Source organism: Denticeps clupeoides, chromosome 11 (assembly GCF_900700375.1).
Source record: "Denticeps clupeoides chromosome 11, fDenClu1.1, whole genome shotgun sequence".
NCBI classification, from domain to species: Eukaryota; Metazoa; Chordata; class Actinopteri; order Clupeiformes; family Denticipitidae; genus Denticeps; species Denticeps clupeoides.
This window is the reverse complement of record NC_041717.1, coordinates 4,449,357-4,588,067: the sequence shown is the minus strand read 5'-3', so window position 1 is coordinate 4,588,067 and position 138,711 is coordinate 4,449,357. Positions and strand designations below refer to the sequence as shown.

At 43.7% G+C, this 138,711-nt stretch overlaps 7 protein-coding genes and 1 non-coding gene across 12 annotated transcripts; 6 read left to right on the top strand and 2 right to left on the bottom strand.

The window, feature by feature from the left end:
* Positions 1 to 7,177: 7,177 nt before the first annotated feature.
* On the top strand, positions 7,178 to 13,097 carry tspan36 (tetraspanin 36). Its single transcript, XM_028996144.1, has 7 exons — positions 7,178 to 7,354; positions 10,550 to 10,741; positions 10,913 to 10,987; positions 11,082 to 11,177; positions 11,423 to 11,569; positions 11,879 to 11,962; positions 12,072 to 13,097. Exons 1-7 carry the CDS (start codon positions 7,295 to 7,297, stop codon positions 12,144 to 12,146), a joined length of 729 nt encoding a protein of 242 aa, XP_028851977.1. The 5' UTR covers positions 7,178 to 7,294; the 3' UTR covers positions 12,147 to 13,097.
* A 4,658-nt stretch (positions 13,098 to 17,755) lies between these two features.
* Positions 17,756 to 36,181, top strand: mapk4 (mitogen-activated protein kinase 4). 2 transcript variants are annotated; one of them, XM_028996141.1, is made up of 6 exons: positions 17,756 to 17,893; positions 19,076 to 20,117; positions 30,999 to 31,143; positions 32,188 to 32,349; positions 32,699 to 32,900; positions 33,978 to 36,181. In XM_028996141.1, exons 2-6 carry the CDS (start codon positions 19,572 to 19,574, stop codon positions 34,900 to 34,902), a joined length of 1,980 nt encoding a protein of 659 aa, XP_028851974.1. In that variant the 5' UTR covers positions 17,756 to 17,893; positions 19,076 to 19,571; the 3' UTR covers positions 34,903 to 36,181. The 2 variants fall into 2 exon arrangements, with proteins under 2 accessions (XP_028851974.1, XP_028851975.1); XM_028996142.1 differs by having other exon boundaries at positions 17,777 to 17,893; positions 19,079 to 20,117.
* Positions 36,182 to 37,692: 1,511 nt separating this feature from the next.
* me2 (malic enzyme 2, NAD(+)-dependent, mitochondrial) lies at positions 37,693 to 48,343 on the top strand. Its single transcript, XM_028995801.1, has 15 exons — positions 37,693 to 38,007; positions 39,825 to 39,940; positions 43,291 to 43,424; positions 43,734 to 43,883; positions 44,136 to 44,211; positions 44,278 to 44,439; positions 44,615 to 44,828; positions 45,000 to 45,097; positions 45,207 to 45,320; positions 45,553 to 45,664; positions 45,770 to 45,912; positions 46,216 to 46,318; positions 46,662 to 46,732; positions 46,941 to 47,039; positions 47,123 to 48,343. Exons 2-15 carry the CDS (start codon positions 39,833 to 39,835, stop codon positions 47,282 to 47,284), a joined length of 1,746 nt encoding a protein of 581 aa, XP_028851634.1. The 5' UTR covers positions 37,693 to 38,007; positions 39,825 to 39,832; the 3' UTR covers positions 47,285 to 48,343.
* A 2,156-nt stretch (positions 48,344 to 50,499) lies between these two features.
* On the top strand, positions 50,500 to 52,171 carry elac1 (elaC ribonuclease Z 1). Its single transcript, XM_028996787.1, has 3 exons — positions 50,500 to 50,769; positions 50,996 to 51,466; positions 51,557 to 52,171. Exons 1-3 carry the CDS (start codon positions 50,613 to 50,615, stop codon positions 52,033 to 52,035), a joined length of 1,107 nt encoding a protein of 368 aa, XP_028852620.1. The 5' UTR covers positions 50,500 to 50,612; the 3' UTR covers positions 52,036 to 52,171.
* A 611-nt stretch (positions 52,172 to 52,782) lies between these two features.
* Positions 52,783 to 59,599, top strand: smad4b (SMAD family member 4b). Of its 4 annotated transcripts, none has more exons than XM_028996036.1 (12): positions 52,783 to 53,007; positions 53,714 to 54,118; positions 54,227 to 54,401; positions 54,481 to 54,510; positions 54,602 to 54,820; positions 55,585 to 55,695; positions 56,055 to 56,159; positions 56,252 to 56,302; positions 56,386 to 56,569; positions 56,711 to 56,879; positions 56,954 to 57,092; positions 58,062 to 59,599. In XM_028996036.1, the coding sequence occupies exons 2-12, from the start codon at positions 53,879 to 53,881 to the stop codon at positions 58,271 to 58,273; spliced, it is 1,635 nt and encodes a 544-aa protein (XP_028851869.1). In that variant the 5' UTR covers positions 52,783 to 53,007; positions 53,714 to 53,878; the 3' UTR covers positions 58,274 to 59,599. The 4 variants fall into 4 exon arrangements, with proteins under 4 accessions (XP_028851869.1, XP_028851873.1, XP_028851870.1 ...); XM_028996037.1 differs by lacking the exon at positions 52,783 to 53,007 and adding an exon at positions 53,347 to 53,546; XM_028996039.1 differs by lacking the exon at positions 52,783 to 53,007 and adding an exon at positions 53,347 to 53,576.
* A 2,135-nt stretch (positions 59,600 to 61,734) lies between these two features.
* On the bottom strand, positions 61,735 to 64,309 carry mex3c (mex-3 RNA binding family member C). The gene is made up of 2 exons (XM_028996035.1): positions 63,656 to 64,309; positions 61,735 to 63,151 (listed from the first exon to the last, which is right to left on the bottom strand). The coding sequence occupies exons 1-2, from the start codon at positions 64,149 to 64,151 to the stop codon at positions 62,040 to 62,042; spliced, it is 1,608 nt and encodes a 535-aa protein (XP_028851868.1). The 5' UTR covers positions 64,152 to 64,309; the 3' UTR covers positions 61,735 to 62,039.
* stpg2 (sperm-tail PG-rich repeat containing 2) lies at positions 62,837 to 92,384 on the top strand. The gene is made up of 15 exons (XM_028996034.1): positions 62,837 to 63,110; positions 65,109 to 65,433; positions 65,823 to 65,929; positions 66,049 to 66,195; positions 66,275 to 66,439; positions 67,052 to 67,167; positions 67,916 to 68,027; positions 72,051 to 72,158; positions 74,110 to 74,260; positions 74,591 to 74,754; positions 74,976 to 75,068; positions 85,196 to 85,364; positions 86,485 to 86,600; positions 91,950 to 92,184; positions 92,280 to 92,384. The coding sequence occupies exons 2-14, from the start codon at positions 65,328 to 65,330 to the stop codon at positions 92,076 to 92,078; spliced, it is 1,683 nt and encodes a 560-aa protein (XP_028851867.1). The 5' UTR covers positions 62,837 to 63,110; positions 65,109 to 65,327; the 3' UTR covers positions 92,079 to 92,184; positions 92,280 to 92,384.
* LOC114800203 (U6 spliceosomal RNA) lies at positions 68,308 to 68,414 on the bottom strand. Its single transcript, XR_003751355.1, has one exon. It is a non-coding gene; the product is annotated as a U6 spliceosomal RNA (small nuclear RNA).
* Positions 92,385 to 138,711: the final 46,327 nt, after the last annotated feature.

Here is a 138,711-nt window from a genome sequence, read left to right as displayed (position 1 = left end):
ACAAAGCTGATTGTGATTATTATATTGAAACTTTTTTCTTTATTGTTTTTTCGGTGTGATCAAAACGCATTTTAACATTTTGCCTCGCGAGTTGCCATTTTACTGTTTTTTTAAGAATTCAGCCACCGTAGTCGGAGCGCCTTCAACGTGGCCACTTTCCGCGCTAATCTGGGGATTTTATTTCGCATTTTCCATCTCACGTGTTTTAAAAGTCAAAATGACACGCCACATAACGTGTATGCGTGATACTGTTTGTATATTATATATATTATATATAATAATATACACCTGTTGTATATAGTTCTATAATAATATCATAATAATTGTTTGTGTTTTCAGCAGTGCCTCTGCTTGTATATTATATATAATAATAGACACCTGTTGTATATAGTTATATAATAATATAACAATAAATGCTTGTGTTTTCAGCAGTGCCTCTGATTGTATATTATATATAATAATATACACCTGTTGTATATAGTCATATAATAATATAATAATAATTGCTTGTGTTTTCAGCAGTGCCTCTGCTGGCCTTATCTCGCCCCGACAGATACAGAATGACCGTGAATGACCCGGATCGAGCCCATATCAAACTGTAGCCAATGGTTCATCGTCGTCGTCTTCTTCTGCTTATCCCAATTATAGGGAATCCCAGACAGCACTCTCCCCAGCCACCTTCACCAGCTCCTCCGGCAGGACCCCAAGGCTTTCCCAGACCAGACTGGAGATATAATTTCTCCAGTGTGTCCTGGGTTGACCCGGGGGACATGCCCAAACACCTCCACAGGGAGGCGTCCAGGAGGAATCCTGACCAGATGCTCGAACCACCTCAACTGGCTCCTCTCGATGTGACGGAGCAGTGGTTCTACTGGTTCATCATTCTAATGGTTCATCATTAGTTTAAACTTTAGTTTAAATACAAATAAGTCATGTGCGCATTTTGTGGGGTCGGTGAAATTAATTAATGGAAAACTCGTGATCACAGACTGTCCGACAAGGTAAGACAGACAGGCGGACAAACAGATTAATGATTATCATGTCGTCATGCACAGCAAGCGATATTAACTAAACTACTGTAGATTATGAAGAAGAAGATAATAATGCCGATTTAAACCAGCCAGACAAATACATGCAAAGTTTTTTTATGTGAGTGCACCACAAAGATGAAGTGCAGAAGAATGAATTCAAGTAAATTCTAATGTGCAATGTGATTTAACGTCCAGCTGGTGCATCTGAGGAATGGGAGTTAAGACTGCTCCATGGGCACTTTTTAGAAGTTCTTAAGGTATAATTTATGCATAAATCTAAGATGATTTGTAATCAACCAGTCAATCTATTGGCCATCATCAGCAAGGTATCAGCAAGTCAAATCAGTACTAACTTAAAAATATGTAACATGATAGAGACATCTAAAGCAGACACAACAGACATGATCGAGCTGGAGGAAAGGAGCTGCTAATTCATTTAAAGCACAAGAAGTTCACTAGAGCAAATAAAGTAAGGCCACAATGTCTGAATGATGTGTTTTTATTCTAGAAAACTGCCAAATCTTGTTTGGTTGAAAACTTGGAATATCTGCAAGACAAATTGCAAAAAGGTTTTTTGGTGATCCAAAATGAAGGAATGAAAGCAGCAGCCTATCAGAATCTTTAAATCATCATAAAGGTCATTCAAGGTTTTTAAAATTCAAAGCTGAAAAAAAATATGTCCTTTAGGTCTGAATAATTTTATTCAACCCTATCCGTTTTTGCAAAGGAAGCCAATTTGGAAATGTTTTTGTACATAGAATACAAGTTTGGAAGAACAGGTAAAGATGTGAAATGTTTGACAATGTGGTAGTAGGGTGGTATATAGGGTGGTAGTAGCCTATGAACCAGAAAACCCAGGTTCAAATCCCACTTAATTCCATTGTGTCCCTGAGCAAGACACTTAACCCTGTGTGTCTCCAGGGGGGGACTGTCCCTGTAACTACTGATTGTAAGTTGCTCTGGATAAGGGCGTCTAATAAATGCTGTAAATGTTAAAAAAAAAAAAAATGTTTGTAGGGTGCAGTGGTGGCCTAGCGGTTGAGGAAGTGGCCCCGTAATCTAAAGGTTGCCAGTTCGTCGATCTGCCAAGGTGCCACTGAGCAAAGTACCGTCCCCACACACTGGTCCCCGGGCGCCTGCCATGGTTGCCCACTGCTCACCAAGGGTGATACAGGTTAAAAGCAGAGGACACCGTGTGCTGTGCTGTGTATCACAATGACAATCACTTTCACTTTTTCACTTTCATATGTGTGTAAGGACAAAGAGACATGGGAGTTTCACTTCAAAAGAATGAACAAAAACCATGAACAACAAGGCCAAACTCATGTCTAGAATCTACAAAAGAGGTCAAACAAAACCAAAAACTCAAGACCACTGAAACAAACAAGACATCTAGTAAGCAAAACCAACCTCCCCCAAACAAAGAGACAAAGGGAACCTTTAATTTGGCTTAGCTAAACCAAATGACACAATGGGAAACAAAGTGAAAAAAATTAAAGAACACATACAGACATCGAAGAGCAAAACCCAAAAGGGTACGGCCAAAGAAAGAAAGAAAGAAAGTGAGGTGATTGTCATTGTGATACACAGCAAGCACAGCACATGGTGACACGATGAAATGTGTCCTCTGCATTTAACCCCGTATCACCCTTGGTGAACAGTGGGCAGCCATGAAAGGTGCAGGGACGGTACCTTGATCAAGAGGACCTCAGTGGCATCTTGGCGGTTCGGGATTAGAACCCGCAACCTTCTGATTATGGGTCCACCAAAATGGACCCATTCTGGATTTAGACCTCCTCAGATCTCAGTCTCAGATTTTGCCAAACAGGGACCCAAACACACCAGATCACTCAAAACAAGCAAATATGATTAATATGTGCACACACTCATATTGCCTATGAGTGTGTGCACACCATATACAACAATGAAAAGTTAGAGCAAAATACAATTATAAGTAAACTGATGAAGTTTAATAAAAACTGCAAATAATAAAATAAACCAATAAAGGCATCACAGTGCAGCATATGCATCCAGAGCCATTCATCTCTGATTAAAAGTGTTAACATCAGCCCTGAATACTTTTGAGCAGCAGATGGTGCCATTTTAAAGATCATGAGATACAAAAATTATATAAAAATAAAAGCTTATAAACCAAATTAAGCAAATTTGAACAATTCTGAAAAAATTAGCAGTGTCCCATGAAGGTGACAAAGTCATGCCCCTTTCTCAAGTCTCATTAACAATATGAATGAAAATGAATGCTCTAGCAGGTTTATGGTTAAGGTAATTATTAAAATATATTTTGTCACTTTAAGTGAAAGAGAAGTTGTGAAACACATCTGTGAAACCTCTGCATTTAATCACCCTTAGTGAGCAGTTGGCAGCCATGACAGGCGCCCGGGGAGCAGTGTGTGGGGACGGTGCTTTGCTCAGTGGCACATTGTTGATTCGGGATTCGAACCGGGATCATCACATTTGAAATCATCAGCAGTTTTTATATATAATAAAGAATCATTATCAAGGTTTTCATGATTCATAGTGAGAGTCTGGAGAAGAGCCTGGAGTTAGCCCACATTGACACTGGTCTCAAAATCCCTGTAATTTTCATAGGAAAGACAACTCATCGTTTCTGGATAAAGGGGCGAACAACGTGAAATGCTTCTATTAAGAATTACAAAGGAATTCAATGCCATGTCAGGATTGGCTGCAGGGAGACGTTACAAGATGGGTTTTTGGGACGGAGTTTGATAAGCCAGAGCCTGAGCCAGTGATCGAGCCCTGCCCCACCACACCCAGCGCCAGTCAGGATCCTGTGCAAGAAAACTCAGCACTGGCGGGCGGTGAGAGGGTTGCGCCTCCCGTCATCCTGGCTGTGCCCCCTGAGGAGGTCCCGGAGAACCCAGAGAGGGAACCAGATGACCCTCTCTTCTGTCTGTCTCTATCTGTGTGTGTTTCTGGTGTCCGTATGTTGCCTCCATTTCCCCTCTTTGTGTCCACCAGATGGCGACCCAGAAGTGGAGCAGAACCCCAGAGATTAAGTTCCTGACACGACTGCACTTTTTTTGGGGGGGGGGTGCAGTTCAGGTTGGGGGTTCCTTCTGAGGGGAGGGTGGGGCCCCCTTGAAGGCATGAGGACCCAGCTGGGACAGGCAGGAAGAGGGCCTGCTTGTCCCAACGGATGCAGAAGGGGCTGGCCGGATGGTCTGGTAAAGCCCCCACACTGGCACCAGGAACGTGCAGTGGGAGGGGCTGCACGTGCCCAGAAGGCATTAGCGCGGGGCAGGGAATGACGCAGGAAGCGTCAAAGGGGACGTGTGGCGAAAGGGCCCACATGTACCCAGAAGGGTCGGCCCTGTTTGTTTCTGTGTGCAGGTTGGAGGGACCGAGGCCGCCATAAGACCACATCAGGGAGCCAGCTAGGGCTGCAACTAACAATTATTTTAATAATCGATTAATATGTCGATTATTTTTTGGATTAATCGTAGGAAGAAAAAAAAAAAACAAGAAAAGCATTCATTTCCAACCCTTTATTCAAAAACAGAACCAAAATCTTTAGAAAGTGCACAAACATGTTGCTCCTTGAGCTGTTATAATAATAATAAAATAAAATAAAAATTGACTAACACAAAAAACATACACATGTATGCTTTACATCTGCCAAATATAGACTTTTTAAAAAAATAAAGTGCCACCTGAGCTGCCAGAATGATAAATAATTTATAAAAAAAATAAAGAACAATACAAATCAGAAAATTTAACAGGATTTGTTTGAATGTCAGAACTTGTTCTCTACACTACACTGCAGATGCACACACTCGCAGACACACATTCACAAACTCTCACACTGACACACACTGCAAAAAATGCTTTTCTAACTTAGTAGTTTTGTCCTGATTTCTTTAGTCTTTTAATGCAAAGTAACTATAGCACCCCTGCTTTACTACTGTTATTAACACGCTAACGCTAACTTTTCATGCTTGTCAAGCTGGATGACAGGTAAACATTTACATTTACAGCATTTATCAGACGCCCTTATCCAGAGCGACAATCAGTAGTTACAGGGACAGTCCCCCTGGGGCAACTTAGGGTCAGGGACACAATAAGCGAGTCGTCCACGCGGAGACGCAGAGAACAGTCCGAACGCTGTTTCATCCCCCCTCCACACCTGTAGGTGGCGCTGTAAGTCCCCGTCTAGTTCTCCTCCGCAGAGAGTTAAACACCAGCACCAGGGACATTACGTTCCTCACTTCATAACGGAACAAAAGTAGGATTCTGTAGCGATTTACCCTGCTGCTGAACTCCCTTCTTCCTCCTCAAACACTCCAACATGTTTGCGTTTCAGGTGCTGGATCATTGCCGTGGTGCTCCCGTGCCGTGCCATGTCGCTTTTGCATATTTTCGCGCAGATTTCTCTGCCTCCGCCATGTATCTGTCCTCTACCTCCACTTGTTTTTTTTTTGCTCCGCGCTGTCTATGAGGCGCCAAACTCTGCTAGCATCTGTGCGCGAGAGAAACCGAGTGTGTTCACTCCGCTCCGCGCTCAAATAAATCAAACGTCTCCGCGTCGCGCGACATAACGAATCGATTAGGAAATTCATGGCCAACTCTTTTAGTAATCGATTTTTATCGATTCAATCGATTCGTTGTTGCAGCACTAGAGCCAGCCATAGGGTCTGGGTCCACCAGTGGGAGGACACAGCAGGGTAGGAGCCCTATGGTTGTCACCTCCTCCGCCGATGGTGCTGCTGGGCGTAGCCCTTGGAGAAGCTGGAGACAGCAGCGACGATCTTTCGTGAACTTGACCTTCATTGTTGACCTGACAACTGTTTTTGTGTTTGAGTTCTGCCAATCGGCACACGCCTGCGGGCTAGTTTGTGTTTTCCCCTTTTGTTTCCACCGTTTTTGGCTCTCGCACCGTTTGATTTGTGTTCTGTAAGAAATCCTTGTTTGTATTATGTGCCGTCTCTGCGCTTACTTACCTCATCAGCTCACAGACGTGATAGGCCACAAGGGCAGAAAATACTTTTCAACAAACTTGATGTAGGAAAACGACACCACATTGAAGAATGCTAGATCTGCACTGAGGGGGGAAAAAATGTTTTTGCCAAATCAGATGATCTCTAGGAGATATGTGCAAAGAACCAGGCAATGTAGTGTTTTTTTTTTGTTTTTTTTTTACGTTTTACTAAAACGTAGCAAATTGATTTGCTGGAGTCCAGGTGTCATGTGACATCCCCACACCCTACTTTAGCCTTTTCTGAAAAATCTCTGAAAGCATGTGATCAGTGCAGTGACTTCATATTTGGCGCACGTGCTCACAGTACTGGTTTGCCACCCTCCACACTGCCACACATTTTTTTAGACAGAAAAGCAAATTGCTTTCATACCATATGTCTCCAAGATTCAAAATGTTTTTATTGGTCACATACACATTAATACATGACCTGGTCCCTGATAGTGTGCAACAAAGTAAAAAAAAAATAATAAAAAATAAATCTGAACTTTTAAATTCACTAAATGTGCTAGCTATATAATCCAAAATGTAAATGTATTCCTAGTTCCAGTATTTCCCTGCTCCTGACCCCAGACTGAAGGATTTCTACCTGCAACATTTAGCACAAAAAATACTTATATCAGTGATTTTTGGAACTAACTCTTTCAGGAAGTATTTCCTTGTTTCCACATTGTTAGCAGTCTCTCCTGGAGGCGTGGGTTCGAATCCCACTTCTGACTGTTTTGGAGCAGTGGCCCCGTAATCAGAAGGTTGCCGGTTCGAATCCCAATGCGCCAAGGTGCCACTGAGCAAAGCACCGTCCCCACACACTGCTCCCCGGGCGCCTGTCATGGCTGCCCACTGCTCACTCAGAGTGATGGGTTAAATGCAGAGGACAACTTTCACTATGTGCACCGTGTGCTGTGCTGCTGTGTATCACAAGTGACAATAACTTCACTTACTTTATACTGATGTCACACTGCTACACTGGTGCGATAAAGAATTTATACACACACACACGCTCGCTGCTGGTAGTATAATATTAATATAATGTGCTGTTCATTTACAGTTGATAGTGGGCCTGTGGTCTCCTCCCGCGTCCGGCGGGTCGGCGGTAGGACCGCGCGGCAGAGCGCGGCGCCCGATCATGTGACAGCGAGTCACACAGACGCACGTTTACGGGAAAAACACACACAGACACACACAGGCACAGACAGGCAGACCCGCAGACCCGCAGCGGCTCGGCGCTACTCACGCACGTTTCCTCAACATGGACTGCGGTATTATAACATCCAAGACGGTGCTGTTGATCCTCAGCCTGACATTCTGGGTGAGTTGCGTTCTGTCTCTTTTTTTTTTGTCTCCCGCGGCCGCGCTGGAACCCTGGGCCGGCGGGCTGGAAACAACACGACTCCCGCCTGAAATGGAGCGTTTAAATTGTGGAAATGAAACAGTCCATCGTCACGATGACCGATTCTGTCGGCGTCTCCGTGAACACGTGGCCTGTATCAAGAGCTGCACCGAAACCGACTGCTTCCTCATTTCATCAGCATCTGGTTCCTAAAAATCAATAAAAAAATGAAATAAACCCTGATCTTTCTCACCCCCGTCTTATTATTATGTAATTTGTATTGCTGACTAATGTTTGAGTTTAAAAGTACTGACTGTTTATAAAACGAGCTCATTTGACTCCATATACGGCGTATTATTAATTGAGAATGGGTTTATCAAATTGATCATAAAACTAGGTTTGCATAGCATTTCCTTATTAAATCTAGTGATCGGCTGAATGAACGTAAATGATGATGATGTGTGTATGTGTATGTGTGTGTGTGGGTGGTGCTGCAGATTGATGGTGGTCATATGAAGCTGACACCAGGGTACATGTGATTAAACTCTTTCTGGCTTCGCCTCAAGGCAGATCCCTACGGAGCAAAGAGTGAACTTGTGTGGGGTGACGTGATCTCACCATGCATGTGAGTGAGGGTGTTGCACAACGACTGTCGATCAGGTGTGGTACATGATAAGGAATTGGGTCGACCCCACCACTATTTTAATATTTCTGGCACTGAAAAACAAGAACGCCCTATCAGACGCCCTTATACAGAGTAGTTACAGGGACAGTCCCCCCCTGGAGCAACTTAGGGTTAAGTATCTTGTTCAGGGACACAATGGTAGTAAGTGGGATTTGAACTTGGGTGTTTCTTTCACCTTATTCCACTTTAAGATCAGTAAACCACAAGATCAGCAAATGTTCACTTTGGACTAGAGCAATATTTACTTGAACCATAGAGTGGAACACAAGCCTTTTGTAAAAAAGGCCAAGGCAGCACTAATTTACTTTAAGTGAATTAGGAACTACTTGCAAGGCCAGAAACAACATCAGATTTTTTTTTCCTCCCACGTCAGTGGGTTTTTTCTGTTCTTACTCTCCTCGGTTTTTCTTTCATTCTTGAGCCACGAGACCTGCGGTAAGTTCCAGTGGGGATTAAGGATGATGGTACCGGGGGTCTCGTGATTGCTCTCTGAGGATCATATGATTGGAGGAATGGAGTCAGGGTCTCTTCACCACGATGGCATGATGATTTTCGGCCAGATCTGGTGAGGAACAGGAAGCTGAATTAGTGAAAACACCCCGTGTTACAGCGAATGGTCAGTGTGTGTTACCTTTTCTTGTCATTTGCAGTACGTGGTATAGACCTTCTGTGGAAAAGTGATCATTTCATTTGTCCACTGCTTTATGTAATGTGTAAGATAGGTTTTAAAGGTAATGCACATGACCTACCATGTCCTAGCATTTGTAGTTCAGACCTTTCACGTCTAATGGAGAACATTTACAGCATTTAGCAGACGCTCTTATCCAGAGTGACTCGCATGTTTTAAAATGGTTGCCTACAACAAAATGTACACCACCAGTAATAACACGCCTACCCTGTGACAAAGATGGACCCGCTTTGAAGAATCCAAGGCAAGAAACATTTTTTGTATGAGGAGAAAGTGAAGCATATTTGATTGTCATCATCAAAACCACTTGAGGGGCAGTGGTGACCTAGCGGTTAAGGCAGCGGCCCCATAATCAGAAGGTAGCCGAATCCCGATCCGCCGAGGTGCCACTGAGGTGCCACTGAGGTACCACTGAGGAGCCACTGAGGAAAGCACCGTCCCCACACACTGCTCCCCGGGCACCTGTCATGGCTGCCCACTGCTCACTCAGGGTGATGGGTTAAATGCAGAGGACAAATTTCACTGTGTGCAGTGAAGTGTGTGCAAATTTCACTGCTGTGCTGCTGTGTAGCACATGTGACAATCACTTCACACACACACAAAAAACAACATGAGTGAATTATAAGAAAGTGTTCAGCATGAACCTTCAGGACTGTTGGAAACCGTCCCGGAGATGCCAAGAGTGTGAAATGCTGCCATCGCAGCAAAAACTCCCTGATTTGGAGACATGCAGATCTAACTTTTTACCTTGTTTGCCATTTTTTGTGTGTTATTTTGCTGTCCTGTCCTCAGCTTTGTTCTACAATGTATCCAAATGCATAATGCATCCAAATTCTGACTGTGTTAAAATTCAACATAATGTAATTGGATCAACACAAATCCTAAAAAATATAGAATTGTTCTCCACATTAATTGAAGTGATGCAAACTCGGTTAACACAGAGTGTGGGAGTGGGAATGAAGCGGTGTGGTAAATAGTCAGTAACAGTCCCATCAATTTGTTTACACAGATGTGATCTTGTTTTTAACCAGCAATCTGTCTCTGTCCATTGCAAAATTATGTCCTATGTCCTGTCCTATGAACACTTTTGTTTTGTTGTGGCTCAGTGTTTCTCTCACTTTTCTTGAAGTTGAAGTTTTATAGATTTGACTCATGGGTGTCTATGCAATGGCAGTTAAGCGTATGAGTTGTTTTAATATAATTGGTGTTTATTACATGTAAATGATTTTCACACTATTTAAAACCAGTGAAACTGGTCATTACTTCACCAGTAATGGCAAGATTAAAACTAGACTAAAATGTTTTTGTCAGGACTTTATTTCCTCTTGTTAAATCGCATTATTATATCCTGGTTTCTCCCATCCGGTCACATAGATGATGTCACTTCTGCAACACGCAATGACAGCAGCATTAATTTCTGATGACGACGCGATCTTTGGACTCACTTTACAATCGTATCAATGTAGAGTATCATTGACTCAATAATACAGTAATAAGATAACCTTGTTTAAATTGTGAAATGTGTTCTACTAGGTTCTTGTACTATATTGTCTGAATTTTAGAATTGCATTACTAAAAAGAAGAGACCAAAATAGACTAAAAATAAAACAACTATACTGCCATCTAAGGGTGATGGGTAAAATGCAGAGGTCACATTTTGTGGTGTCACCGGGATCTGTGCTTGATGTGTAGCACAATGTCAAATGACACTTTCACCTTTAAAGAGGGGAAATGTAATTAAGATCCATTCCAATGTTTAGTACTGCAATAACCTGGTGGCATGTGAACAATTCCCTTCCAGGCTGCTGGAGCTGCGCTGTGCTACGTTGGGGCTTACGTGATCCAGAGCTACAGCAACTTCGATCACTTCCTGGAGGACACGTACACTCTGGTTCCTGCGGTCATCATCCTGGCTGTGGCAGCAGTGATGCTGTTCATCGGCCTGGTCGGCTGCTGTGCTACGCTGAGGGAGTCCACAGTTGGCCTGAGCTTTGTAAGTACAGCTTTCGCCAACATTCAGAGTCTGGGTGGGAGTAGTTATCGATATTTGACGTTTTTTGGCTCAAAGGGGTTTTGACTAATGTCTTTGAGGCAAATTTTGTTCAGAACCTTACAGCCAATAACCAAATTCAAACATTTAAATATATATTTTTTCCCCCTCCAGTTCTTCATAATAATCATGATCATTTTTGCTGCTGAGGTAGCCGCTTTCGTGTTTGGTTTTATCTACATGAACAGGGTGCGTATATCCGCTTTTGTGAAAACATATACAACATATACGTCTCAGCCAGTGCTGCAGGTTGAACGACGTGTTGTCTATCTGTGTTTTATAGATTAAAGGTGGTCTTCAGGTCTCCATGGGCTCCGTCTTTGACAAATACGATGGGCAGAATACAGAAACTCGGGCTGTGGACTATCTGCAGTCTCAGGTACAATCACAGTCGTAATTATATCAGCTCTGAGCTATTAGGAACAAGCTAGAACAATCTAACATCAACTAACATGCTCTCAAGTAAGGAAGCCACTCTCTATATATATATATATATCACACACACACACATATAGATATATAGATATAGATAGATATTGTAATCTGTAATGTAGCTCCATAATGTACTTTTGATGGAATGTGCGAATGTCTGAAAATGTATAACAAACCTTCCTTCGACTACAGCTTCAGTGCTGTGGGATAAACAACTATACAGACTGGAATAATTCCTCTTGGTCCCGGACGCACAACAACACAGTGCCCACCTCCTGCTGTAAGAACGTCACCGGGTGTGTCGGACAAACCGAGCAACCAGACCTCCTGAACACCGAGGTACATGTCCACGCATGGATCCCAGGCTCTGAACCAGATGTTGCCGGATTTTCATGACGGGGGGTTTAGCTTTAGTGAGCATTAGTGCAGTGGTTCCCAAGCCTCCCAGCCAGACTTATCTTCCGTACCTCCAACCACCCACGTGCATCATTAGGTTGTAAACAATCATCTGATCCCAATAAACTGTGGCTTTTTTTTTTTCTGGGAAGGTTTCCTTCAGGGAAAGGCTTATGGGAGAACCCCTGTTTAAATTCAAATGAGTTATGCTCACCACCATATCATAAGCTAACGCTCTGTTTGCACACGCAGGGCTGTGAGCATAAGCTCGAGAAGCTGCTTCAGGATGTTCTGAGTTACGCCATGTTGGTCATCCTTGGCTTTGCCATAGTAAAGGTGCCTGTTCTAATAACTGCATATTTCATTTATTGCCAAAACATACTTCTAATAGTTTGAAATCCATACTTTCATAACTTTTAATCTGTTTTTTTTTCCCCGCCTCCAGTTCTTTGGGATGCTCAGCGTGTGCGTGATCACGTGCAGAAATAAAAGAACCGGATATGTTCCTTTGTACTCCTGATCCAAAGCAGTGGACGCCTGCTGAGCCGGGATTTTCTGCTCACTCCTGGAACCATTCTACTGTCATTTTCACAGGCACGCGCTGCTAACACCACAACTGCATGTGCAACTTAGTGCCTTTTAACGATATTGGATTTTAGACATCTTTACCGTTCTACCAACTAATTTAAGACATCTAGGGGAACTTGTTCATGACTTTAATCATAAAAATGCTGTATTTAAGCAAGATGAAGTGGCACATATGTACAAACTTAAATGGATTTGTGGCATACAGGATTTCTTCCACCAATCATACAGTTTGTTTCAGTTCCTTCATCATGTTTTCCTGCACCTTAGGAAATTCCACAATTTACAAGGAAAATGAGAATAAAAGTGCGGCCTTAAATGTAAGTGTGTGTGTGTGTGTGTGTGTGTGTGTGTGTGTATATACACATACACACACACAACACACACAATATATTGTTTTTGTTTCTCTTTTTTTTTTTTTTTTTAATCTTGTTTCCTACCATTTTTGTGCCACAAGACCTTATTAATTAGATCATGCATTAGATCTTTATAGTGCAATTTCTAAAAAGTAAGTATTCTATCTCTTAATCCCAGACTCTGTATAACCCTCTGTATATGTAATGTACTTCTCGGCAGTTAGTCAGCAGTTCCTAGAAGATACATGGTGGTCTGTCAGGTCTGATAAGCCAAAGTCTTTTTCTACAAGGTTTATCTTTCACACTCAATGTTTTTTTTTTTCTGGATGGTCTCGTGAAATGGTTTCTCTCTTATTAGTAAAGTAATTTTAAAGCCAACATAGGAATGAAATTGAAAATGTATTGTGTTCTGTATTGTGTTCTTGTTTTAGCTTCAGAACTACTATTAATGCAGAGTTGCAGACATATCAAGAAGGTCTAATGTCAATGTTATATATATAAAATCTAAATAAACAATATATTTAGACATCTGTGTAACGTGTTCAATTTTCTATTTGAATTAGAAAAGTATACCAAGTGTACCCACAAGGGGGTAGCAAAAGCACGTTTTTCTGCAAAAATCATTATAAAACATATACAGCATTTAAAGAAATAGTTCTGAAATTGATAGTGAATGTCCATTTATATACATTTACATTTACAGCATTTATCAGACGCCCTTATCCAGAGCGACTTACAATCAGTATTACAGGGACAGTCTCCCTGGAGCAATTTAGGGTTAAGTGTCTTGCTCAGGGACACAATGGAAGTAAGTGGGATTCGAACCCGGGTCTTCTGGTTCATAGGCGAGTGTGTTACCCACTAGGCTACTACCTACCACCATTTATATGATGTGGCCTGTTCTAAATAAGCAAATACGAAATGCATCATGGTGCCAACTTAAAGATGTCCGGTTCCACATTTGAATCTTGGATCTGTCTTCATACATTACAATCAGAACACATTTGAGGATTTTGATTCCGGTCGATGGTGTCTCTCAAGCACAACAGTATAAAAGCAACAACAATATAATCTTATATACACAATATTACAAAGATTACAGGTTACTGAGGTAATATAAAATGCAATAGTGAATAGCATTTCAGCTGTTTAGGAGGGGAAAGAAACCGTTTCTGTGTTGGCTGGTCATGGTCTGCAGGCTTCTGTATCATCTGCCAGAGGGCAGCAGATCAAAAAGTCTGTCCAGCGTGTGAGGGGTCTGTGATGATCTTCCCTGCCCGTTTCCTGTTTCTTGAGTGGAACAGGTCCTGTATGGAGGGCAGTGGGACACCAATGATCATTTCTTCCGTCCGTACAGTCCATTGCAGTCTGATCCTGCGCTGTTTGGTGGCTCCTCCATACCAGACTGTGATGGAGGAGCACAGGAAGACTGCAGTGTAGAACTGGGTCAGCAGCTCCTGTGGAAGACTAGACTTCCTTGGTTGCCACAGAAAGTACATCCTCTGCTGGGTCTTCTTGCATGAAACCATTACACTGACCACTGGAATGGCTTTATACAAAATTAGATTTATTGTCCAGCCCTTAATGCTCTCGTCATCAGCTCATTTGCATCAGTGACAGTTTTATTAATACATCTAGGCTCTTCTGAAGAAAGCTGGTTAATGCTGCTTCACAATAAGGAGACCAGATGACATGGTGTCACAGGGGAGAGCACTGTGGCCTCTTCAAACCTCCAAAATTGGGGGTTTAAATCCCAGTTTTGTGTGTGGAGTTAGCAGGTTCTTCATGGGCTTCCGTCTGGTGCTCCATTTCCTCCTGCTGCACCCTATAGGAGGATTGGCCGCTCTAAATCTGTCATCATTGTGTGAGAGCCCTTTGCTGACATTTGTACCTGTTTGATGACCCAGAATCAGTTCCCGGCATTTGTGACCTAGTATGACTTGAGCAATTCCTGAAAGTGAGTGAATGAACCAGGAGACCCACGTTTCTACAAGCTTGCACTCCTTTGCCCTGCTGTAAATGCTCTGTTGTTCAGGCCATTTCAAAATGTAGACCAATGGAATGGACAATCATGCACTAAAACAGAAATGTTTTATTTTACGCTATTTTTTTTTTTTTTAATGGAAATTGGTTAATTATGATTCATAATGAGCCTGTAAAGCAACAATGCATCAGGAAAAGCGTTTAAATAGTTAAAGAGTACAGTACATTTTGATGGGCAATAGTCAGTTGGGGGTGAAATGAAATTTGCACATCTTGTGCATGTTACATTTACATTTACATTTACAGCATTTATCAGACGTCCTTATCCAGAGCAACTTACAATCAGTAGTTACAGGGACAGTCCCCCCTGGAGTAACTTAGGGTTAAGTGTCTTACTCAGGGACACAGTGGTAGTAAGTGGGATTCGAACCCGGGTCTTCTGGTTCATGGGCAAGTGTGTTACCCACCAGGCTACTACCACACTGTTGAAGCTGTAGACGCGCATACGGCCTTCGCGTTCAGCCCCAGTGTGGTTTTCCTGGTTTGTTTCATTACCAGAAACACGTTCAGTTTATTAATAATGAGCACATCTAATCTGTTTCAAACTGGCAGGTGGCCACGGTGTCCATGCCCTTCATCGCGGCTCAGCCGAGTTAATCAATAAGATGCCAGAAGCGTCCAAAGTCTGCAGGCTTCCTTCAGCAAGCACATCACACGTTCTCTTTCCCTTCCCTTCTCCCCTTTCGGGCGAGGTCACGCAGACTGCTGAGTCAGGCGCTCCAGCAGAGAGAGAGAGAGAGACATTTTACACCAGCTCCTAATTTATTTATTTCCCCCTCAAGCAGAAACCTGACCCCGTGGAGGAGGAGGGAGGCTGCGGGAGAGCTGCCAGACATACTGCCGCTCAGAGGGGATCCAAGGACCCTGCGTCTCCCGCCCTTGTCAACCCGGTTCCCTCCGGGCCGCTAGGGCACATGGAGGCTGCGGATTTCATTTTGGGACGTGCCACGGCCGCAGCGGCACTCTGCCGGCGACGCTAACAATAGCTCGGCGGCCAGATGAACGGTGTGGAGCGCATTCTGACATGTTTCCCCTTGGCTAAAAATAGAGCTCACATGCCTCTGGGCACTTCACACACCCTCTGTGGCATCTGTGGCCGACGTGCATCTGTTACAGCCAACCTCATCATCGGTCATCGTTCTGGTGAAGAAGAGCAATATTTTCCTGCAGCTCCTGACATTACTACTGCGGCATATTCAAATGTTAGAATAATTGTGAAATTGTTGTGCTTTGTGCTTAAGGTTTGGTGAAATCCTCATGAAAATCCTACCCAGGCCGTTTCCATATCAAATCTAAATCCTGTTTCAGCTCAGAAACATGACTATTTAAAAAAAAAAAAAATTAAGTAAAGTCATTGTGATACACAGCAGCACAGCACACGGTGCACACAGCAAAATGTGTCCTCTGCCTTTAACCATCACCCTGAGTGAGCAGTGGGCAGCCATGACAGGCGCCCGGGGAGCAGTGTGTGGGGACGGTGCTTTGCTCAGTGGCACCTCAGTGGCACCTTGGCGGATCGGGATTCGAACTGGCAAACTTCGGATTACCGGGTCACTTCTTTAATCGCTAGGCCACCACTGCCCCACTATTTATATGACTATTTACAATAAGGAGGGATTATGTCTCATGAAGTCGCAAAATGTATGTATTCTGTCTCCACAGAAATGACATTTCTTAATAAACCTTTAAATGATAATGTGATGTTGAGGTTGAGATTGAAGTTTGGAGGAGGATGTGTACATGTAGAAGAAAATTATGTGAACCCTTTTGAATTTCATGGTTTTCTGCATTAATTTGTCATAAATTGTGATCTTCATCTCAGTCAAGGATATTGACATTGACCCTAAAACAAGATATTTCAGGTCTTTACTGAAAGACCCCATAAACAACTCATATCTTTGTTGAAAAAACTCATTGGAGTCCGATCTTTGCCTCCCTGGAGCCTTGAGTTTGTAGGTGTGGAGAAGAATACAAGAAGAATACGCCTATGTGAGCCATTCCAAAAAGATCTCTCAGAGGATCTGCCATTAAGAATTGTTGATTTTCATTAAGCTGGATAGAGCGACAAAATCATTTCAAAGCCTTAAAAAATTCACAGTTAGGCAAAGATCTACAAATGGAGACTGTGGCTGCTGTACCAAGAAGTGGGCGCCCAGTCAGAATACATCTGTATTCACGAGTCTGCAGTAAAACATTGAACAGGCGGGGCAGGGAAGCCCCTGCTCAGTAAAAAGAACATTGTGGCACGCCTGAAATGTTTTGTGGACTAAGATTGAACTATTTGGGAAGAACATGCAACACTGCACCTGGTGGGCACTGCGAATCGTCATGAAAACCGCATCCCAACCATGGGGTTTGGTGGAGGAAACATCACCTGTTTCGACGCATCAGGGCCTGGCCAGCTTGCAGTCATTGAAAGCACGATTAATTCCCCGCAGGTTAATGTGAAAGTGTCTGTGCATCAGCTGAAAGTCTGTAGAATTTGGGTGAGGCAACAGGATAATGACCCAAAACATGGACGCAAGGCCACAGAAGAATGTCTTCAGGAAAACAAAGTCCACCTTTTGGAGCATCCAGGACAGAACCCAATAGAGATGGTGCGGAATGACCAGAAGAGAGTCGTGAACATAGTATTAATAATAAAGTCCAAGGGTTCACAGACTTTCCTGTCATGGCTGCCCACTGCTCACTAAGGGTGATGGTTAAAAGCAGAGGACAAATTTCGTTGTGTCACCATGTGCTGTGTTTCACAATCACTTCACTTTCACTTCACTTACTACCACTGTGTCCCTGATAAATTGTGTAAATGCATTTTAATATGTGTGTGTGCATGTGTGATGTTTGTATATGACAATGAAGTTATTCATTATGGAATCATTTATTAAATTGTAATATCAGCTTTAATACTGTATGTAATTGTATGATTCAGATGAGAGAGTAGTAAATTGTGGTAAATTCTGTAGAATTAAATAAAACCAGAGGTTTATTACGCTTACATTTGTTTTTAGAATGAACCAGTGGTGGAATTGGGGTAAAATAATGGTTTTTCGGGCTCAGGTGCGGAGGCAGCTCCTCTCGTGACGTCACGGCGTGGCGTGGCGTGGGGTGGTGGGGGCAGGAGTTTGGATCGGAGACGCGAGAGGCAAGAAGGGGCAAAGCAAAAAAAAAAAAAGAGAGAGAAGACGCGGTCCAACAGAAAGAGGGGAGGAAAGAAAGGTCGCCCCGGAGCGCCGACAGCGGCCACGACACGGCGACAGCAGGCGAGGATGCGGGCGGCGCTCCGGTAAGGCGCTCCCCGCTCTCCGGTCCCCGGTCCCCGGTCTCCGCCTTCGTAGTTGTCGGAATGGCCGGGGCCGGGAGATTTTATCGCGACCGGCCGCGTCTGCGGATGAAACTTTTCTCCTCTCTTCCGCCCCCGATTCCGGCCGTTTTAAACCCGCCGCGGGGTAACGCGGGCGCTACCGCGACGCCACACAAAGGCAGACGCAGCACTATTGTTCCCGCGGCGGAACGGAGCCGACGGGGGTCATTGTTCACAAAAAACGGCATTTAAAGAGCCCCGCCGCCGAGACCGTGGGCAGGTCACAAGTGGGCGCCGCGTGGAAACGCATTTATTCATCGTCCACTTTATTCACGGAGTTCTGCTGGGATGTGGCGTTATTCCCGAATATGATCATAAATTACGCTGACGGCGCTTCTGCCGCACATGCTGTTAACTTTCAACTTTATTTGATAAAATGTAAAGGTAAAACATTATTGGGTTAAAACATCGCCATTATTTATCTGCCCAGAACCTACAGATGCTATCGCAAGTGGAGCCGTAGAACCAGGTTCCTGCAGATTTTTTTAAATCTTTTTTTTAGCTTGGTGTTGGGTATTTGTTGTCATGTGGTAAAGTTTAGTAATAAACATATCTGAGGTTCTTATTTTTTGGCCCGTGTGTGGAATGGTACAGAGTGTTTGGTAGGACTTCAGGGTACTTTGTCATGAAGAGACACCTACCACAGTTGCAGCCTGGTGACATCATCTCACACCACACAGAGAGAAGCAGCAATGGAGCAGCGATTCCCCCCAACCCCCTTTTTTTGTGGTTGAACTGGTCTGCCCATAAACAAATCAAACAGTCTAAAGAGCACAAGCAATAGCGGCTGAGATGTCCTGTAGGGCAGTCCTGTAGGGCATCAGCGATGCTCTGAGTCTGAACCAATCAGTATTCTTCGAGGGCTTTAGCTCCGCCTTCCAGTTTCTGCCTAGCACCTTTTGTTACCCCAATAGAAGGCTAACCCAAAAATAAAAACTTGCAGAGATGCTCTTGTTCTGTCCTACATAATCATCAACTAACAATAATTAGTATTAGTTGCCATGGTGATCATTGTGCTTGGACTGCCGTGGTTAAACTTTATACCCGGATTGGAGAAGTGCAACACATTGATTTACGTTGTCCCCTCTCTCTGTCTCGGCGCAGCAGGAAATGGACATTAAGGGACAGCGTGGAAGTGAAGAAGGCCATCTGAGGCGCGGCGATTCCGGAAGAATTACTCCGGGGCTCATTAACTCACCGACACGAAAGCAGATCTAACGAGGCGTGATGTCCACCAGAGGGATTTATTTACCGCGGGGCGGGTCCCTCCTTTTATTCCTTCTCCGTAATGTAACTCAATTTGCCAAGACGGCCGAGAACTGGGGTCAGTCCGGTAGGAGTCTGCGGTGCTCCGCTGTATGCACAGAAGGCGCTGTCTGTGGGATGTTGCTATGGAAACACTTGCCCTGAGTTGTCTCCCGCCAGTTGCTTCGCCCTCGCTGGTATCTGAAGTGCGTGGAGCTGAAAGCATTTGGAGGGGCCGCTGCCGCATCTTTCTAAAACGCTTTATGAGCGCCGGCGGCTCGGTGGCAGTTTACAATGTGAACCGTGCCCTCCTGCAGCCTCGCTGACGTGGGTCCCGGAGGCAGGTCTGCGAGCGATGGCCCGACATGGCTACTCCTCGCCGGTCCGGTACGGGTTCGAGCTGGGAGGCCGCTTCCAGGACCTGCAGCCCCTGGGCAGCGGCGCGTCTGGACTGGTGCTGTCCGCTGCGGACACGAGGACGGGCCGCCGCGTGGCCGTGAAGAAGCTGGCGCTGCGGGACGCGGTCAGCACGAAGCACGCCCTGCGTGAGGTGAAGATCACGCGCCGCCTCCAGCACGAGAACGTGGTGAGGGTGTTCGAGGTGCTGGGGCCGTGGGGCCAGCCGCTGCCTCGTGACCTCGGCCAGCTGTCTGCCCTTTATGCTCTGCAGGAGTGCATGGAGACGGACTTGGCGCGTCTCCTTGAACAGGGGCCCTTGCCCGTTGAGCACGCCACCCTGCTCTTCTACCAGCTTCTGCGGGGCCTGAAGTTCATCCACTCTGCCAACGTGCTCCACCGCGACCTCAAGCCCGCCAACATCTTTCTCAACACTGAGCAGATGCTGCTAAAGATCGGGGATTTTGGCCTGGCACGAATTGTTGATCCACACTATTCACATAAGGTCAGTGTTTTAATGAAATATGGTTAAATATTGTTAATATTCACTCACTACCACTCAAAAGTTTAGGTTAACGTAGAAATGTCCTCCTTTTAGTGCATTAATAAAACATCACATGGGTCAAAACTCCAGTCCGGACCCTATTTATGTTGTAAAAGAGTTGTGGTTGGAAATGGTTGTGAAAAGCTTCACTGATGAGTAGAAACCTCTTTCTGACAAAGTAAGTACAGTTGAAACCAGCAGAACTGTTTAAAGAAGCTATAAACCAACCTTTTTTTACATGAAGAAAAATAAGTGCATTTCCAAGCGGCCCTAAACTTTATAACGGTGGTTCATGTATGCAGTTGGTACACGTTTTATTGGACATGTTCTATTTTCATCATAATAAGGTTAGTACATGCATACATATGATGGGTTTACAGAGTGCGCCTGCTGAGGTGATAGTGAGTAATAGTGAGTAGTTGCCTGAAACCTCCCGCCAGTCATGTCAGCTGTAATACCACAGTGTGCCTGCTGAGGTGATAGTGAGTAATTGTGAAGTATGGCTGCCTTTTGTGTTGCCTGAAACCTCCTGCCAGTCGTGTCAACTGTAATACCACAGTGCGCCTGCTGAGGAGATAGTGAGTAATAGTGAGTAGTTGCCTGAAACCTCCCACCCGTCGTGTCAGCTGTAATACCACAGTGCGCCTGCTGAGGTGATAGTGAGTAATTGTGAAGTATGGCTGCCTTTTGTGTTGCCTGAAACCTCCTGCCAGTCGTGTCACTTTACTTTACTTTACTTTATTTGGCAGACGCTTTTATCCAAAGCGACTTACAATGGGAAGACACCAGCAATTCTCGTTCGATTTCTATAGAATATCAAGTATACAAACTAAGAGCCCTGATAAGGCTTAGACTTGTCATTGAAGAACATGCTCGGAGAGTGTTGGGTGCTAGACTAAGAAAAATTATAATGTATTTATACATTTTGTATTTGTTTGTTAAATGTGTATGCATGTGTATGTGTTAAATTTGTCTGTAATATTTTTGGAATAAGAGGGTTTTCACCTTCTTCTTAAAAGTGGTGATAGTCTCGGCTAGTCATGTGGAGGAGGGCAGGTTGTTCCACCAGCCAGGGACAACAACGGAGAACAGACATGATTGGAATCGGAGACCCCGTGAAGAAGGAATTTTTAGTCTCCTTTCGTTTGCCGATCTGAGAGAGCGTGTAGGAGTGTATGTAGGTAGTAGTGTGTTGATGTAGGAGGGCGCAGTTCCATTTACAGCCCTGTAGGCAAGCATCAAGGATTTGAACTCAATGCGAGCAGCTACCGGGAGCCAGTGGAGGGAGGTAAGAAGAGGTGTAACATGGGTGTATTTTGGCTGATTGAAGATGAGACGGGCTGCCATATTTTGGACCATCTGGAGTGGTTTTATGGTGACTGCAGAGGCTCCAGCCAGGAGAGAGTTACAGTAGTCGAGTTTGGAGATGACCATTGCCTGGACGAGGAGCTGCGTAGCCTGTTGTGAGAGAAAAGGCCGAATCTTGCGAATGTTGTAGAGAGTGAACCTGCAGGATCTGGAGATCGCAGCAACATGATGGTTCAAACTCAGTTTGTTATCTATCCAAACCCCAAGGCTTTTTGCAGATGCCGTGGGTGTTAACAATAGCGATCCAATTTGAATTGAAAGGTTTTGCTGAGGAGAATTGTTGCCCGGAAAGATCAGAATCTCGGTTTTGGATAGGTTGAGTTGGAGGTGTCGCTCAGACATCCATGCCGATATGTCTGAGAGGCAGGCCGAAATTGTTGTTGCTATAGTAGCATCTTCTGGTGGGAATGACAGATAGAGCTGGGTGTCATCAGCATAAGAGTGATAGGAGAAGCCATGTGATTGGATGATGTGACCAAGTGAGCGAGTGTATATTGAGAATAGAAGGGGGCCAAGGACAGAGCCTTGTGGAACCCCTGTGGTTACCCTAGAGTGAAGTGAGTAATAGTGAGTAGTTGCCTGAAACCTCCCGCCTGTCATGTCAGCTTTAATAACACAGTGCGCCTGCTGAGGTGATAGTGAGTAATAGTGAGTAGTTGCCTGAAACCTCCCGCCAGTCGTGTCAGCTGTAATACCACAGTGCGCCTGCTGAGGTGATAGTGACTAATAGTGAGTAGTTGCCTGAAACCTTCCGCCCGTCGTGTCAGCTTTAATAACACAGTGCGCCTGCTGAGGTGATAGTGAGTAATAGTGAGTAGTTGCCTGAAACCTCCCGCCAGTCGTGTCAGCTGTAATACCACAGTGCGCCTGCTGAGGTGATAGTGAGTAATAGTGAGTAGTTTTCTGAAACCTCCCACCAGTCGTGTCAGTTGTAAAACCACAGTGCGCCTGCTGAGGTGATAGTGAGTATTAGTGAGTAGTTGCCTGAAAGCTCCCACCCGTCGTGTCAGCCTTAATAACACAGTGCGCCTGCTGAGGTGATTGTGACTAATAGTGAGTAGTTGCCTGAAACCTTCCTCCAGTCATGTCAGCTGTAATACCACAGTGTGCCTGCTAGGGTGATAGTGAGTAATAGTGAGTAGTTGCCTCACGACGGCCCGTCGTGTCAGCTTTAATACCACAGTGCGCCTGCTGAGGTGATAGTGAGTAATTGTGAAGTATGGCTGCCTTTTGTGTTGCCTGAAAACTCCCGCCTGTTGTGTCAGCTTTAATAACACAGTGCGCCTGCTGAGGTGATAGTGACTAATAGTGAGTAGTTGCCTGAAACCTTCCGCCCGTCGTGTCAGCTTTAATAACACAGTGTACCTGCTGAGGTGATAGTGACTAATAGTGAGTAGTTGCCTGAAACCTTCCGCCCGTCGTGTCAGCTTTAATAACACAGTGCGCCTGCTGAGGTGATAGTGACTAATAGTGAGTAGTTGCCTGAAACCTTCCGCCCGTCGTGTCAGCTTTAATAACACAGTGCGCCTGCTGAGGTGTTAGTGACTAATAGTGAGTAGTTGCCTGAAACCTCAGCTTTAATAACACAGCGCGCCTGCTGAGGTGATAGTGAGTAATAGTCAGTAGTTGCCTGAAACTTCCCGCCAGTCGTGTCAGCTGTAATATCATAGTGCGCCTGTTTAGGTGATAGTGACTAATAGTGAGTAGTTGCCTGAAACTTCCTGCCAGTCATGTCAGCTGTAATAACACAGTGCGCCTGCTGAGGTGATAGTGACTAATAGTGAGTAGTTGCCTGAAACTTCCCGCCAGTCATGTCAGCTGTAATACCACAATGCGCCTGCTGAGATGATAGTGAGTAATAGTGAGTAGTTACCTGAAACCTCCCACCCGTCGTGTCAGCTGTAATACCACAGTGCGTAATACCACCAGCTATAATACCACCTATGCATTGATTCTCTACATGATGCACAGGACGTTTTGATTACACAAGTTACTTTATCCCCATAACTAGTAGAGGTGTGAACCTTCACTGGTCTTACGATTTTATTCAATTATGATTATCAATGCCTCAATATTGATGCAGCACTATGCAGCGCATTAATTTTGTATTTAGTTACATAATCATATGTAACTAAATATTTTAGCCTTACCTGGCAAATATTTATCAACACAGAAAGCATTCATATTTGACAAGTAAGGCTAAAATATGAGGCTACGAATGCCACAAGAGCCAGTGAAAAGAGAGAACTCCCCATCACTAAGGGGCAGTGGTGGCCTAGCGGTTAAGGAAGCTCCCCCGTAATCAGAAGGTTGCCGTAATCAAATCTGCCAAGGTTCCACTGAGGTGCCACTGAGCAAAGCACCATCCCCACAAACTGCTCCCCGGGCAGAAGGTTTCATGGCTGCCCAAGTAGGGCTGCACGATTTGGGGAAAAAGACCTATTGCGATTATTGAGATCAATATTGCGATATGCGATTGCGATATGATAAAGGACACTTGCTTGTATATCAATGAAATGTCGCATACTAATAGTGAAATGTTTAATTTCAAAGTGAAACATACAAACTACTTATAACAACCTGAAATGCCCTGTGCTTTCAAAATATAATATTCTACAAAATTAAATAAATCACAAAAACTCTTTTACATTACTGTCGAACGACAAACCCTGGTAAGGCTAAACAAATGTTTTGATTATATTTGGCCATTATAAAATCCCGTATTATAGTTCTTATGTTTAACCAAAATGTTGTTTGGAGGCTGACTTGAATACAGGGATGCATAGCTTTGCTAGCTTAGCTAAGGTTAAGATGTGTAAACTGAGGTGAATTTCTTTAGGAAACCTTCAAAGTTTGAGAAAAGTTAACTAAACAGCTAAGAACAGTCTAAATAGTTAATGCCTAAGTTTAGCCAAAACGTTGTTTGGAGGCTGACTTGAACACAGGAATGCATAGCTTCGCTAGCTTAGCCTAGCTTAGCTAAGGTTAAGACTTATAAAACGGGATTTTTATAATGGCCAAATATATTCAAAACAATTGTCCAGCCTTACCTATGAAATGTAATCCCCGTGATCTGGTTTGGAGCGTACAGCGGTTTGTACAGCCCCAAGCAGCACAAGAGTGAGGCATTTTTTTTGCACTTCTCTCCATAGACATGTATATGCTTCACGCCACAGCAGAGCCTATCGCAATATGGCGGCGACGTTGACGTACGATGCAGCGCGTCATGCGCCATCTAACCATATGTCTCCGAATCGAAAGTCATGTGACCAAATACGTCACATCCGACTGAAGTGAATGACAACTTTAAGAGAATGGATCGGATATGTTGCCGATCCAATCCATGTACTAATCATTTAAATCACAGCTTTTCGCGTTCATGTAATCGCACAGACTGACATCGCGATTACGATTGCGATTAGATTAATCGTGCAGCACTATCACCAAGGATGATGGTTAACACATTTCATTGTGTCAACATGTGCAGATTATAATGGGTGTCAAAACTGTGCGACAGTTTTTTTATATGTGAACTTGATATTTGTCTATATCATTCCCTACCTTACTTCCAGCTGTTGGTCACAGCTTCATTTGGTCAATTATCCTTTCATTCATCATTATAATCTGCACAGTGCAGCGGGCAGCCCAATGTTTACATGAGAAATAGTAAAAACAGCATCAAGCACGAGCTCTGTCTGGAAGTATTTCGGAGATTGACCAGATGAATGGGGAAAACCAAGTGTTGTGGACAAGCCTGATTACAAAAAGTGCTTCAAAGTCGTCACTATCAACGCAAGCTGCACAGCAAATTTAGCAAAGCATTTGAAACAATCCGAGTTTTGAGAGGAGAGTAAAGTTTTTGTTCAAATGTAATATGAATATTTTAATTGCCACTGTAAAGCAATAGTTGAAGTAAGTTAAATCTAAGAATGACTGCGTCTTTGCTCAAAAACATGAAAATACATTTCTTTCATTTATTTATCGATATATATATATATATTTATTAATTATTTTTTTAAATGAATTAATTCTTCATCTCTTAATTTTGAATATTAAAAAAGTATTTTTACGAAATTATTAAAAAGTTCCAGTGATTGTTTTTTGTCTCCCCCTGTAGTATCACAATTAGTACAGAGTAAAATCTTTTGCATCAACGTCGAGTTTGGAATCCATGATGCCATGTGCCCTAACAATGTTTCCAAGGAAAATCTCTGCTATATTTGACATAACATTCTTTTGATTATAAGCATCCTTCTTTCAGCACTAAACCCACCTTCACTTCATTTTAAAATACATTGTCATTAGAATGCAGCTCCAATCAGTTGTAGTAACGTTTTGTTTACTCCAGGCCTTGAAAATAATTATTTTCAATTCCCCAATGGTGAGACATTTAGCCTCTCTTATCATCCTTCTCAATGTTTGAGAACCATGGGTTCACTTCCAGGCAAGTTTAATACAATTCCAGTTGATGACATTAGCATTCATATTTGTAACCCACAAAGTTCAATCAACAGAATGGTACTGTAAAAAGGCACATTTATGACCATGTGGTGTTGGAGAAGAGAATAGAGTGTGTAGAAAAAACTCTTTCTCCCTCCACACAAAGCACTGTATTCAACCACTCCAATTTGATGTTACCTGGCAGAAAGAGGCATGGCACAACAGAGGTTAGAAATGAACAGTTTCTAATTTATTAACACCGGTAAATAATTATTGTAGTTACATGTGAATATTGAATGTAAAAAGGTACCAAGGTTACAGAGAAAGTAAACATGAGAAGAAAGAGTAAAGAGGGAGAAGAGAAAGAGAAGGGAAAGAGAGGGAAACCCCCCTGAGCAAGATAGCTCAGAGGTCCCTTTTCCACATGTGTGCAGACATTTATACCCCTGGCCTACAGGAAGTTGTCACTGGCCTACAGGAAGTTGTCACTGGCCTACAGGAAGTTGTCACTGACCAATCAGAACCTGTTGTTTCTGATGTCACGCCCCCGGTGCCTCCCATTTGGTGAAGACAAAGAGGGTGGGCGGTCCTGACGGCTGATACTTCGCACGTTGACGTCGGACAAAAGACATGTAAAAACCGGGGTGTCGAATCTTCACCCACAACCGTCGACACAGGAATGTTACACTTCCCCCTGCAGACATCTGTTATGCAAGACAAAGCAGGCTCCCGCGATGTCCATTCTTACAGTACTTGAACAAATGGGGATTTTTTTTTTCTACCCCATTCACTCATTTTATAAGGGGTGTCAATAATGGTGGAAGATGGTGTATTTAGTATGATTTTAACAATAATGGCCTAAAGTAGCTGTTTACTTCATGCACTATGAGACAAGCTGCCAACAAAGGACACCTCTGTCCTTTGACCTCCGGATGAGCGTTGATGATGGATTTGGGCTCATGCTGACTGGAGCATGAGGACATTGAGCACTTTGTTATCCTCTGGGAACATCTTTTCACCACATGTACAGTATAGAGACACACAGCCACCCCATTGTTGGCACTACAGAATCCTGACCACACTGTTATTTCTGTCCTTGTGACCATCACCCATCTTCTTTGCTTCTACGTCCACCCCTTGAACCCCCGCCAGTCCATCCTGCCTCTGACAAAGCCCCCCATTCACACGGCCCCTGCTGCCCAGCTAGGGTTACACACTGTGTTCCGTGCCATAATAAACCTGCACAATGAAGCAGTAAATTGCCACATTAATCTTTCAGATCATAATCAGTCTCAAGACAGGATGGTAAATCAGTTTGACTATTTGTGTTTGTGCTGTGTGTGTGTTTGAGAGAGAGTGTGTGCATGTGTGTTACAATAGATGATAGTGTTTAGCGAGGTTATGAAACTATTAATTCAGGGACGTGCTAAAAGGCACTCATTCCCACTTATGCAACACACACACACACACACACACACCTCATGAACAAAATCACACAAATACACAAAAATGCTTCCCTGATTATATGATAATGTTACTGATTACTGATGTTCAAAGTTCTGACCACTAGTTAGTAGGGGTGTTGAGTATAATCGATGCATCGCGATGCAGAAATGGACGATATTGAATCGATGGTGTGCAGAACATAATTCACGTTGGTGATTTTCTGGCGGCGGTATAAAAGTCCTTAGTGACTGTGGTGGCTAGCGCCGCTGTGGGAGCGCGCAGGAAAAAAACGATATTTCTCCAGAGAGTGTCCAGAGATGTACAACACCACATTATCGTCTTACCAAGAGTTTGAAAAAAACCCCGCGGTCAGCGGTTCCCAACAGCTAGGGAAAGAAAGAGAAGGGGTGGTAGTAGCCTAGTGAACCAGAAGACCCAGGTTCAAATCCCACTTACTACCATCGTGTCCCTGAGCAAGACACTTAACCCTAAGGGGGACTTAACCCAGGGGGACTGTCCCTGTAACTTCTGATTGTAAGTCGCTCTGGATAAGGGCATCTGATAAATGTTGTAAATGTTAGAAAGAAAGTGAAGTGATTGAACACTGTTCATCTGGTCGATCTCCGAAATACTTCCAGATGGAGCTTGTGCTTGATGCTGTTTTTAGTGTTTAGTATTTCTCATGTAAACATTGGGTTGCCCGCTGCAATGCCTGTTGAAAATTGTTGTAGTCTGCCGGCACTCTCTGCGAACCGTCAGATGCAAGAATGTAAGTATCGATACCAGTGCTAATTGATATCAAAATCGATACTACATTTTATCATCTGAGAACTGATTTTTTGGACAACAAGAAACCTGACTTCCTTCACCAGGAAAACTGGGTCCTCACTCGGTGTCCCAGCAGGATAATGATCTGAAATACATGTCAAATCAACCCTGTAAATCTGACCCCAACTGAGCCCATGTGAGTGGGCTCAGGACCGTGGGTGATCAGTCTCAGATGCCTTGCTCTGTACTTGCTCTGTACTTTCCAACCTTTCCAAGTACCGGCGTATTGTACAGACAGTAGTCGAGTAATCAGTGCGGATGGTGAAATACATTGTTTATCAGACATATTTTCTGCTGATGACAGTGCACATGGTGGAAGACCAACTTTGTACAATTTTTATTGTTGTTTAAGCAAAAACAGAATTAATATATTCTACTATCCTACAACAACATGCATGGTGTGGATGTTCCGTGTCAGATTTACTCCCAAAGCAGTCGCGTTTTGAATTTTCACTCAAATACCAGTGTGTGCATTTGTTGTAGGCCACTTTAAAAACACGTTGCGCTACCCAAATGTGATGGTTAAAAGCAGAGGGCTCATTTCATTGTGTCACCGTGTGCTGTGCTGCAGTGTATCACAATGACAATCACTTCACTTTCATTGTATTGCAGGCCTCTCTGTGATCCGCACCAATAATAACAGCAGTAATTATGAATTACTATGATATCTACAAAATATCTCAATGCAACTCACTTACTACCACTTACTACCATTGTGTCCCTGAGCAAGACTCTTAACCCCGAGTGTCTCCAGTAGGACTGTCCCCTTAACTTCTGATTGTAAGACACTTTGGATAAGGGCGTCTGGTAAATGCTGTAAATGTCAAATGAACTGAAATTGTGAGTGCCTCTAATAATGCAATTATTAGGCGAGCCAGTGGCACAGGATTATTAAGGATGGTCCTGTGTTGAAATTTGAATGAGGTGCAGGATACCACCTCCTCTTTGGACCGTGATTAACCAATTTTGTCATGTGCCTCAGTTCCTCATCACCTCTATTTAACTCCGACCGGACATGAGAACATTCAGTCTTGTACATCCTGTGCCTGGCATGGAACTTTATAGTCTCACAGCAAAACCGGGATCCACATGGGACTCGGGCACGCTGAGCCGAGAGCGTCACAGAGATCAGCGTACGCGGTGACAGCTCATCAAACAGCCCCGCAGTCAAAGAACGTCTTGTTCGAATGCTGCCTTTATACCCCAACCCGCAGCGTGAGAGTGCTTAATAAAATAAGCCCCCGTGCTGGTGCCGGAGCGTTGCATAAAATCAGCCCTGTCCGAGTGTGTGTGTTTGAGGGTACAGGCTCTGAATGAACCTGATGGATCCCACCGACTGAACAGCTGGATGGAGACCAGCCCCAGTTGGCGGCAGCTCATCCTGATGGCTTGAATATTTGCGCTAGATCACCTCTCTTCCTCTCCCCACTGAGCGCGCCCAGCCAGACATCACAAATAATTCATCACCTGGACTCGGGCTGCGTGGGTGGTGGGAACGGAGAGATGAGGCGAGGGAGGGGAGCGAAAGAAGAGCGAGAAGTAGGGTGGCACCGACATGAAAGATTGAACACGGCACTCCATCATTTCCTGTCAAGAAAAGCAAGTGATTAACAGTCGTGCTAACGCCCTGATCCACCTCTGGACACAACCTGAAATAATCAGCTTGTCCATGCGGTTCTTTCTGCAAACCGCTGTCCGTACGACTGGGAAAGCTGTTGTGAAGACTAGAATTGTAGGAGCAAGACAAGTTTTCCCCGCGGGTGGTTTCGTCTGCGAACTGAATAATTGAAGATCAACTAGAAATGCAATTTCAGACTTTTACAGGCTGATGTCCCAGAAGCAGCCTACCGATGGGCATTTTGAATTCCAAGATTCCGTTTAAGAAGTTTATTTCTTACTTGCTCAGTTATAGACGTAGAACATGCAGTGAAACGTAACCCCTGAGCGCTCCAACAGAGACTGTGCATATAGGTTTATAAAAAAGGATCAACTGGACTATCGATGACATGGCCAGGCACGGTTTCCCCCAAATCCTTCAGGCATCTGCTAGAAAGCTGAAGATGAAGAGAGTGTTCACCCGTCAACAAAGCACACATCCAAATCCGCCAAGCAATTGCCTGGCCGTAAGACAAGTTTCGCCATGGTCCAGCTCCAGCCCAGACAATAGAAAAACGAGATACGCTCATGTGTACACTTATTTGATTATTTGAATCTATGTTACTTAAATAATGTGGGTCAACAAAGAAAAAAACGACCCCTATTTACAGCATTCACCAGACGCCCTTATCCAGAGCGACTTACAATCAGTAGTTACAGGGACAGTCCCCCCCTGGAGACACTCGGGGTTAAGTGTCTTGCTCAGGGACACAATGGTAGTAAGTGGGGTTTGAACGTTTGGTGAGTGCATTTTCCGGCTTATTGGAGCGAATCAGAGCACCAGCGTTCGGTCGGCTGTGCGTTACGATGACGTTAAATGAACGCTGCATGCGATGTTTTCTGGAACACGTATTAGAACATCCATGTGGACGAGGCCTTACAGAAGACGGTTCTAGATGGTGAAACGTCTGATTGACTGTTCTTTACAACTGCTGCTCTTTATGTTCCATCAGAGGTGTGTGGAGGAGTTTCTCAGAGACAGGATGACTGGAATGACCCGAAATTAAACCCACATCTCCTCTTTAGTATTCAAAAAGTGTCATCGATTAATGCAGTTACAGGACGTAAAGACACAGAACAGCTCTTTGTTGCCGTGTCCTTCAGGGGTACCTGTCGGAGGGACTGGTGACGAAATGGTACCGCTCTCCTCGTCTGCTCCTCTCTCCAAACAACTACACCAAGGCCATTGACATGTGGGCGTCCGGCTGCATCCTGGCAGAGATGCTAACAGGGCGGATGCTGTTTGCAGGTATGGACGTCACAAATTCAGAGAGTCTTTTCTATTTTGTTCCTTGACTGTCTGGATTACATGTTTACATCAAATTAATTAGTGAATTGAATTTCAAGCCAATGAATATGATTCAACCTCTTATCTGCAAAGGCCCCAGCGTGTGCAGGTTTTTTGGGGTGACCTTTAGCTTAGCTGATGAGTATACCGTTTAGACCCACCAGCTCGACAATGCCCTTTAAATACTGTAGTACAGTGGGAGTTGTTGGAAAAAAATTCTGGGTAAGACTTGAGTGTCTCCAGGGGGACTGTCCCTGTAACTGATTGTAATTCATTCTGGATAAGGGCGTCTGGTAAATGCTGTAAATATAATTATGACACATAATGTGGATGTGGGCAAGATCATCTGTGAACTGGAACATGTACTGTATATAAGGGTCAAAGCCATAGTGCTCAATTCAGTCGGATTTCACATCTAATGATGGATTCAGCATGGCTTTGTGGGAGAAGGGCGTGGTTTGTGTCATTGTGTGGAAGTATTAAATGTGAATAATCTGATGTATGAAATGCACATTGAAATTTGTTGACAGTGAATTTGAGTACATTCTGAAAATTCAGTTAACTTTTCAAACATTTGAAAGCAGGAGGGAGTCTTTTATTCTTGTCATCGTTCCTGTAGTGCCCCCTGTTGGCACATGCTAGATGTTTCATTTGAACTCTTTTTCATCTTCTGTTCAGACAAAGATTGTAGATTTGGACATTGGCCATTTGTGAAACAATATTGACTTGTTTATAGAATTTAAAAAGGAATTAAAAAAAAAAACTATTTGCAAGTGGGTTGACAAAAGTTTAGATTGCAAACAAGTCAATGTTACTACATGATACCTGATCCAAACTGAACAATAATGACAATTTAATCCTGTTCAAAAATCAACATTTTTGGACAGTACTACAGTACCTACTATTTGTTAAACACTTTGATGGCACAATGGATATACAAGTTTTAATTAAACTAAAATGTAACTAAATTGTGGTTTTGTCCTTTTGTGTGTGTGTTTTTTCCAGGGGCTCATGAGCTGGAGCAGATGCAGTTGATCCTGGACACAGTGCCTGTCCTCAGGGAGGAGGATCGGCAGGAGCTGCTCCAGGTCATGCCCTCTTACGTCAGCCAGGGCTGGGAGGTTAGGAGGTCACTACGGGATCTGTTACCTGAGGTGGAACCAGAGGGTGAGAAACTGTTCATCACCGCCCTGGGGTTATTCTCCTGTTGGCCAACCCTGTATCTTAAAGGAACAGTGTGTCAGTTTTCATAGTTTTTATTCCCTTACAGTGACTGTTTTACTAAACCAAGACAATTTAGAAGACCAAAGAGCATAGACTCCACAATGCATGCTTTGCATTACTTTATTGGGTCCTTAGTTTTATTAACTCACCATTATTCTCTTGGTAATATTGAGCCTTCACTGTGTATATCACTTATTGGGACTTGTTTTCAGTTACCTCGAGTTCATACACCATTTTAGCTTTGTGGATTAACAAATTATCTCTTTCTTCCATGTTTTCATATTTGTCACAGCTATTGACTTCCTAGAACGCATTTTGACGTTTAATCCCATGGATCGTCTGACAGCTGAAGCAGCCCTTTCCCACTCGTTCCTGCGGCACTACTCCTGTCCCCAGGATGAGCCTGTCTCGCCACAGCCCTTCCGCATCGAGGACGAGCTGGACGACAGTCTAGTCACAGAGCACAGTCCAGCCCTGGTTTCTCACTGCCCTGGGTAGGAGATCTGCTCACTGTAGGAATATATATCCATTGCATACACAGAAGGTCACTTTAAAAAAAACCTGCCACAAAGGAGCGTGTAAGAGTAACTCAAGGGTGCTTATTAACCTCCATATCGTAGTGTTCATTTTATGATTAATAGCTAATTGATCTAGTTCTAGTACTTCTAGTTCTGGTCCCACTTTAATCAAGTTAAAATTATGGCATTACGGAAAAAAGTAATTTTTCAGTAACAGGACATCTAACCAGTTACTCTTTCTTTTGTCACAGCACAGTTGCAATTACTGACATTTACATTTTCATTTACACTTAAGGCATTTGGCAAATGCCCTTATCCAGAGAAATTTGCAACGTGACAATAGCAGATGGCGCGTCCTACGACAATAGCATCCTTCCAGGCTCTAAGCCACAAGAACGACATTTTTAATTTCTTTGATTAGGGTTGAGACAACCGCATAAATGATGATGATTGGTTTAGGTTGAGTTAAACTTGATAAGCCAATCAGATGCAGAGGTGGGCGGGTCTTTACACAATCTCACATGCACAGGAGTGATACGGTAATGGCAAGTTCCAAAGAAGCATTTTTACAGACATGACTTTTCTCCTGTTAGGATTAAAATGTATATGTTACTACAAAGCGCTTTAGACCCCTGACTCTTAACCGTGTTTAGATCAGTGGACTTATATAGGACACTGATAGAATTTGAATCATAAGTAGTACTGTTGTGCAGCTTGCTTAGATACATTTTAAAATACATCATTTAGATTACCATCATAGTAAACTAACGCTATGAAATTTAGCCGTTTTATGATTATGAATGATAACTCACTATATCAAGCTATCACTATATCAAGCCATCATAGTAAACTAACGCTATGAAATTTAGCCGTTTTATGATTATGAATGATAACTCACTATATCAAGCTATCACTATATCAAGCCATCATAGTAAACTAACGCTATGAAGTTTAGCCGTTTTATGATTATGAATGATAACTCACTATATCAAGCTATTAAAATACTACCGGTCATTAAGGATTTCTTTGTTGGTTTTAAATGTGCATTTTCAGTTGTGAGAGCAGCCTGTCACCAGACCTGTGCTGGCAGCAGCAGTCCCGGTGTGAGTGCATGCAGAGCATCTCGGAGATGGGTGACACAGAGGGAGAAGAAGTGCAGAAGGACCCTAGGGCCAACTCTTCCCCTCTGCTGGAGGAAGCTCAGGTGGACCCTCGCAAGTATTCCCTCAGCAGCTCGGCAGAGCGCTACCTGGAGCAGTCGCACTCCTCGCTGGATCGCGCCTGTGGGCTGCATGCCGAGCTGGACTGCGGCCGCTCCTGTGACTACAAGGTCGGCTCCCCGTCGTACCTGGATAAGATAGCGTGGAGGGAGGGCAAGCCTCAGCACTACTCCGAACCCAAGCTCATCCTGGACTTGTCGCATTGGAAGCGCAATGGCCTCCCTGGCCCGAGAGGGGGTGCTGTGGATCGCTTGTCCACAGAAGAAACTGGGGACCTCTTTCAGGAGATCTCCCAATGGGTGGAGAGCACCCAGTCTCGACTGCAGTCGCCGAGCCCACCTCTGGAACCCCTGTCAGCCCCGTCTTCTCCCCCACTTCCCCTCTCTCCCACCTTGCTCCCCAACGGCTCCCCCTACAGCCGACCGGCTGCCCTGCTGCATACCTCTGGGTTTGTGGGAGACGACAGCCGAATCAGCCCCTGCCATTTCTCATCCTCTCCACCATCTCTTCTGCCCTCCTCGCCTTCTTCTCCATCCTCGCAACCTTCCAACAATCTGTCCACTTCCAGCTGCCTTCAGATGGACCACGCGCCTTCTGGAGCAGAACAGGGCCAGTTTGACTTGGATGTGTTCATTTCGCGAGCACTCAAACTCTGCAGTCAGGGCGAAGGGCTGGGAACGGAGCCAGGAAGCTCCAAACGAGCCAAAGTAAATGGCGTTCCAGGGCTATCGGACCACCCAGCACAGACTTCACCTTAGACGGTTCAACCTCATGGCTCCCACAGACAGCAAAGGGCAAGCACGTCCATGCGTCCTGGCCTGCTCAGGTGATGAGGCTCTTGTCTGTTAATTTCGGGGGTCAATAACAATGAAATGGGCGGGCTGTTATCATGGGTGATCATCCCTATCTAATGTGCTGCGGAGTCTTTATTGGCATGTGTTCTGCATGACGGGAATGTTTATTTCCACATCAAGCAGTTACGAGGAACGTGATCTTTTTTCTTGCGTTTATTTTTATGTTGGGGTGTACACAGTGGTGCAAAAAAAAGGTTTTGAACAGAAAAAAGTCAGTATGTCATTTCATTAGACAGGGAGTGTGGCTACTTACCAGGACTTGTCCAGGACTGTGAATGTATTTATTTCTTAATTTAATTGGCACCATGATTGTAGTATTTAGTATACGTACTGACCTTACTGTATGTTATTTGTACTGTGTTTAAATTATCCTGTCATTATTGAATTTTAGCTAATATAACATGAGTTACCACGGTCACTTTTGTGTTACAATTTGTAGCATTAAATATTAGTTCCGACAGCAATATCTGAGCACTCAGTAGAACACAATATGCATATTAGTAGCAGGGAAATAGAAATTAAAGGCAACAGGACTGATAATTAAGATGTTAATTAACTTATGGCTAATCAACCAATCAGTGGCTTGTCATTTAATGCCAAACTCATCACAGCGCTGAATTCTCTAACTCCACTGTTTAAACACTTTGTGCAATCATATTATTTACTGTATGTACACTAATATTACAAGGTATTTTAATGAATATGTCAAATGACATAATTAATTCAAACATACATTACATGCTATTAACACAGGACTCTCAAAGTCTTCACACTGCCAGAGAAGCTGTCGACCCTCCCTAAAGGACCCGCACTGGCGTGACACTGTAGCAAGACATTTTACATACCATTCAGCAATAATTCAATTAATTTCTGATAATAACTGGTGTTGCTTTTATTATTAATACTGTTTATTACTCTAATTTTGTAAAAAAAAACAATCTGTGCCTTTGTATCTTGCTGTGCTCTGTCTTTTAAATGCTTTTCCTTTAGCATGGCACATTCAGTGTTTAAACTTTGTAATAGAGGACTTGTATGTCTTAATGTGTTAAAGTTGTTTCAGCATTGCGTTTATTGGGCCTATTATATTTTTTGTAGGCCGTACTGTGTCTTGTCTTTACCTACTATTTTTACTTTTGCTACTAAGCAAGGGAAAAATTATAAACATTTTGCTGAATTATTTTGAGATTGCTTTGCCTGCAATGTCTAATTTTCAAAGACTGAGGGAATAGTAAATTATATTTGGTATCCTGTAGCTTAGGTTTTGTAATTAAGGGCATTCCAGTAATGCGATGATCATGCTAAATACAATATTTTAAAGGGGTTACATTTTTATTAATTTATATATTTAAAAAAGAAACTCTTCCATTCCATGGATGAACAAAACGCACTTTATTCTTATTCAGACTAATGCAACATACATCAGCATAGGTGAAAAAATATCCCCCTGGGACACCTGATCATTCTACCCGTATGAATGTTAAAGACATTGCATTCAAAATCTTTTGGAGTTTGCGGGAATTTGTGCCCATTCGTTCTTGAGAGCATATACGTCAGGGAAATTAAGTATTTGATAAACTGCCGGGTTTTTCAAGTTTTCCCGCTTACAAAGAATGGAGAGATATCTGTAATCTTTATCGAAGGTACACATCCAGAAAATCACATTGTTTGATTTTTTAAAAAATGCTTTGCATATTATTACATAAAATAAGTATTTAGATAGAATAGAAAAATAGAACTTAATATTGCACACACTGCAGAAGGGATTTTGGTTTACCTCTCCATACAGATCTTCTCCAGATCTTTCGGGCTGGGCAACACAGTGTTTCCGGTCCCTCCGTAGATTTTCCATTGGGTAAGGGTCTGGAGACTGGCTAGGCCACTCCAGGATCTTGAAATGCTTTTTACAGAGCAACTCCATGCGTTTTCAAGTCATTGTCATTCTGGAAGACTCAGCCACGACCCATCTTCAGTGCTCTTACTGAGGAAATGAGGTTGTTGGCCAAAATCTCTTGATAAATGACCAGACATCCTCTCCACCATGTGGTGCAGTTGTCCCCTTGGCAGAAATGCATCTTCAAAGAATGATGTTTCCACCCCCCTGCTTCACGTTTAGGATGATTGAACTTATCCTCTTCCAAACATGGTGAATGGAGTTCATATGTAAAAAAAAAATCTAGTCTCATCAGACCACATCTCCTGTACCTCCTCAGGATCACAGCAGACAGGCTCACACTGGTGCTGGAAGTTCAAAATCATAGCGACTCATGAGATAATTGACAACAACTAAAAAAATATATAAATCTCTATAGATCTCATGAACCTTCTCATTGCATTGCATCACAGTACCACACTTGAAGGCACTGAGCACTTTTTGTCCTGCAAATATTTGTAAAGGGAGTCTGCATGTCTAGGTTTGTGGCAATGGTCTGATTGGAACACACAAGTTCAACTTTTTAATACTTTTGCATTGAACGTTTTGTTGCCCAAATGATTTAATGTTATATAATATTGTTCATATAATTCAATGAAAAAAAATGTTTTCACATGTGTAAGTATTGTGAGCCATTATAGAAATTTCAGGTGCTCTGCACGTATACGTCGTGTTTTACGGTAGTTTTATTGGAGGCTGGGGGTGTCCGATTAGTTTCAAGCGATCGGCTCTTTAAAATGATCCGGACCATTCGATTCCCAAAGGCTTAATTGCTGCCTTCATCCGGGTCTGACAACCATAACACAAATCTGTAAAACCCAGATCATATGGCAAATGTGCGCATGTTGCTGTTATGAATACATAATTTCGGAATGAAGGTCTCCTTCAAAGAAAAGATCCAGTTCCTTTGCTCGGGAAAAGATCCGTCGGTTCGCGAACGGCTCGCCGCTGTTCGCTCGGGAGATCTTCGTCCGTCAGCTCTCACCGGGCTGACTGACAGCCTCTCCGCTGCAGGACCGACTTCCCCTGTCATCGCAGAGACCATGTCCTCAAGCTGAGCCACGGCCAGAAGCGCAACGGTAGGCGCTTTTACTCGTGTCCGGCGGAACAGTCGCCACGTCGTGTGTTTTTGCGCGCCGTTTGTTGTTTCGGCTGCCTTTACTTCACGGGGACGATGCGCAGGCTAGCTATGCTAATTAGCACGTTCGCTAAACACATCTGTTTTCAAGCTGGTCGGTTTGTCGCATTTCTGCTGTATTGAGGTCATATTTTCGCCCACGTCTCCGTTGTTGCCAGTGCGCCGGTCCAGCTGCTCTCCCTGCTTTATACACACGTTCTTTGTGCTTATCGTGAATTAAACTGCTTCGCTTGCATTTACGCCAATTACACATCATGAGAAATACCGATTGTTGACTTGTATTCTGATTATTTGCATGAATGTGGATTTTCACCACGTTATTAAGTACCCGCTAGATCCCGCTATAAATAAGCAGCAGTAACCCCCTTTGAAATGTGTTAAAAGGTCAGAGGTCATGCATTAGATGACAGATGGCTAGGCGTGGTTACAAAGGTGTCGTGCAGAATCCGCTATATCGCAGTAACAGTTCTTTTCTTTTCATGTTCATTTGTGATGTCATTTCCTGGACCTGGTAATAGTGACCTTTGAACTATGGTAATAAAAAAAAAGTTGTAGTCGCTTCATGTCTATGGCGTGCTACCGGTGCCAAAATAAATCACTTAATACAGTAGTAACCAAATAATAGAACAATGTTTGGAAATAAAAATGTTGTTAATTAATCAAATGTTGATTTGGACACATTCAGAGCATCATGAATTTCTTCTGTCTGACATCACAGGATGTGGGCGGGACTAATTTTCTCCTGCTCATTTACATTTACAGCATTTATCAGAGGCCTTTATCCAGAGTGACTTACAATCAGTAGTTACAGGGACAGTACCCCCCTGGAGACACTCAGGGTTAAGTGTCTTGCTCAGGGACACAATAGTAGTAAGCGGGATTTGAACCTGGGTCTTTTGGTTCATAGGCGAGTGTGTTACCCACTAGGCTACTACCACCCTGATGTGCTCACCACACCCTTTAGCTCAATCATTAAATTCCGGTGCGGATACTATTACCATTTGGATCTCATGCTGTCCATTTTCCCCCAAATTGAAATCGAAAATAACAGGTTTTCCATTGTGCAAGTCAATGAGTTATGATTTGACGTTCACGTAGATTGTAGCGGAAGTTTTTTTGCATGGCAGAGGTTAAATGAGCCAACACAACCTTATTATCCTACTACGTGCTGACACCGCCGTGTAGGCTGTAGGCACTGAGTTGACTGGCGTCAGTGGTACGTTTGAACCTTTATTCTTCTCAGATAACACGCCCTTCTTTGGCTGTTTGGCTTGATGGCTGGACAAGTTGAGCGAATTTATTTGCACAATTCTGTCAGTGTCACGCTCGCTTGGCTGTTACCTTTCTGTAGCTATGGCAGGCGACTGCTCCGTTTTGGTTTTTGTTGTAGGCGACGTTTATTTCTGCACCGCAACCATTGTATGTTGCTCTGCTCATGTGGTATAAATTAACGGTTTGAATGCCATTGAAGGCATTCTGTCTTTTTTTTTTTGGCTGAAGGCTGTGACCTGGTTGAAATTCAGAGCTTCCTCTGATTTAAAAAAGGATTAAGACAATCTTTGACTTATTTCGGATTTTATCAGTCGAGATTACAATCCACAAGAGGAGCTGTAATCCCACCGGACGTTTGCCTGCGACATCTGAGGCTTGGTCTACTATTTACTGTGAATATTGTGTCGGCACGAGGTTTTGGGGGGAAGGGAAGCTGTGACATAATGACAAACGTCATTAACTCTCCCTTCTCTCCCCTTCTGTTAGAGTGAATCATGCTGTCCAGGCTGCAGGCTGCAGTTCGCCCGTGTGCCACCGCCGTCCGATGGGTACACACCAAAGAGAAGGGCAAGCCACTGATGCTGAACCCCCACACCAATAAGGCAAGTTTTTTTTGAACACAACATGTGGCCCGGTTTGTGTTGAGCACCTTCTATCTTTGACATGAAGTGTATGCTATTCAAAGTGTCTGGAGTACATTAGAAGAATGATTCAGCAAACAATGCACATTGCGGGGAGAACGGGGGGCGCCCCAGCGGCATGCAGAAACAAGTTACGGCTTCCATATGTGCCACCTCCTGCTTTCCTTTACTGTACAATTTCAAAGACATTCCTCCTGTATCTATGCAAGCTGCAGGAGGTGGGTGGCATAGCCTCTCTGTCCCTGATTGGTGTAAAGTGAAGTGTTGGTCACTTCCCCACCTCCCCTCTGAGGTTGTCTCACATTTCTTTAAGGGGTTAGGCATGCCGTACTGTACGCGCAGCACTATATATCCAATAGGAATAATATTTCAATTTAAAATGTCAAATCTATACAGGGCACCTATTTGAACTTTAGGGTGTGGTTTGCAAAGGAGAATGGAAAAGCAGGACAACGTAGCGCTACAAACCCTTTAAAGCAACGTTCCTCTTTCAAACGTGTGAGCAAATGTTGAAACAAAAATGATAGAGTGCAGGTAAACCTGCCTTCTTGACATAGATCAAACACAACAGCATACATAGAATATTCAACTTGATCCAGGGCTTTTCACACTTGGTTGGGTTCTTTGTCTGGAGTCTGATGAAGTGAAAAGGTTGTAGTTTTGTATACAGATTGTACATGTAGAAAAACAGTGTTCATTGTACATTAAAACCAAACCAGAAAAACAAATGACAACAATGATCAGATACGGTAATGCAGAAACATGTAAATATAGTGGGAGGCTTAAAATGATATCAGGGAATTTATAACTCTGAAGATTTGCACTGACTGACTGAGTCTAATCAACAACAGTGGCCGGAAAAATAAATACAAATAAAAGGTCCCGCTTGTTGCCATGTGATTAGAGAATTACACCTTTATCACTAAAAGTTATTATTTGAGATTATGGCATTGTTGAGGTGTTCAGAGAGAAAAACAGTTTCACATAAATATAAATTCCGATCCTAAACATGTTGATCATACTGAACATGAATTTAAAATGTAAACAATGAATTTTAACAGTGCAATTTCCAATCCCTGATCAGTTATTATCAAATTGTTCACCGTGGGACATGGTTTATGATGTTCAATGTAATACCAGTATTCTAAAATGTCACAAATCCTGGTTATTACTGGTTACAGTTTGGTTTGTGGGTTCATCTATTGTGCCAGCCATATCTACATGCCACATTGTAAGTGATACAGTAATTAGTCTATGTTCATTTTATACCTTGTCGGAGTGGATCCAGATTTAGAAATACCTCGGTCCCGGGTAATCATGGTAATCCTGTGGCATCATAAATTATTTGTAAATATAAATGATCTAGAAGAGACTGTGGCAACTGTGGATGAACTGGTCGCCATTCGCCAATCCGACGTCCACAAGTAAACCAGCTCTAGCTGTGGCAGTAAGGGTGGACCGATTAGGAAAGTACAACTCGCGACAAGAACGGTTTCTGTTCCTCTCACAAACTCCCCACTTTCTGTTGCCCAGGAGCCAGAAGGTTTACATCTTCAATACATTCTAATTGAGCCAATTGAGCTGCTTGTAAATATTAATGTTTCTGAAGGAAACTTGCCACAGTTCCTTTACATAACAAGAGGAAAGAAACGATCATGATTTGGTAGTAGTCTAGTGGGTAAGACACTCGCCTGTGAACCAGAAGACCCAGGTTCAAATCCCACTTACTACCATTGTGTCCCTGAGCAAGACACTTAACCTTAAGTTGCTCCAGGGGGGGACTGTTCCTGTAACTACTGATTGTAAGTCGCTCTGGATAAATGCTGTAAATGTAAATTTATTTATTCCCATTACGTTGAGTGGCACCCTGTTACCCTCTGTTCTCGCATCGGTCAGTGAGGGGGTCACTCACCCATGTCTTAGCTCCCCTGCTAGACACTAAAGCCTTCACTGTTGACTTGGATATCATTATTGGAGTGAGGAGTGGTTCCTTATGGACATGCAGTGAATGATTCAGAATAAGGAAATAGTGTCTTCGTCTATTTTAGACTGTTACATAGCAAAGTTGTCTCAGAGTCGGTCTGTTTGTATGTGTAGATATCTGTGTGCTCTGTGTTGTGTGGCTATCAGAGACTGCTGTTGAATCTTTGTGGGGTCAGGGGCACGTGTGAGCCAAGAAAGAGGACAAAGTGGCGGCCTCGGTGTTAAGGAAGTAATCAGCAGGTTGCATCCCTTCGAATCCCAATCTACTGGGGTGCCTCTGAGCAAAGCACTGTCCCCACACACTGCTCCCCAGGCGCCTGTCATGGCTGCCCACTGCTCATCAAGGGTGATGGTTAAAAGTAGAGGACTCATTTCATTGTGTCACTGTGTGCTGTGCTGCAGTGTTTCACAATGACAATCACTTCACTTTCACTTTCACTTAATCTACATGGAGAACATCGCCCTCTCCCGTTCTGGAAGTGGATAACTTCCTGAGTGACTCAGAGAGGCCGATTGAAGTCCTTCTTTAAGAGCGTCATGCGAGAAGAGTCGGAGACGGAATTAGAGCTCTAGACTAAGTTTTTGCACTGGTGCGCCTAAGAAAAAAAACAGCCTAAGAGTTAGGTGCACCAAATTTTTGACTGCACCCCATTTAACAACACAGTTTTACCAGTTCTTCTTTTCTCCGTTTTAAATTTGATAGATGAATTGTAAATGATAAACTAAAAATCTGGTTAACATAAAGTTCTTTATCTGAAGCACAACGTGTGTTTAAAGTGCTTCACTGAGCTGAAATTAAAGCAAGAAAAATTAAATATAAAAAAAAACCCTACATTAAAAGTGCAAGTGTTATAAGGGCTTGAACTCGGCAGCGGGGAGAGGGGACACTGGGCCGGGACATTTATCACTGCATGTAATTTGTTTTAAGGATGCACAATGCTTTTTCAGCGTTTAATTTCTATCATTTTACTCAGGATCGTGCGGTAAATCAGTTGATACGTTTTGATTAGGGTGAAAAAGGCCCTTCCCCGTCTCTGATTGCTTTACAATAAGACATGAACCTAATATGTGTTTGTTGTGTGGTCCAGGGGGAGTTTATAGAGATATTATTCCCTCCCGAATGGCTGGTTGCACCAGTTCCACCTCTGACGTGACCAGTGAGAAATAAGGTTGCATGTGCAAATTGATCGGACTCTAGAGCCCCCCCAGCACAGACAGCGTCAGTCAAAAGCGAGTCCCGTTCATGCAGCGCCGCCCAGCCCCGTGCCCGTCTCGTCCTGCTCACGTCACACGCTCGGCCTCTGCCTGATTTCCCGCTGCTCCTGCAGGGAATGGCTTTCACACTGCTGGAGCGCCAGGTCCTCGGGCTGCACGGGCTGCTGCCTCCCAAGATAGAGACCCAGGACATCCAGGCCCTGCGCTTCCAGAAGAACCTGAATAAGATGACCGATCCGCTGCAAAAGTGAGAGTCCATTTCACATGCCTTGTCTTCTCCTTCCCCTCAGCCTCTTATTGTGATTTTTTACAGCAACGGTGCACTCTTCCACTTTTTTTCTCCATCCTCTTCTTCATTCTTTACCGATGCAAAGCATTTTTCATGCTGTCCCAGTTTTTCCACTCTCGAATGCTTTATAGAGTATGCTGGTCAACGTTTCGATAACTATAAGCAACTATAGTAATGGAACTAATTGTCATGGAGAATCTGACATTATTGAGAATACATTTTTAAAGAATCAATTCAGTTAACAAGTATTTTTTTCTTATTGCTCAGGTACATCTATCTGATGGGGATCCAGGAACGCAACGAACGGCTCTTCTACCGCGTGCTGATGGAAGACATCGAGGCTCTGATGCCCATAGTGTACACGCCCACCGTGGGCCTGGCCTGTACTCAGTACGGACACATTTTCAGGAGACCCAAGTAAGTTTCTAGAGTTTTAAGTCACTCATTGAATAGAGAAGAGGACGTTAACAACCGGCGACTTGTAATACATGCGTTATAAGTTAAACATAAGCTAGACTGTTCCGTCTCCTTATGCCGCCACAGGAAAAAAAATTGTCAATACATTAACCTTTTCTGGAATGTTTTTGGTTCGTAATGAGTTTTAACTGTAAATGATTACAGATTTTATGCTACCTTTATGCTATGAGGCCTGTTTATATCCATCCACAGAGGCCTGTTTATATCCATCCTGGATCGAGGACACATCCGCTCTATCCTGGATAACTGGCCCGAGCCCAGTGTTGCGGTAAACATGCATTGTGAGTTATATTTTTGAGCTCATATGCAATGCGTAATCAATTTCAATTTGCAGGCAGTAGTGGTGACCGATGGTGAGCGGATCCTTGGCCTGGGGGACCTGGGTGTTTATGGGATGGGCATTCCAGTTGGGAAGCTGTGCCTCTACACGGCCTGTGCTGGCATCAGGCCGGAGAAGTGCCTTCCTGTCTGCATTGATGTGGGAACAGACAATGAGGTCAGTGGGAAACCTGAATCTGCCAGGTTGCATCTGTTGTGCTTGTCCCACGGTCTTCCACTTCCTGTCGTTTTAACGGAATCATTGAGTGGCACAGCACCAGAATTATATTGACAGAAAAAAATCAATGTTTGGAATTTTAAGATGGAAATTCCTCTCGTTGTTCTTGCTTTAGACTTTGCTGAAGGACCCCTTCTACATGGGCCTCTACCAGAAACGAGATCGTTCGCAGCTCTATGATGACCTGATTGATGAGTTTATGGAGGCCATTGTGGATAAATATGGGCAGGACACCCTAATCCAATTTGAAGATTTTGGGAATCACAACGCATTCCGCTTCTTAAAGAAATACCGTGAAAAGTATTGTACTTTCAACGATGACATCCAAGGTCTGAAACCACGTCTGATATCTGAATTTGAAGCAGTGTAGCATATACTGCATGTTTTACTTCATGATGTGTTATCCTGTGTCTGTTTCCTTTTTTGTAAATGCATCGCCTGTCATGTGTATCTTTGGGAAAGCTTCATTTTCCTTGTGGGTCTGTGGGTCTCTTCTACAGGAACAGCATCGGTTGCACTAGCCGGGCTTCTGGCTGCACAAAGGGCCACAGGGAAGTCGCTAAATGACCATAAACTATTGTTTCTTGGAGCTGGAGAGGTACATATAGGTCTTGCAGATATGTTTATCAGTTTAGATCATACTTTTTAGTGTGTCTTTCAACATTTTGTTGTGCACTACTTAGTTCATCCTGAATTTGTTCCCTCAGGCAGCCCTGGGTATTGCCAACCTCATAGTCATGGCGATGACGGAGGGAGGCATGTCCCAGACAGAAGCCCGGAAGAGGATCTGGATGTTTGACAAATATGGCCTGCTGGTGCAGGTGGGAGGATTTAACTATTGTGCACTTTTGGTTCCCGTGCCGTTTCAATGCTAAGCTGAGTGGACTGGAAATCTGGAGGAAATGAAACCAACACCAGACACCATGACCCGCAGAATCAGCATATTTTTTCAGACTGCTAAACTCCACACTTCATGATGAATTTTCTGTTGAGACACCAGAACTGGACATGGTATGTTTGTGTGTCTGTGCTTCTCTTTTTTTTTAAATTTAGGGCAGAGCACAAGCGATAGACAGCAACCAAGAAGCCTTTGTTCATCCTAATCCAGGAGAGGTTAACAGTTTCTTAGATGCAGTCAATATTATTAAACCCAGCGCCATCATTGGTGAGCAAGAATTGCTTCTCCGTTTGTTCTTCTTTTCCAAGTTCAGGCATGAGACACATAGAAACAGTCAGGACTAATATGTGTTGTTTTTATTCTTGCTCACAGGGGTGTCAGGGGCTGGAAGACTCTTTACACATGAAGTCATAAAAGCCATGGGGTCTCTGAATGAGCGACCAATCATATTTGCTCTGAGCAACCCTACAAATAAAGCGGAGTGCACTGCTGAGGATGCTTATACACTCACGCAGGTACACGGACTCTGTCAAAGTAGTAGAGGTCCTCCTGCCTCATCTGAGCTTCATTTCACCTCTGGATAGTGTTTGATCCATGATTTATGTTAACATTAAACCAAAAAAACGAAAGCACAGCTACACACAGGCTTTTTGAATCCCAAAATCAAAGAAACCAAATAATACAAGGTAAAGGGTCAGGATGAAGACAAGTAAAAGTAATAGCAAGAGGGTGGTAATAGCATACATGTACGCATAATTTCACATGAACGGTTACTTGTTGATAATTCTGTTTTTTTTTTTCTGTGAATCTTCTTGTAGGGACGGTGCCTGTTTGCAAGTGGAAGCCCATTTGAACCCGTAACGCTGGACAGCGGGCGTGTGTTTACTCCAGGCCAAGGGAACAATGCTTACATATTTCCAGGTAAGCAGTAATCAGTCACGGGTGACTAATGCAGGCGTAAAGTCAATAAGCTGGTGTACAAAAATATATGCGGTCCTGCATGTGAAATCTAAAGACGCCTCAGACATAAAAAAATATGGTAAGATTTTATGACCTATATTTATGTACCCAACAATGTTGTCTCAACGTTGTGTCAAAAATATATATGCAGTTCTCTTTCAAAAGCAAATATTTTACTTCACTCTAGTAAGCGTGACTTTAATAACCATGATAGGATGGGATATAGTTAAAAGAATCAACAAAATAATAATACAAGCTTTTACTTATGACTGCTGATTTAAAAAAAATAATTATTCTGTTGCAGGAGTGGCTCTGGCGGTGATTCTCAGTGGTGTGAGACACATCAGTGACACCATCTTCCTGGAGGCAGCTAAGGTAAACCTCAGCCTGTGTGTCACCGTCCTCAGCAGCCATGCCTTCTTCATCAGTGGACAGTTTATGACCCAAAAGACCTCTGTAGGACCCGCATCAAAGCCGCATTGAGACTGACATACACGAACGTCGGAGTGTATTGAGTGTATTTTGTCTTTAACGCAGCACATACACTGAAAGATAAGACCCTCTGCTTTGTGTGTGTGAGCAGACACTCGCTGAACAGGTGACAGACGAGGACCTGAGCCAGGGAAGGCTGTACCCCCCACTGTCCAACATCCGGGAAGTGTCCGTCCGCATGGCCATCAAGGTGACGACTGTTTTTCATGATGTCTTCACATGTTAGTTCAGTGTGTGGAGCTGCATTACAATTGAATGCGTCTCTTCTGACAGGTAGTACAGTTTGTCTATGCCAATGGGATGGCCTTCCGTTACCCGGAGCCTGTGAACAAGGAAGCGTACGTCCGGTCAACTGTGTGGAACATCAGCTATGACTCTTTCCTCCCAGACATCTATGAATGGCCGGGGGCGTCCCACACTCCTAAAAACAAGTAAAGCACTCAGGATGAGGGGGTCACTAACAGGGCAGGGCAGGTAGAGTGGCAGATGGGTCACAGGAACTCAAGGAATTGAAAAGGACATGGAACATAATAGAAATGTGAAACAAATAGAATGGTGAACAAACTTTATACACTCCCCATTAAATAATTTAAAAAAAATTATTTAATTAGTGGAATATTTCCACAATGTTTGGCCATGAAAGCACTCCCATCCGCTACATGTTGTGACCTGTTGTGTAATGTTTCAGGTTTTTTTTTTGTATTATTTATTATTCAGTTCTTAATGTCAGCCCCCACTGTCACCTAGTGTATACTAGATATATAGGAATCTGACGTCTTCCTTGGAGCTCGTAGAACGTATTAAATGTGAGTTTGGTGAGATTTGGAATTGTTTAATGAGTACAAACAAACTGATCTTGAAATCAGCTTGTGTGCCCTTCTTATCAAATTTTGTATTAAAATTCGCCCCCCAGAAAAACAACTGACTGCGGTTTACATTGGGGAAGCAAGTCTGGCAGGTTTGTGCATATGAGAATAAAGCAGTGCCACACAGAAATTTCCAATGTATTCAAACATGCACAACGCTACACACAATAATGAAGTATGTTTTAAACACATCATAAGTATGAAGACACCTGATTCATCGGACACACTACTAATCATTTCGAGATTAATGGCGGAGCAGGATTTGGATTTTTAAAAATTATTATTCATTCATATTTATAGTCTTGTGTCCTTGGCCTTGAACCCGATACCTATAAAGCATTTGCCCTCTCATTTCTTGACTGTGACAGTATCTGAGGTGAAGCTCTATAACTACATAGTTAAAGTGGGCTCTACGCTTCGACAGCTGCTCGGTGAATATGATTAAATTTGCCTTATTGCCTCTGCCTCATGAACTACAAGTGCCCAGCTTTCCAGTTTGAGTTTTCAGATCTAGTTTTCTAAAAACATTTTTTATGCATAAGCAGTATTTCCATCATATGAACAAACAGAACTGATGCTGCTCCTTTTGTGCACTGTTGAAAGTGCTTAATAAACTTTGTAGCTTTCATTCTGGTGTGTGTATGTGTGTGTTCATCCTGCAAGCAACTATATTTGAATTGATTTGTGAAGAATTAACCATTTTTATTCAGCTTGAACCCTTTTATCTGACCCTTTTATCTAGCCTGAGGTGTATATACCAGGTAGGTATATTTACAATGCATTTCAAATGAAATATGTTGTTTTTACTGTGTGCTTTCTTCATCATCATCAATTGGTGGTGGTGGCTGCCTAGCAGTTAAGGAAGCGGCCTCATAATCAGAAGGTTGCCAAGGTGCCACTGAGAAAATCACCGTCCCCACACACTGCTCCCCGGGTGCCTGTCATGGCTGCCCACTGATCACTCAGGGTGATGGGATAAATGCAGAGGACAAATTTCCCTGTGTGCACCATGTGCTGTGCTGCTGTGTATCACATGTGACAATCACTTCACTTTTTTTACTTTAAAAGCAGAGGACACATTTTGTTGTGTCACTGTGCGCTGTGCTGCAGTGTTTCACAATAACAATCACTTCACTTTCACTTAAAAACACATTATTGCAACATCTTTTGAACAAATAGAACCACGTTCTGCCTTTTGGAAACATTTACTGTTAACAATTCTAAACTGTTGTACAACCAGAGATCGAAACCGCAGTGTATTCAAGGCAAGGACGCTACCAACCACCTCACTGATGTGTTTCTCTTTTCTGACAATATTTTAAAGTGACTGTTCCTGTGGTCACGTTGTAGCTTCTGAATGGAGCTTTGAAGAAGCTGTATTTGTGTGTTTCAGGGGAAACTAATCACTGCAGTAGGACAGCTTGGTATTAAAATGCTCTGGTAATGATCTGATCATCCATCATCATCATTCATGCATACAGTGTATATAAAAAGTATACATGCCTGACAAAATGAATATATTAATTGGACATGAAGATCACATATAAAGAACATTTATATCTATTCTTCTTTGGTCTGATCAGAATCAGTCTCTGAAACAGGACAACAAAAAGTGGGGCTATTGGTATTGCAGTAACAACACAGTTCTGTCTTTTACGTTACATACCCAGCAGAGAATTCATCATCTTAGTCATCGTTAATACTGTGACCAGGAGAGAACTTCAGAAACCGCTGGGAAAACAGCTTGAACTGCAATTTTTAATAAATGTGTTCGTGAAAGTACTGAATGCTGGGAGAGCTAACAGCTAACAGGGCCTACTTTTTACAAGCATGCATTTATTAGGTCTTACAACATGTCTTTGAGCTCCTGTTTGATTTTTTTTTTATTTGTGTTCTTCCCCCAAGAACCTTTAATGCACTGTATGTAAAGTTAAATTCAATGCAAAACTGAAAACTTACTCTGATACTTTCAAGGACAGAATTAGCATAAAATCAATATAGGTTAAAAGGTTGTATTCAGTCACCCAGAGCTTAATAGTCATTATGAGGAAATAAGAAGGACCAGAAAGCTCCTGTAATTAAGTGTTTAAATATGAATGTTAAATATGAAAAATAAGTTGAAATAAAAGGGTACAAAACATAACAACATTCCAGAAAATACAACATTTTGGAAAATTAAATTACCCTTCATTCTTAGAACATCCAGAAACGTTTAAAACGGCTTAGGGAAAGAGCATATTTTACTAAATATTTTGTTGAGCCCCAATTTTGACATGTTAATGGAGGAAGGTCCTATATTTTGAGAAAAACGCATGCTGTATTATCTTTAAAAAAAATCCATGAATTTTCTATCCATTCGTTTAGTATTGAAAGCAGGTATTTTACATGGTCAAAAGCCAAAGTGTATGTGCCAGGTTCCCAGGTGAGTTTTACAATGAAGTTTTACAATTCTGTTTTACTTTGTTTCTATGCCATAAAACCGCATTATCATAAACCATATGCAGATTTAAAAAGTATGTATTTATTTCTGAAAGTCCATGTAAAAGGCGACAGATGCTCTGAATGTGAACGGCCCCCTCTACCGGTGCGATGGTGGTATTGCAGGCTGCAGGATTTGGAAATATGGGAGCGTGCACGAAAACGGGAAAATTCCATCAACTGGCAAGACAACACGTGATACCGGAACCCGCGTCGCTGAAGTGGACATTGTGTTGGCGAGTAGGATTACTTTTACGATCCAGACGGGTGAGTGGAATTAGTTTTACGATCCAGAGCGTCCGCTGCACGTCGCAGAGTGTCACGTGATTTGCTGCGACCAATCACATGCTTTTACGCGGCACGGACGCGACAACAACGTGGTCGGAGTAGAAGTTGCCAAGGCGGACGAATTGTACCCGATGTCCCTGGACCTGACCTTTCTTGGGACGGGCTCGGCGTACCCGTCCCCGCATCGTGGGGCGTCCGCCCTGGTTCTCCGCAGCGAGGGAGAATGCTGGCTCTTCGACTGCGGAGAGGGAACCCAGACGCAGCTGATGAGGAGTCCGCTCAAGGCTAGTGAGTGGCCGAAACGATAACACAATACAACAGTTCTTGGGCAGGCTCGGTTCTGGACAAATTTTATGGACTGGCTCGTATAGTTTTAGTATATTTAATGTTCTGAATGTATAAACAGACGTGTAAAAAAAACGGACCTGGCAACATAGGGAGCTCTTTGTTTTGTTCTTGTGCCCTAATGAATACTTTCACTATTTATGCTAAATTCTGACTTTTCTCCACGCAGGTAGAATCACTAAAATATTTATTTCACACCTACATGGTGATCACCTGTTCGGATTACCGGGATTATTATGCACCGTGAGTCTCAACTCCAGTCCCACCCAGCCTCCTTCCTGTGTGGACATATACGGCCCTCAGGGGCTGAGACGTTTCTTGCGTGTGTCCCTGGAGCTGTCTGCCTCCCAGCTCCTCTTCCCGTTCGCAGTCCACGAACTGGAGCCAACTGCTGACCAGTGTCCCCCTGAAGGGCTCCTTAATCCATTAGTAACGCAGAGCAGTGAGTGGCTTCATCCCCAGGAACGACCCGGGACCACAATTCAGATGGACACACAGAGTGATTTGTATGTACTGTTTGAAGAGAAGCAGTTTACAGTCAAGGCTTTCCGCTTGTATCATCGAATTCCATCTTTTGGGTTCTGCGTCCAGGAGCAGGAACGTCCAGGTCGTCTGAATGCACAACTATTAAACGAATTAGGTTTGTGCAATTAAATTACACTGCAGTTGTGTCAGATTACTTTCCAGGGTTTTGAATGTAACCTACTTTTCACTACTTCCATCTAATCAGGGCTGAAGCCTGGACCCCAGTATGGACTACTTAAAGCTGGACAGGCTGTGACCCTGGCTAATGGGCGAATTGTGAGACCGTGCGACGTCCTTGATCCACCTGTCCCGGGACGAAAGGTGTGCATATTCGGAGACTGCGCCTCATTAGTGGGAGAAGGGGGGATAAAGGCGTGCCAGGGTGCGGATGTTCTAGTGCATGAGGCGACGCTTGCTGATGAGCACAGGGAGCGGGCACTGGAGCATGGGCACAGCACACCAAGCACCGCGGCCGGTGTGGCACTGGCCTGCAAGACTCACAGGCTGGTCCTTTATCATTTCAGTCAGAGGTACAAACCTTTGGGACTTCAGAAGGAAGGTGACGAGGACGATGTCCTGGAGCTGAAGAGACAGGCAGAGGACGCCTTAAGGGGCACAGATATAGAGGTCATTGTCTCTGAGGACTTCCTTACTTTGCCCATACCAATAAAAAAGTTACAGTAGCTCGAAAAATAATATTAGAGCTTTTATATGTGTACTTAACTTAAGCCTAATACATTTTATACTTTCTTTTAATAAAGTTCCTCTATGTTTGTTTATTGTCTATTGTGCGTAAACCCATCCCAATAAACTGCTTAAAGGAGTACATTTCGGTTTAGTATTTTCATTAATGCTGTGCCATTGTGTTTTGAAGTGAAGAAAGTGAAAGTGAAGTGATGATTGTCATTATGAAGCACAGCACACGGTGACACAAGGGAACGTGTCCTCTGCATTTAACCCTTCACCTCAACCCTGGTTTGCATTCCAACCAGCCACACTCATTATTAGGCCATTAGGAAACACCTGACCTTATTTAAGGTAGAGTCGGAGTGAAGACGTTTTGACCAGGGTTTGGGAAACCCTGCCTTGGTGAGCAGTGTGTGGGGACAGCACTTTACTCAGCACCTTGGCGGTTCGGGATTCGAACCAGCAACCTTCCGATCACCCGCTAGGCTACCACCGCCACAAATACAGATATATAATATCATTCAGATAAAATCGACGCAACAGTGTGGAACACATAGAGAGACTTGGGAAACACGCTCTGCGTTCCAATATTATAAAACAAAGGCCCTCGTACACTTCTTCGAGCCACGAACGCTCCTCGAAATCCCGTAACAACGACCGCCTCTAGCCCGCAGAGGAGTGACGTAGGCACGGCTCTCGTCGAGGGCTGAGGGCGCAGAGAGAGCATTGGAACGCGCCCAGGTTCTCCTGCGCGCCGCGCCATGTTGCCTGACGGGCTCGCCGTTGTTGTGAGGAGCGTGGGCGTCTGCATCAGGCTGTGTTGATGTTCGGCGCGCTGTCAGGATTTTCTCGGACGTTCTCCTTTATTGCGGATTGAATATACAGTTTTACGTTGAAGCTACCTTCGTAGCTCATTGGATGGGAAATATGTAAATTCTCACATCACGCCTAAATGAGAACGGCGTCAAGGTAAAATAAATTGTTAGCGTCTATGAAGGGGCTAATTGTTAGCGAGCTATTTTAGGGTGCAGTGGGTAACGAATGTTTAAGTAATATAAATCGTAAACTAATAATTACTACTACTGTTCAAGTAGTAAAATGAGTCATAAATTGCGCTATTGTCGTCTTAAAACCTGGCTAACTGTTTCTAGCCGGCTAGCGGTCAATGCATAATTTAATTTTGCCCAGTTGCTCATAAAACGCTTTCGTTCGACAACAGCGCCGAGTTCGTGGTGGGTCTTTGGTTTGTGCATGGTTGTGGTTTTTTTTTTTTTTTTTTTTTTTGAGGGGGGGGGCGTCCGAAGGCGATGTGATTCGAATCGTTTGTAGCTACCAGGATTAGCTAAACCCGCTAGTCCGTGCTGGTGCCCCCTTTTTCCGAGAGGTGTTGCGCCGAAAGCGTTCCGGCGGGAAACAGGGGTGGGATCTGAGATGCACCGATCGCTGCACTTCTGGCCTTCTCAATTTAACAGGATGCCAGCACAGGTCTGTGAGGTTTGAGGAAGTATGTAAGTTACGTCTTCCAGACCAGGAAAAGTGTGAGATTTTCCTGCTTTTTCACGTATGCAGTTCTAATAGTTGACATAATAAGCTGCTAATAAGTACAAATTCCTCCTAATCAAATAATAAAAAAAATATTACAGTGTGATAATGCTTTTTAATTTTTCCTCTGCAGCTGCCCTGCTTCCTACCCTCCATACAATGAATTCTGCCGCTGCGTTTGGGACATTGTTTTTGGAACTGAATCCTGTACCTGTTGACTCAGCCACAGAAGAGCATCAGCAGTGAAGACTGAGGAAAAGGCAACCTTTTGCGGAATAAAGCACGTTTTTGTTGAAGGATGTCTATCACCAACACGCCGACGAGCAACGACGCTTGCCTCAGCATCGTGCACAGCTTGATGTGCCATCGTCAGGGAGGCGAGAGCGAGAGCTTTTCCAAGCGAGCCATCGAGAGTCTGGTGAAGAAACTGAAGGAGAAGAAGGACGAGTTGGACTCTTTAATTACCGCCATTACAACCAATGGAGCGCATCCCAGCAAGTGTGTGACAATCCAGCGGACGCTCGACGGTCGCCTGCAGGTTTATATCGGTGCTCTCCAATGATTACATACAGACGATGGTTTTCTTTTTTTTTTTTTTTTGTGTGTCTGATCTGATCAGACCTTTACGGGTTTTATTGATTTACAGGTGGCTGGACGTAAAGGCTTTCCCCATGTGATCTATGCACGGTTATGGAGGTGGCCAGACCTTCACAAAAACGAACTGAAACATGTGAAATACTGCCAGTTTGCGTTTGATCTGAAGTGTGATAGTGTGTGTGTGAACCCCTATCACTATGAAAGGGTGGTGTCACCAGGTATTGGTAAGTGAAGCATTTCAGGCTGCAATTAAATGCATTTTCTAAATGAACTTTTGAATAAAATCACACGTTTCTTTTTCAGATTTGTCAGGATTAACAATAACCAACCCAAGTGAGGATTTCATATTGTCTCTCTCCCGCTCTCTCTCTTTTTTTGGATTATATGTGATCTTAATTTCCATTTTCCTAATTTCTTTTTCCAGCTCCGGGTCCCAGTTTGATAGTTAAGGATGAATATGAATACGAAGGCCCATCATCGCTCCCAAACATTGAGGGAGGGCACTCAATTCAGACCATCCAGCACCCCCCGTCCAGCCGCGCTGGGCCGTCCGAGCCGTTCAGCAGCCCTCCTCTGCTGCCTGCCTCGGATGCGAACACGTCAGCCTCCACTTCCGCCTTTCCTGGCATTGCGGTGGGATCAAGTGAGATTGAAGCTGCTCTTCTTCTCTTTCTTTCTCCATCCTCTCCTTCCCATTCATTTCTGTCTTCAGCTGTCCTCATGTGTGCTCATGTTACATTGCACTAAAACCCACATTCTCAGTTTGAGAGAATACCACCACTACATGCTTCATGGAAATATTTTCTTCATTCCGTTGAAGACGTTTTGTAGTACAACTGTGCTTTCAGCTCCTCAAACGAAATTAATCATTTTCCAAAATGGGTTATCGCATGTATCTGCATGCTGTGCCAAATAAGCAATGTCATTTATTCCTACTGAGTCCACTGTGATACTGGGTAAGCCTCTGAATTTCTCAGCATGCACACTTCAGAAACATAATGATGTAGACGTAGGCTCCACATACGAGCACTTAGCTACGAAGGGGCCAGCACCACTACAGCATTCGGCTTATAAACCCTGAGAGCAGTGCTGCCGTACAACAGAATCTAGCCCCATTGTGAAAAATGCACAGATTATTAAATACTTTTCTTGTCAGACAGCTGAAAGTTGCGATTTGGGGTCATTTGTTCATGGTAGAGGTCTACTCCCTACATTGGAGTTTTTATTCTGTATATTTAGCGAATTTTCTGGTAGCTCATAATTGTTTGATGCCATTTGTGCTGGTCTAGATGCTGTAAACTGCTTGATAAATCCTCCACGTCGGTGTGTGTGGGATGATTTTGAAAAGCTTTCTGGGAGTGTTAGGGAGAACCTGATGTCCTGTGTGCCCACCGCTTCTTTTCCCAGCCCCAGCCGGTAGCCTGTCGGGCTGTGGCGGTGAGGGGCTGCTCCAGATGGCTGCTCGGCCAGGACGGGGAGCTCAGCAGAGCTGCCACCCACCTGCCGCGTTCCACCACAGTAAGCCCCACCGTCCTTCCACTGCTTGTCTGGGGTGGATGGAAAGCTTTTCAAACATCATCCTATGGCAGTGGTGCTCCAGAAGCTTCTCGGCGGCAGAACCACAGTAGTCTTGGAAGAGCACTGCCCTGGATCTAATTGCAAAGTTAATCACTCTTTATGCCATTTGTCTTCATGCTTTCCTTCATCGCCGCCGCTGTCATTCACTTTGTCGCTCTTTGTGGGTTTTCCTGTAAAGTATGAAGAACTGTTTTATAGAATGGCTTCTATTTAAATGCTGAGAAGAACCAGCATTAAGGTTTGAGCTGAATTTGCTGGTGTAAGTGGGATAATGCCCTCACGCTATTGACTTTGTATAGGTTCTTCCTCCTGGACTAGAAGCAGCAGCTTCCCACCCAACATGCAGCACCCTCCCAATGGCCATCTGCAGCACCACACACCAATGGCCCACCCGGGACACTACTGTAAGTGGCTTCCCTGGAACGGTCACTGTCATGCGATCGTATAAAAAAAAAAAAAAAGTCTCCAAGTGACATCTAAACTTTGACCCTTTCAGGGCCAGAGCCTAGTGAGCTCGCCTTCCAGCCCCCCATCTCCAACCATCCAGGTACCGCCGCGGCTGCTGCTTCGGTCTTCACAGTGTAGCGGATATCTGAACAGATGTAATCTCTGCTTTCTCGTTTCTTACAGCGCCGGATTATTGGTGCTCCATAGCCTACTTTGAGATGGACGTGCAGGTCGGCGAGACCTTCAAGGTGCCCTCCACCTGCCCGCTGGTGACGGTGGACGGATACGTCGACCCGTCTGGTGGAGACAGATTTTGTCTGGGTCAGCTGAGCAACGTTCACCGCACAGAGGCCATTGAACGAGCCAGGTACTGTTTTTACCTGAAACGAATCAAGGAATATTCACAAATGTTCTTAAATAAAAAGCCCCTCAGTCTAAGATTAACCTTAATCAGCTATTAAGAAATAGCGTTGAGTTTGTCAATGATCACTTCTCGGTCTCTGTTAAGGCTTCACATTGGAAAAGGTGTTCAGCTGGAGTGCAAAGGTGAGGGAGATCTGTGGGTGCGTTGCCTGAGCGACCATGCTGTTTTCGTCCAGAGCTACTACCTGGACCGCGAGGCGGGGCGCGCCCCAGGGGATGCCGTGCACAAGATTTATCCAAGTGCCTACATAAAGGTAGGCGACAACAGGCACAGCGACCTGCCATATTGCTGCTCCATGTCTTCAGCCGCTGACTCTGACCTCCGCAGGTATTCGACCTTCGTCAGTGCCACAGACAGATGCAGCAGCAGGCAGCCACCGCTCAGGCAGCGGCCGCGGCACAGGCAGCCGCTGTGGCCGGAAACATCCCTGGGCCGGGGTCCGTTGGCGGCATCGCACCGGCAATCAGTGAGCATTTTTCCCGTTTACGGCATTTATCAGATGCCCTTATCCAGAGCGACTTACTATCAGTAGTTACAGGGACAGTCCCCCCCTGGAGCAACTTAGGGTTAAGTGTCTTGCTCAGGGACACAATGGTAGTAACGAAATACAGAAATACAGAGTTCCCGTAAGGCTGCACGAGAAACTCTTTTCTATCTTTACAACGACAGCGTTTAAAACCAGCGGCGTCTTTGCTGGCTTTACATGGTGACATACGTCACGTATTCCTGCACCTCTGCAGCCGCGTATCTCATTATAGCTCGTGATCTACGACCGTACCCATTTACTCGGGCTCCTGGAGGAAGGAACACTCGTTTAAGTGAAGCTTTTTTTTAAACGGACAACCTGTTGTAGAGAGAAGCACGCTCGTGTGGACGGGGCGCTATGGTGGTGGGATGTGGGGAGCATGGTTCGGGGTTTCCCAAAACAGTCGAGTTTTTAATCTATATTTTTTAGTGATGCGTCCACAGATATGTGCCTGTGTTTAAAAACCACGTCACATCCTCCCAGAGCTCTGTCCTGCTAAAACAAAAAATTCATTGGTCTGTACATATTTACATTGTAAGTTGTAAGTATGACATTTGGACCTGTGCAGTTACACTTTTCATACTTTTTTTTTTTTTTTTTTTATTCTAATGTGGTAAAAGATTTAGATTTTGGAAAGTCCTTCATATTCAGTCAGCATTGCTGCAATATCATGGCCAACATTGATATTTTATCATACAGCGGAACACTCGGCGCCATTTCACGCGAGGTGGCAGAATCCGGTTTTATCTGCGCGTCCAGCACTCTTATTATATAACACTTCCTATAATGCAGATTTCTGCCCTTATTCGACAGCTATATAAACTCCTAATTAGTAATGGCAGCCTCGTGGTATGCGGTATAAAAAGTATTCTTCATGTATTCTGCGGTTTGTCCTTCCCTCTCCCTCAGGCCTGTCTGCAGCGGCTGGTATTGGCGTGGACGACCTGCGCAGGCTCTGCATCTTGCGCATGAGCTTTGTGAAAGGCTGGGGCCCAGACTACCCCCGCCAGAGCATCAAAGAGACCCCGTGCTGGATCGAGATCCACCTGCACCGTGCTCTGCAGCTGCTGGACGAGGTCCTCCACACCATGCCTATTGCAGACCCCCAGCCGCTGGACTAGTGGCGACGACTCGCCTACACTAGCTAGTTCTCCTCGTCACTGTGATGCCCCGGGAGAGCCTGTGAGGCCTGGATGGAGTTCCTCTAGTGTCTGTTCTCTGTTTAGTCAGGCATTTACCTCACAACATGTCACAAGAATGTCTCATGGACTCAGACAGGGACTCATCTTATTCAGCATTCTGCTGTTTTATGTTCCATTAGCCGTCTCTTAATATTAAATGTCTTGTATGTATTCTACCCGGTAATTATCGTAATATCATGATATAGCACTTTTGATATTAAATACATGGCGTAAGGAAATGATTTGAATACGTTTAGGAAACTGAGGTTGGGAACTCTGTTGGGTCAGTCCGATAACACTTATGGTTACACAAAATTTGACCATTTTTGCACTAAGCCCTATCTCGACATGTAGCTAACTCGACCTACTGTAGTACTACCATTTACATTTGTAATGCATGTGTGGGCATGTGAAGTGGTGAAAAGGTTTTGGCATCATCCCAAGGTCCTTTTAATCACAATACAGTGTCTCAGTTATATGAAAAGAATTTGGTAATAATCATGAATGATACTTGTCTTGTTGCCAAAGTGAAGATTTTACAGATGCTGCAGTGTTCCTTGTTCTGATAAACCCACACATTTACACATTTGTAAACGGATTTGTTTTCCATATTTTTTCTATTGAGTTTTTTTTTTTTTTTTAGTTAATACATGTGTAGGACTACTACACTTTTTAAAGTTCATTTTCGAGCTGTCATTGCTGTGAGTATTATTTTACTCATAATACTCAAATATTGTTTGAGAAATACTACAGTTTAGTGGTAACATTTTGTTATGAGTAGTTTTAATTCTGTGGGAGCACATCTGTGTTGATATTTGGTATTTCAGCGCAAGTTGAGTACAAAAGATATGCATGATTTGTCTACATCTGATTATTTTTTCCAAAAATTAAGGCCAAAATGTACATTATAATGGAATCAATAAGAAGTCTGTATAACAAGTATTTACTGACCATGTCAAGTGATAATTGGTATTTTTGCATTGTGTGAGCTGCCCTGACCTTTTTTTTTATTAGTAAGTTCCGCCATTAGACACTGACCAGTTAGATGGCAATAAACATATTCTTATCAAACCATTTCATGTTTAAGTGATCTTCAAATGACTGTATAAGCATCCTGTCATGGAAGTGGCTCCGGGCTTGACTTTTCCACCCATGACATCTGTTGTCTCTTACAATGTGTTTATGACCAGCTGTCTCAATATGTGTATGTTTCATTTTCATTAAAAAATATAGAATGTTTAAGTGAGCATAAACATCACTTGGAAATGTTGTGTGATGTGTGATGCCTTGACTGCCACACTTGTCAAACTCGATGTCACTTTATATAGTTCAATTATCCCATAATGCAGTGCGCACTTTGCTGACAAACCGAGTGCCCTACGTACTATGATTGCACGGCACTTTGGTGATTTTTAAACACGAAAAACAGCCCAAAAAAGCTTGCAGTCGACGTGAAAACAACAGCGCTTCATATCGCCGCGCCATAATAATGATGTATATAAAGTGATCTCGCAGGACGTGGGCTGCGGGTTTGACACCCTGGGACTATACTGTAAATTGATGCTCATGAACATTTTCCCCCATCTTGTCAGAAGATATTTTTATACACATAGAATGGCCCCTGCCATTATTTCTAGAACACATTTTGACAGCTATTAAACTGGTACCCTGGTAAAATGAGTGGTACAGTACCACCAGGCCAGAAAGGTTCCCATCTACTTTAGTCCCCAACTGGTGGGTTATGCGTTGGACACAAATCTCTCTGGTAAACCCTATTAAAATTGACATAACTGTCTGTGGTCAAGAATATTCAGTTTAAGAAAATTAAGATTCAATAAACAGTTTTTAAATGAACCTTTATTAAAGTAACTTTTTAATATCAGAAAAATAAAACTCTTAATTCTCTTTACAGCAAATATGTAGTATCAGTGCTTTGGCCACATGACTTGAAGGCCATTAACCATAAAATATAGTTTGCATTGAACCTCACTTTATTGAATGTATATGCCCTAATACCTCTCTACATATACATAAAGTAGTAAAATTAGCAAATACTTAGCCTTTGGTGCAGTGGGCAAATATATAGATATATACACTGTACCGATAAGAAAAGTATAATTACATTAATTACAGACTGAAATATGCATCTTACAGGTTAGATCCTTGGCCTTTTAAACTGAATTGTACAACGTGGAACATTGAATTATAAAAAAAAAAAAAAATGCTTGTCTACTTCTTTCCTTGGCAGAGTCACTGTGGCCAACCTCCAAACCGCCATTTCCAATACTGTCAAATTTCACTACGAGAAATTAATGATTATGCCAGGTTCTGCATATTCATTCTATAGAAAAAAATAACTTATCTTTAAGCTTTAATATATATATGTATATAAGTGTATATGAAATGTAGTTTTGAGAGAAATAAAAAATAAAGCTCTGTACATTTGAATTTACAACAACTAAAAAAAATGAAACAAATAATAAAAAAAAACAAAACTCATTGAGAGGCGATTGGCCAACAAGTTTAAAGCAGAGCTCATGAACATGGGTGGGTAGATAAGCTGGGGGTGGCATAAGGACAAAGTGGCCTAGGACATAACGAGAGAAATCCCAACGAAAATGTCTCATAGGTCACACAGGAGTCATTAAAATAAACATTAGTCAAGTTACAGGACCACAACCCCACTAACCCACTCAAGATCATGCCCATAAATCAATCATCGGATCAATTACCTTGCTCAATAATAGCAATCCTATACACAACTACTCTGTGGCACTCTAGCCTCCCCGCACTGGATAAGGATTTTTCTGACTTTTGGTGGCCCGCCGTGTCATACGGACCTGGGGTCAAACGCATCTTCCCTTTGAGAGACTAACAAAAGGAGAAATTCACTTTGTTCATTTTCGTTAAGGCAACGTTGATCTCGCAGAGTCCTCGCACTCAGAAGCACTTCTATGACGGGTATGGAAGTCCCTGTTTGTGTAAAGTACAGTTTCCTCATGAAAAAGAGAGAGAAAAACAACTCTATAGCTGGAATGTCAGTATGTCTAACAGAACTATGCCCATGGCATTTAAGACAAACATACAATACTCTTAAATTTCTTTGCGTGTGATTAAGGTGTCAAGAAAACTGGTCAGTTTTAAAGGCCACAGACCTGAGGGCTCTATGATAACACTGTGTAGATACTGAATTAATGTAATGTGTTAATTAAGTGGAATTTTAGGCACAAGTAAATGTAAACACAACTTCCAACATAAAAACCTTTTTAAAAAAAGACCAATTGGGGAAGGGGGCAGTGTAGGTACAATGTTTGGTACCTACCAAATTCTCCCGAGGACCCTTCTCAGTCTACCACAATAATAAAAAAAGGAGCTTTTCTTCACGTAAACCCTTAAAAAAAAAAAAAAAAAAAAAAAAAAAGGAGCAGCTGACGTACAAACCTAAAACCATGTCGTGCCGTGAGCCGGCATTTAACAGTCGTCGACAAAATACACGGTTAAAAACAAAAAAAAGGTATCAGTATTGTTTGATTACTTCTCCTCTCTCTCCCTAATAACCATTCATTCACACTCGAATCCCGCCCCTTCTACATTTTAAAAATGATTCCAGGCACACGTGCGCCCCCTGTGCCTCCCCTACACCGGGTCAGCTGCACCAGACACGTGGGGCGAATGGGCTCACACCGCCAGCGAAGACGCCGGGGCATCACTCTCTCGGCGTGGAGTACAGCGCGGCCTGCCTCGAGGGAAGGCCGGAGAAGGGCTGGTCGGGAGGCGAGCTGGAGGCGGTGCTGTCGCTAGAGCAGGAGAAGGCCGCGCGGTAGCCGGAGAAGCCGTGCTCCTCGGAGCTGAAGCTGCTCTGCACCAGCTTCGCCATGGGATGCTCCAGGGTCTCCTGAAAGGTGGGGGACAAGCGAGGCGTCTCGGGCTGGCTGTCCCGGAGAGGGGCGTGGCGAGCGTCAAAGAGCTGGATGCCCTGCTCCAAGGGGTTCCACACGACCGGGGCCATCGAGAGGCCATCAAAGCTCCGCGAGTCCATCCCCGCCAGGTCTTCAGACCCCAAGGAGAGCAGCGACTCCCCGAACCAGAAGCTGCCGCCGCTGCAGTTGCCGTTATTGCTGTTGAAAGGGCTCGTGGGGCTGAAGTCCGCCATTCTGCCGCCGCCGCTGTAGAACGAGTCAGAGGAGCTGCTCCCGACGGAGCTGGAGCTGTCGTTGCGGTAGCCGGCGGTCAGCTGGGCCGAGGCGCCGCCCCCCTGGACGCCGGCGGACAGCAGCGAGTGCAGCCAGCCGCCGCCGATGCTGGCCTCGAAGCTGACGTCAGTGCCGTTGTAGTGGAAGTCGTTCTTGTCGCCGCTCAGTTCGACGGAGCTTCCGGTGCGCAGGGTGATGTGCGCTTCGATCTCCTCGCGGGCCCGGTCCACGTTCTCCGGCATCCCCGTCACCTCGAACACGGGCTCCTTGTCCCGGCTCGGCGTGACGATGTAAGTGTGGGTCTGCTGCTGAATGCGCTTGATGGTGGCTCCTTTGGGCCCGACCACCAGGCCGACCACCCGGTACGGGACGCGCACCTGAATGGTGGTCTGGCCCGGCAAGTTCGGCGCGGCGGCGAGGCAGCCGGGCGCCGTGCCGGCCAGGGGGCCCGCCTTGTTCCGCGACGCCCGGATCTGGGAGAAGTGCTCGGCGGCAGAAAGAATCTCCCTCTTGGCCATGGCGACATCTTCTTTACGTCCAGAAACCACAAACACCGGCTGCTCCCCCCTCACCGGGGTCTTGATGTAAGTGTTGGTCTTTGCTCTCAAGGCTTTGATCTTGCATCCTTTAAAAGAAAGATGTAGAACACTTTAAAAAATTAAAAGGTGTGCGGTTTTAAATCTCCTATATTAAACCAAGTGGGCAAAACAAAGCTGCAATCGAATCTCAGTTTAATGAAAAAAAAAAAAAAAAAAGAACGCCAGCAGGGTAATACTTAGTGCAGAAACCTTTAAAAAACAACGACGAGTTATTTATGAATAAGTAAAAAGTACAAAAAAACCCCGTTTTAATCGGACCACAATAGCTGCTAAATACCGCAGCGGAGGCCGGTGCTAGCGTGCTAGATGCTAACACAACGCGAACAAACACGAAGCGGAAGCGTCCGCTCGGGGAGAACAACGCAACGCGGCGGTTTTGTGACCGTATCCTCGGCACAGCTCGACTAAACTCACACGTCAGACGAAAAAGAAAAAAATAATATCCACACAAATTAAAACCGGGTGCGCGCTAACCGAGAGTTAGCATGGGCTAGCCGACCGGCCCGCTAGCCGCGCGGCTGCTTCTTTACCTTGTCGGCCCACAATCTCTGCCACATGTTCCGAGCTGGGCACCCCGACGCACTCCTTCGTGTTGACGCTTTTCCGTCGCACATGAAGCAGCGGCGGCGGCTCCATGTCGTACCCCGGCTCCCCGTACGGCAGCAGCGCCGCATGCTCGCTGTAAAGAAGCGCGGCCTCCGGGCTCTCCTGCCCGGCCAACATGACGGAGGCCAGTCCCGAGACGTGGGCCTGCGAGAGCAGCGTGTGGTTCGGCGGCTCCTTCTCCTCCGCGGCGTCTTCCCCGGAGTCCTCTTCTCCGTCGTTATCTGCCTGAAGTGTCTGGCCACGCGGCAAAGGCTGGAGGTCCAGGACGGTGCCCAGCACGCCGAAAGGCGACGTCCGGCACGGCTGTTCGGCTGGGCTCGGCATGCCGTGGTCATCGAGGCCTAAGCCGGCAAACGTCTGCACTAGTGGCGGGATCTCCGGCTCTTCCTCGGTCTCCAACAATGACGTGCTGCTGGGCATGGCGAGAACGCTAACGTGCTGGCCGAGCGACGCGAAAAGAAAGCGATCGCGTCCCGAACTCGAGTCGTTCCTGGCCCCGTCTTTTCTCCTAGGCAGCGGCTACGGTCCTTTGTTTCATCGCCACCGTGAGCGGCTACGCCTACGGCCCCCACGCCATTGGTAGACTGGCGCCGTGTTGGGCTTCCTGGCGCCACAGGGATTGGTCCAGGGACACCGGAGGATTCTCCCACGTGGCCAGGAACTGCCGGGGTTGCCAGGTTACATTCGATCCATTTACATTTACAGCATTTATCAGACGCCCTTATCCAGAGTGACTTACAATCAGTAGTTACAGGGTCAGTCTCCCTGGAGCAACTCAGGGTTAAGTGTCTTGCTCAGGGACACAATGGTAGTAAGAGTATAATGCCAAACGTTTTTTTTTCAACTTGTAAACCAACGACAATCACGATTAATTAACTTGTCATATGACTACAGTTTTTTAGTCAGCTGGATTGAGTTAAAGAAGGGACGATTAACCAATTCCTAACTAAACTCTAATTGGACGGCAAAACAAAAGTTGTAGCCTGTAGACTACAAAACAAAAAGTTGTTGTTGCCAGGTTCGCTTCTTATAAGCGGTTTATGATCGTTTTGCTCACATTAGCACTTGTTGAGCGCACAGTTTGTACTTCCTCTGTTAATGAATGAAGTTTCTTCACTTTCACTTCACTTTCTATTTAAAACACATAATTAGGCATAATTTTAACTTTAAAAGGCGTAATTAAAGATCAAGATAAATTGACAATAATATGAGTACTGATTTTGACCACCAAGTGGCAGCATTAGCCTACTTTTAAACTTTTAGACATTTAGAAAACCAACGGAATAGCAGAATTTGACGCATGTGTTTTCTAGAGCATCGTATTTAACACAATCTGTATAATCTCGAACATAAATAATGCTTTCTTTCGGTCTCAAGTGGCGCACAATAGCAAAAGTGCCAAATTTGAAACCGGTGAAATACGAGCCGCCAGCTCGCCAGATCCCTGCCAGACCCTGGCCGGCCCTGCGCATATAAACCGGGCTAAAAGCCGCAAGTGTCCAAGCAACGGAGGACGCGGAGCGGCGTGGACAATATTCTGTCACTGCAGGTTCCAAAAAGCCTTTATTACATTACGTGCTGAACAATCACCCTGAGATGTATGGACGAGCCCCAAGGAAAATCGGAGATACGGTGGGATGCACTACGTCCGAGGTGGGACCTGGAACATATGAGCTTACTAAGAACAGAATCAATAAGTCAGGTACGTGTGAGCCAAATTCATGCCAGTTGTCTATAGGCCAATGAGAATAATCTGCACACCGTCTCCAGGTAAATCCATATAAATAGACATGATACAATATATTTGAGATATTATAACATCCTATGGCGTTTGTTAACACAATGTTATTAACAATAGCAGTAGTAATTGCCAAATAGTGATGTAATGTTTTCTGATCACTTAATGATTGTAATTGGTCTCGTCAGTAAGAACAGGACTGGAAAACTGGACAAAGTAAAATAGTATGAACATCATTTAATAATCCAGAATACAAATTCAAAATAGATACTTTGCACTGTAACATTTAATTTAGCATTTATTAATATATTTATGTGACATAATGCTTATTGACACATTTCATGCTCCTTCAGAATACTATGCACCATTCCTGTCGATGTGCGTTAGGAAGTCAACGTTTAGCATATCGGAGGATGGGGTGGCCACTCCTGGACCAGGCCACTACAACTCACTTGTCAAGGTCACCAAAAATTGAGCAAGAATATATTAGTTGGTTAACTGATGCTCAGCGTCTCATACACTGACCCTGGTTAGATTATCTCATATGATTGTTTTTTCATTATATAAAAAAATGTTTAGAGTCACATTCCAGGAGGACAGAGTCTGAAGAATCAATCAAAGCGCTTTGAGGATGATGTTTCAGATGCACCAGGCCCAGGTTCATACAATGTCTTGAAGACTACTAGACCTGTGGACAAAGAGACAGGGACAAGGCACTCAAGATTGGTACATGGTGATATATTCTGGTGGTCTGGTGGATTATTCGTAGTCGTCATCACATCACAAACCACTTGCTTTTCCCCAGGCGGTCCCCAGCCGAAACAAGGACCCACAGCATCCGGATATTCCCTCCATCCCCTCCGCTGGCCAAGCCTTCGGCTATGAGGAGGATGGGCACGGAGCGCTGTGTAAACGAATGCCCCCACCGAAGGATGAGACGCTGGGACCTGCTTTCTACAACCCATTGTTGGTGAGACACACACACTCACACACACACACACACACACACACACTCACCTTCTGAACACTCTCATTCTATTTAGATTGTGAAATTTTGTATTCGTGCCAACTCGGAGAGAGTGCTCCATTAACAGCAGCGTATCTAATGCACCACTGGGCCACTTAATTTGCCTAGAATCTATTTCCATTGGTAATGATGGTTGCGCCATTTTAAAAGTCACAAAGCACACTGTTAATCCATCCTGATGTCAACAAAGAAGACCATTAGTAATTACTCGTCCTGCTATATTGCAATATTCACTTAAAATAATGCAAAGCCTGCTGCTCTCACCTTCAATTAAATCATATTTCACATGCTATTGACTAACCAAGTCAACAGCGTCCTTGAGATTATGTCAGCCTGCGGTGCAAGACAGGAAAAGCTTTGTGATTTACGGTTATTATAGGAGCATCAATTTCTTTCCTTTCTCCCCGAGTCTTCTTGCTCTTTCTTTCAGCAACATCTTACGAGAGGGATGTTAAAGAATGTCCATCTAAAATGTGTTATAATTGCCCGCACTGCTTCAGAGTGTTAAATCTGCTTAATTGGATGTATTTTCTGCCCCTTGCAATGATATCTCAGGCAGAAAACACATTTTCTCAAAAGTACAAAGGAGTCCATTTTGGGAAGCTGACTGGCAGGCGATGGGAGGTGAAGGTGCCTGATGGTCCAGGTCCAGGATACTACCACCCTGAAGCGTGAGTGTAATTTTGGAAGGAATATGAAGGTTCATGTAGTATATCTGCCCCGGCAGATTTGCGTGGTGGCTAAAATAAAAGAGGCCAGAAACAGAGAGCCGTGTGAAAAGATTAAAGTGTTATTTCATTAAATAAATCAGGACAAAAGAAAGTCTCCAAATGAGCTGCCAGTAAAGAACCCCGAGTAGATATCAGGTGGCTGTGCAGGGTTCTACCTTTTAACATTTATTCAGACGAGGATTTTCACAATTGTTTCCCATAGGAGGCTCTTCCCTGCCTGACTTGGTATTAAAACTAAGAAATTATTTTAACAAAAGCGCAGCACCTTGTCTTTCAGCGAAAATCAATACCAAAAGTGGAGTTGTAATGCTTCTGAATGTCTTTCCTCTGTGCTCTGCAGCTCTTAAACCACTTTTTCTCTCGTCGGGGAACGAAATTAGATCTTCCTAAGCATTTTTGCCCGCAGCATTATGGTCCTCTCATCAACAGGATAGTCCGAGAAGCACGGCCAGCACCATATCTGAGTGAACACCGGCCAACGCGTGCATCACGCCCCCCACTCTCTGTAATTGGGACAGGGAAGAGAATGTATAAATCACCCCACTGCCCCTACTGTATATGTGATAGATCATGCCAGGCAGGTTTATTGTTCATGCTAGATTGACAGCTGGTAGATCGATGGCGAGGATGTTTTCGGAACTAATGCCTGATGGGCTCATCTTTGACTCGACTGTGTCCGCACTTTCAGGGACAACACTACTCACTATGAGAACGTGAATATGAAGAGAGAAGAAAGGGGCAGGGCAGAGCTGTTCATCCCTCGTTACAATGAAATTGTCATTCTTCAGGAGGAGAAGAAGGTAACTATTAGTAACTATTATCTGTTTTGTAGAACTGGGTTATATGGAGCTCTCTATCCATTACATTATGAAAGTGAAGTGATTGTCATTGTGAAACACTGCAGCACAGCACACGGTGACACAATGAAATGTGTCCCCTGCATTTAACCATCACTCTTGGTGAGCAGTGGGCAGCCATGACAGGCGCCACCTCAGTGGCTCCTTTGTCGGATCGGGATTCGAACAGGCAACCTTCTGATTATGGGGCAGCTTCCTTAACTGCTAGGCCACCACTGCCCCTAAAAATATGGAGCGCTTCACGGATTGGCGTGTCATCCTTTCGCAGGGGCCATGCTAATCTTCTCTGCATCGATACAGTTTTAGTATATGTGCAGCCGTAGCAAGCACAAACTGTCGGGGAATTGAACCCCGGTCTCCTGCGTGACAGGCGGGGATACTCACCGCTATACTCACAAGGATTATGAAGTAATTAACTAATATTTATGATATGAACTGGGGTACTAATGCACGGTCACTAATGCATGTTGATGCAAGAAATTCACATTGGCGGCAAAAATCAGGGTCGAATTTTCAAACTGAGGAAAAGTAATGCTGTATTTTTAGGTCGTTGTATGATTTTCAAGTGTTCATTAACACCACAGCATCACTCTTTGGAACAAATCATGCTGGGATAACATGGATCACAGGGATTAGCACAAAGCTGCAGAGTCCATGAAGCTCGAGTGCATGCTTCCATTAAAGTGATGGGGGAGCCATTTGAAAAAATTTCCCATGATTAAAGACAAAATTGACTAAGTGGCCTAAGAACTATACATTAATGTCAGCCCTACTGTCCCTCCTGCTCAGACTAACGGAATCAATGTGTCTTGTTTAAACCCCACCTTGCAGCTTCCTTTAAGATAAAACTCATGTTATAAAACCGAGCTTACCAACAAGGTCCAAAATAGACATCGAATATTTAATACAAATTTGTCATACAGTACCACTGAATGGACTAAGAATTGTTTAATCGTCTTTTTTTTCTCAGGTGTGTCTCTAAGTTGAAACCTTCTCAATCAGCGAGATGCTCCACTTCTCACACTGCACTTAAGCAACATCAGAAACCTAAAGACTGCTGACACACCAGCTCTCTGACTCAAAGGCCTGCAGCGAAAGGCTTGTCTTTAATGTCAGCAGCCCTAAGGCAACCGGCCCAAGGGGGTGTGCTCACCCTCTCTTAGTCGGAAGTGATTAATTCGCCTCGGAGTCGACCCCTGTGCATCTCAGATTAGGAGCGTGTGATGGAAGAAACTCTGTAGTCTCTGGAAAGATAAGGCGTGCCCCACATCAAAGAGCAGAGCCAATCTCACCATTATTTCAAAGAACATGGATGGTAGAGCTATACAATGCACTAAAAAAAAGCCACGTTTTATTCTGTGGCTTTAAAAATGCCACAGACACCGGACACTGCCCTCAATTACTCTGTTGGAATTCATTCATACTTGTGCGCGCAGAGAACAGTGATTAAGCCAGAAACCCACCTTTCACAAGGGGGCGCCAGAGCACAATATAAAAACACAAGAATCACCTCGGTGTCGTTCACATTATTGCGTAAAAATAATTCTCACAAATGCAGATAAAAAATAAAAAAAATACAGGTATGAATGAAGGGGAAAGACACATTCCTATTGCAATTTTAAAAGGTGATTTCAAATCACATCTAGTATCCAAATTGTACTTCAATGTAATGAAATGCTCCAGTTTATTTCAGCTCCTCTGTCTGTAGCCCCTGATTTATTCTGGCATCGGCTCTTGTGTGACATGGCTGCATTTGCATGTCTGTACAGCAATCTTGCCTCAAGGGTTCCTGATTTAGCCAACAGGGGATGTTAATGACTGTATGATTGCAATAATTACACATAAGCTGCAAAATCCGTTTACATGTTTTCATGATTCAGGGACCAAAACTGGTTTTCAAAAATGGGCAGCTTTGCCAAACCAAAAAAAAAAAACCCAAACATTAATACTCGGGGGGAGTTTAATGCCTACTGTTTCACTGTTTAAAATGTCGTACTGTTGGTTGTAGTAGCCTGTTCATCAGTGAACTTGATCATTAACGTGAATGCCACTCACAGCACTCCTGCTACTTGACTATTTCCCAGAACCACTAATTCAACTCCATGGTTGACACTGAACCTGCCCTGGATGCCCTGGACACGAGTTAAATAAATCTATTGAAATAATGTTGAAGGGCTGTGTGAAAAAAACTGTGTATGCTGAACATAGCATAATATTGGAAAACTCCCTGTTGGAAAACATGTTGTCGAATGAAAAAAACGAGAATGTTGCGATACTCAATAATAATGCCATTATGTGAACGTGGACGTATATTTCCTACACTTAATGTTTTACCTGGGTCCCTGTTGATGAAGGTGTCACTAATGTGGTGCCTCTGATGGTTGGGCTATATGACACACAATAATAAAAAGTGATTGTCACATGTGATACACAGCAGCACAGCACACGATGCACACAGTGAAATTTGTCCTCTGCATTTAACCCATCACCCTGAGTGAGCAGTGGGCAGCTATGACAGACGCCCGGGGAGCAGTGTGTGGGGACGGTGCTTTGCTCAGTGGCACCTCAGTGGCACCTTGGCGGATTGGGATTCGAACCGGCAACCCTCTTGATTACAGGGCCGCTTCCTTAACCGCTAGGCCACCACTGCCCCTAAATTATTCTGATCCGTAGTCAGACGTGTTATCCATTGCGCCGCTAGCCCTGCAGATTTATTCACTTTATTATTATTATTACACAAGACATCACACAGCACATCTTAGTCCCGTCATCTTAGTCTGCCATCGTCACGGAGCTTTGTTTGTTGACCAGAATAGACATACATTTTTGGCTAGGACAATGAACTAGGGTATTAAAGGGACATATTTGTCACTATTAATAGAAGCCCCCTGACTCCAGGGCTTGTGGGCTTTCTATCTTCGTTCTACATCGTTTACTTCAGTTGGCCTCCACAGCAACGCTGGATCTACTTAAGTGTTTTTGGGGTCTGATTCTAATGATGTTAATTTGTGTGTGTAGGCTGTGTGGAGGTGTGTATGTCTCCCTCACTTGCACTTGTCAGCACACTGACACTCTGAACTCTAATTGCCTATTAGTCATGAGCAGGTCTGCGGTGCTGACTGGGACACGCTTGCTGGGCTGTCTGGGTGGGGCATCATCACTCCTCAGGGCCATCTGATGTTGGGAGTGAAATCTTGTCTGTGGGTTTGGGGTTTGGGGAGCTCTTTGTCTTCATAATTGAAGTTTTGCTGATGTTCTTTTCGACCCGCAGTGTTCAAGTCAATACCTGTAAGGCTGGATCACTGCACTGGAAAGTATATTTATGGGATCTTCAAATCTACTGAAGCTATTGTCTAGGTTGTGAGGAGCGTTTCTCCAAAATGACATGGGTGCTAATAGAAATCAGTAATGAACTGCAACTCCCTGTTTTGTGGTCTCAGATGAGGAACCTCATTTGATATATTGTAAGAGATGTTAGAAACAGGTTAGTTGGTTCAATTTAGAACAACATATTAGTTCCAAAACCTAGAAGCTATCTGAAGCACTTTCAGCCACATATTTTTTACTTTTAAATCCAGGTCATTTCTTCCAAAGGCTTTTCCCTAAGGGAACTGGATTGTGCTAACAAATCGTCTTTAAACCTGGTTCTTTTTCTTTTTTTACTTGCTGGTACTACAGATTAAATGTAGAGCATTGAAGGCTATTTTGCCATACATTTGATCCCCTGGGAAAAACATATTATATATGTTTTATTTTAAACTGTGGCCATTGACAGTGGTTTTGTGACCAACAGCTAAATCAGAATAAATCACATCTAGAAATGCTATACTTCACACTTCCTCCAGCCCAGTGAGGAGTGAGTTTGAAAGCCCTGTGCAGTCCCAGCTATGAAATGAGATTTTAGGGTCTTCTATCAGGTTATCAACTCATATCTGTATTATTTTGTGTATGTGTGTGGGTCTTCAGGGTGTCCCAGGTCCAGGAGAATACCACATCAAGAGCCAGTTTGACAAGACAAGCAACCTTAACAAAGGAGTTCCTGTCTATTCAACTCCATTTCTGTCACAGAGCCAGGTAACAAATCTCACTGTTTTCTACTTCTTTCCTGCACTTTGGAAATGGAATGTCATAAACTGAATGGTGTGGACTGACAGACAGACATTCAGACGGTGAAAACTAGAGACAGGAGACTGCCCAGAGACTTTCCATTTATCTTGATTCTTACGCCGCACACCCATCTGACACACAACATGCCCCTCGGACACAAGCACGAGATTGCCATCTTTTCAAGTCCACCCATCTCTGTCATCATGCCTTGGTGCCGTGCAACCGGGCAAGACTTTTGCAAACCTCATGCTCAATATGTGACTGATGAGACTGCCTGAAGAAAAACGAATGAGTTTTGGACCTTGTGTTTTTCACACCATGTGTTGTGAATGTGAAACATAGTATGTGTCCTATCTAGTGTTCATAAACTTCATTTAACTTAACTATACAACAGAAAATTGACAAGGGTGCAGAATCCCTGGGAAGTCTGGAAAATTGGTCCTGGGATTTCATGTGAAGTGACCAGTGGCAACCTCTAAACAACCTTGGTGTCGGAAGTTCTGAAATCCTCTATACGTCTGGTCCATGTTGATGGTGGCTTTGTGCAGGGATCAGAAGGAATAGCATCTCTACCTTCATGTGTAATCCAAGAGTATCTCGCCACACTTTATCTTTCTTTCTTCTGCTTCCTTTCATTATTTTTTGCTTTGATCCTCCATCTATCTCTTCTCCTGTCTCCTCAGCACCTTCCTGTTAGCTTCTGCCGTGTCCACCATTCCTTCCTCTTCTGCTTTGAGAGTCTGCCTCTGATTCTTATGTTGCCACACAGCAGATTGCTAGCTATGCTCCGATGCCTTGTTCTTTATGAATGTTTGGACCTCGTCTAAAATGGATCTTTACTTCACCTTTTTTTGTTGCAATGTATATAACATTGGTTTGCCCTACATTTATCTTCATTCTGTAGAATGAATGCTTTACACCCCAAAAACCTCTTGGGGTGTGCAGCCTTTTTCCAACTCTGACTCAACCTAGACAGGCCTGCAGTGTCACCTTTGTCAACTAACATAGCACATCTAATGCAGCAATTTAATGCATTCCAATATACAGAACTGCACTGGTAGTGTGGATGAACTCACAAGAGCCCCATAATTCAATAATGTATTACTCCATAGCAAATGTGCATCTAAAGGCATCTACAGACTACAACAGCATTGTTATAAGTTCATCTCATGTCACGGCGTACAAGCTCAAGCTCAGTCTAATAAAATGCCTGGAATAAGAAGAAACACAGAGGCATGAAATCATTCAGTGGTGATCATAGAACTAGCTGGGATTTTTCAAGGAAGTATTTTTATTCAGATGGCACCACTATTATTTTAAAAGTACAAACAACCTTTTGAAGATTATGCAAAATGATAAAAGGGTTCTGTTCTCACACATGCAATTTTGAGCTTACAAAACTCATATATACACCGAAGAAACGTGACATAATTGTGACATCATTCACTACCAGATGTTTACAAGGAGAGCTCATGTGTGAGAACTCAACAGTTTACATTTGTTGTGTGTGGCAGCAAACAATATTTAATATAAGTAGGAGAAACAAATTATCTTACCATAAGTTACCATAAATTCTATAGTAATATTTAACAATATTAAATGTTTAGGGTTAGTGTTTTCTTTTTTTTCATGACCATTTACATTGGTATATTCTCACTGAAGACATCAAAACTATGAATGAACACATGTGTAGTTATGTATAACTAGATGGATAACTAGAACTCTACCTGCTTGCCTGGCCAAAAGCTCCACTGTGACCCTTTCAAGTCTGGTGTCCAAATCACACTAATTTTGATGCTGCTAAATCTCTCAGTACCCGTTGTCCATTGAGTTTGAGATATAGTGCAACATAAATGAATTATTAGTATCATTGGTGGTGGGTAAGTAATGCATCTTGTATCTTCTTCTCACTCTGCAGCGTTTTAGCCCGGTGAAGGAAACCAGTCCTCCAGTTGGCACTTACAGCGACCCACGCTGTGCTTTTAAGAATACCACCGCTCAGAAAAAATCCCCGTTTGGTGTGAGTGCCGTGCGGTTCATGCCCGATAACAAGAACCAAGCAACTCCAGGTGTGTGGGTTGAGCTGCTTTTACTTGCGGTCTCAGTGCATGTTGGCTTTATTGTCAAACCTTTTAAATATGTGGCTTCCTACATTTTATACACGTGGGTTTTGCCAACGCATTCAAAAACTTCATGCAAATGCAATAAAGTGTCCTTTAATTAAGTCAACGCTCCTCTCAGCACAATGCCGTTTTAAGTAATTTTTTCAGGCCTACACATACTTAGGCACAACCTAGAAAATAATGGCTGTTTGCTTTTTAGTTGCTTAGAATTTTAAGAAGCAATGACGTCCATGATGTCCTGTGCATTGACGGTTGATAATGTTGTCTGTCCTGCAGGCCCTGGTGCTTATAACATGTTTGAGGATGGCTTGGCTCAAAACAGCCTTAAGAAGGCGTCTTTGGAGAGCAAAAGGAAAGGAGCCTTTGGCTCAACGGCGTACCGCAGCATAGTTTTCAACACCAAAGATGAGGAGAATGCTCCTGGTCCTGGTCAATACATGGTAGGATCTGGGTTTATTCTGGTCGTGACACTGGATTGGCTGGTTCACCACTGTAATACTTCCGGTGACATCATGCCTGACTCATATCCTGTTGTCTACATCGTTCACTGGTTTGTAATTAGTTGATCATCAGGGGACGTTATGGCAAATTACATCTATAGGACACCAGCAGTAATGCTTCAGATTTCTTTATTAATCAAAGTTGTCTCTATTATGGTCAGGTAGAGAAGAATTCTGAGGAATTATATAAACGTCAAAGCACAGCTGTCTTCAAATCTACTACGGAGCGCCTGGTACTCTCCATGGAGTCCAAAGTAAGACACTTCTCTTGTTATATAATAATACTACTACTACTAATAATAATAACAATAGTAATAACAATGGCAGGCTTTTACTCTGAGTAATTTACTTGCAGATATGGATATATTCGTAAATGCCTATTCCATGATATTCAGTGAATATATAAAAATATTTGTCACATAATGCTATGCAAAAACTTGAGTACCAAAACTCGAATTAGTAACAGATGTAGATGCTTGAGAATTAGTTATCTAGTGAAGCGATAACAAGAGCAGAGCAAGTTTTGACCTAATGCTCTGCACAGTTGTGTTTGTGACAAGATCCAATAAATCAACAAAAATACATTTCTTAATTGTTACAATTATATTGAGTGCATGTGTCCAGATTTTAGAGCCTGAACCAAAGGCTTTATGATAATAGTTTGATTCGTAACTGTAGTGTTTTAAAAATATGAGGCCTATGGATTCTCAGGGCTATTTAGGGTAGTCAAAGGAACATATCTTGATTTAGTGATCTTCTATCATGATGTAAGCAGACAAAACCTAGTCTGTACACAGTGCTGTCTGTCTGTCAGCCCTGGGACGTGTGATCATTTTTACAACTGTCATTGTCCCAGATGCCACACAGCGTTCCCTTTCATACCTATCAAAAGAGGTGCATTACGCCACCAGTGGAAATGCCACTTTCCACACAGACTGCACATTTCCAGTCTGTGAGAGCGTTGTTTGGAGTGTCCTTGTGTCCTAGCTCACACTCCAGAATAATGAACTGGTTACCATGGTGAGGGAAGCTCTCCTTCCAACCTAGACAAAATGACACCAAGACAGACATGTTTGTCACATGAAAGACCCTTGTGTACCTGTGCGGTGGGAGGAAAAACACAGTTTTGTTTGCAGCGATGACTTATGCCGCTTAAAAAAAGCAAAACTACAACACTTTTATTTATTTTTTCCGTGGATATGAGGGGAGCATCATGCAGGAACGTAATTACTGCGGTTAGATCCTGACGAGTACCCATGTACATGTCAGAGGCATGCTGTAAACATCGTCTATGCTTTATTAATTTAGGTCATCAAGGCTATGTTCAGACCTTAATGAGAAGTGGTGTCTTGAACACGGTTGCTAAGAAACACAGGGCTCAGTCAACCCCCTCCGCCACGTGCCTCGCTGCGGTACTCTTACACCGACCATGGCTTCACCCCTCAGCAAGTTTACCTTCCCCTGCTCTGCTCTGCCAGCGATCACAATGCTCGGGAGTCTCTGGTTTTTTGGGGTTATCCGCAGGACAATGACTTATTTCCCCACAGCATGGTGTGTGTGTGTGTGTGTGTGTGTGTGTGTATATATATATATATATATATATATATATTTTTTTTTTTTTCGAGACGTCTAAGACCATTCTTTGATGTGAGGTTGCGATGCACTCTCATTGACCTGGGACCGGGATCTCCGTTTGCTCCCTCCCGTCTGTGCTATGCTGATGTGAATGGGCACTCAACATACACAAAACTCCGGGAGGGCTGCTTTCTGGGAATGCTGAAGGTTTATGAGCATCACATTTGTACGTTTTATGGATAATAAGATTGCTCTATAAATAGGGCTTTTCAGCTGCCGGCATCTGTCCCGGGCCCTTCCAACAGAGCAAGCTGTTTAAAAACCCGTCGATTTACATTCAGCACAAGACATCATCTCATATTGACCAAATCTGGGTCGTCATTAAACCGGGCGAATAATTAATTTCCTTCCCAGCACGTAGTGCTTCTTATTAATTGGATTTAATAGCCTTTTAAAATATGCTATCAGTTTGGCGTGGGGGAAATTCATATGGCAAAACTTCATTAGTGAAGATTACAGTGGGAATGGGGGCTTGAAAGAAAATTTGAATTTTTGCTGTTGTACAGTGGTGATTTTAGGAATTCCTTACTACATTTTAGAAATGGCCATAGCCATTTATTTATCAAATTTCCATACAAGAAACATTTAATCAGATCAGAAAAATATGGCAAATTTGAAATCTAAACACTGTTTAGTTGAAACATTGAAATGGAAACACTAGTTGATAATGTAACACGCACACACACACACGAAAATGTATATTTTGTGAGATCAAAGAATAATACAGCAACAAACATTATCTAAACGTGTAACGACTGTAAATGACTGCCTATTGCCTAAGTGAAAATTCTTTGACGTTTAGGTTTTTTTTTGTTAAATTAAGCTGATTGCTTTGTGGGAACAATTCAGAATCCATTATTTCAAGGATTACTGGACTTTTGGTCCAGTTTTAATGCAGATTTTAGATGTGCATGTCTTCTAACCGTTATACCCAACACATTACTTAACATGAAAGCAATGCTCTCATAGTGAAACTGGTAAGAAAACAAAAGGTGAGTAAAAAAATTAAAACCAGTCATATATCCACGCTTGATTTCACTAAACCAAAAGACAGGCAGTGAAATTATGCCAGTGCTCTAAAATGTTATGTGTTTTTTCACCTCTCCAATATGTCCTGACAGGACTGATATGTCCTCACATGAAGAGCTGGGGGGATATGAAAGACCTGTGTGACAATTTCGCTTTAATACTCTGTCGTTTCTTGCTGCCTCATCTGGATGAATGGCGTCCTGCGTGGTACAGGATCTGAGCGTTTTAATAATACCATGCTGGGACCCCTCTCTGCTCGGTTAATGAAAAACCCTGAGAGGCAGGAGTGGCCGACACGTTTCTTGTTTACCGTGTATCCATTCTGCTGCACCCCACCATGCCATATATTTAAAGTGCCTAATCAGTGTCTAATCAGCCATTTCTGCCATATTGATCTTTCAAAAGAGTAAAAAAAAATCATGTCAGTGCCCATTGATTGTTCCTCAGATCTTCAAAGCAAAGTCAAGATATGTTAAGCCTTGCCAAGTTTGATATAATGAAAATGCTATTTCCTTTGCTGCCTTTGCAGTCTAATTTCCGACGTGTTTATTTTATAGATCGTGTCCTCCGTAGTCCATACATAAATGCACTGCTTTTTTGAAATTCATTATTTCTTCCCAATGCCCAGGTTAATATTGGCCATGTTAAAAATTATCATGGTACATGGTATGAAATTTGTACCTTTCTCATCTATTGTCAGCATGTGTAAGATTATAATGGGTGGTACGGTTTATTGATATCACTTGTGTACTTGTTATTCTATGTAAGTGTGATTAACCCACTTGCAAATATTACAAGGCTAGTTGTCACGGCGGTGAGACAGGGCAGGCGAAACGAAGGACACATTCGCACGACAACTCACTGTACAGGACAGGATACCGCGACAAATGTCCATGCAATGACCCGGCAAAGACTAGACACAAAAGGACTGCATTTACACACACATACCAGGTGCACACTCACAAAACTTGACACTAGTGTTTAATAATTATTAGGCGGTGGAGGTGAAGTCTTGGTCTGGTTGACTTTCTGAGAATTCCTTTGGTCAAATCTTCCTTTCTTAATTACTTAAGTTTTCAAGCAGACGGCGGCACTTATCATATCCTTTAGTAGCACTTCTCCCACTGCCAAAGTTCTTATGTGTGAGCATGCTTTTCTGTACCTTGATTTTATTCTGTGCTGAAGCACAGTGACATAGCACTCATCACAAACCCATTATAGAACGCATCAGTGAAGAATATTGTTCCTGTCTTTCACAACGATGTCAGTCAGGTTTATTAATGTAAGCAGGGATGATAAGAAAAATACCTGGAACAAGGCTGGTTTTATTACTTCTGATGCCACTGAATCCAATAAGTCCAATGTATTCAGAAAAGACCTGTGTACAGAAATAACTTTTTATATTTTCATTAGTAGTCTTACAGTTGTAACAGTGAGCAGGTGCTAATGGATTTTGACAAAACTCAAGGTTAAGCATCAGTGACAGTGTTGAGAAAGAAAGGGGGGAAAAGCTGCTCTAAGTTTTTAATAAAGGGCTTGAGTGCATCTTATTATCAAATCAATTAGAGTAGCAAGGAGATAATTAGAAGACTTGCTAAGCACACATATATATTGAACAAGTGTTACATCCCTTTAATTATCCCAAAGGAGCATGACAGAATAGGGGTCACTGAGGTCTGTCTATGAAAAACCTTTTTTCCTGCTGCATACAGGGGGGCTTGTAGTCAGAGGAGAAATAGTTGTTACAAAACTTTATGAAATTTTCATATTCATGTTCCCTGCTAAACATGTACACACTTGTAGTTCAAATTCAATTTGAGCTTCAGCAACATATATGTTAGACAGTAAATAGTGAAACCAAACAATGTTTCTCTGGAACCTAGTGCTACATGTAACAGGGTGGTAGTTACTACCACTTACTACCATTGTGTCCCTAAGCAAGGCACTTAACCCTAAATTGCTCCAGGGGGGGACTGTCCCTGTAACTACTGATTGTAAGTCACTCTGCATAAGGGCATCAATAAAGTTACATACTGTGTTGTGTGTGTGTCTCAGTCCAAAGTCTGGCCATGATAAATCCTGTATCGGTCTGAAACAGACACTCTGCAGATTATACAGGTAGCTGTATCAACACTCTCTGATCCAGACTGACTGAACCAGCAGCAGAAAAACAGCAGAACTTTAATCCCATAACAAAAAGTATGCCTTTTATTCATAAAACTAGTCGACATGCCATGTGTCACCTGGAAACAGTTCTGGGCGCAACTAGCCATTTATTATGCTAGGGGGAGGTCAAGAAAGGGACGTGTGTCACTGTGTTTTTTCTTTCACAACCTGTGTTGTGAAATATATTTGATTATTTAATCTTGCACATCATTAAAACAGTAATTACTATATTATCATAAATAATATATATCACACATGCCTAGGAACACAAATCTTCATGTTTTTTTAAAGCCCATGCAGCTGATTGACATTCCAATCCCATAGATTTCAATTACATTGTTAGGCTTGTAATATAAAATTAAAAGGAAACAATGAAAGTACACTGTTCAAAAAAATGCAGGGAACACTTAAACAACACAATGTAACTCCAAGTCAATCAAACTTCGGTGAAATAAACTGTCCACTTAGGAAGCAACACTGATATTGTGCATGCTTTTGTGCAAATGGAATAGGGAACAGGTGGAAATGATAGACAATTTGAGATATCCCCAATAAAGGCGTGGTTCTGCAGGTGGTGACCACAGACCACTTCTAGGTTCCTATGCTTTCTGGCTGATGTTTTGGTCACTTTTGAATGGTGGCATTTCACTCTAGCATGAGACGGAGTCTACAACCCACACAAATGGCTGTAGGTAGTGCTGCTCATCCAGGATGGCACATCAATGCGAGCTGTGGCAAGAAGGTTTGCTGTGTCTGTCAGAGTAGTGTCCAGAGCATTGAGGTGCTATCAGGAGACAGGCCAATACATCAGGAGACGTGGAGGAGGCCGTAACAGCAGGAATGTAACCTCTGCCTTTGTGTAAGGAATAACAGGAGGTAGCATGACTGCCATTAGGTATCGAGATGAGATCCTCAGACCTCTTGTGAGACCATATGCTGGTGCGGTTGGCTCTGGGTTCCTCCTAATGCAAGACAATGTTAGACCTCATGTGGATGGAGTGTGTCAGAAGTTCCTGCAAGACGAAGGCATTGATGCTATGGACTGGTCTGCCCTTTCCCCAGACCTGAATCTGGGACATCATGTCTCGCTCCTTCCACAAACGTCACCAGATGTTGTAGGGAGGCCATACAGGCACGTGGAGGCCAAGCCTCATATTTTGGTTTTGTGGCATTTGTGTCATTGTGGTGGTAGTGTCATAGCAGAACCTGGCCACTCCACTGGAACAGACGGCACGGAGAAAACCAGGGCCCACTGAAGAAACCGATGGTGAACTTGGCAACCCCACTGGAAGGGGAAGAATGGAGGAAGGTTCTTGAGGAAGCTTGTGAGTGCTGGGCATGCTGTCGGGACTCCATTTGGGCAGCACCGGTGTAGTGTGTGCAGATGGAGATGGTGCAGGAGAGATCTGTTAAACTATTTTCTCTAAGCAGGCACTGAGCTGGTATACTGCTTCTTGTCTGGGTCGGGATGTAGCTCACACCTCCGTCAGTTTGTGAGTGTACATGTGAGTGTAGTGTGGGGAGAGTGGGCTAATCACCCTTTCCTCCTTGTGTGTCCACGAGCCGGCAGGGAGAGCAGACGTTTCACCCTTTCTGTGCTTGGGTTGCCGGGATGGCAGATTGAACAGAATTGTCATTTTTTTCCTCCTTTGAAGGTGCTTCTGTGGTTTGTCGCTCATTCTGTCACAAATGAGTTTCAGGCACTATTGCATGACATGGGGAAATGTACTGATAAATTAACTAAAAACAGGCATGAGAACTACAAACAGAGATAAAGGAATTTCTGAGGAGAGATAAAGGAATGATCTGAACTGAAACAGGACAGAAGAGAAGCATACATGTAGGGACATGCACAGCATGACTGGACAAACAAAAAGGACTAGATAAAAGAGACACTATATTGCTAGGTAATTAGACATTGAAAACACATTGGGTATTAATTAGGGATGACAGGGAGACAAAAAAAATGTGGTTCCACCTGGTGGGCCAGAGGAAGCAGGACATTATACATAATATTTCAAATTGCATTTACATACCTTTCAAAATGACCTTTTTTTTAAAAAAACTTCTTGATGTCTTTCAGTGGTCACTTAATATATTTATTCACATATATTTATTTATTTAACAGGCATTTTAAGCAATGACACTGTATTCAATAATACAGTGAATTATATTATCACTTCTCAAAGTTTTGGTATTTATTTAGGCACGAGAAAATGTTGAAGAAGGTGTTGGAGTTGGGACTCCATATTCCCTAGATCTCAAATTGGCCAATCGATAGAATTTAGGTCTTGGCAGAAGTCGAGTATTGGTAGAGCATTTTAAATAAAATGAAGGAGGATGTGTAGATGTGAGTGATGTGGACTGTGACAGGTATATGGGATTCCTGGACAGATTGCCTGAAACCATCAGCATGCCGAAGGTACCACGTCCAGCCTGAGGACTCAGGTGCTAGTTTAGCGTCTCTTTTATAAAGAATTAGAAACACAATGTTCCCTGGCTGGCCATCGAGGAATGATGGTATTGTCCTACGGCTGTATTGACCTGCCTGTCGGACTGCTCTTTCCTATTAACGTTTTTATTGAGCCGCAGCTCTGCTCTGGTAGACTGCCTTCGGGTGAACAGAACCAGAACTCAGAACATTTCTTGGAGTTAGTTCAGCTTTCTTTCTCTATTTCCTATTGAGGAAAGCAGAATGCGTGGCACAGAGGTTTAAACCTGTGTGCACATAGCTAATCTGATGTTTGGCAACAGCCCCACCTACCTTTTTGATGCAGTGTTTTTCAGTGCACTCGCCGGGCCTATTAAAATACGGGGAGTGTCCAAGTTCAAAGGGCTGCCTTTGCAGAATTCTCTTTTTCTCACCTTTCAGCCTTCCATATCAATGGGTTATGCGCTTTAAACCCAATCAAAAGTTTAACCGGCAGATGCGTGGTCAGCTATTGGGAATGGAGCACACTAATTGAGGAAAGGACCTTATTAGGACAGCAGCCTCTGTTAACCACACAGTTGTGGTAAGCTATGGTGTAAGATATGGTCTTCATAATTGTAGGTACATCCTTTGCAGTCTATGCAGTAGATGGACTTAAATTTGATATACAGTCATTCAAGATTCCACATTCCATATTGGTTTATTGTCAGTATACTGTGTATTGAAATAATGTTTCACACAGACTCATTGGGGTTGGGGCAGGTAACAGGTTACATTCATCAACTGACGTTTTCCTTTTCAATATTGTACAACACTTATTCATGGTATGCTAATTAACAGAAATTCATGTTATGCTTCTCAGAACAAGGGTAGAGAAATACATACTGCGCATACTGTTGATTTACCGGTGTAAGAGTATAATTTAATCTGTCTGTAGCACTCATGCAAGTTCTGTAATAAAACTGTGATAAGAAATACGGACTCTGGCGATATAAATCCGAATAAAAGAACAAACACATATGCAGAGATCATGAAGTGGCACGGCGAACAAGGCAGGTGGAAGGATGGATGCAAACGCATGACTACTACAAATGGGATTTAATACACAACATGACTTACAAGGACATGTAGACAATCAACGACCCGACATGAAACAGGCAACCATTTGTAACAACAACGCAGGTGGGAATTGTGGGATGACGAAACTCTGGCCTGGATTGCGGAGCCGGGTCACCCCTCCGGAGTCAGGCCATGAGTTGCTGTTTACCACAACAAGAATCTCACAACAAAGCGAAGCGGGCGGAGATGGAAAAGCTTCAATCCTTTGATGAGAAGAAATAAATCATTCATTCTTCTATTAGCAAATCTAAAGACCCTGCTGTGCTTACTGCCAGAAATGCTCGAAACTCTAAAATTAAATAGGACACATCAAAAGACATTAAGAAAGTTGCTACAAATGTGGGACTGGTAAAATAAAATGTGTCTTGTTGCTGTAAATGATTGAAACCTACAAAGACCCAGGCTCTATTACATAAGTAACTTTATATTTGACACTTTATATTTATATTTCATGCATACCATTTTTGTCACCACAGTACCACTGAGAAAAGAACGGTCTTTATACCTTTGTGTAGCATTAGGCCATCCTCCATCTGCTCTGCACATGTGTGAAACAGCTGTGCAGAGACAGCTGTGGATAAAGAGGCAACAAATTTTTTTTTGGAGGGGGATGAGTGTTACATCACAGGAGGCCGGGGCCCAATTCGAAATGCCCGCTAAGTGTTTGTCGAGCTAAGAGCCTGGAGTCATTTCAAATCCGAACGGAGGGCCTTGTGTTTGCAGGAGCCAGTCTGCTTCCTGCCCCTTCGTACACACCCTACAGGAGGAGGAGCAGGAAAAGAGTGACAAATGGAGCGGAAGTGTAGGACGGGGCTAAATGATTGACCATATTGATCTTCCATCTGGGACTATAATGTCTCTGGCACTGAAGACCCCTTGGGGGCTCTGCCGATTTCCTGACAGCTTATATGTTTCTCTCTCTAGATGTCTGCACTTGTTCCCATATGGACATTCTTTTACTGGTTCCTCTGGCTTTATGGCCCCATTGGTGTGCATGGAGCTTGAACGTGGTGACCTGGTGCCGATTTTACAGAAGCCTTAATTGCACTCACAGACAGCGCCAGCGATCAGGTTAAAAATAAAATAACACTTTTAAACCAGCCCGGACTGGGCTGAGCAGAAGAGACCTGAGGTCAGTCGAATGAACTCCCGCGGAAAAAGCCATAACGTATCAATCCAGTGCGAAAAATCTATTCATTCCGCTGTACTGCTTGAGCCAGCGACGGCTGGTCAATTAAACCAGACAGACACCGTTGCTACAGCAGCTTATTCTTTCCATCGCTGCGAGCAAACATGTTGCTGGAACAGGCGGCTGTGGAATAATTGCGGTGCCTGCAGATCTACCGCACCCAAAGGGCTCTTTTGTTCAGTTAAGTTAAGGTGGAAGGAAATTCACTGTAAATGAATACTAATGAAAACACATTTTTCTTTTGACTGCTGTTACACCCATACTTTTATTCAGTCACGATGGACTGTTTCACCAATCAAATGATTGTTTTTTGCTTGCATTTCCACATGAATTGAAGTAGTACTTGTTTTATGGCTGATGGCTCAGGAAAACCAGAGGTCAAATGATAAGGTGGGGGACCATGATAAGGGGACCACGGGATGTGATTTATTAAGTAAAGAGTGGGGAGCTAAGACTCGGTGACTGTCATTTAATTCAGCAACCTAATTGAATTATAGATCACAAAAAAACAGAACCAATAATACTTACAACCGTTCAAGAAGGATCCCCAATACGGAGAATATGGGGGGGTGTTTGGAATTCGCACCCTTTTACACATCACTGAAACACAAGTGGACTGTCAATAAACATAAAAAATGATACTGCAGCAGGCCAGACTTTTTATCCGCTTCTTTAATGTACGGTTTCTGACAAACAAATAAAGGGATGCTAGCAGGTAAGCTGTGGGTGATATAAGCAAATTTCGTAACTAGCACACTATGTGGTATCAATGTGCTCGTTCTGCAAATTCACGTGTATTGCATTTTCCTCAGGACAGCCCATCTCCAAGTATGTACAATGTTCAGGATGCCTTTGAGAACGTGTATGGCCACAAGCACTACAAAGAACCCCGGAACGAGGGAGCGAAGAAAAGACAGCGGTCTTTTTTAAGCACCACCCCCAGACACGCCTTATTCAAGACCCGTGATCCAAACATTCCAGGTATTGAGTTCACCATCATGCATACCATACCAAGAATGGACCCATCAGTGACACGGCGGGGAATACACTGGATTTCTACACACATCACCATATTAGTTGTCCTGTGGTCACAAACTAACCACTGGAGAAGATGAGGAAATTGCCCAGTAACCAACCATACACCCGCCTGGATGTCTCCAGTGATTCTAAAATCAGCATTATTAAATGCATTTAAATACTGGCCACTTGGGTGCATGCAAGGTGAAATGCAAGACTGATTTTAATAACGGCTCCTGCCCTTTTCATCTCGCCATATCTGCCCATCGCCGACTAATGTCAGCATGAGCCAGGTGCAGTTGAGCAAATATTTACATCAATTAGACTCTCACGTTAACATGTAGTTTCAAATTGGATGGATTCATCACTTATTTGGATAATTCATAGTTCTGCCCCTATATCCAATGGTCTCCTCGGCCCTTAACAAAAGAGCAATTTGCATATAAATAGATTTGGCAGTTTGCAAAGTTTGCACACAAACACGTGGCCATTTCTCCCAATTTGCATTTCAGAAAACGTGAGCTTTTTTTTTTTTCCACCCACCTCTCGTCCATGTCCTGCTATGATGGTATTCTGATGTGAGGTTGATTAAAGCGTGCTTTAACAGTCAGCATTTTCGGCCAAAATGGCAGCAGGTGTAATAGGGTGTGCGGGTCCCCCATGCGCTCCGGGTAAAACGGGAATGTTTGGAACGTGGCAGAGGTAATAAAGCAATCTGCTTTTTCTGTAGCAGTAAGCACCTCTGTCTTAGCTGGGAGTCAGACACGTACCCGACTCTTGCTCTGAGTAACGTGTTGAAACCTCTGGGCTTACCTGCTCAATTATACCTTTTTTCCCATTGGAAAAAAAAATCTAATTGAGAGAGACCTTTCCTCTCTATCTCAGTGGAAATGTCACACTGCATGAGGTTGGGTATAATTACATTGGGCCATTCTTCAGTGTTTCTCAGCCATCATTCAATCTCCTTGTAAACCATGACTGTCACAGACTAAAGATTTGATTTAGCATGATTTTATTTGCATGTTGTACAGACTGTACAAAAATGTCATTAATTAATGAATGTATGTGCTAATTTGTTTTACAGGACCAGGACATTACAACCCGGAAATCAAGTCCAACACAAAGCTGTCACTGATCAGCTCCTGTGAGGATCGATTCAAGTGTCCCAAGGACGTGACTCCTGGCCCGGGCGCCTATGAGGTAAATACGTTTAAAAGCTTCACCACCTGCATATAAATGAACAGCCTCTGACTGGACAATTTCTACATGATTACTACATGATAAATAATTTTCACCTTCTCATTTCTGAAACAACCGCGTCAGAAGACTCAGCCTATGGTCATCACTTAGCATCGGAAGTGTCAAATAAATGGCCAGCATCTAGCGAAAAAACAAAAGGAGATTGCTGACTTGAGTAAAAGTGGGTTAAAACCTGTCAATTATCATTATTGATAGCATAGAACCATCATCTCAGCTGAAAATGTGGTCAGAAACTAAACTTGATCAACCATGATTGGTCGTGGTCAATCCATTGGACACATATATGTTCGGTGAAATTGGCAACTCATTGCTCTGTTTAATAGCAAAAGTAAAAATCATTGCCACACACCCTATGGAAATAATCAGCTGTGTGGCCATGAGAGAGTAAGTGAGTCTAATCGTAATAAATGTGAAGCTAATCATAATTAAAAAAAACTCTATTTGCTAAAAACCACAGAGACTGGCTTCTGGATCAATGGAATAAAGGTCATGTGGTGTGATGAGTCCAGAATGACCCTGGTCCAGAGAGATGGGAATGGGCAGGTAGTGATGAGACCATAAATGAGACATACTTTTCACATACGGATTGACCTTAACCCCATTGGGATGTTCTGGACTCTTTCATTCAGGATATGGAGTGAAAATGGACTGGAATGATGATGTTCTGACAACACTTAAATTCATCAAAACAAGATCACAGCGAATACATGCTGAAATCAATGTTAAAGGTGATCCAACCAAATATAAGAGTGTTTTTTTTTTCTCACATTTTTCACATTTGCAGTTTCCCTGAGGTCCACTAGATCTGCCTAAACACTTGGCAGGCAACAAACATATTAAGCTAATGACTGTTTTGGGGCTTTTACACAAACAAAACATCAGAGCCATAAATGAAATATCTAATGAGAATTTTATAGCCTTGGATTCTTCATCAATCCAGAAGATATAATGCTGCCCTTTAGGTTTTTATGACAACCTGCCATTTAAATGTGACATCCCTTGACTTGTCCCTAACTACTTCTGGCTGACACGGGCAGTTTATGTTGTATTATCAATGCCACCGTGGGTTTCTTTTTCTTTTTTGTCTTCATAATCAATCATAATCCCACTAAATTTCCCTACTAACCACCAATAATGTGTTGGCTTTTTGGTTGATGATGCAATAAATTGATTTGAATTGTGCAACACAATAGTCAATTACAGTAATATGTTTTATTAAGAGTTTCTTACACTGTATTATTGCATGTAAGTGCTCATGGTAAATGGTATGGAATGCAAATGTAAATCCAACAGGTAGTGAATGAACAGGTATGGAGAAATGTCCAGATGGACAGCTCGGTTCTCTCCATACAGTAGGGGTGAAAGGAAGAAAATGAAGTTGGAGAAGGAAAGCAGATCAGGGTCTGATATAATCAACCCCCGATTCTGACAGAGCTCTGTCTGTATTTGCCAGGTTTTGTATCAGCCAAAGCTTTGGCATTCCAAAAAACTGCCCTTAAACTGATAATACTTAATAATCAATAAAAATCATATCTGTGAGTAAGCCATTGGCAGGGGAACTGTAATCTTTGTAGGCAGCTCTGTGAATGGTGAAATCAGCCCAGGTCCCGGTTGGCTTGTGCCCGTGCATGCCAAGACTGCCAAGGCGATTGGCTGGTTCTGTTCATGGCCAGGCCAAGATTGAGACGAGAAAGACGTTCTGATCCCTCCTGGGGGAATAGACAGCCTGAGCTCAAGCTGCAAAGCTGCCGAAATCCCGCAGAAGTCTGTAGCTTTAAACATCCGCGCAAAAACACATTAAAAATCCATTTGTGCGTGAGGACACGGGCCGCAATAGGCGGGTTGTAAAGCGGAGGCTCCTGTCTCCCTGCAGCGTAGTCGTTGTCCTGCGAGTGTAATTAAAGGAACGCTGAAGCGTTGCTTTCGCTCGCTGTCGCGGATGTTAGTAAAATAGACTTGGCCGTAATGGGTGCATTATGAAGCAGTTTATTCACCCTGCACCTCAACACACCGGTGGTTCATAATCTGACATTTATCTGATCCCCATGATATTGTTGCATTGCCCATGTATCGGGGCAGTTGTGGCCTAGTGGCCTAGTGGTTAAGGAACCCCGTAATCAGCAGGTTGCGGGTTCGAATCCCGATCCGCCGAGGTGCCACTGAGCAAAGCACCGCTCCCACTGCTCCCCAGGCGCCTGTCATGGCTGCCCACTGCTCACCAAGGGTGATGGTTAAAAGCAGAGGACACATTTCGTTGTGTCACTGTGTGCTGTGCTGCAGTGTTTCACAATGACAATCACTTCACTTTCACTTTCATGTTGGCTACATTAGCAATGTACATTTAATATTTAAATAAAAAATATATGTTATATTAAAACTATATTATAGAGCACGTCTTAAAAAAATGTTTGAATACTTTGGATTACATCAAAATTGTGCTTCCAAGTGGAGGCCTAGCAGGTAAGGAAGCGCCCCGAACCACCACTGAAGTTCGTCCCCGCACAACACATTTCATTGTGTCACCATACGCTGTGCTGCAGTGTTTCACAATGACAAAAACAATGACAATCACTTTCACTGTAAGTTATGATAGAAACATGATTTGATTATTTGACCAGCAGACACCAGTAGAGAGACGTTTGTTTAGGAAGATCTGGAAATCATGAAATGGTTCAGAACAACTATCTTCTAATTGGTGAGTTAAATCAGCATCACTGCACAATATAAAATATATTGTGAATGCTCTAAATCTGCTTAGCAGGCATCTGCTCTGCCATCTCTGAAACAGGCTCACCTACAGCTATCACCATTTTCACATAAGTACAAAATTCAATTTTTGGAAAAAAAAAAAAAGATTATTTTCTTCCATTTTGGTTCTTATTCTGCCCTCTTGTTTCCTCTGGACCCGTAACCCTCCTCTTAAGTGTCAGCAAATGTTGCAGTGAGTTTGATCACCCCTACGCGCTCCTACTGTGATAATTCCCTGGGTTCTCCATTACCATGCAGAGTGAACCCAAGGCTCCTCCAGCTTGACCGTGCCAGGGCACCCTAACGCTGAACCTACACAAACAGATCAATAATTATCCGAACAAAAGCCTCTTCAGCGGCGGTAAGGGGCATACCAATGCAGCGGCTGCGCCGCGTTCTGCCGCAGGAATACAGATGTTTCAGCTCCAGGCTCCTGGACCTGCAGGAGGTGATCGCTGGGTCAGGCTTTTGATGCGCGGCTAGGATTTCCCTTGTATCACAAAGCAGCCTGTTCCAAGAGAACAATGCTCCCCGTAGCCTCCAGTCACCATGTGATCCAACACTTAGAGCAAGGCCCGCAGGAACACCCCCCCCCCGGACAATATTTCAGCCGTAAACCTGACAGGAAGTAACATTTTTAGATTTATTGGCCATCGGCGAAGGCAATCGCGTAGGCTTCTCCTGTACGCCAAGACTCTGGGACTTGGGGTCCTAGCGAGCAGCTGGGGACGTGGGAATACTTTTCTTGCCTGGGGTTGTTTACCATCTCGTGCTGCTGTGACGAGGGAAGATTTGCGCCGTTTCCGTCGCCCCCGTGCCATTCGATTGCGCTCAACTCCTGGCCGTCTCTGGTGTCCCCGGCCTCTTAGCTGGTTTATCAGCCATTCTCTTGTGCTGCCTGATGCCACGCCTGACCAGGCAGTCCGACAGCAAGATCATCCCGCAGAGCTTTGACAAGTCCCTCACGGCAAGGCTGTGGAAGTGGCTTTTGACTCCGCGTTTTTAAGACGGATTGACGCTATAAAGTTGTCTGCCGTTTGAGGTAGAAACATACATGGGGCTATACAGGGACATCTTTTCACATTGCATATATTGTATTCTTGAATACATTAGCAGCTTCCAACGTCAGTCTGATCTAACCGGCCGAGTTGACTTTGGCAGGGTGGCGACGACCGGGAGTCAAACAAATTGATGCACTTTGCTTTCTTCCTGAATAAATCAAGCGCAAGATTTTGTCAGGCACGCTCGAACCCCCGATCCTTGAGCAGCATTGTTTATGCGCTGTATGTTGCACTGAGACAGGAGACTCTCTGTAGATGACTGTCAGTGCACATCATGGGTCAAGGGTACGGCAAATGTCACGAAAGAGCACAGTGACAGGGAGGAAATCTTGGAGGAGTGAATAAATCAGGGAATAAATCCATATGGATTTGTTTTTTTTTTTTTATTTTACGCCCCTCGAGTGCCATGTCATCAGATTGGTCTGCCTCCCCTTGTGCTGTTGATACCATGTTCTTTTTTCCTTTACTCTTTACTTTTTTGTTCTGAGCACCCTTCCTTTTTTTATTGATGACTCACTCTTGACTTTAGGGCAGAGTTCTCTGTCTCCAAGGACCTTCCTTGTCCAGGTCGCTGAGACTAGAAATATTGCTTGTGCCTTAGAGGAGCACTCTATCCAAAATCAATAATTGAATATGCGGCTCCTTAAAGTCAAGGATGCTAAAGGAGGGATGCTTTAAACCCTTTTCATGCTCTCTGGAGTTATACATTTTATTGAGCGATAACTACAAAAGACTGTATCTTTTCTGCACTACACTTTTCCACATGGATATTGGAAACGAATCCACATGTCTAATTAGTTGTAGACGTGTCAGGAGAAATAAAAAAAACATGGACACTGTTGCTCAATTGCCTTCTGTTGTATAGAAATTAAGCCAAACTAGCTGTAGCTGAGCTACAGTGAGATTTGCAGCCAGATTCTGCAGAGAGTCGATGTCATGATGACCTAGTCGTTTGGTAGACCCACCATAAAATGCAGGTCCAGTCACATCATTTGCCAGTATAGTCATGCCTTCTGATGATATAGTGCAATAAACAGGGTAATAAACCTCAAGCGATCTGTTTTCACATTGAAACTCATGATTATAGGCAGAGCTAAAAACTGTACTGTAGCCAATCAGCAGAAGCACTGGACCTGAGGGGGCTATACGTTTTAGAGGCAATGCATTGTGGGTTTTTTTCAGTTAGTGGGAGGAACTTTCTTACTCATTTGCTTTCACTGAATTCAAGATAAACTCTGAAGCCATTTAAATGATCACTTTGGGTAAAAGCGTCTACCAAATGCATGCAATTTTTACAGATGTTTTATCAAATAAAATTCACTCACAGATTACAGTTATAGAGACATATTATGAAGTATATAAATATTGTTGCGCATCTTAAATTAGGTTTTGCAATGACGACTTGATGAAGGATGTGAATGTGCCTGAGCCTGGCCTCATTTTCCAGAATTAATTCCATGATCCGTCCAATCCTTTTCAGCTAAGCCCAGCCATCATGGACACAGTTCTGAAAGGCACGTTCAACGTGACCCTCCACAACCTGCTGGCAGCCCGGACCGCCCTCCCTGCCATGTGCCATACCGCAGCCCCTGGTTCTCAACTGGAGTGAGGGTTAGTGGACGTATCAAGCCGCTCCAGCTTCACCACGGCTGATTCTGGGAAGAATGAAGAAAAACTTCCCTGCAGTAAACACAAGACACGTTATATGATGCTTGGTAATTAATCATCCTGAAAAGCATATCCATAAAAAAATAAAGAAGGAAACAAGTGAATGTTTCTGAATGTTTTTTCTCCTGTATCTTATCCTCAGTGGATATCTGTGAGGGGGGATGAATTAAGTACTCTGATTAATCTGTGGATTTCCTATATTTACAGTTTGAACTGTAATTAGCTGGTAAGTGCAAAAGTATATTAAGGGTATCATAGATACTCTTATTTTTTATAGCAGTAATTTTATTGATCTGAAATATGCAACTGTTAAGCATTTTTTAAAAAATGGAAAAGCATATGTTTTAAAATTGTTAAATTACAGTATTGACTTTGGCTGACATCTCCTTCATTGTACCATTATTGGTCTTAACATTGGAAAAGACAATTAGGAGAAGTGAAACCAGACTTCTGAAATTAATGTATATGCCTGTATGCATAAATCTTGCACAGCTTTATCAGCGTTTGCTGACTTCCAAAAAAGAAGGTGTGAAAGTCAAATAAAAGAGCCATAACTTATTTACTCATTTGCACACACTAATAAGTCCTCCTCGTTAATCATACGTTACTCCGCCCTTCTGCGCCGATCGCGGTCCATGTCTTTTTCTAGGCTCGGAGCCCAACATCGTTATAATTTAACTTTGCTCTTTCTCTAAGTGGTCCAGGAAGGCTGTTGTGAGATTTACAGATCTGGGAGGCTGGGTATAAAATATTTAGGGTCGTGTATCTCTGGTCTCGAGAGCAGGGTGAACCGTATCACCTTGTGAAAGAAATAAGCATAAATAAATAAATGAAAGAAGATGAGGCAGTGCTGTGATGGTAAAACTGTCCCTTGTTCTTGATCTGGATACGAGCCATTTCTCCTGAACATGGTCTCCTTATCTCGTCCTCACATCTCTAAGACGAACTTTTTGGCCTTTTAAGCGTAGTGACGCCCCCATCAGGTCGTATAGATGCCCTACAGCGCTCCCCTGCGGTTGGGGGGGATTTAGTGTGAATAAATCAGTCGGTTATATGCTCAGAAACTTTGATCAGCTTTCTGTGGGCCATAAATCAGCAGGCTGGCCAGGGGCAGGAAGTGGCGTGCGGAGCCGCTCGCGCCCCCCCCGTAAACAGCGGTACGAGTCCAGTTCCGCGGCGTCTTGTAACATGGCCCGGAGACAGTTTCACTACGCCTCTCTGTCGAGGCATTGTTCTGCGAACCCTTTTAATCTAATTAAGCATTTAGACCCCATCATTATTCAGCAGTCTGAGAGGAAAGGGTGTGTTATTTATGTGCCCTTCCGCACGCTTGCATCTTTTCATCACATTGACCTGTTTTACGTCCGCAGACTAATTAAATCGAATAAATCACACCTGAGAGCACACAATTCGGCTCAAAACTGAAGAAATAGATAAATCCTGATTATGGTGCATTACACACCACATCATTCATGTTGTTTATGTGATGGAAACTGAATCCAAACGGGGATAAAAATGACGAATGGAAGGGTGACGGGCCGCGGGCTCTTACTTCTAAACACCTTCGCTTTGTCTCCTCTGGCTACTGTCATGATGGCCTTTATTACTGCTGTCCTTCCTTTTTCCTTTGTGTAACTAGAGCACCGCATCCAGTGGTCAGGTGCACCGTCAAGGTACATCCGTCACAGCAAAAAAAAAAAAAAACCCGTTTCATGGGTCATCAATCTCACGTCCAATCTGTTTTGATTTGCCAAGTGAGACTGCAATTTTATTGTAAATGCATCGGAACTTTGTTAGAAAACCATCTTTTAAATCGTGGTCCTTTGGTTGTCTTTTTTTTGTAGTTGAAGTTCTTTTATTTTCTTGGTGTTGTTTAGTACAATCAGTCGTCTCATTTCTAATCTGGCCTTGTCCCGTGACCCGCGTCTCCTAGATTTTACTATGCATGTATCAGTGAGAGATGAAGACTCGCCTGGAGGTAGCCATCTATTGTTGTGGATGCAGCAGATGTCTTTCAATATTTTGAAAAGAGATGATATTACAACGCAGGGCGTCCCATAGAGACGGAAATTAGTTCAGCTAGAGCCACAAGGTGTGTGTGTGTGTGTGTGTGAAATGTAGTCAATTCTCACAGGTTGGTGGGTGCGAGGCCTTCATTGCATGAAGTCTGCATGTGATCACAGGATGAAGCGTGCTATTTATTATTATTTAGCATCTTGATGGTGGATGGAATGTATTGTATTCAGTCCACATTCTGAACCATCTGCCCCAGGGTAGCAGAACGTGCTTTGGGTGATTTCAAATCTTCACGACACCTTGCATAATGTGTGCAAGCTTGGACTGTCAAGTTACCATACCATGCTTGCGTGCCCTACCTGATGATGCTCTCTTCAATCATTTGAAACTATAGAAGCAATCGTTCACTGTTCACACCATGAATTTACTGCTAATTGCTTGATTTCAGACTCATGACAACCAAAGAATGTTCATGTAAAAAACATGGTGTAGTGCAATTTGGACTCACACGCAATACATTGTAACTGGCACGGGGAGCTCACAATCCACACAGGGCCCCAGAGCTAATAGATTGGGGTCTGAGATTGCTTGACCTTTACATTATTGAACTCTGTTAATTAATGAAGGACTCTACCCTCAGCTACTTCAGGACGTTCAATAGTAAATGAGGCTGCAGAGTATTAAAAGCTGAACTAAAATCTTTTAAAAGTAAACATGCATATGCTTTGGTGTTTCTAAGTGGGTGGTGACGCTGCATCACTTGTTCTTCTCCCTTCTCAGCAAATTGCTAAGAGCCTAAATCACCCTACTGAGAACCTTTGGGACAACTCTTGAGGAAAATTGTATAAGTTCATAGAAAGTAAAAACAATCCAATTCATGATGTTTGTGTAGTGTATTTATGAAGACATTTAATTACAATCTGTGTATAGCAATTACTCTGAGTATAGCAAGACTTTATGAAATTGGTATGATATAAGGCACCAGTTAAAAATGTAGACATGACTCTAATTTCTTTTTCTTATACTCTACATTGTAAATGGACACTGACCACCTCCAAACTATGAATGAACAAATATGTCAAGAGCCTTGTTTTAATGTGTTGGTAGGGTTGGTATAACAGTCTATACAGTTAATAGCCATATTATGGCAGGAAAAATGACAGTCCATTGTTATTTTAAGACATGAAGGTCAGTCAATCTGTAAAGTATCAAGAACTTTACTGATGACACAGCAACAGGCCGTCCCATCTGGGACCATTCATTTTTTTTGTAAAGGACAATGATCCCAAACACACCTCCAGGTAATGTAAGGGCTAATTCGCCAATAACATTTTGATTTCTTTGATACAATTTTTGTTTACTATGTATGTGCTCAATCTATGTTCCTTAATAATTTGGATGTCTTCTGTATTAATCTTCAATGTAGTAAATAAAAAAGAAAAACCATTGAACAAGAAAGCGGGTTCAAACGTTTGACTGGTATTGCAGGCTCCTTGTCAGAAATGGTTTTTCATTGAGTTCTAGAGATTATGTTATTAAAGTGACACTTTCTGCTTTCTCCTGGCCTCTTTTAGCAGTTTGTTCAATTCATTTTGTATCACTTTTTAGTCCAGCCTTGTTTCTAAGGTGTTCTTTTTAATTTTGGATATTATGTCCCTACTAGATGGTTGCTTCTTTTTTGTGAGAACCCAGACCACATAGAAAAGTATATAGCTCATGTCAGCATTCCAAACTGTGCATAGGAAACCGAATTTTTGTCCTTTTCCCGACCACACAGTAGCTATTTTCAGTGGTGGCTTACTGACAGTCCCTGGTGATGACCTCAATGACAATTAACAATCATTTAACAATCATTGCTTGCATACACAGCCGTGCCGCTGCCTCTGTGTTTCCCCACTAGTTCATTCAAACAAAAGAGAACTGCTCAATGTCAGCAAAGGATGTTTAGGATATCTTGGTTTTGCCAGGTTTCTATGAATAGCATTAGACCTGAGGTGTGGTACTATTTCCTCTTCATCAAAGTAAATGCCGTGATCCACCTCGCCTACCCTTCTTCTGCGACCACTTGTTGTAGTCAGGTCACAGCTTCATGAAATATGACAGATTTGAAGGGTTTGATCTGATGATGTGGAGGACTTGCAGTGCATCTTGGGTGTAGGCGATGGGCCTGCAGGTTGTATTTGGCAAAGTCTCACTATGATGAATACAAGGTAGGAATATTGGATTATTCTTGCCATGTAAACTTCTGCACCTCTCCATAGTGTAACCAACAACTCTCATAATTCCATAATATTAAATCCAAAAAAGATGTACCATCAAATATGATCCTGAACCCTAGATTTCTGCCCTTCTGGAGAATACCCAACAAATGTTACAATTAACAGGAGAGAGAAGACAGGAGGCTGGAATATGACTCACAGAAACTCACTTAACCCTGAAATTAAGAATGACACCAGATGAAAGAGGAATATTGGCAGAAGAAATGCTAGAAGGTGGAAATTTGAAGAAGCGTAATGAAAGGATGTGAAGTGGCAGTTCATACTAGCAGGAAAATGTGTACAATGACAAAGAACCAGGATGAGGCCATGGATTTGAGCATTACCAAGAGATCCAGCCTCGTCGGACTGGGGGGCAGATGAAAGAACCAGAGGAGCCTGTGGAAAGAAGTGCTTATTGGAGAAACTGGAGAGGAACTGGATGGACTGGAAGAGAGACAAAGTCAAATATATTATGGTAGAGTTTGAAAAAAAGAGTAGGATTCCCAAGACTGGTGGTAGAGGTGAGTGGCTTGGTTGATAGTTAAGACACTGAAAGTCAGCCTAAAAATCTTTTAAGCAAATGAATTAATAAAAAAACATTAAAATTGTAGAATTGACTAGATGTATACCAAAAACAAAAAATGGATTCAGAAAACCACTGACAGATCCTTGTCTGAGGTGGATGTACCCTATAAAAGTGTAGGCCTTGGGTACTAGTTTCTAAGGAAATGTTGTATGATTAGAATATATAATGAATCAATATGAAATCAATATGAATTTGTATCACATGGACATTGACTGACATACCTCAGTATGGCATGGCAAGGAGTTTGCAGGTTTGGGTCGCTTGTAGTGATTCTAAATCATGGATTGGTAACAGTTTATAAGAACATGTTCTTGAGAAATAAAAGCATGACCTTGCAGCTGGCACCTCAGAGGTTAACCTTCTGGTGATTCTCCTAACACCACATGGCCAGATGTTGAGTAACAATCACCATATAAGAAAGATTAATTTCAATATTATGTAGTGAGGGTTTAAACCAGCTGCAAGGTCATAGCTACGGTTGCCTACAAGAGCATAGCAGCATGGTGCTGAGTAATGACAGGCTGACATCTTTAATGACTGTTTTACATTTTGCAAACAAATGTGTGACATGTGAATGTCCCACATGTGTCATGTCTGACAAAACACGAACAACAGTAACAGTGCAACCATTCAAACAAATAATGACAAATGAGTTAAACATTTAGTTCCTAGCCTGCCTTTGTATTAAGGATTAAAACTTGAAAGAATCTATTTGAATGGAATTAAGAGGGTTGACATATGAGTTTTATGAGATATCACCCGGCGTAGCAGAACCAGTATACTGCTGGCTTTGTAGCCTGTTTGAACATCCGCTTGGTTCATCTTCAAGTACGTTTTTATGGAGCCCAATCAGTGAGCTGGTCAGCACTGAATGGAAAACAGCCCCAAAGGGCTTTTCCTAAACTTGACACTGTACTGAGAGAGACTGATTTCTATCCTGGGGCCAGAAAAAAAATCAAGTTTAATGAAGAACTCAATGAATGAAAACAATGAAAGACAGATCGGGGACCAAATTCCCACAAGCACACTAGGTGACAGTGAGCTGCTACAATGATCCTAGTTCTATAATGCTTTTGGGAACATGGGCCCAATTTGACTATGAAACCTCCAGCAGCTTGATATCAAGGACGTTATGGAGATTTCCAAGAATATCTAAAAGATGATCTTTTGATGCCATTAGCGGTGAGTGGATTTTCTCATGACTTTAATTTTAAAGTGATTGACTCTGCAAATAAATGTAAACCAGTGTGCTTGGACCGTCAGTTCATGTGACCTCTCTAGAACAAAAATGTAGTTTAATAAATATGTGAGTGTAAAAAATTGATATATAAATAGTGTACAATTCAAAAATGCACATGAAGCGCACTGAACCTGCATTCAAGGAACCCAATTTTCTCCTCATGCAGTGGATGCTCACATTTGTCCCCAGGCAGGAGAACATCTCAGGGACCTGTGATGAGCTCCCTCATGCACAAAGTGGGAGGACTTCCTCGCTAAACATCATTTGACACTGACTTCGCAATTAGATCATGCTTAATTTAACAAAGGCTGTTTGATTCCCCGTGTTGTCCCATGGTATGTCTCTTCCATGTTCTGAGACAGAGCTGAAGGAAGAACTAAATTAATCTTACCTGTAATATCTGGTAGAGGAATTTATCTCAACAGATTAACGTTGGCATTAAATCTTTATTCTATCTGCCATGGTGAGCTTGGATAAACCCAGCCTGAATTTATGACTTTTAATTCGCATGGTGGTTAAGATTATCATCTGAACAGGATGCAGCAACTGTGGGATCGAGTATTTAAGGGTTTTGCTGTGTCACTTGCACTCTACCAGGAGCGAGAGCATCGTCCTGTTTATGCATTTTTATTCCGTTGTGTCTTCCGCCCGTTAATATTCTAATGGCTGTTTATCTCCAAGCTGTAGCAATAATCCCAGAGGGCACTTGGGCATGTGTTGGGAATCAGGGATGGCGCGCCGACTTAGGGGAGACGACCCGTCGTTAAAATGCATTGTTTTCGGAAGATGACAGAGGGAAAGCGGTGGAGGGCGGGCCTTCTTCTGGCTGCCGCCAGGCATGCTGGCTCCATCAGTTCTGTCGCCTGGCAAGGCCTGGGCGTCACCCTTTTTCATGCCTGTTTAAGCAAGCACTTTAAATGGAAATGCACTTGACATTTTAGGGATGAGATGTAATCAGCTGGTATTAAGGATGCGGCTGATTTCCGGCAGAATTTGACTCCCTCTCTCCCTCATGCAGGGAGCTCGTGCCCTGGAGGGTTTGTTTTTGAGAATACATGGCTAATTTGATTTGCACGCTTTATAAGACACAATATGTAATTATGACAGATATCACATTTTCATCAGGAAATCTGTTTTGTATTGAAAATTGGATGGAAAAATAAGGTGATAAATAGAAGATCAAGATAAATAGCGGCATTCACGCAGCCTGATGTGTTTATTTTGATGCGCTCAGACTCATAGCACATAAAAATTTTAAACGCACTCTTGCACTCTGCACTCTTTATGTACTTTAACGCTTGTGTTTCGAACTCTGTCGGCTACTACCCATGAATACGAACTGTGATGACGAGGAAGATGGGGAAAGTCAGATGGCCGTGTGATCTATGCAGCGTTTTCCAACCTCTGTATTTCTGTAGGTCCGAAAAGCAAATGGAACCGTGCCTTTTAGCAACAAAAAAAAACACACGAATTCTGTTGTGTAATATTAAAGAAACGTGAGGCATTCCTGCTAGAGTACTGCAACGTGCTGTGGCTCTTTTTTTATTCCAAATATTATTTTGAATTGAGCATCTCCTAATTTACATTAATTGCATACACACTGTATATGTTTCACTGTTATTAATAGGAGCAGTGGTACTCAAGCGCACGATACGCTTGTGCCTTTTCACTTTCACATACGGGCGAAAACTGAGGTGGTTTACCATTAATAACCATCAGCCGCGGCTGCTGCGCCCCTGCCTTTTAAAGGCGAGTTCTGGTTTATTACATGTTTTACATCAACGCCAGTCTGCCATTAAAACAGCAAAATGTATGTTTTGACTAGATGTCTTTATGTTACATATGTCAGATTGTAGATATGTCAGTCGGTTGTCTCATTCTGTAGAAAGTAAATGTTCACAATATTAATGTTACCTTCATATTTGGGAGTTCTGTTTGATAGTGAACCCGAGAGGTACGCTAGTTGTGGTATGAAGATTATTGTCATATACAGATAACAACTAAACATTATTATCTGTAATGAAATTCTCAGACTCGGAGCCACTTCAATTTTACACATAAAGAGCAATTTAAATAGAAATTATACAGAGAAAAGTAACTTTTCATAGATTTGTCTTACCTTATAGTGCAGCATATATCTCATGGTGAATAAGGAATAATTTAAAGAAAATTCGAATTTATCTTTAGAATGGGGTGGAACTTTGCCGTTTCAGTCGCTTTCTCTTTGCCAACTCTGGACAGTTCTGTACCTATTATTGCAAATTACAGATCTGCTCAGTTAATTAGAGGAGAGTTTCAGTGTCCTATTACTGTGGTGACAGAATGAGCATGAGCACACATCACACAGCCGGGGTCCTGATCTGTCCCAAGCTGTTTAAACACCAGGGACAGAAAAGAGAAAAGAAGGAGAGAGACTGCGGGAGAATAATGTTTGCCGTCTAATTCCAAAAACGGCACGCATGGTCAGAACCCTGCATGCGGCCAGCCAGGCCCTGTCTTCCTGCAGGCTTGTTGTGCTCCATTCATCCCTAATTTCCTTCTTTTGTCACATGTGGATCCTAGGGGTAGGCGTATGGGCGTGTATTACCTGCTTCAAAGCGCTGTGTCATTTTTATCCCAGGAGTGGATGTCTCTCACCTCATCTAGGTTCGAGTTTCGTCCTCTTCTTCTATTTTTTAATATAACTTACATATCTAAAAAAATGTTCTTTATCATTTAGACAAGCGAATAAGTTATGTGGGTGTAAGTAACGAATAAGTTATGTGGGTGTCACGGCCAACGCGCCACCTCCAGCCCACCAGAGGGAGCAAGATCAGCCTGGGGGACAGCGACCCGGAAGTGGAAGTGAGAGTGGAAGTCAGGTGGTCGCTCTGTGTTGAATTTCATTCCCAGAGACACTAGCCTTCTTTACAAACATCGGATTGGTCCTGATTCTGTGACCACGACCTGCCTGCTCCTTTTGCTACGACGATACTCCATGTTACCCCACCTTGCTGCCACCCAAGACGCCCTCCCATCCAACCCATGCTCCCGGACCGTCCTCAAGCCAGCCGTCTTCCTGTTCTCCTCTGCCCCGGTCCACCCCGGCCTCATCCCCTGGCCCCCTTCCCCGCTGCTCCCCACGGAGCCAGAGCTCCCTCCCCACCACGCTGTGGCGCGACCTCTGCTCCGCTCCCATTCCCTCTCACCTCCTGCCTCCCTCTCACTGGCCAAGCACCTCCAGTCCACCTCCCCAGCTCTTCCAGTGTCCACTTCCTGTACGACGACTTGTCCCCCCGAACTCGCACGTTGACAATGGGAGACTGGTGCATATAAGTCTTTGAGTATGGGATGTATCTTAATTTTAATCCACCAAACGTTACGGCTGGTTTTATTTGTGTATTTGGTCTTTGTAGTGGGACCCCCCTAATCGTCCCAAAAGTCCTGTCAGAACATACCTTAAACTGATTTTACTGTAGCTGGAATACTGTACCTGCCTTACTGCGGCCATGCTCTTCTTTCACAGGGGCACTTCTACACTGTCGGACATTAAAATAAATCAACAAATAAACTTGCTTCCTATCGCAGCGACATATAAAAAGCCAGCCAGGATGGCTACATTCACCTCCTCAGAGTGACATACTTACAGACTCCAATATTACATGAGTTATGACTGTAACAAATGAGTTATGGCTACCTTGATGCAATGTGACTCAGATAAAATGTGAGGATCTTGATTAAGATGCAAAAAACATGAAAAATTGAGAATGATTACCAGGCAATATTATTCATATAGTATAGAGTACACAAAGGTCATGCAAATAGCTTTACCAAAATGGAAAACAGACAGAAGGAAAAATGAAGGAGCATGATGAAATAAAATGATAGTTGACATTGAAAGTACAAAGTGCCCTTTTTACAAGGGCTTCGTTTTTTTTTTCTGCCTATCTGAAAAATTCCCATCATTATAAATCAGTTACAGCAGCAAAAAGCTTCTTTGTTTTAGTTGTCTCGTCCATCTGGTAAGAGTGGAGCTGATGTCTTCTCCCCGTTTCAGAGACAGCACTAAATGTGGATGATGTGGGGGGGGGGTTGTGAGTGGAATATGGGCATCGGTGTGCCGTTTTTTTATCCTCCTCCGCCCAGAAGTGAGGTGTAATTATAGCTTACACAAACACACCGTGATGGAGGCGCCCACTCAGCCAGACGGTGCATATACTGCTCGTGCCTCTTAATGGCACTTCCTCGCGCTGGAGCTTCTGCCCCGCCGAGATCGCGCTGCCTCCCCCTGCACAACACACTGCCCTGCTGAGGGAGGAGATTGGAAACAGGACATTTTAATGTAGCAATTACAAAAACAACAGCTCGCATATACCACAATGCACACACACACACACACACACACACACACACAAAGTTTTAAACTGTCTGGGTGGGGTGGGAAATGCCAGTGTTACTTAATCTGTGAAAAAGAAACCACAACACAATGCACCAACGTAGCTTTGATGGTTTGCAATAATAAATTAAAATTCACTAAATGTCCCTTTTATTATGCTTATTTGACTTTGTGCTTAGGGCATATGCATCGTGGGGCACACTCAGAGAATGTGTTAAACTGAAAATAAATGAATCATGTAGTAAAAGATTATGTATAGATTTTAGATCAGATTATATTTCGTACATGACCATTGCAACCGCTGATTTCTCTGTGACATCATATCACAAAATCCTGCAATATGCTACTGTGACAGCCCTTTCCTCACGTCATCAATCACCTCATCAACTGTTTAAAAGAATTTTTTGAAAATATCTGGCTCTTCAGTTCGCCAAAATGTGTACTAAAGAAACACAGAACAGAGGATCTCCCAGCACAGTAACTCTGTTCCACCCCCTATGGGTTGGGTGGCCAAATGCCATGTAGGACAGGACTCCAGCATGCCCACCAACAGCTGGCAGCCGTGCAGGGCACATGGCCCTCAAGGGCTGATGCCAGTTTGAGATGCCTTGAGCACTGACCAACATAAGCCATGGGCAGATGTCAGCTCAAGCTCGAAAAGTCCATGGCTCTGCCGAGTCCATGCATACCGACAGCACCATCTCTGCTGGCTCCTTGATATTCTGCAGGCTTGGGCAGATATCCGTTGGCCTATAGGTGTCCCAGTGACCACTTTCGGAGATAGTCCTCCATGATTTATGAGATCACCTGGGCTGCCGACCGGTTTAGAAATCCTCTCTGCTGTAAAGCCACCAGATCCTAAATAAAACATGGAGCGCCGGCTCATTTACTCACCCTGGGATCCAATGCTCAGCCGTGCAGAATCCCGTGTCTTTGCGATGCATAAATGTGATTAGCATAAATGAGAATGTGACGCTCTTCATTAGCCGAGACGTTTTTATGTGGCACTGATTTTTCTTGCCTAAAAGCCTGCATCAGTAAGGGCAAAGTTGATAGCGGCTCCACTCTCATTTTTCATGTCATTTGTAAAGATCTCGGGGAAAAAAACAGATATGCCGGGCCACAAGTTATTATAGCAGGAGGAACAGATTAATCAACATAATGCACTTAACCAATTATCTTTGATTTGATCCGGCTGTACGGTAATTGAATACAAATAGCGGCTGATTTACAGCCCTCTCTTTATTGTTGTGATGGTGAGCAAGGTAAGGTGCTACGCCGAGTCGAGTCGAGAGGCTTGAGGGTTTTTATTTACAGACCCCCATTCGCAGTATATAAAACGTCAGGGAGCAGCCGGAAGATCTCAACTCGTCTTGATGAGGATTAAAGTGGCTCTGAAAATGTGCCTGCTGTTTTACAAAATGGGGGTAGATACAGGGGGGCGTCTAGGGGGAGGGAAGACAGGGGCATCGAGGATATAAGGGGTGGCTGGGGGGGTGATTGATAGAGAAGATTTGGCAGACGCCCTCATCCAGAGCTTGTTTTACTACTTGTTTTGGGTGCTTGTTTTATTACTAGTATGAATATGCGTGTGATGGCCCATGATATGACAAATGTTCAATCACCTCAAAAAACCAAACTCAAAAACTAAATGGCCGTTTCGTAATGTAAACATATGCAGAACATTGAAGACAAAAACAACTGTTTACTTACTCTTCAGATTTTGGAAAGCTACTCTAATTGAACAAACTGAATAACAACTCTGGTGGGTGTGGCCAGATGGGGTGGCCAATCAGTGCTACCCCCGGCCACCCCTGTGGCCACGCCCCTGGGTAGATACGAGTGTGTTGAGTGCGTTTTTTGTTCTTGCCAACAACAGGTTGATGTTTCATGAGATCTCATTTGCATCTATAAAATTAGGCATAGCTGCATGTAGCAATTAGATCAGTCGTTATATAAGAGCCAATGGCATGTGTCAAGTGAAAAACAAATTTTCTGAAAGCATTTTATGACAGCACCTATCAAGGAATGGACATAATAGGCAGCAAGCTAAAAGTAATTCTTTATCTTGGAACCAGGAAACATGGCCAAGAGTCCCTGGGTCATAGATGACAAGGTCAGACTGTCTACAAAACAGCAGCTCTTGTGAGTACCTGACCCATCTGGTCTGATCCCACATAAGAATAATTGTAGAACAACCTTAATGTTAGTGTCAGAGCACACAGTGCACAGTGCCGGCTGAGGCAGTGTGATGCTTGAGAAACCCTGGCTCCTACATTCTCCTACATGCATGTGGAGGTTACTTAGACACATGTACCACCTACATTGTGATTGACCCCTTGTAAACAGAAGGAATCTGAAAGGTAATACAGTTCAAGGTGTTCTAGTAAACAAATAGATCTGCTGCTAACGTCCATGTATCAGGAGTTCAGGGCTGATCACAAGGGGGGGAATCACAATAGACGAGGACGGTTTGACTTATCTGTGTATATTGTAACATTTTTATGTGTGGCTAAATAACCCAGCAACTGGGGATGCATGTGACAATGTCAATTGTGCAGACAACCGGACTGGAGAAGCCGAAGGAAGAAGAAGAGTCTCTGTGACTAGAGAATAATTTCCTTTCCAAAAATTATGGCTTTTTTATGATGGATTTCAGCATTTGAGTTAAAACTTTATAAAGCTTGCCATTGTGCAGAATGAGTACTGCATATGTGTTTAATAGCAACTAATTACAAGATACCATAAAGTATAAAGTTATAACAGTAATTATGCATTTAGAGAGGCTATGAAAATTTTATTGACATGAAATGGGTTTATAGCTGTAGGTTTTGTACAGCTGTACTTGTCTTGGGGCAAAGTCACACAACAGTGGCAATATTTAAAGCCGAGAAGAGGGGCATCTTCTCCACCACTCCATCTGAAAGCCCTCTCTGCCCTAGGATGAGCTGCCTTGCTTGAACCTCGTCTTTTTGCGGCGCACTGAATTACGACGATACGCGGCGAGACACTAAAGCTTCCCGACAAGCCAGCCAGATGCCGCTTGATAAACTACTGCCCTGCAGACACCGTGCAAGGGGTGCAGAGCCAAAAATTTGCATTTCTGCGCGCGCTTTTGAATAATATCTTTATGATGTCACCGCACAGGGAGATAAGGCGGCAGCCAGTGGAGCAGATGGATCAACAGAAGAGATCAGAAAGACGAGTGAAGACTTATAAAGAATTTTTTTTCACACACTTACTGGCATTATGTGACATTATTAGTTGCATATGGTGTGTTTCGATTTTTTTTACAGCTACTGTGAATGTTGGTTCCAGTATGTTGCTTAAAATGTGATTTCCCCTAGCCTTTCCTTTTCAAATGTATTTTAATGTCTGCGCTATTATTTTATATGCTGTGCCTTAAGGGTTATAGAGGCAGTCAAGCTTGCATTCGCCGCTCAGCTAACTCCTGAAATTAGACCGCGCTCCATCTGAAAAAGGCCATTCTGGTCACTGGCTCGGCTGCTATATGCAGATGTATGCGACTGGGCTGGTAAATGATGCTGACCCCTGCTGTTCGGAGCCCCACGCTTCCACAGCCTGCACCACTCACCCGGATTATCGCATCTGCAGGCCCACCCCCAACTGGGCTTATTGACACATTTCTCCACTCTGCATATCCAGCACCAGCCACTTTTCCCATTGAAAAAAAAAGGCTTCTTTTTCTTTGGAAGGCGAAGAAATACATTAATGTTATTGAAATTACAGTTTTGTGCAAAAATTGGTAATTGCTTTGAAGTGTAAATATCTCGACAGCCTTTAAAAAAAAATCTAAACACACCATGGCAACTGGATTTTGCATAGTGATGAGCTATTAAAATGGCATTCAAAGCCAGAGTTTTTTTTTTTTTCTTCTGAGAGTATTTATGTGTACTCCTGAGTTGTTTCTTGTGCATCAACTTGGTCAGCACATTTGTTAGTGGTGCAGCGAATTCTGTGTGTGGAATCCTGGGAGCCTCCAGCTACCTACGAAACATATGCAGTGGACTTCTGCTGAGAGTTTTAAAACTGAGTGCACGAACCCACCTCTCTCCGAGGGTTAATAAAAAAAATGGAAACTGGAAATCGTCCCTTAGAAAAACAACATATTGAATTTATGTTTTAATTGGGCTAGGTAATAGTCCTTGAAGGCTTCTTCATTAGTCGTTGAGACAAGCTGTTCCAAGGTTTCCTTTTTGGATGTTTCCTTGGCTACAGGCCCATTTCTAACACAGGCACAAATTGCTGCTATCTTTCACACAGTTCCTCTAGGGGCTTGAGCTTTACAGGTAAAACATTGAGAAACGTGTCTTCACCGCATCTCAGCGTTGTTCTCATTGGTATGCCAGTATTGCATAACCAGTGTTATGATTGTTTACAGTTCTCATTGCCTGTTGCAGACATTGCAATACAGTAATAACTACATATAAACACTCTGTTATGATTAAGGACTACTGAGGTCCCTCAAGTACATTTATGGTCTGAAATAATAGAATTCAGCAGAATTCAGTGTCATCAAGGGCTCCTATGTGGCCTTAATATACCCTCATTGTGTTAGCCAGTTAGTGAGCTATTAAAATGGCTTGAATTTATGATGTGTCCAAGCAGCATAAACAAAATTGATAACTTTATGCAGAATAACCCAAATCCATTTCTTTTTTCTTCTCTAACAAACATTTTGCACCATTGCATAAGCTTTTCAGTGCAGGCTTGTTTCACTGTTTCTAGGTTATGTCTTGACTGTGAGAACAATTTTGGTCTACTGGTTCATGGGGTGGTAATAGCCTAGTGGGTTCTCACCAGCTCGGAGGAAGCATCTCATCTTTCACATGTACGGTGCCAACAGATGCATCTTTGATGGATCAGTTGACAGAGGGATGCTGACAATCAACATTTAGGTGAGGAGGTGAGAACAGAATCATTCTGATGAGGGATGTGCTGCATTGCAGACTTCCGATACACTTAGGTTCAACATGAAAAATAACGCCTAAAGCAATATTCCTCGTCTGATGTAAACAGCAAGCCTATCGAATAATATATTGATGTACGATAAAGGAATTGTTTGAGTACTTCCAAAACATGCTGGATTAACATGATGTTTTCTCATATAGTGAATGGGGTAAGGGTGGTAGTGGCCCAGTGGACCAGAAGACCACAAATTCCCAGTTTCAAATGTCACTTACTACCATTGTATCCATGAGCAAGACACTTAACCATGAGTGTCTCCAGGAGAACTTTCCCTGTCACTACTGATTGTAAGTCACTTTGGATAAGGACGTCTGATGAAAGCTGTAAATGTAAATGAACTTAGAGGATAGTTATTGTAGCATCTTTTTTGCGTCTATCCCACCATTTCCATTTGTTTGTCTAATTGCCTAACCCCAATTAGCCCCATGTATTATCGATAACCCCACATAAAATAAGATCCCAAATGTATCCATTTGTTGTCACTCATCTGTGGTGCATGTATAATGTGTCCTCTCTGCTCCATTTCAGCTCAGACTCACCTGACAATATGGCCACCGTGCCAAAACATTTCTGTTCTCGTTTTATGTCTTCATCTCAAACATGATCTCAAACATAATGACTGCAACCCAAACCCAGGGGCAGTTTCACAGGTACACTGAACCACTGTCTGGCCCAAATTTTACTAATCATTACATGACAATAGAAGTGGTAGTAGCCTAGTGGGTAACACACTCGTCTGTGAACCAGAAGACCCAGGTTCAAATCCCGCTTACTACCATTGTGTCCCTGAGCAAGACACTTAACCCTAAATTGCTCCAGGGGGACTGTCCCCTGTAACTACTGATTGTAAGTCGCTCTGGATAAGGGCGTCTGATAAATGCCATAAATGTAAATGAAATGTAAGTGTGATAATACATTCGTCATTGTTAACTGGTCCTAATGAATGATTTATTTCATCATGAGTTATCAGCAGCTTCAACCCATGAAGCTTAGTTCACACAGCAATTAGTGTGTTGGTGTACTTTACATTTACGGCATTTATCAGACGCCCTTATCCAGAGCGACTTACAATCAGTAGTAACAGGGACAGTCCCCCCCTGGAGACACTCAGGGTTAAGTGTCTTGCTCAGGGACACAATGGTAGTAAGTGGGATTTGAACCTGGGTCTTCTGGTTTATAGGCGAGTGTGTTACCCACTAGGCTACTACCACCCTCAGTGCCAAACTCAGTGCCAAATATGTGTGCTGACCAGGAAATATTCATATTTGTATGTTTTGTGCATACTGATTAGGTAAATCAAGATTTCTGTAGTTAAATATATAGAGAAGGGCCGGATTTATCCTTATTGCATTGTCAATTTTTATTTATGCCAGTGATTGTTCTGCAGGCTCCATTGATTATGATGATGTCATGATCACATTTCTCTGGTGATTATGCACCTGAATTGTGGAATGGAAGCTGTCTGGGAAATTCGGAGGGGCACAGGGATCCTGCCTCACCATCTCCATAACTCAGAAGAGCGCCAAAGAGGCCTCTAAATATTTTATGATTTTATTCAATTTTGTTACCCCCCTCCTCTGTAATAGTTCTCCTCAATCGTGGTGACCGGCAGCGGAGCGGAGGAGGACTCAGGGGTATTAATCAGAGACGGGCAGTGGGGCAGGGCTCCCTACTTCATCATCCCACTCACCCAGGCAGCAGGGCCGGGCCACCAGTGACGGAGACAAAAGAGCCTGGGATCGGGGCGCATGGTACAGATTCCCAGGCTTGACGCTGCGACTGTCAATTGGGGTGCAACATGAACAGGTTAAGCAAGATGCTAGGATCCAGCGCAGCAGCCTTGCGAGACACATATGCGCAAGGACAGTAGGGGTGGGAGGTTACGGGTAATCTGAAAGCAGGTTCAGGGGCGCTGTGGCGACGCCAGCTAAGGCCCAATGAAGGGAGTTCACCTGAAAGGTGGGAGGGGCAGCCGTCACAGCCAAACGAGCTACGGAAATATCTCACGCAACTATTGCCTGTCTTTCATCTTTATCCACCGTCATTAAAATTAATAGAGCATCAGACGTCTCCTGTCCGGCCTCCGCCAGGAGTCGCGGCAGGGAAATTAAGTGATTCCATTAGGTTGACATGTCTTTCAGCGGATGCTGCTATCTCATCTCCTTTCTCATTTTCTCCAGATGGTTTATTGGGAACGTGTGCAAGCTATTCTGACCGTGACCTTTAGCAATGATACCCTGATTTTGATTGTAATAATTTCCCCTTCTGTAATTATTGTGGCCAATTTTTGTGTGTTATTTTTTAATACGTTTTCTCCCTGCAGCCCCGAATTGTATTCTGCCAAAGCATTAATGTGACCACAGCCTTACATTCTGCCCTGAGCTAAAATAAAAGTTGAAAGTCCTGAAAACTCAATTTCCAAACTCAAACCGTAGTAATGACAGATATGGAAATGACACAAAGGGCACTTGTTGAGCAGAATGTTAAATCTCGTGCTCGACACACCTTGCTGTAATGTTCCTTTTAGAGCCGGTGGGAGTGCGTTTTAATATTTAAAGTATGTCTTTAGTTTCAAAGAAGTATGAAGACACTCCAGTGAATAATTTATGGCCTCTGGTTCCAGGCGGTGGCTGTGACGCTATGTGGGTGACATGATGAGAGGACACGGTGGCTACATGCTGGTGTCTGGCCTCTTTCACAGCAACAGTTGTGTAAAGTAGAGAAATACGCACTAGTTCATATATATATGAGTTAGGGTTATAGGTTAGGGATATTGTTATTTACATGAGCGCTTTTCCTATTTGCTCTGAATTGTAATGAAATAAGTAAAAGTTCCCTTTGATATTACTAATAATGTATGAGAAGAAACACAATTCTCATTAGTTTAATATTTATTACCCGAAAAATTTAGACAATAACAGGGATAGCCCCAAATTACAAAAATTGACAATTTCAGTAGCGGGTGTTTCCACCATTTCCCGCAATGACAGCTTGATGACGACGTCACATGCTCCTCACCAACATCATGATATTGTTCTGAGGCAATCCGTTCCACTCTTCCACAAGTGCTACATGCAGTTCTGTCAGGTCACGTTGGGGTGGGTACGATCATTCAGTCTCCACTTCAACCGGTCCCAGATGTGCTCTATGGGGTTCAGGACATTGATGGTCGTACCACATGAGGCACTCCAACTTCCTGAAGTCGAGCTGTGACAATTCTGCCACATAGAGCATTGAGAGCATTATCATTCATCAACAGAAAGTTGGGGGGTGCTGGCGGGATTGGGGGATGATGATGGCTTCTAAGATGTCTCTGAGGTAAGAACGTGCAGTGACTGAGCAGGAACCTAATCGGTTTTGCGCTGACTGGTGATGCCTGTCCAGACTGTTGCACCTTCTCCACCAAAGCAACCCTGGGGACCATGTTGACCCCAGCATATGGCTCACCTCGATTTCTCAACACTCATCAGAGTAGGACGGTAGACCACTGCTGCATCGTCCAGGTCACATGGTCTTGTGCCCACTGCAAAGGTTCACGGCGGTGTCTGGGTGTCAGTGGAGTCACCTGCAAAGGTCGTCTGGCATTCAAGCCAAAGTGTCGGTTGCGAATGGTTTGTCTGGAAACCCTAGTACCCTCGCATCTCGTAAAGTGCATGGGTCCTTGGGTACTGGTCATCATTACGGTCTGTCACTCGTGGGGCTCCACTCCTGGGTCTGACATGAACTTTGCCAGTAGTTCTGTGTCTTGATGCAAGTCTGCTGATGACACTTTGAGACACACCGAGTTCACGAGCAACATCCGACTGCCTGCCACCGACCCAAAAGATGTATTCCCATTCTTCAGTAAAACAGTGGAACTGTGTAAATTGATGATTTTTATCTGCATTATGAGTGCTTGGGTCTATTCCTCTGTGGAGATGGAGGACACAGGCATGAGGGCAAAAACTGATTTTATCACATACAAAACAAACAGAATGGGGTCAGGACCACAGAACCACAGACAGGGAAGATATACTGGCCTGGCGCAGGTCTTCACAAACTCATCTGATAAATGAAAGGAAGTGAAATAAACAGAACGCTGTAAATCCCAGGTGTGACTCAGGAACTAAAAAAACGAAAAAAGCAGAAAGAAGGACTAATATGAAAACCAAGAAGCAAACCGCTGACATTTTTTAAAATGGTGCAAACACTGCTGAATTGGAGAAATGTTGGAGGGTTCTAGGACCCTGAAAGTCATTTGCCAAATAGCGAGCAGACTAAGGCCGATTTGACTGGGCCTATTGTAACATCAGGAACAAATCCATTGGCAGACTTGCTCCATAAACATAAATGCCCATTAAAGGTGTAAAATTAGATCATGGATATATATCAAATCAAATCAAATCCACATCAAGCGTCTTCACACAGCACTGGAAATGGATCAAACCTCTGGAGAAACAAATGGAATAAGGTCAAATCTGAGCTCCAATGCAGACATGGCTCAGAGATTTGCTGTCTGCCGTGACTTTTGAAAAGGTGAGAAAGCAAAGGATGTTCATGCCTCTTCAGATCCTCCAGATCCGAAACCTGTCTTCCTTCCAACACACAGAGCCTGGCAGCCTCCCAGCAGATTCATTGGTTCCCACTCATGTCCCACAGGCCTGTCGTGGTTTTGTACATATGACAGCTTTACAGCCTGGTAAAGCAGGCATCCTGAGTGGCAGTGACCGCAGCTGAATGGGAATATTTATGTGGCCCCGAGGTGGACTCTACTACTAACTGGAGGGCCGTTCTCGCAGCAGGCAAGTGGCTGGTTGCCTCTCCCTTTATAAACCTGCTACCTGAGGCCACAGGCAAGGGTGGCCTGTGGGACCTGTCCCCTGTCCCCTGACTGCTGCCTCAGTTTTGCTGCATCGATTATACAGCAAGTCTCATGGTCGTGCTGGAGATGGGGTTAATTGCAGTTTCTCCCACAGTCCCTCCACTGGTCCCTATATATGCATTGTGAAAGAGTAAAATTTCAAAGTAAGCACAATATATTTGCTTATATGTCCAATACTTCTTAAATCAAAAATTTGATCTTATTTCATCATTAGAAATATATTTATAATGATCTGATGTCACCCTCCTCAGTGAAAGCAGTCAATGTGGAATGAACTCAGCTTGGGTAGAGTATGCAAACTCCACACACAATTCCTCACAAACTCGCACCACAATTGGGCCCATTTGGTAGCTTATATGAAGATGAAATTAGTTTTTTTTCCAAACAGTCATAAGGTACGACTTAGTCTTATTAAAACAACATGGGTCTATCAAAGTCTTATCTTGATCAGGTATTTGTAGAAGTAAATAATGCTACAGACCCTCAAAAAAAGAGTGGTTGATGCTCTTCAGGCCAGAAAGGCTCAAATAAGATTTGACCTGGACTGCCAGCAACCCATAGTCAGGTAGATTGGGGTAGAGACAGAAATGGCTGAACCTTATTTAAAATGTTCTGTCTGAAGAATAAAGTTCAGAGGTCATGCAGCATGGAAAGGGCAGAGTTATTTGCACAGATGGCCTGGTCCATGTCTGTTTGGATTGTCCTTTGATTTCTGCCAGGAGGATGGATGGTTCCATAGAAAGAGGGCAAAATTTGCCCAAAGATTTTAAGCTCCAAATGCTGGGATGTCATGGATGAAAATATAGTTACTTTCTGTGTCGTGATGTGCATGACACTTACCCCAGGGATGCCTTTCTTTGTTCTGGCAACATCAGAGAATAAAGCTTTGTCTCAGTGCAGAGGTTGCCTCATTTGGAGCCTGCAATGCATCATTCCAGCAGAAGACCATCCCAATCTGGTGGTTTTCTTCAAACGAACAGTACCAGTTAAAAGGTTTAGACATACCTATTCTGAGACTAAAATGGAAGCCATTTAGAAGACTCCAATGCAAGAAACATATTTAGTATCATAAACATATTTTTGTTTGAGCAGAAAGTGAAGTATGATGAATCTGCTTTTTCAGGGTTGCCTCTTTTTACCTTCATGGGTGCTTTGTTCACTATTGTCATCATTAAAAGCTGCTTGATGAGGTGATGGATGAAGCCAAGCCACTTTTGACTGGTAGTGTAGACCAGTGCAATGTAGACCAATGCATCCTTCTCTTCCAGGTTGTGATGGATCCACCCACTGCATTCTGCATTCTTATCTCAATATTCAACAAGACAAGTAATGTTCCAAATAAGAAGCAGTCCATGGTCTATAAGATGTGCAAGGGCATGGTTGGGGACCATATTATAAATCATCTTTAGCAAATCAACATGTTTTCTTTTCACTTCAACTCTCCCACCGTATTGTCTGAATGTAGATGTGACATGAGATACTCATGAGGGTGTATCGGACCATTTGACAGAACACCACTGTGCATTATAATTTCATTTCAAGCAGAAGAATGTGAGGGAGGCAGCCTGCATTATTGAAAAGCTCGGGCTTTGACCCTTCTGCTCTAAGTACCCTCTTCATATGCACCACTAGGGTACTACAGTGTAAAGGTCATGTGCATTACTGCACTGATGGTGCTCATCTTTGCATAGTGGAAGTACTCACTCCTGTAAAGTATAGGGCTCTTGGGGCTTGCCACTGACTCGGATCAACTGATATCATACCTTTATGCTGTCCTCTGTGATTTGGGGCTGGGTTTATCAGAGTATCTTAATTTGGTGGATTTTTGCAAGAAACAAATAGGAACCGTAAACGAGGAGGTGCCGCTAAATAAGTTACTCTATGCATCTTTCAAACGTTACAACCTTAATTTTTTTCTCCAAAGACCCAACAAACATTAGTGTGGCCCTTGAGGTGGCAACACAGTGACATGCAATAATCTGCGGATTGAAGAGCAGACGCCTCAGGTTACGGCGTACACAGATTGACTGACAGAATGCCATCCTCTCCCCCATACGGAAGACGCGGTTATTTATCGCGAGGCTCCTGCTACGGGAAACAATAAGGGGAAAGACAGGGTAAAATAACCACCAGGGAGCGAGTGGCACCGACTGCTGCAATAAGCAGTCATCATAGGACTCCAGCCATGATTTATGACATGGCGGACACGGGGGGTGGGGAAGGGGGGGGACAAACAACCTTCACCCTTTTCAGCGCCATCGAAGTGTAGACATCAGGGGGCCAGGTTGGTGTCATGTCACACTGGCCCCCGAGGATGTCGTTTAGATGGGGGGAGGGACAGACATGTGTAGGGAGCGTGGGGGATGCCCACCGTGTGACAGTTATAGATGAGTGCTGCGTCGCTCCATCTCACTGGGGCAGTGAGGTGTTGCGGTTCGGCTGCAGCGTTCAGGCCACCCCTGTGCCTGTCACTCCCCATACTGCCACCCGCTCTGACAGGGCAGCCGTCCCGCCTGAGTACCTTCCAACCCAGGATCTATGCCACAGTGAGGGTCATAGCATGTATGAAATTTAAACCACAGCTAAAAAAAACTCACATTGTCTGCTATGGCCATGGCTCTCTTTTTCATTTTTGCCTTGATTTTGCATTGCCACCTTACCACAAATGTATTCTTTTTTCCCGGAAAATGCAATCTATTAAGTTCTACAGGAGAGGGAGGGCTATCCTTGACACGCCGCATTGGCCTTTACTTTGTAAGTCCATATTCGAGCAGACTTTTTTCAGTACAAATGAATGGAAATGGTCCCTTGAACAGTCTGGAAGTAGTTGCAGTTGAATTGCTCTTGTTTTCTTGTGAGTTGCCCCCCCCCACACCAGAGAGCGGATGCCCTGTCATATTGAACTCAATAGAGGTTAATGGGGATGTAGAGTCAACATTTATGTCCATGACTGCAATATTAACTTAAAATAATTGTTAACTTGAACAATAAAAGTGATGTTATGAAGGATTGACAAGGATTTAATGATGAGGATGACAAGTTGTATGGGTTGGTTACCACTGTGACTAATGGTTAAGAGTAATTCATTAAAATCACTGGAACAGAACGGGAACATGATGAAAAGAGAAAAAAGGGTAAATGTGTAATAAGAATAGATGAATTTGAGTGACCATCAGCCAATCAAAATTTGAATATTGTAATAAGATAATAAAAGATTAAACACTGAGTAAGTTTCTGAATATTTGGCTATAAGGTGCAAATTACTCTTTTGGACTTACTTTGATATTTGTTGCGAGTGTTCCTTCACTACAGTTAACAGGGAAGCATTTAATCCTTATCCATGTCTTTATGGTGGAATGTTTCCGTTTCTAACAGTGAATCCAGACCGTGTTGCTTCGCTGGCTACTTCCCTCTTAGTCCCCTTCCCCGTTTTGACCTTACTCTGCTTTGGGTCCCAGATCTGACCCTGCTTTCTCAACGGAGCAGGGTCTCGGATGGGGTTGTGGCAGTGGCCAACCACACATAAAATCCGGCCAGCATCTAGGTGCTGATGTTGAATAAGCCCAACACCGTACCGGAGCCGCCTGGGCCGGTTTCACATTTAAGCCCATTTCCCATTTCCTTGCACCCAAGTTGCAAGATATTTCCTTCAGAGCCCCAGTCTCCTGCTGCTGCCCTAGTTTTAGTGGCAAAATGCACAAACTGGCACAGTTCAGAGCGGCGCCCGCTGTGGGTGGAGCTGGGAGGAGTCTGAGGGACGGGCCACCCTTCGGTGCATGTGCTGCTTCGCTGCACCTGAGCCTCCAGCACCATCTGTTTCTTCTACCATTTCATTATCACTCCTCTATCTGTCCCCCTCACCTGGGACTGTGCTCGTCTTCTCGACGCTTTTTATACTCAGCTCCACGCTAAAGGAAAAGTTTGCAAAAGTGTTGATTCTCACCATCGTTATCATGTTAATTTGTTCGGATCAGGTTCTATATTTAGGCTCCCACGACACAGGAGTGATGGTGATGGTGTGAGGGAGTGTGACTATAATGGCAGCTTGCCACAGGACATGCTGGCGTGTGACTCGAGACCGGATGAACACTGCAGGTAAAGTAAAGCGGCGATGGAGTCTGTTGTGGTAGGACAAGGGGAGGGGGACCTTGCCTCCTGTCGCCCCCCTGACTTTATTCCAAGGACACGCAGAGGACAGTGGGAACGCTGGTCGGGACGTTTGGGGAAGTTGACGTGCACAGGAGCTTTTTGGGGTCTAATGATTTATGAGGCGATGTGCTGGTGGGCAGCAGAGCCGGGAGGAAAGTGGAGGAGTGTGTGTGTGTTATAACCAGAGACAACTGAAATATGTAGAATAGAGAAATACTTACAAATACTTCAAATGAATCCGCCCTTTTTGGCTAAGAATGATGACAGACATTTGAGTGTCATTTTTTTTATTAGCAATCTTCTGGTCAAACCGGGCCTAGTTCTAGACCACATTGTTTACCAGTGACTAGTCTTACACTGGATTGTGTAAGCATTAAAAAGAATTGTTTTAGATTTTTTATCAAAGCTAAACTGTTCCATAGTCACTCGTAATACTTTTAAACCCTCTAACTGCCTACACTACTGGACTACAATGTTGTGTTGTAGGGGTGTTCATGGGGCAAGTGGAGCCACCCATGATTACAACACACATATTTTCCAGTGGAATGGTTCTATTCTCAAGTACCAATGTGACCTGGTGACAGTCAATGTGTCCAATGGGCATTTTTCCGCTTGATGGAACAAACAATGGACCACACTTTATGGAATTTTCTCTTGTTGATGGCACACGGAACAACGTATAAACATGGAACGGGGTGCAAACTGAATCATCAGAGAACATAATTCAAAAATATGAACAGTTAGCAAAAGAAATGAGGAATGAGTTGGTGAAGTTAAGGCAACGATTCAATTCCAATTAAACTCTGATTCTGTTTCTTTCAGGCACTTCATGTTGGTGATCATTTGTGGGGCAGTGGCCTAGCGGGTAAGGAAGTGGACTTGTAACCGAAGTGTTGTGGGTTCAAACCTGCGGCTGTGCGACGGATGTAATTATTCCTCCATGAAAAACGTATTGTTGGGATGGATGGGACAGCGCATGTATGTTTGTAGAAGTCTCTATTGAACAGACGGAGGGGGAAAGTTGCTGCATTTATATATTCATAAGTTCTGTTCTGGAACAAGACGATTTCAGAATGTGACAAGAATCACATTAATTCAAAGCTGCTTGGTTTCTTTTTAAAAAGAAAGTTTCTGAATTAAAAAAAGCTGAATTATCCATAGTTCATTTTACAATTTAAAAATTTAACAATTTAAATAAAGAGAGTAACATTAATTTCAGCATTGAAAAAATGTCTGTTTTTAAGTTTTATGTTAGATGTCGTATTTTAATAGGAAACTTTTCTCTGTTTGTGCATTTTATTTAGATATATTTTTCAATCTCTTCCTCTTATGGCTACTGGTCTTTTCCATCCTGAAGTTCACGGCGTCAGCAGATCCCACTACAACGGTGCGTCATGCATAATGCATGTGCTCACAGGAAGTAGGCGTGAAAAAGGTCACGAGACAGTCAACTTCAGCTGCATTCTCCCGCCTGACACTTTATTGAAAACCGTACCCATGATGGACTGCACCGCGGTCCACAAAGAAGGCAAGGGGGGGAGCTGGAGTGTCCCTTAGACAATAGCTTCCTCTCTCATACTAAATAATGGCCATAAAAAAAAGCACATGGCGAAGCAGCTCTCAGTTCAATGTGCCTTTGGCCCTCAGTGATTTACATGCCATAATGTCTACTTCAGTTCAATTTCTTACCTTGTTGAATTTGACATGTAACGGTAATCTGTAGAACCGAACAGATTTAATTGATCTGTATTAGAACACTGTGTTCATGGTCCTAGCCTTTTTTTAAAAAGTTGTTTTCAGTTACCGATTCTGAATATAATTCAAACTTCATACGATAATATAAAGAACATCTGGGTGCAAATCACCCTCCAGCTTCCCTACCCGGTGTGCCCACTTCTGTCTGTCCTGTACCTGCTCGCCCCTGGGGACGTTCTGTTCCTCCTGCCCTCTCTCACTCTCTCTCTTCTATAATGACCCCCATGTTTTTTGCCATTCCTTCCCCAGAGAGAAGGTCCATGCCAGCCTCTGCCCTTACTTTTACTGCCCTTCCCCGGTGTAGACATGGAGGACCTTTGGTTCCGCCTGTCTTGGTGTCTCTGCATTATTAATGCAGTTCACCTACAGAGTTAAAAGCAATGCATCATTGTTGTATACAGGATGTATATCGTGTAAAAATGGGTTTGATCAGTGCTGTTCAAGAAAGTACCATAAATATAACAAGAAATAAAATATAATAGATTAAGCCTTTTTTCTCTCTTTCTCAGAATCTCTTCGCTTTGTCACTGGGTGACAACATGGTCATTTGGCATATTATCATCGTTACTATGATTTATATTAACGTGTTTATAGGTTTATAGTTTCTGCTGTCAGTTTTTGATAATGCCATTGAACAGAAACAAAAAAATACACTTCCAACCAAGTATTAATCTAGTACCAAGTCTCATTACCTTTTACCTTTTTATCATTACGAATGATAAAGGTTAAACAGGAGAAGGGGGTCGTTTGTGATTAAGACGGTTTTTTTTACCTGCCAGCTCAGCATGATCGATCCTAAATGTGAACTAATTAATCTGTCCTGAACTGTGAGAACGAGTATGGTACTATTTTAATTTTAATTGGTAGTTAGGTGGCACAGATCATTTCATCACTCTTTATTTTTCCGTGCGACCGGACCTCGATGGCCTACGAAAGCTACCATGGGGTCGAGGAGACCGTTCGTGCAGTTCAGGTGCTCCCGGAGTTAACCGAGACGAGGGAAGCGGTGAGCTTTCCAGCGGGGCGTGCCGGAGACTGACCGGAGTGTCTGGTACCTGCGGACGGCGGACAGGATGCCGGTCCCCCACGGACAAGCCGTGCTTTGGCCCGGGCCTGACGCCGCCGGTGCAGGACAACCGCCACTCGTCCTTATGGACTTCTCCCCCCTTTCATGGACTGTTTTGTGGGGCACTCCCAGGTGGTAGTGCCTTTGAGGGGGGAGTAATGTCATGATCCGGACCGGCAGGGGTTGACTCCGGATCCGGAATCCGGACCGGAGTTTCATGTTTGTCCTGTGTAATGTTCCCGGATCGTGTTCACCTGGTGTATATTTATATAATTGTATAAAACTATCCTGTTCGTGTCTGTTCGCCGTCGGGTCATTGTGCGCGTAGATGTTCCCTTGTCTTGGGAAGTTTGTATTAAACCCCTGTACTGTGATCGTGCGAATGCGTCCTCCTTCATGCCATGTCCAGCCCACCCGTGACAATATGATGGAATTGTTCTATGGATGCATAAGACGTTGAAGGGTGTGGGGACGGTGCTTTGCTCAGTGGCACCTCTAGAAGACTACTACAGAAGTTTTCTTGCCATCAGCAACAAATGTCCAGTTGGGGACAGACATAACTTTCCACAGGTGACCAGTTTGAACTTCAATTGTTCTCAGGCAGATTGAATCTTATCTCTCCTGGGAAAGCCTACCATCCTGGGGATCTTCTCATTTTGGTTGTGATCAGAGTAGACAGGAATTCTCTAAAATCTCTTTAATAAAATTGGAGTGTATTTGGTGTGTATTAATCATAGTGCATGGTTTGGAATAATGTATTATATGTCCGTTTCTCCATATTTTTATGACCAGTCAGAAGCACTATTCTGCTATTGCTATATCCCCCTTTTTTTAACCTCTTGCACTTTTTCACCGAGGTACTATTTGTATTTAAAGGATCACATTTACCAGAAACAAATGTAATACTTGACGTTTGTTGCTCCATGTTGAGTCTCATGTAGCAAATTTCTGGCCTGGAATGGAAACACCCCACCCACCAGTATTCATTTGGAGCCCCCCCATCCCTCTGCTCCTCCAATCAGTGCATTAATGGGGTCTTTAACACGTTTTCAATGAAACCATGCTCCTACGAGATCACCGGTGCATGCATATTCCCCTTTCAATTAGAGCGATACAGTAGCTTCATAGTGCTGTAGACTCACTCACTTACTCACTACCCCTCCTTTTCTAATAGCAGCGCCATGGCCAGGGGGCAGTGTGATGAGGGCCTCATTACAGATAATGGTGGTCATAATGAGAGCACCTTTTCACACTAGCTCATCCATCCAGCCTGATTACCTGAGACCGTTCCAAATAAATAACGTCTACAACAAAACGTGTGATTTTTGGCATAGTTTATCATTTGCAAAGACAGATGCTGTTTGCTGTCTCGGTGCTATGTTTTCTGGATGGTTCTGGTGAAATATGGATGATTACGAAGATGCCACAGCTCAATGGTGAGGCCTGATTTTAAAATAATCATAACTGTTCACAGTTGTTGCTGAGTCCAGGGCTAATAATGACATGGTTGAAGATTATTTTTACACAATGTTTGTGTAAAATGCACATTCCTATTTTTAGAACATTTAGAACATTAGAACATTTATTTGAAGAATATTATATAACTAGCAAGAAACATAGTGCTGATATTAGAACTGCATCGCACGACTCTCAAGGCAATATGTGTGTGAACATACACTGCCATATTTGGTTGGCTTGGCACATCAGTAACAAACCTACAACAACAACATTTATTTCTCATATAGCCCAAAATCACATACAGTATGTCTCAATGGGCTTTGACAGGCCCCCCACACTCGACCCTTCTGCACACAAGGAAAAACTCCACACAGAAAAAAACTCTAGGAGAGAGAAAAAGAAAGGAAGAAACCTTGGGAAGGAGTGATACAGAGAGGGACCCCCTTCCAGGTGTAGAGTGAGCCTGCAAATGGTGTCAGTGCAGGGCTGGTGATAGAAAAAGTCCTGCGGCTGTAGTGGCGGAAAAGTCCAATCTGTCCATGTTTGAAGGTACTGGACAGTGCAGAGTAGGTTTTAGTCCAGTGTCATGTGTACATGACATGTCCATGCTACTGGTCCATGTGAAGATCCATGAAGCTTTGGCTGTTATGGTGGTGGTGGCTGTGGTGACCCTCTGGGTCGTTTCATACTGAATCATCTTATCAGAAGCTCATTGCCAGGAACCAGGACTATGTGGTCTGGACGCTTGATTCAGTGCTTGGGGAGAGAACAAACTGAAGCAGTGTCAGAGGGTGGCATTGTACAGAAACATGTGGTGACAGCGTATACTTGTGCAACAGTGGCCTGGTACCCTGACTGTGTAATAAAGTGGACTTAAACTTTGACTGTGATTTTAACAGAAGGCCCGAGTAACTAGGTGTGTTTTCAGTTTAGATTTAAACTGACCGGCAAGTTGTTCCACAACTGCAGAGAGTTGTTCCAGCACTATATGAGAAGGATCTGCTCCCAGCTGTGACCTTCTGTAGTTTGGGTACCAGTAGTGACGCCGCACCATTTGAACGCAGGGGGCGTGGCAGATCGTAAATAACTAAGTTCACTCAGGTACTGCGGGCGAGACCATTAAGAGTTTTATAAGTCGAAAGTAGGATTTTGTGGTCTAAATTTCAGATTCTGAACTAGCTGGAGTTTAGTCATGCACATACTAGAAAATCCAGACACTAATGCATTGCAGTAATCTAACTTTGATGTAAAAAAAGGCGTGGACCAACTTTTCTGCATCATGCATTGAGATCATGTTTCTAAGGTGAAAGAATGCTATTTTTGGATTATTATCTACATGCGAATCGAATGAGAAACCTGCATCGATGAGGACACCTAGATCCTTTACTTGGTGATATAGAAAGGCCATCCAGAGTTATGATGTAGTCAGACATCTTACGTCTGGCTGCATGAGGCCCAAGTACAAGAGCAGTAAATATGAGACCATGAGAGGGCTCTTCCCTTAATCCCAAAAACATTTTCTAACCTTAGTATTAAATAAGTTAATAAAATCGTCTCTACTATGGTTATATCGAGTTATAGTATCCGTGTGTATAATTCCTGGTTAGTTTGGCTACAGAATTAAACAGGAATCTGGGATTATTTTTGTTCGTGTCTATTAAAGAGGAGAGATACACCGATCGCCAATACGCTCTCCTTCCATGCTATTTGGAATACAATCAGTTTACTTCGACCCCATTTACATTCTAATTTCCGGGCAGTCTGCTTTCGTGAGCATGTGTGATAATTATACCAAGCTATTAACTGTTTATCTCTGATTATTTTTCAGGATTCTGTTTCAATTTAAATTATGAACATGACTACAAATGTGTCATTTACTAATTTAAACAACACATTGATGAAATCAACAATTATCATTTTTGTGCATTTATTTTCAATTTTGACATATGAGAAAGATATATCTGCGGTTAGATGACCAGATTTAAAATCCCAAAGGATAATAATTAAGTCAAATTACTGTAAAGTGTTCCACTGGTCAGAAGGACAGTTCCTGCAGTAAAATTGAACGTCTTCATCCAGCCGACTCGCACTTTCCTACCCTGAAGGTGACAATTCACCCAAAATCATAGTTGATTTGGGGGATCCACACCTCCTTCCACATTTGAAAAGGTTGTTTTAAGCAGTCACTTTCTCCCAAAGACCCTGTCAGAAAAAAACATCTCTTAATCCACCTAGTGATTCCCCCCACCCCACTCTCACTCCTCCTCTATTTATTAATTCCAGGCGCCAGACTCAGCCCCTTAGCCTGCCGATGTGTCCAGAATTCTTAACCACCCTGTTGACAGTCCTGCGCTGCTGTCCACATGCAGGGGATGCTCCAGCGACTTAAGAAAAAGGTCGAGCGGGCAGCCGTTCCTCTGTAGTTCTGTGTTCTTCCCATCCCCGGTGCCGATGTGGAGCAAGGAAAAGAGGAAAAAGGGGGGAGGGCTGGAGTGCAGATAGCAGGCGTTATCGCCATGCCCCATTCCTTCTGCCACCAGCAGGGGACCGGCCTAATCGCCATCAGCGCCGCAGGCTGCCCGCAGTCTGAGGGAGCCAGATAGATGCCACTCACCAAAGGATGCTGGGACTTTACTCACAATGGCCACATGCCTGGACGTAGCCACAATCCACCTCCCGCATTTCAAAACTAATAAACAACTGGGAAGAAGGGAGGGCTGAGGAGACAAAAAAAAAGAAGAAAATGATGTGAGGGAAAGAGAGAGAGCTGGGGAGGGTGGGTCAACATCTAACCTCCAGCGCTGGCCTTTAATTTGCCTCATGGCACGATCAAAGTTATTATCTAGATAGGATTTTAATTGAGAGGACTTCTGTTATCAGTTGGTTGGACATTGTGTCTATCCTCTGCAAGAGAAATCATCTCTTTCACAGGCAAAGACATAACTTTGTAAGAACTGGAATTGGAACTGCACTCGAGCCGAGAGAGAGAGAGGGAGAGAGAGATTGAGTTCATGTGAAGGTGGAGCTTTAAAGCATATTGAAATGTCACATTCAATAGTTGTCAGACTTGTGTTCCTTATACTTATGTTCCTTTCTGTCCTTTTGTGATACTTGGTTCTTATTCTTTATTTAAGATTCCGACTAATCAAAATGTTGAATACAAATTTAAATGAATGTGACAACATTAGCAAAACATACAAAAACATGTTCAGTTTCAACAAAGCACTCAATCTCAAATACAAATCGCTTTTTAAGGCCAGGGGTATAAAGGTCTGCTCACATGTGGGGAAGGGACTTTACTCTTTTTCTTTTCTTTTCTTTTCTTTTCTTTTCTTTTCTTTTCTTTTCTTTTCTTTTCTTTTCTTTTCTTTTCCCAGCTGTCTTTCCATCGAAACTGGATCTTCTGGTTTTGAGCCTGCTCTATCATCTTATTTCTTCCCATGGCTCTGCCTCTTTGCCTCTCTCTCTCCCCCTTTACTCTTTCTTCTCATTTTTATTTTCTCTGTAACTTTGGTACCTTTTTACATTCGATATTCACATGCAACTACAATAATTATTTACCGGTGTTAATAAATTAGAAACTTTTAACCTCTATTGTGCCATGCCTCTTTCTGCCAGGTAACATCAAGTTGGAGTGGTTTGAATACAGTGTTTTTACATAGCCTAGTGGGTAACACACTCGCCTGTGAACCAGAAGACCCAGGTTCAAATCCCACCTACTACCAATGTGTCCCTGAGCAAGACACTTAACCCTAAGTTGCTCCAGGGGGGGACTGTCCCTGTAACTACTGATTGTAAGTTGCTCTGATAAATGCTGTAAATGTAAATGGACTCAATCAGATGCAAAATACCTGGATTTCATTTGAAAAACAGAGCAGGTGTCTCTCAAAGTATAGGCTTCCCCCTAGCTTTTGGGGAACCACCCCCTATTAATCATAGATGTTAGACACTGAAAGCTTTTTATTATTAGTTGATGAATACTCCCCTACAATCTGTTTAATGCATTGACATTTTGGTGAAATATGCATAATGTACTACTGACGGTGCATAATCAGAAGGTTGTCGGTTTGAATCCTGGTCCGCCAAGGTGCCACCGCACACTGCTCCCCGGGCGCCTGTCATGGCTGCCCACTGCTCACCAAGGGTGATGGTTAAAAGCAGAGGACACATTTCGCTGTGTACACTGGGAGCAGTTCGGAGGTATGTCACATGTGACAACTTATCACTTTCACTTTTTTCACTTCACTTACTGGATCTCCTTCATTGTGATTCTGAACTCAGGAGACTTATGACTGCACAGTTAAAACACAGTTTTAATGCATGCCTACCAGCCAATCAGAATAAAGCGTTGGTACCGGCAGCAATGACAGATACATCTTTTTCTTGCACTTCCATAGACATTCACCACAATAGAAACCACATCTCACCCCTGAAGCCAAGCCAGTAGGAGCTGAACCCATTAATCAGCTGCATCCACATAAAACATCGTGACAAAAGTCCCCCCCGAAGTGATTCATCCACAGGCGAGATTTCCATCTCCTCGAGGTGACACCTTCAGTATTTTTAATCTTGATAATAGCACTGACTGCTGATAAAAACATGTACCTGCTGTCTGTCACCCCACTTTACAACACGGTCCTAACGCCCCGACACACAGATACAAACCCAATTAAAACAGACAATGCGGTTTTAATTTATAGTAGGTGCAGCAGTCAGAGATTCAGAGCCACAGCTACCATTACTACACAGCCGAGTATTTCTACACACCAGTTACACCACCACAAATGACATGAGGTTGAGCTTTTATCACTTTGAGCCCACTTATTCAATTAAAAGACAATTTGGAGAGATCTTAGTTAAGATTACTCTAGTACTAAAGACAAACAACATACAGATTTCATCATGTTTTTCCTGAAATGTTGAATCATTTTGGGGCGGTGGTGACCTAGCGGTTAAGGAAGTGGCCCCGTAATCACAAGGTTGCCGGTTTGAATCCCGATCCGCCAAGGTGCCACTGAGGTGCCACTGAGCAAAGCACCGTCCCCACACACTGCTCCCCGGGCGCCTGTCATGGCTGTTCACTAAGGGTGATGGGTTAAATGCAGAGGACAAATTTCACTGTGTGCAACGCTGTGCTGTGCTGCTGTGTATCGCAAATGACAATCACTTCACTTCACTTAATTTGTGCCGCTTGTAAACGAAACAGCAAGTATACTGACACCCCATTTTAACCATTAGTATTATCATCAGTATGCCTCCACCCTTTCTGCTTCATGTAGCAGAATTGTAGACTGTAGACAACCTCCAGTGTCCTTCACCTTTCACAAATATCTTAGAGTCCAGGTCAAGATTCAAAGACATTCCCTCAACTTCATCTTGACAGATCACCTTCATGGGAATTCCGGAAACATGAGGTCACAGCGACCTTGACATTTGACTGCCTAAACAAAGGGTCACAACTGTCCAAAGCTGTGTGCATTATTAGCCAATAAATGATCACAATCAAAACATCCAGATGTATTTTAAAATTAAATACATGAATTCAACACATAGCTAATTGAATGGTAAGGGTGAAAAAAGTCACTGGACCCATGGAACATGATCTGCACCCAGCAAATCTAAGGTCCCTCCACCCACTCCTTCCCAAGTGGAATCAAGCTACGCCGTATCACGTCTAAAATATTCTGAATGTAATGTAATGGTAAGGTTCTTCTGTGCAATTCAAGCTGCCTATTAATTAGCAGCTTCAGAACAGTGGATTGGAATGTGAAAATTACATTTATGTTCTGAACCAAAATGAGAAATATTTCGATTTAAGCTCGGATTTCAAATTCTGTGGACAGATAAAACCAGAAAGCATATTGCCCGTAGTTAGAAGACCGGGGGAACGATCATTAAAAGGTTTGGTCCTCAGTGTATTAATCTCTTGTCATTCATTGATGTTAACCATTCCTGGCTAATGGACTTAAAGCAGGCCGTGCGTTGCATTACATTATTCTTTCAGAGATTTGTGGTGAGGTGCTAAGCAGGGAGTACGTCTAAGACAAGGGCGACATTTCTCCTTCACTCTGTAGACGGCTGGAGCTCAATAATTACCCAGCAGATTTTACACTTTCACTGTGCTCTGTGTTCAAAATAAATACATCTCATAGATGTCAGACCACATTAGAACGGCATTAATCAAAGGATGATATTTACTGAGCCAAACATACATACCCACAAGCTTGCAATTAAAATTTTATGTGTTTGCAGGCTTCAAGTTGTGTATTCAAGCTGAACGTACAGCACCATATTGTTTTTTTTTCTCATGGATTTAGGTTTATTATAATTATATGTATGTTTGTACAAAAATCTTAGGCACCAACACAACCCACTGAAAACAAAACTGCTTCTTTTCTAAGCCCCATGACAAGAAATGATCAAATGTAACAAAACCGTTTATTGCATGTATTTTCATGAAACAATGACATTATGTGTGTAGACATTTGCTTGTAGGAGGTCATTTATTAGTTTCTTTATATATATATGTATATATACAGTATATAGCGCATGTATGTATGTTTGTGTGTGTGTGTGTGTGTGTGTGTGTGTGTGTGTGTGTATTGAAAAATGATGGGGTACAACAGTCCTTGGTAAAGAACCTCTGCCAATTCACACCGTCCATTTATACCTTGTCATGTGTCTGCTTGTCGTTGATAAATTCCCCCGCAGTAGACAAACTCTCACTTTCATCAAGCTGTACATGGGTACTCATATGCATAATCAAGCAAGCATGACATGTGCTGTTGGCTTTACCTGATCCTAATTTCTCACTCCAGCGTCCCAGGATTTTTTATTTGTCGTGCTTTTTTTTTTGTCTAATTCTCATTAAATGCTGGCCAACATTTGCATATCCTCACCTTCAGCCGGCATGGGAAGGTGCTTTGTGTCCTGAGGTGCTTCCCAATGCCATCCCGACTACAACTCAGCTCCTTTCCGACAATTTAATTGCCAGACCTCCGGGGTGTAATGATTTTATGATACATTCATGGCTGTCTTTGTTGCAGTGCTGTTGGAGCCGAGGCCTTTCCTGATGATAAATTAGCCTGCAATGTTGTATAGACATTATTACTTAACCAAGCATGTGGAAACAACTTTTTTTTCCATTTTTTTTTTCATCTTCTTCAACTCGTTGCAGTGAGAGAAGAGGGAAGGCATGTCCATTCATCATACACACTGTATGATTTTACCACCTTTACCCCCAGACACTGATCTGCTCATTATTGAGGTTAATGAGTACATTTACAAGTATAATTACTATGCGCTAGTAAAGATATTTGCTTCTTCTCTGTTGGTGGCTGCCAGATTTAGCTCACAAACACACACACATACTATTTTGTATATTCTGCACATTGACCACTGTAGCTGGGTTGTATGGATTATTTGCCCCTGAATACAACAAATCATTTCTTCCAGGTTTCCATGCAAAGGCTATAAATATATAATTGTAATATCTAACTGTATAATCTTCCTTTGGCTGTTTAGCAGGTTTACCAGGTTGTTTTCCCTGTTGTGCATTGTGTGTTACAATCAGTAGTCTAGTTGAAAAAAAAACCAGGGGGTATGGTTAATTTTATCGTCAGACATATTTTCTGCTGATGAAAGTGCACATGGTGGGAGTCCAACTGCGTTTGAGGCTGCTTTCTTGCAACAAAAAGCAGTTTAGTTTTAAAAACGCATCGTGAACATGCCGTTATTGGCCTTTTTGGCTTAACGTAGTGGAGGCGGAAGGGGAGGGTGCGCTGCAGTGGCGTCATAGGAAATTTACTGTTATTACTGCTACTACTTAATAGTCGTTGTTAGGCAGATTAATTCATGTGGTCTCTCTCAACTCATAGTATTTTGTTAATTTCAATAGACCTATGCATTCACTAATAAAATGGAACAAGGGATGGAATGGAGGGGATGATTTTTACAGTTTTTATTTCAGGGGGGATGACATCCCTCCTTATCCCTCCTGAACTCGAGTACTGGTTACACTGAGTTTCCATGTGATGCTGCCTTTTGTGATATTTAGAGATTTTGTGTTTTTTGCCAGTCAAGCTGTTTTCCTTTTGTTTAGTAAATCTCACAGTTTTTTAGACGTCGTTCACCCAGTGCACATTGAACCCTGAAATCCTTGTGAGAATATAGGACGTGAAATTTGCAGTGAGCTAGACCACAGTGGTAAGAAAACTCCAAGGATAGGAAACTATCATCACTTTCACACTGCCATGGCTCACATTTAACACATTTTCCCTCATATGTGACTGTCACGTCCGCGAGCTGACGGGGGAATGAAGCGCAGACGCGGGACATACTGCAAACGGTGATTTATTAAACAACACAAATCAAAATGGCACGAGGGCCGCAAACAGCTGAAACAAAAGGGGAAAAACACAAACTATCCCGCACGCGTGTGGCGATTAGCAGGAACTGAAAAACATACACGAGGTAAGTAACAGGGTCCGCATAAAATGTCTCAGCCTTGGTGGGCTGCTCCACACATCCTCATAACCCCCCTGCTGTCATGCAGATTGGTGCCAGGTGTGTCTCCAGCTGCACACAATCGTGACTGTGACACACATGATTCTGATTCTAAAATCCAGTACCTTTGTGATTTTAAAATCAGAATTCATGCAGGTCTTCATGCAGGAGCCAAGCTTCAAATTGAGACCACTTAAGGCCAAAATCATAAGTCGAAGTTGTGAATGTGTTTATAACATTAAGTTCTCTCTTTGCTCAGTTCTGGCTCATTTAGATCATTCCGTTTCACCTCAAGAAATGACAAAAAATCGGCCAATTTTTGTGGTATTTCGACTGTTGCTGGGTCAATATGAAAAACTGGCTTGAAGTTTTTACTTTGCTCATAAAAATGCTCAGTGTGCCCTTTTCACAACCCTACAATGTTAACGTATAAGCACCTCAAAAATTGTGGAATGTCTTCACATGTGTTCCAAGTTATTATTATTTCTTTTTACTATTTAACATGATCATATTTAACAGATATAAAGGATCCTCGATATCTTGAGAATTGACTGAGATTTCTTTACTTTTCGTGTGTGTGTGTGTAATACATCTAAGAAAAGCAGTGTTTGACCTGTCCAATTTTATGGATTGTCCTGGTATCTCCTGTGGTTTTGCCACCAGACACCCTGCAACTAAAGCTCCTTTGTTTTCTAAGATGCACAAATCTTAGACGCAGATTAAAAATTCCGTGGGTGTAGAACACAGTCGTTCCAGGAGAGAGATGGTGGCTCTCTGACATGGATAGGTTGCCAGGCTCATGTCTAAACCGGCCCCAGCCGAGATGACCACGTTCATGCCAGCTGGCAGAAAGACCCAAGGCTTTTGCTCCGCTCTCCGATCGTAAACATGGAAGCCAGGTATGAATCTTTGGATTTACATCTAAATTAGTTTAGGAAAATAACCTCATGTAAGATGGGAAATCACAGGTCCATGGCATTTTGTGCTTTAGTCTTTTGTGAAGGTCCCCCGCCTGTACCTTTGTCAAGCTGCTCCATCACCCAAACAAGAGGTGTCAAAGGCCAGCAAATGACTTGAGGTGTCATGACGAGAAAGACAAGGCAGAGACATCAAAGGACAAATCCTGATTGGTCTTTTTTTTACTATTTAACGTGATCAAAAAAATCACCCCAAATACTTTTTTTCACTCCCAATATGATTAGGAATACTTAATGCAGAAAACCATGAAATTTTGTCTACGCTTTCTTTCACTTTTGAGCACGTCTATCACCCTGTATATCTTTGGATAAGCTTGTAGAATTGATATCTTTGTTGCGCTCATCCAAATGTCAGGATGCTATGCCACCACACGTTTTGTGCCAAATTACACTAAAGAAATGGGAATTATTAATTATTATTTAGTTTTCTCTCGTCCTTTTGTCCAATGAGTATGAGCAGATGTATGGATCCCCAACATAGCTTGATGTTAAAACATGGCCAGTTGTTTGGCATGTAACCTTTTATAATGATAAATGGATGGTCTGTCTGCTTTTAGCTTCAAGATATTGATGCCAACGTTCCTCCTCCTTGATTTCTAACTATTCCAGATTCCGTGTGAACTTTCGTTTCATCATTTCCGATCTGCCACTCGGCCGCCAAGGGCTGCTGGACGGCAGAGATCCTCCCACTGCGGACACTGATCATTTTTTATCCCGGATCCGTCTCAGCAGCTCTGACCTCCTTCATGTCTCTGGTTGCACTGTCTGACTATCCTTCTCACTCCTCCTCTTTTCTCTCATCTCCCCTCTTCTTGGCCACAACTGACAGAATATACACACACAGAAAAAATTAATTAAGTTCTAATCTTTGCATGATAGCAGCAGCCTTTTCTTAACCTGTGAAGCCTGGTGAAATGTGCCTTCTAATCTCCATTTTACATAACTCCCTTGGTGGGAGAATTCACTGTTTCTGATGTTTTGGGTGACTTGCAGGTTCCTCCACACTCCACTTTCACTTCTGCTGCATGCTGTTCTTCAGCATGATCAATGAATAATTGTACTTTTTCGATGAATCAATATGATCGGTTCTCCTGATCAGTTATTATTCATTAACAGGTCATGGTTGTCAAGCAACATATGACCAAAAGCAACAATAAATGTTCTGTGTCAGTGAATTCCGTACATGTTCTGATGGTAGTGGTCATCCAGTTCAAAGGAATGCGACTTCTAAAAGATGATCCATTTTCTACCAGGAACAAGGCATCTCAGAATATCTTTCTCTCAACATATTCTCAATGTACGATATATTAAAATACCGCTTGCTATTAAATATATATGCTGCCATATGTGTACAGTTACCGTACCTGAAAATTGATAATAACATGTTCTGGTTTTTCCCCCGCAGCTTGTAAATGCTGATTTGAATAAGTAAAGATTATTTTCCACAGACACTGAGTCATGTGTTACTTGATCTTCATTCGTGAGTAAACTTCAGCCACTTCATAGTTGACCTACACGCTGTGCGATAAATAACGAAATAAACATTGTCAGTGAGTAATGGGGCTTCATCTGGGCCGTTCATCTGAGAGAAATGGATGGCTGGACTTTAACGGCAGATGAAGAAGAATGCATCGCCATGCCTAAATGCATTATGGCACAGGCCATTAAGCCCTCTGCTGATTAATACCAAATTTGTTGCCGTGCCGTAGCAGTGGGGCAAATGAAAGCGTAATGAAATCAGTGTTTAAGTTTGATCTGATTATTCCGGAGGCTCTCGAAGGGCCGATTAAAAGCTTTGGCTTTACAAATGTTCTCATCTGAACAATATTTTTTGGAGTGTCTCACTGTCAGGGATTTGTTTGTTTTTGCCAGCGTTAGGTTAAAAGTCTTTAATGTTAATAGTGATACATGAGGAGGGGAGTCTGTAGAGTCTTCACTTTCTTTTGTGTGCAGCACAGTCTTCAAACTCAAACGGAGGATTGATTCCTAGTGGCAGATTCCACCCTTTCTTGTTAATGTCCCCCCGAAAGGCTGAGATGTGTACAGTAGCCAGGCGTCCTGTCACTCCGCAGCTCCATTAGTTTGTGGGATGCACCTCCATTTGTATCAAATGTGTTTACCAGCTGCTCCAGCCCAGCAGATCCTGTCCCCCCAAATAAAGGCTGGTGACAGCTGGGTAAAATTGCGCCCATAAATCATCTGTCAGGGGCAGTTAAATTTTATCTGCCAACTTGCCCCGGCTAAGCTGCCGACAACCAATCAAAGGCTGACAATCATTGAGACGTCCAAATAATAATATAAAAGCCTCTTTGTGTTCTTAGCCCTGGATATTTTTTCTTTTTCTTTAAGAAATTCTTTGGCTTGGAAGTGGGATCTAAAAAAATTGGTGCATAACTTGGACTAACAGACCTGCATTTAAATAGAAATCAGTTTGTCTGCCGCGTGGCATTTGCCGGAGAAGTGTTGTGATTGGCTGCCGCTTGGCTTCGGGGCAATGTCATCCATCAAGCGTACTCAGTGGTAAATGGCTTATGTAATTCTGTTTTGTTTTAGATGAATTGCACCGGGGTGGATTTCACAGGCGCCGTTACTCTGATCTATATACATGTATTATTACTTAAGGAAATTTGAAATGTCAAACCTTTGCCATTTCGCTCAGTATTTTTGGCTCAACACAATTTTAACCACATCTCTGTGACTGAATACATTATTAAGAGCCTTTTTTTAATAAGCAGTACCTAAAATATGGGCTTAGGGTTAGTTTGTTTATGCTGCATGTTTGTGGTCAAAATTGTGATGAGCCAAAAATACTATATATATATATAAAAAAAACATATATATTATGTATATATATGCACACACACATATTAGTAATAAAAAATATTAGTAATAAAACACTTTCATCGTTCATTTAATAAGAAAATGTAACTTTTTTAGAGAGGACAATATGTTGAGCACGTTTGATTCCCAGGGCAAATGTCCCACCTTGTTCCCTCCACACCTCTATTTCTTTTGTGGGAAAAAAACGAGGAAAAGCAACCTGCAAGCATTCTGAACCGCCGCAACCTTCTCAAGTCATTAACCTGCCGAGTCCATTTCATCCTCCCCTGCTTTCCACAGGCACTGGCACCTAATGACTCTGAACTCCACCATGAAAGGACTGCATATGACAGTTTCAGAGCAGCGCGGAAGCAGACAGCGGCAAATGGAGAGTGGAGAAGCCATGGAAGGCTGATCCACATTTTCATACCCCTACATCAATTACGCCATTAGGAAATCAATAAAGCAAACATAAAAGACAATGTAGGTTGAAAAGATAAAAAGGCGCCATCTGTTCCCTTCATATCTCTCGGACACTCTGCAGCACGATTCATGACCTCATGAGTTATCAGCAGGAGTTGATAGCCTACACTGTTGTCTGTAGTATTCGTTCTTTTTTGTATTGTTGTAATTAACGCTAATTAACACTTAACTGTGAGTGATTAAGGTTCTTCAGATAAGAAGACACCGTTTCAGATAAGAGTAGGTCACAAAACATCTAGCAACCAGATTGCCTAAAAGATTCTACATCTCATTGATTTCAAGACTTCATTGAAAAGACAACATTGCTTTTGAAATATATTTTTTTTACTATTATTACATACAATAATCGCATGGATTGAGTACAAACACCATTGTCTGCCTGAATAAATCTGATAGAAAAAATTATTCATTAACTTCATTGTTAATTATTAATTCAGTAAGAACGTGGGATATGTAAATGCAGCGTATGGTCCATCAGCATAGTTTCAGAGCAAGAGTTGCATGTTCTTTTTTATTTGATTCAATTTCAACAAAGTCAACATGTATATGTGTATAGGTGTATGTGTGCGTGTTTGTGTGTGTGTGTTGGGGACGAAGGGAATGTCGGGGAGGCGTGAATATGTTTTTAAATTAAATTTTGTATCAACTCTGATGGCTTGTTGCCTGCATGTTGTGTGTTTAAATCCTTTAATGCACACTCTGTCGTGGATTATCCCCTACACGTGTCATTTAGAAACCCTATTTTAATATGATTATGCTCATCTCGATCCATGTAATATGTAATGTCTTTCAAGTTACTACATTCACACAGATATTTAATAAATGTTTCTGAGGGAACTGTAGGGTTACTGTACTATTCATGAATGCATGAATAAATTAGAATGCTTTGCACAGAGCAACATCATTGGCAACATACAGAAGCAGTCTGGCATGTGTTCATCATGTCAATGACCTTCATTTTTGTCACAACTCTGTCCCACCTCCCCAGAATTAGGCGGGGCTCGGATGCCCACGAGGCCGACCATCCGGAAAAGGATGAGGAAGATTGTCACGACTACGGACTTACGAGGGAAGGAAGCGCAGAGGTTTGACATGTTGGGAACGGGGTTTTATTAATACAAACAATAAAGAAATACAAATAAACAGCGGCGCGGTGGCCGAAAACGATTTAACTTAAATAACGAACTGAAACTAACCCGTAGGCGTGTGGCGATTGCCAGAACTCAAAACACTCATAACAAAACCAGGTCAAGTTCGTGCAGAGTCCACGAAAATGCCAGCGACCCCGAACGGGCGGAAACTTCCGGCATTTATGGGGCGTCAGGATTGGGTTCCGGTGTGGAGCCCAGCTGCAGGCAATCCTGACAGAGCCCCCCCTCCAAGGGCTACGTCCTCGGAGCCCCAACAGTACCATCAGTGGAGGCGGCGGGGCGGACGGCGGGCAACCACAGGGCTCCTGCCCTGCTGTATCCTCCCCTTGGAGGACCCGGTCCCTCGGGGCTGGCTCCCCGGCGTGGTCAGGCGTGGCGGCCCCGGTCCCTCGGGCTGGCTCCCCGGAGTGGTCAGGCGTGGCGGCCCCCGGTCCCTCGGGCTGGCTCCCCGGCGTGGTCAGGCGTGGCGGCCCCCGGTCCCTCGGGCTGGCTCCCCGGCGTGGTCAGGCGTGGCGGCCCCGGTCCCTCGGGCTGGCTCCCCGGCGTGGTCAGGCGTGGCGGCCCCGGTACCCTCGGCCTGGCTCCCCGGCGTGGTCCCGCTTGGCGGCCCCGGAACCCTCGGCCTGGCTCCCCGGCGTGGTCCCGCTTGGCGGCCCCGGACCCTCGGCCTGGCTCCCCGGCGTGGTCCCGCTTGGCGGCCCCGGACCCTCGGCCTTGCTCCCCGGCGTGGTCCCGCTTGGCGGCCCCGGACCCTCGGCCTGGCTCCCCGGCGTGGTCCCGCTTGGCGGCCCCGGACCCTCGGCCTGGCTCCCCGGCTGTGGTCCCGCATGGCGGCCCCCGGACCCTCGGCCTGGCTCCCCGGCGTGGTCCCGCATGGCGGCCCCGGACTCCCGTACCTGCACACAATAATCAGGGCCGATCCATCTGGGTATGTGTGGGCCCTGTCTCCACACGTCCCCTCTGACACTTCTTGTGTCACCCCCTGCACCGCGCAGGGAGATTGTCCCAGAGCCTCCGGCGACTGTTCCAGGCACCCCAGGCTGGTGCCTTCTGGGACTATGCAGCCCCTCTCGCTGCACGGCCCTGGTGCCAAGGGGGGGGCATTGCCAGACCATCCGGCTAGCCCCCTTCTGCGTCCGTTGGGACAAGCAGGCCCTCTTCCTGTCTGTCCCAGCTGGGTCCTCATGCCTACCCGGGGGCTCTATGGCGCTCCACCCCTCTGGAGGCAGACGCAGGCCCATGCCTGGCCCGCCCTCCTCACTGGCTACCGGAGGACCCAGCTCCATCGCTTCCCCACCTCCCCTCCCCTCAGGAGGAGTCCCCAACCCGAACTGCACCCCCCCAAAAAATTCTTTGGGGGAGCACCCCCCCCGGCTGGACTTAGGGGTACCTTGGGGCTCGTCCACCTCGCCTTGGACCGGTGCAGTCAGGTTGGGAACTCCCTCCCTGGGGTTCGGCTCTGCTGCTGGGTCGCCATCTGGTGGACACAAAGAGGGGAAGTGGGGGCGACATACGGACACATATGCCACACAGACACACACAGACAGAGACAGACAGAAGAGAGGGTCGTCTGGCTCCCTCTCTGGGCTCTCCGGGACCTCCTCAGGGGGCACAGCCAGGATCTCGGGAGGAGCGACCTTCTCGTCGCCCACCAGTGCTGGGTCTTCTTGCCCCGGATCCTGACTGGCACTGGATGTGGTGGAGGGGCAGAGTTCGATCCCTGGCTCAGGCCGATCAAACTCCGCCCTCAGTCTCTGTTGGAAGTCCCGAAAACTCCTGTCTGTCTCTCCCTGCTGCCAGAGGGTTGTGCTCCAGCCCCATGCTGATCCAGTCAGACACGTGAGGATGGTAGTGATCTCGTCTGTGTCTGCTGCCCCACTGAAGGGTCCCGGGACAATTGGGCTGTCCCACACGGGGCTGGGCACGTCGCTGGAGATGGTGGTAGGTGTGTGGTGTGGAGGGGGGGTGGACGTCTTCTCCAGCAGGTGTGGGCGCTGGTGCTGCGCTGCCATTTCGCTGGGGAACGTCCGGGCAGAGGGAAGGCGGGTCGGCGACTGGAGCAGGAATGGAGGATTCCCTGCGAGGCAGTCCCGGCAGCGCAGTTGCTGGCTGGCGACCTCCCGTCGCCCTCTTCCACCAGCTTTCCTCACACTGCTGGGAGGGACGTGGGTCTCCACGGACCTCGTGACGATCCTGGATGGGCGCAATGGGCGGAGCCATCCCGGCACCGACTGCCCAAACGGCGTCATCCTGGTCGTCGTCCGTGTCAACCTCGTACCCCCGGAAGTCACATGGGTCATCACGGACGCCGCGATGATCTCGGACGCGCACGCTGGGCGGAGCCATCCAGGCACCGACCGCCCACCGAAAATCCACGTCATCATCGCTTTCGTCATCCGTGTCCTCCCACCGGTGACTCCGAGGGTCGTCCACCCTGCGGACATCCTGGACCCATGGCGCGATAAGCTCCCATGGGCAGTACTCTGGCCATTCGGGCTGGAGGCTGCCCACCTCCTCGCTGGAGGAACGCCGTCGTTGTTGTTGCCGCTTCTCACCCCCCTGGAAGTGACGTGGGTCCCCACGGACCTTGCGACGATCACAGACTGGCGCGATGGGCGGAGCCCAACTCTCGTCTCCCGTGCTCTCGTCGTCGTCCGTGTCGTCCCAGTCCACGGGGAGCCTGGCCAGCAGAGCGCAGAGTTCTTGGCTCGACATGCCGAAGATCGTGGGGGTCGCATCTTCTGCGCTCGCTGCCCACGTCACTTCCTCGCTGCTGCCGACGCCAACGTCCTCGCTCCGCCCACTCACCCGCCGACGTTGTCGCTTCCGGGTTTCGCGGAGTTTCCCGGGGGTGACGTCATCACGCGGCGCCGCGTACCACGGCTTCTCGGGGAGAAAACGCTCCACCAGAACGGGCGGCGCGTCTCTCCCCTGGTGTCCGCGTTCGCCGCGCCGCGCTGCGTCCTTCGCGGCGTTTCTTCTCCTCCGCTTTCCACCTCTGCGCTTTTGGGTGGGTCGCTGGCATTCTGTCACGACTACGGACTTACGAGGGAAGGAAGCGCAGAGGTTTGACATGTTGGGAACGGGGTTTTATTAATACAAACAATAAAGAAATACAAATAAACAGCGGCGCGGTGGCCGAAAACGATTTAACTTAAATAACGAACTGAAACTAACCCGTAGGCGTGTGGCGATTGCCAGAACTCAAAACACTCATAACAAAACCAGGTCAAGTTCGTGCAGAGTCCACGAAAATGCCAGCGACCCCGAACGGGCGGAAACTTCCGGCATTTATGGGGCGTCAGGATTGGGTTCCGGTGTGGAGCCCAGCTGCAGGCAATCCTGACAAAGATCTCCACTTCCTCTATAAAAACTTGCCGGCCATCTTGGATCCTCACCCACTCGTCACTGTGGTTTTCCCTATGTTGCTGCTCGACTTTTTCCTGCCCTTTGACAAACGCCTTTTTTGCCTGACTACTCTTTTTGGAATTGCCCTAGACAACAATAAATGTTGCCGAACTCTTGCCTGCATACCGACACCGTCTCTGCTCAATCCCTGTTACTCTGCCTGCACAGCAAAGCACTGGCCAGCCTCCTGCAATCTCACACCAGCCTAGACGCCCCAGTACTCCTGCATCACCAGACTCCTCTGTCTCGTCTGCAAATGCACCCTCTGACAATTTTATTCGAACTGAGCAAAGTTTTTGAGATGTAAGATGTGAAAAATTATTTATAGTGAGTTTTAACTCTTCATATTTTGTCATGTTAAAGCCTTATTCCTAAATGTATTTAATACGTTTGTAACCAAAAAAAATATTATTCACTACCTTTGCTCAATACATTGTTGAATTGAAATTAAATTAAATTAAAGGAGTTAATGCATGG

What these genes read in the sequence shown, in the direction of transcription:
- tspan36 (XM_028996144.1), top strand. Translation starts at nt 7,295, where the DNA reads ATGGACTGCGGTATTATAACATCCAAGACGGTGCTGTTGATCCTCAGC. An exon ending in CAGACCTCCTGAACACCGAG is followed by an intron (nt 11,570 to 11,878) that starts GTACATGTCCAC and finishes TTGCACACGCAG; the next exon opens with GGCTGTGAGCATAAGCTCGA. An exon ending in TTGGCTTTGCCATAGTAAAG is followed by an intron (nt 11,963 to 12,071) that starts GTGCCTGTTCTA and finishes CCCCGCCTCCAG; the next exon opens with TTCTTTGGGATGCTCAGCGT.
- mapk4 (XM_028996141.1), top strand. Translation starts at nt 19,572, where the DNA reads ATGGCCCGACATGGCTACTCCTCGCCGGTCCGGTACGGGTTCGAGCTG. An exon ending in AGGGCGGATGCTGTTTGCAG is followed by an intron (nt 31,144 to 32,187) that starts GTATGGACGTCA and finishes TGTTTTTTCCAG; the next exon opens with GGGCTCATGAGCTGGAGCAG. An exon ending in ACCTGAGGTGGAACCAGAGG is followed by an intron (nt 32,350 to 32,698) that starts GTGAGAAACTGT and finishes TATTTGTCACAG; the next exon opens with CTATTGACTTCCTAGAACGC.
- me2 (XM_028995801.1), top strand. Translation starts at nt 39,833, where the DNA reads ATGCTGTCCAGGCTGCAGGCTGCAGTTCGCCCGTGTGCCACCGCCGTC. An exon ending in ATGACCGATCCGCTGCAAAA is followed by an intron (nt 43,425 to 43,733) that starts GTGAGAGTCCAT and finishes CTTATTGCTCAG; the next exon opens with GTACATCTATCTGATGGGGA. An exon ending in ATGCTTATACACTCACGCAG is followed by an intron (nt 45,913 to 46,215) that starts GTACACGGACTC and finishes ATCTTCTTGTAG; the next exon opens with GGACGGTGCCTGTTTGCAAG.
- elac1 (XM_028996787.1), top strand. Translation starts at nt 50,613, where the DNA reads ATGTCCCTGGACCTGACCTTTCTTGGGACGGGCTCGGCGTACCCGTCC. An exon ending in GAGGAGTCCGCTCAAGGCTA is followed by an intron (nt 50,770 to 50,995) that starts GTGAGTGGCCGA and finishes TTCTCCACGCAG; the next exon opens with GTAGAATCACTAAAATATTT. An exon ending in ACAACTATTAAACGAATTAG is followed by an intron (nt 51,467 to 51,556) that starts GTTTGTGCAATT and finishes CCATCTAATCAG; the next exon opens with GGCTGAAGCCTGGACCCCAG.
- smad4b (XM_028996036.1), top strand. Translation starts at nt 53,879, where the DNA reads ATGTCTATCACCAACACGCCGACGAGCAACGACGCTTGCCTCAGCATC. An exon ending in ACCTGCCGCGTTCCACCACA is followed by an intron (nt 55,696 to 56,054) that starts GTAAGCCCCACC and finishes GACTTTGTATAG; the next exon opens with GTTCTTCCTCCTGGACTAGA. An exon ending in ATCCAAGTGCCTACATAAAG is followed by an intron (nt 56,880 to 56,953) that starts GTAGGCGACAAC and finishes TGACCTCCGCAG; the next exon opens with GTATTCGACCTTCGTCAGTG.
- mex3c (XM_028996035.1), bottom strand. Translation starts at nt 64,151, where the DNA reads ATGCCCAGCAGCACGTCATTGTTGGAGACCGAGGAAGAGCCGGAGATC. An exon ending in AGAGATTGTGGGCCGACAAG is followed by an intron (nt 63,152 to 63,655) that starts GTAAAGAAGCAG and finishes TTTCTTTTAAAG; the next exon opens with GATGCAAGATCAAAGCCTTG.
- stpg2 (XM_028996034.1), top strand. Translation starts at nt 65,328, where the DNA reads ATGTATGGACGAGCCCCAAGGAAAATCGGAGATACGGTGGGATGCACT. An exon ending in GGATACTACCACCCTGAAGC is followed by an intron (nt 67,168 to 67,915) that starts GTGAGTGTAATT and finishes CCGCACTTTCAG; the next exon opens with GGACAACACTACTCACTATG. An exon ending in TACTCTCCATGGAGTCCAAA is followed by an intron (nt 75,069 to 85,195) that starts GTAAGACACTTC and finishes CATTTTCCTCAG; the next exon opens with GACAGCCCATCTCCAAGTAT.